This window comes from Notamacropus eugenii, chromosome 7, assembly GCF_028372415.1.
Source record: "Notamacropus eugenii isolate mMacEug1 chromosome 7, mMacEug1.pri_v2, whole genome shotgun sequence".
NCBI classification, from domain to species: Eukaryota; Metazoa; Chordata; class Mammalia; order Diprotodontia; family Macropodidae; genus Notamacropus; species Notamacropus eugenii.
Window position 1 is genome coordinate 128555830 of NC_092878.1, and position 117252 is coordinate 128673081.

General features: G+C 37.9%; 1 protein-coding gene, 1 long non-coding RNA gene and 1 pseudogene across 10 annotated transcripts; 1 reads left to right on the forward strand and 2 right to left on the reverse strand.

Annotated features, from left to right (window-relative positions):
* Positions 1 to 3029: 3029 nt before the first annotated feature.
* Positions 3030 to 5690, reverse strand: LOC140514111 (uncharacterized). Its single transcript, XR_011970439.1, has 2 exons — positions 5396 to 5690; positions 3030 to 3411 (listed from the first exon to the last, which is right to left on the reverse strand). It is a non-coding gene; the product is annotated as an uncharacterized lncRNA (long non-coding RNA).
* An 88-nt stretch (positions 5691 to 5778) lies between these two features.
* On the forward strand, positions 5779 to 86296 carry SLC9B1 (solute carrier family 9 member B1). Of its 9 annotated transcripts, XM_072624251.1 has the most exons (13): positions 5779 to 5956; positions 7040 to 7183; positions 15799 to 15847; positions 26519 to 26630; positions 37145 to 37315; positions 49143 to 49285; positions 52487 to 52614; positions 54127 to 54302; positions 62430 to 62536; positions 63461 to 63613; positions 79883 to 79991; positions 80588 to 80724; positions 85979 to 86296. In XM_072624251.1, exons 3-13 carry the CDS (start codon positions 15809 to 15811, stop codon positions 86162 to 86164), a joined length of 1461 nt encoding a protein of 486 aa, XP_072480352.1. In that variant the 5' UTR covers positions 5779 to 5956; positions 7040 to 7183; positions 15799 to 15808; the 3' UTR covers positions 86165 to 86296. The 9 variants fall into 9 exon arrangements, with proteins under 9 accessions (XP_072480352.1, XP_072480354.1, XP_072480359.1 ...); XM_072624253.1 differs by lacking the exon at positions 7040 to 7183 and having other exon boundaries at positions 5816 to 5956; XM_072624256.1 differs by lacking the exon at positions 7040 to 7183 and having other exon boundaries at positions 5819 to 5956; positions 49143 to 49255.
* On the reverse strand, positions 27883 to 28455 carry LOC140513927 (peptidyl-prolyl cis-trans isomerase A pseudogene; annotated as a pseudogene).
* Positions 86297 to 117252: the final 30956 nt, after the last annotated feature.

Below are 117252 nucleotides of genomic sequence, written 5' to 3' on the forward strand. Positions count from 1 at the left end.
AAAGTCAAGTGCAAGTTATGTCATCATTTCTCTGATGTCATGGTCTTCTTCAAAAACAAAGGACAAACACCTACAATATTTTTCTATAATGTAATGTGTACCTAATCTATTCCACTGACCTACCACCACTCTATTTCTTAGCCAGTACCAGATTATTTTTATAATTGCTGCTTTATAATAAAGTTTGAGTTCTGGTATGGATAGTCCACTTTCCTTCACATTTTTTTCATTGATTCCTGTGATGATTTTGTTCTTCCAGATCAATTTTTTTATAACTTTTTTTCTAGCTCTATAAAATTTTTTTGATAGCTTGATCAGCATGGCACTGAATAAATAGATTAATTTAGGTAGAACTGGTATTTTTATTGAATTGATTTGGCCTACCCATGAGCAATTGATATCTTTCCAGTTATTTAGATCTGACTTTATTTGTGTGAAAAGTGTTTTTTAATTGTGTTGTCTACAGTCTTATATATGGTGTATATTATCTACAGTAATTTTAAATGGAATTTAAATGGAATCTTACTGCTGGACTTCATTGGTAATGTATAGAAATACTCATGATTTATGTGGATTTATTTTGTATCCTGCAACTTTATTAAAGTTGTTAATTATTTCAAGTAGTTTTTTAGTTGATTCTTTAAGTATAACATATCATTTGCAAAGAGTGATAGTTTTGTTTCCTCATTGCCTATTCTGATTCTTTCAATTTATTTTTCTTCCCTTATTGCTAGAGCTAACATTTCAAGTACAATGTTGAATAACAGAATAGTAATGGGCATCCTTGCTTCACCCCTGAGTGTATTGGGAAGGCTTCTAGCTTATCTCCATTACATATAATGCTTGCTGATGGTATTACATAAATATTACTTATCATTTTAAGGTAAGCTCCATTTATTCTTATGCTCTCTAGTGTTTTTAATAGGAATGGGTATTGTATTTTGTCAAAAGCTTTTTTTTGTATCTATTGAGATAATCATATGATTTCTATTGGTTTTGTTATTTACATGGTCATTTATGCTGATAACTTTCCTAATATTGAACCAGCCCTGCATTCCTGGTATAAATCCCATCTGGTCATTTTTTAGTTGCATGACCAATTTGATGTAAGCAATTAGAGATATAAGTTTACCCTTAAGTACTGCTTTGGCTGCATCCCATTCATTCTAATTTTCTAATTGGGTGAGATTTTGTACTTCTTTTGCTGGGCTTATAATCTTCTTTCCAAGTCTTTCCTTCATTTTTCTTATTTCTTTTCCAGTTCTTTTCTCCATCTCTAAAATAATTTTTAACTTTTAAAGCTCTAGCTTCCTTTCTTCTAGGACTTCTAATTGAATTTATGTCCAAGCTGAGTTTTTCTTGGAGGCTTTGCTTTAGATACCTTAGAGTCATTCTCTTTTGTTTGTGTCATAGGAATCCTTGTTACCAAGATAGCTCCTTATAATAGGATTCTTTTGTTTGTTTGTTTGTTTGTTTGCTTTTTCTTTCACTCTTCTTAAATTTGGACTTTGTACTTATGAAAGGAATTTTTGGGTCTTAGTGTGGTACTAGTGTATATCCTCTTGGGTTCTGCTGCTGCTATCTTGGAGTATTGCTCTCAGAAGCCACTTAGGCTCAGAACCTGTAGGTCTGTAATGGTCTGATCCAGTTCTAACTCTGATTCTTGCTTTCCTTATCTGAGCTTTGCAAATTCTTGACTTGGGTTTGGGTCTGGGCAACACTGCTGTGGGCTTGCCAATGTCTGGAACTCTAGCAGACTACTGCTGGCTCCAGAAGCCATCAGCCAACAGGAAAGTTCTATAGGTTCAGAGCAACAGAACTTCAGTCTCTTTCCTGATCTGAGCTCTCTGCTTGAATAATTCCTCTGAAGGGCTTAGACTTGGGCTGGAAATCAGTTCTAAGACCCCTCTCTGCTCCAGGGGTAAGAGTTACATAGCTACTCCATACTTTTGTTCCTGCTCCTTATCTGGTAACTAGCCTCAGGCCTGCTGCAATTTCTTGCATAGGTGCCCTCCTGTTTGCCACCCAGCTCTAGGCCAGAGGGACAGAGTTGCCAGTTGGCACTTGTTCCTACTCCCTGCACTGCATCAAGCCCCTTTATACCAGATCTGGACCTCTCCTTAGCCTAGCACACATACTCAGTCCTCAGTTCAATCCTTGTGCTAGAAAGCTCTGTCTATCCTCCTGGCTAAACCCTGCTCCTGTGACATAAGGGAAATGATGACATGACTTGCAGTTGACTTTGATTTGAGTGAGGGAGGGCTGTGCAAGGTTACTAGCCTCACTTTCTCCTCCAGAGCCATCTGGTCCAGTGGCCCAGATATTCATCAGGAGACTGGAGATGGCCAAGGATGCATTGGAGACCCTGACCCTTTTAGGCTAAGGCCTTTTCAGGTTCTCGTTTTGAGTGAGGTTACCCCTATTCAGTGAATAGACTTCTTTAAGAAATGAGTCAAGGGATGGCACCTTAAATTAGGAAAAAAAAAAATCAAACTGGGAGGGGAAGCCCCTCAGGATTGCTGTTCCAAAGAGAAACAGTTACCATTGACATTCACTCTAAGCCTGGAGGGCCCAAGATGCAGCTATTAAATGGAACTTGGGCAGGGACCTATTGTGGTCCAATCCATGAGCTCCAGAGTGAACTGGATTTAAGGTTTTGTGAAAGAAAGACACAAAGAAAGAAACAAAGTGACTAAGACACTGTCGATAGAATGGAAATATACATATTGTTTGTGGTTAGAGTGTTGGATTTGGAATGAGGTAAGACTCCAATTAAATTTAAATTCTGCCTCAGATACTTACTAGCCACATGACTCTAGGGAAGTCACTTAACCTCTTTGCCTCAGTTTCCTCATCTGTTCAATGAGACAATTGGACTTAGTACCCTCTCAGCTGTGACTAAAGATGCAAGTATGTACAGTATTCTAATACCTCTAGTTCTCCACTCCTCTGCTGAGAGAGGAGAGATATGTCTTGTTATCCATTCTCTACAACTAAAATTATTATTATAATTAATCATAAAATCTTCATTTTAGTTAAACAGAGATTTTTATTAAGTCCTTTTTGTTATTATTGCAATTTGTCACCAGTCTTCAGAAAATGCCATCTTTCAGAAGAGGTGTCTTAGAAACACAGAGACATATAGTCATAGGATTTAGAGCTGGAGAGGCCTTTAGATGCTTTCTAATACAACCAGCTTATCTTCCATATGAAGAAACTGAAGCTCATAATGGTTAAGGGTGGAGATACCTTGATTTCAACTCTTACTTTAAGAGGCAAGTCTTTGGATTCAGCCTCTGGAAAGCACTCTTGATATGGAGTCAGATCTGGGTTCAAAAGTTGACTCTGTCATTTTATTACCTGTCCATCTTTAGACAAGTGAGTTAACCTCACAAGGCCTCAGTTGTTCATCTGCAAAATGAAGAGGGTAGAGTAGATGATCTCCAAATACCCTTTCATCTCAGTATTTAGGATCCCATCAATTTCAATTTAACTTAGTAGGCATTTATTAAGTGCCTATTGTTTCCAGAGCACTATATTGGGCACCAGGAGATATACAAAGATAAGGCATAGTCCTTGCCCTCTTGGAGTTGAGGGAAAATAAGGAAAAATAACACCTGTAAAAAGAATGATAAAGGAAAATACTGATGAGAGAAGTTAATAGAAGAAAACAGTTATGTCTGAGAAGGAAAATGTGATTTCTGACTCTAAGGAGCAGATTTCATGGCAGAGGCAAAAGTTGAGCCGAAGAAAGTGTAGGAATTCTAAGTTAGGCATGGGGAAAGAGGAAGGTCATTCCAGGAACATAATAGTTTGAACAAAGACACCAACCAAAGTACTAAAGAGTGGAATAGGTTGGAGGAGAGCCAGGTGAAATAAATCCGGAAAAGGATGGTGGTGCCATATTATAGAGAGCCTTAAGTGTCAAACTGAGGTCTTTGTTATTGATACTGAAGATGATAAGAAAGGTTAGGGTTTAGTGTTTTTTTGTTAATGGAAATGTAATGATGTAGAAAGATTCAATAAATTCCACTGACTCCCTGTTATCTCTAGAACCAAAGATAAAATCAGTGTTTTCTTTTTATATGCCTTCATAATCTGTCCCCTTCCTATATTTACAATCTTCTTTTACTTACACTATTCTCCCCACACCTACACTCACACACTATGTATTCTTCGATACAGTGACACGGCTACCACCACCTCTTACTTTACCTCACACAAGATGCTCCATCTCCTGACTCTTTGCATTTATACTGGCTGCCTCTCCATCCCCCCCTTCCCCCCAGGTCTGGAATTCTCTACTCCTTATCTCCATCCCTTGGCTTACCTGATTTACTTCAGGTCCCAGCTAAAATCTCCTTAAGAAGCTTTTCCTGATCTCTCTTAATGCTAGTGACTTCCCTCTGTTTGTTATCTCCAATTTGTCCTGTATTTATACTGCTTTTGCATGGTTGTTTGCATGTTGTCCCCATTAGACTATGGGCTAGTTGAGAGCAGGGGTTGTCTTTTGCTTTCCTTTGTATATCCAACTCTTAGTGTTTAATAAGTACTGGTTGACTTGACTTGAGTGTGAAGGCATGGCTCAGTGGGAACATAAAATATATGTGGTAAGACTTGGTTAGGTTATTGTAGCAAACCAGAAAATTAGTAATGAGGGACTACACTAGGGTGGTGTCAGTGGAGATTGAGAACAGAATAGAGTCAAATATTTCTCATGCAGAATCCCTGAGACCTGGAAATTGGTTGATGTTAACTTTGATTCTTCTCTGTTTTCCACATTCAACATTCCAAACATGGGTGCTTGGGTGAATAATGTTAATACAAGCAGGTGTGAAGGTTCCCCCTGAACTTATTTTCTTGAGTTGCTCTATTTTCCAGAGATAAAGTCCCTCTGAACTAACATAACAGTGATCTTTTGCAACTGAACTCTAGTAAACTCTGAGTACCCCTGAAGCTGAATCAGCTACAAGTCTGGTTCCAGCCAGCTTAAACCAGACTGATAAACCATTTGTGCAGCAGGGACTTTTTGGATAAGCAAGATCATACCACCCTTCATGGTCTAACAGGGTCACCATCCATGATAACAGTTCCCAGGAGGGGCCCCAGCCATGCTTCACTTTCCTCATGACTCATCTCTAAAGAATTTCCCCCCTTTCCACTTCTTCTCCTCCAGCAACTTCCCATTCTTGCTATAACATAAAAACCCAAGTCTGCCTATATTGTGATTTCCTTTGTACTTGGTATAAGAAGTTCCCACATACATGTGCCTTTCTCTTTTAATAAATCAAATTACTACTTCTGTCTGGTGGAGCTGTGATTTTTTGCTTAACAGAAGAATAAAGGACTTGGTGTAGTATAGTAGAAACACTAAACTTGGAATCAGACCACTTACCTGTCTTTGAGCCAGGGCTCTGATGATTATTAGCTGTGTGACTGCAAGCCCCCTCACATATCATTATCTCACAGGACTGCTCAGAAAAAAGTATTTTATAAGACTTCACAACCATAAAAAGAAATTATTTCACCTGGGACATGGGCTTACTGGTACAGGGGTGGGAGTGGGGTGCATTGTTGGCACAAAAGATTATTGGAGTAGGGAGAAATCTATGCAGAGGACAGTTCCAAGGGAGGGAAGGGTAAAAGCAGTGCCAATAATCCAGTCTCTTGAGAAAGTGAGCTAGAAAAGTGGTGCCATATATAAGAGGATTGTCCTAGCAATTGGATGGGGATGGGGGTGGGGTGGGGTGGGGTGGAGCTAAACAATGGAGCAGAATTGTTAGCTCAGGGGATCCACTAGGGAAACTAGCAGGCTTGCACAGTGTGGTAGAAGATCACAGAGTAATCTACTGGTCTTGTAGTGGTATGGGGACAACCAGAGGTGTTGATATTCTTCTGACAGTGGTCTCAAGGCCCTTTCGTAGTTGGAGCTCTATACATCTTTTACACTATTAATGTAAGTAATTAATAGGTCAGAAGAAGCAAGTTTTAAAATCAAGTTCAGTTTTGGATATGAAGAATTTAAGCTTTTAGATGGAAATATCCAGTACACAGTTGAAAATGTTAGAACAGGAGCTTGGGAGAAAGGTCATACAGATATAGAAATCATTTTAGTCAGCACAATTGCTTTTATTTTAAGACATTTATAGTACAGATATAGTTTAAAATGGTTAGGTCTTATTACTCTCTAAGATTTTGTGACACTGTGTTTTTAAAATAAATGAAAAAGAATTTATTAAGCACTTAACATGTGTCATATAAGATGCTGTCTTTGGAGATAAAAATATATAAAGCAAAAATCGTCCCTGACTTCAGAAAACATATTTTAATGAGGGAGACCAGACATGAAGTGGTAGTCAGTGAGTACACTTTGATGAAGAGGCTTAGGGGAGTAGATTGATATTCCGTTCCTAGGAGTAATGTCTGAGTTGATTTGATCATTGTTCAAGATTTCTGAATGAGAAAAGGAGAAATGGCCACCCAGGTTGGGGCCAAGGCAGTGTGTAGCTGGTTGGTGAGGCTACGGGGGAGAGGGTCAGAGTTGGGAGAGGAAGCTAACTCAGTGAGATGTGATTGTATTCAGCCATAAGAAAAAGAGATTTAGGTAAATGTGCCTCCAAAAATTGAGAATTTTTTGGTTTCCTAAGACATCGAAAGCCAAAGATTTTTTTGATCAGATCAGTTCACCATAGGAGAGAATATCATTATAAAATTATTCTGACTAGAATGACTCTTCGTTCAGATGGTGTGATTGTGATCAATTAACACCACTGGACAAATGAAGTAACTGTGGCCAATAGTGGTAGGTGTTGCTTATTTGTTTAGGGGAATGGGATGGGAAGAGAAACTTAAAGGTGCTTACCATTATTTTCAGGTGGTATTTATTCCATACATAAATGTTCATAATTAAGCATTCTATATTCTATGTTCTGTATTCCATAAATAAGATAATGTTTGTGAAAGCACTCTGAAAAGAGTATCCCACTCTATACATATGTTTGTCATTGCCATTACTATTACCATGGTGGTCTGAAAACAGGTCTGCTTTGTGTAAATCTTGAGAGAGGCTGGTAATCAGTCACTCAGTGCCATACAGAGAGAAGTCATGACATAAAAGGAGACCTTGAGACCTGTAATCATTTCAGGAAGTTTTCATAAAAGGATCCTCTGCCCTTCTCAAAAGGTATGTTATTCTTATGAAATGTCTAGAAGTAGTATGTGTTTTTCAGATTGAAAAAACTGGGGTTGATATAAAAAATAGGAAATGAAATTTTATAAAAGGAAAGACATTAAAGCTGATTATAATAATTTCTTACAGAATTTTAACCAATATTACTCAATTGCTGTCAGAAGACGAAATCTAAAAACAACCTTAGTCAGCAGATTGATGTCATGCAGAGAGATGACAGCCAGCAGTAGCACTGGTTTAGATTATAATAGCAACTCATTTATAAAATTTAACATAGGAAAACAAAATCTTCCAAAGAAGGATGGTGGAAAATTACAGATGGTACCACTTTTACCACAGTAAAATAATGAGATGCAATGAAGGGGACAAAAAGTTTGAAAGCTCAGCAAGATTTACAGCTAAGCAGAGTCATCCTGAGGGCATTAAAGGATAACACTGAAAAGAGGTCAGTAAGAGATGAAAGATGAAAAAGATCTGCAAAGATTTTTATAACAAACTCTTTTCACCATGGAGAACAGTAGAGCCACCACAGTTGGTCTTTAATATCACATTCTTGGATTATAGAGGAAGTATAAATAGTACTAAAAAAAACAGGAAAGGAAACTGGATGAAACCAAGTGCACACAATGAAGATCCATGCTGCAATCACTACAATTTGAAGGTTCTAAGTTGGATTATCAATATATCTTAAGAAGGGAAGCTATGAAAGTTGTGGAAAACATTTTGGATCTTATTACTACCAAGAAAAGTCAACTGAGAGATCACTAATAAATACCAACTCATCTATATAAACTTTTATTTTTCTATCTATATAAGTTTTTATGAGAATAAGCTACACATACATCAAGGGCATCATGTTGAGAGCATTAGTAGGGAACAGGTTCTTGTAAGCAATATTTCACACTGTATGTTATATCTTTAATCATTGCACACAAAAAAGGTAGAAAATATAGAATACGACTGTGCTGATTGCTGACTAAATAAAAGTATCTGATTTGATAAGAGATGTCGCCTTTAGTGGCTCTCCTGCAGTAAGATGACCCCCATGAACTATGTCAAAATCATATAAATTTCTCTGAAAGATGTCACAACAAAGATAGCCTTGTTAGGTGTTCCCCTCATTATTAATATTATGGAAATCATACAACAGGGTGATACATGCTTGCAACCACTGTTATAGAGGATATTTTAGCACAGCAGTCAGATTAAAAAGGAATTCCTTGAAGATGATGAAATCTCTGAGATGCTGCTATTTTGGGCATTGCACTGAATTCGAGAAGCACTGTCACTACAGAGCCACACAAATGGGATCCACAAATATTTTATGCCTCCTCAGCCCTTTGTGTGTCATGGACTCTTTTGGCAGTCTGGGAAAGCCTATGAATCCTTCTAAGAATAATGTTTTTAAATAATTGAAAGGAATACTAAATTTCAATTATGAGTCAGTGAAAATAAAGATGTAATTTTCCCATCCAAGTCAACAGATCCCCTAAAATCTATTCACAAAAGTCTTGGGGTCCAAAGACCCCCTGGTTAAGAACCCCTGTACTACAGAGTTTGATCCTAATATCCAGATAGGAAAAACCAAGTAGATAAAGAATACTTATGGTCAGGTGCTGAAATGAAGTTGGATAGACAATCTATAAGGCTTATCTACCCACATCTCATGGGTAGATAGTGCAAACAAACAAGACCCAGAATTGAACAGGAGAAAGAGAATGGCGTGGATTATTTTGGCGAAATTACCAAGTTTTATAATGACCCCCCAAGTTCCTCCCAAAAAATGCCTATCTATTTAATACTATCATTCTTACAATGTTGTTGTTTTACTGAGTCACAGAACATTAAAATTTCCAGAGAAATGAATTTGAGAATTGGTAGAACAGTAAAGGAAAAGCTCATGGTGGATGTAAGCAGATTGTAATAAGTGATAAGCTAGGAATTCTGAAGAAGTAAGGTAAAAGAAGTTATCAATGAAATGCGTGAGAGAAAGAAAAATGGGCTGGCTATGTGCTAAAATGGAGGCTAACAAATCACCCAACACATGCTCCAAGGATATCGTCACAGTGCTAGGGGATGACATAGGCCCATAGCACTTAGCAGACTACCTGTGGTCACTTTATGGATGTGGCCCAGGTACCATATAGGATAGGCAGGCAAGATTGTAGCCTGTAAATTTGGAAGGAATACCCAGATATGGGGTCAGAAATTCAATGAGTATTGAAGATTTGGGTAACCACGTTAATCAAAAGATATGCTGGTTAGGGATTGGGATCTTGTTCCAAAATAGATTTTAAAACTGTGGTTATTAGGTATCCTTTAATGGTATAACCTTTTAGGATAATTTCCAAAGATAGTAATCAATTGGCTTTTGCCAGTAGAATACCCCTCTTCATCAGGAAGAAAAATGAAGATATTATAAATATAGCTAATGTCCAATTGACTTTTAGTTTCATGAAAAGAATATCTTCTAAATGTATCATCTCTAACTAAAAAAAATGCTGCCTTTCAAATGTTGTGGATAGCATAGAAAGAATAGGAAAAAAGGACAAAAGTAAAGAAGGTAAAAGAACACTGAGGATAAAAATGAATGAACCATCATTATTTGAATTGAAAGAAAAAACCATTTATAACATTTCTGAACGGTAATTTTATTGAATAATTTTTTTTTGGCATATACTTATGTAGATATTTTTCCAACAAAGAGATCAGGGTAGTGGGAATGAATACTGGATTTTGAAGTCAGATGATCTGTTTGTTGTTAAGTCATTTCAGTTGTGTCCAACTCTTCATGAGTCCATTTGGGGTTTTCCTGGCAAAGACACTGGAGTGGTTTGCTGTCTCCTCATTAGACAGATGAAGAAACTGAGGCAAACAGGGTTAAGTGAGTTGCCCAGGGTCACAAAGCTAGTAAGTATCTGAGGTTGGATTTGAACTCAAGAAGAGAACTCTTTCTAATTCCAGGTCTAGTGCTCTATCCACTGTGCTACCTTGTTACCCAAGAGGACCTGGTAGTTTTGGGCAAATCAGTTCCCCTAGGCTTTGGTGTGCTTATCTATAAAGTGGGAGATAAATGACTTTCATGGTCCCTTCTAGTTCAAATCCTATGATTTCATTTTAAGGGGGGAACCTATATTTGCATCAGTAAGGGCCTGCCTTGGAGTCAGGAAGACGAGTTTAAGTCCTTCCTCTGCCACATACTAGCCATGTAACCCTCTCATTTAATCTTCATGTATAAGACTACTCCCTAAGATTACCAGATGCAGAGTGGCTGTCCTTCTGCATTAGGCAAGAGAGTGTCCTCACCAAGAGTGCTGTCCAACAATGAAACTGCAAGCCTGGACCAAGAATATAAAAATACTGTCATTATTTATGTCCCATCACTATAATTTATCTCAATCAGTCAACAGAATGTTTATGGAAATTTAAATGAAGAAGACGTTCTAGGGATGGAATGTGAGAGATTATCACAGGTAGAAACAATTCAGAAAACATTCTAGGATATCAGGAAATGGGGTGTTTGGTATAAAAATGCTTTCTAGAAAGACGGGCCCACTAGAGGATGAATAAGTCCAGTCTCCAGGAAGATTCTCCATGATGCAGCACTGACTCCTAGTTCCTTGAATGTTGTCGGGTTGGGTTTCTTTCCTTTTGGGGTAACATGGAAGAGGGGTGATGGAGGGATATGGTTTGTTTGAGAAAGGAGAAGATTTTCTTGGGCAGATTTTTAGGGGAATTTTGAGGAGAGTAATCTCCTGAACAACTGGAAAGAGAAATTAAGATCCTACTTGGAGGTGGATTCAAGTTGCACTGAGTACCCACTCTCTTCCGCAGTTCTTTTTTGCTCACCTTGAAGCCTGGATGGTTTCCTCAGCCTGCCCTGTCTTGAACAATGTTCAGTGTGCTGAGCAGTTATTCCAGGTAGAAAGACAAGTATTTTGTCTAAAGTTGTGTTGACCAGTTCAAACAAGCTATTCAAACAAGGCCTTGTGGATACAGAGAAGTACTGGTTCTCATGAATAGTGGAGAGGCTTCTCAGGAAGTTAAGCCCTCAAAGATAAAAGAAAACATATGTCTTTGCACAACTGAGATTGAAGGTGATTGTTCAGGGAATGCTTTACTTCCTTATGAAACCAGATAACCCATAAAACTGAGCAGCAGACAATTGGTGATGCTGGTGATTCCTCCCCCAGCCTCTTATCTTTACTTAAGTCAAGCAAATTCAGATAGAAAGAAGCGATGGCCTTCTCCACAACAATGGTCATTAAAGTAGAGGGCTGTGGAATGAGTCCAAGGGGTACATCTGTGGCTTGATTGCAGGAGTTATGGGACCAACAAATGCTTTTCTCTTTCCCCCCTCCCCACCACAACCAATTGTGGGACTGTTTCCACCACCCCTTCCCACCCCTGGCTTCCTATGTGATTGTCCTAAGTGTGTGCAATTCTAATCTAATCAAACCTAGGCACCTACAGGCCCTCATTCCCTGGCCCCTCCATTGGCCCCAATTCCCTTCACTGCTTCTTCAACCACCCCTTAGTAGTTGGAATCTCTGATCTGATATAAATGGAGAGTAACCTCTGTCCCCACTCCTTGACACTGCACATCAGACTAGGTCACTCAGCAAACTCCAATGGCACCCTAATGACTTTAGGATCAAATATCATTTCATCCTTATTGTTTTAATTTCTCTTTTTATAATATTTATACCTTTATGATCAAGTTTATGCAAGTTACATTTTTTATCATGTTATAACATACATAAGTACAGTGGTGCACATATGCAATTTATAAATAAGCAGATATACGCATAGAGAAGCTAGGTGGCACAGTGGGTATAAATAAACATACAGAGCAGCTAGGTTGCACTCCTGGGCCTGGAGTTAGGAAGACCTCAGTTTGAATCTAGTCTTGGACATTTACTAGCTGTGTGACCCTGGGCAAGTCGCTTAACCCTCTTGCCTCAATTTCCTCATCTGTAAAATATGCTGGAGAAGGGAATGTCAAGCCATTAGTATCTTTGCCAAGAAAACCCCAAATGGAGTTGCAAAGAGTCAGATATGACTGAAACAACTGAGCAACCAAAAAAAATGCCTATGTTGGGATGCATACTCAAGATAGTTTGACTGATGGTTGTGTGCTTAAAATAGGTTTAGGAACTCTGTTCTAGAGAAACATTTGCAGAACTTCCCAAAGCAAGGCCTTATATAGGCCTACATCATGCAGAAGCACTCACTTCTCACTTACTTGTGTGATTTAGTAGTATTTCCAGAGGATATTTCTTCCTGGCTCCCTACCTTATTTCATAGTCCTTGGTAGAACAGAGATTCTGAGCCATGATATTATCTGAGTCTATGGGTCACGAGAAAGAGCTGCAGAGTTGGCCTTGTCAGGTTGATCAACAGGGAGAAAGTCACTAAGGTCTAGAGTCCTAGTGCAGTTCTGAAGTGCCTTCTGTTGCTACTTTATCAATAAAGTATCTAGGGAAAAGCCAACTCTGAACTACAACATTAGGACCAGCTGTGGACCAGAACCAGGCAGGTAAATGAACAAGCTGAACATACATCAAGGGATCAGGAGAGCCTTAGAAGCCAGATGCCCGACAGAGAGTAAGGAATCTCCCACATGGCTGAGACCTGTCTGAGGTCAGACTCAGTCTTAAGTTCTTTATATCCTGCTAATGTCTGTTATACAAAGTCCTGGTATTCCCATTTCTTTCCTGGATTACTGATCCCTTCTGTCTATTTTGATCCTGGAATACTTGCAGATTGTCTGGTTCCTAAATTTCTGTCAATATCTGTGAGCTTCTGTTTCCTCATATATTAAGCGAGGGTGTTGGATTTAGAAGTCCCTTCCAGCTCTAAATCTATGATCTTATGAGTTTCTGCTTGCCTGACATGGAGATGCTGTGCTTACTTGTACCTAGGCAATTCACCAGGTTGGGAACCAAACTTAGGTTCTAGCTTTTCCTGACCTTGTAGCATGTGTACTCCTTACCTCAAAATGACTCCCTGTGACTGACACAGGCAGGGCTACATCTCCTCATACATGCAGCCTTCTATGACATATATACTCTAGCATGACAATGAGTAACAATTTTGATGCCACACCCAGTTCACCAAAATGAAACTCTTGTAAATGAGTCCTGCATGTAGACAGATGGATCTTAGTTCCTCCTACAAAATTCTTTCAACTACAGCTGATGCATTCAGTCAACTGTAATCTATTAGGTGAGATGCTATACAATAACTGAATTTTTGTTTTGTTGAAAAAGCTTCAAATTAAAATTCAACTAATGCTTATTAACTACCATGTACAAGGCATTGTACTGGAAGCTGGGGATACAACACAATAGAAAAACAAAATGAGGAATCCTGTCCCTTACATTGCGGTAGATGTGTTGTCCCTAGATTAGCATAACATAAGGTACAGAGTAACTTGGGGAAGGGTGGGAGGAAAAGAGCCCCAAATCCCAGAATATTTGCTGCTGGAGAGAAGTGATGAGAGCTGCACAAAAGAGGTTACCCCTAGGCCAAGCCTTGAAAAAAGATAAAGATTCTGAAAGATAAGAGTTGAGAAAGTTCATTCCGACTGTGGGACATGGTCTGCCAGAATACAAGGAGGCCCAAGGATGAAATGTTGAGTTGGAGACCAATGAATAAGTCCACTTTTCTGAAATGGAATGCATGAAGAGAAGTCAAATAAAATAAGCCTGGAAAGGTAGCCTGTAGTTAAACTGTAGAAGACCTCAAATGTCAGGTTAAGAAGTTTATATTGCGATGTTTAAAAAGTTCAAGAGATGTAGTTTCTGGGTATTTAATCATTTTATTAATAATGGTAGCATGTTATTAATAAAAGAAGTCAGTGGCACTCTCACATGCCAAAGACCCCTCATGGCAGTAGGTTCACAATTAATAAGCCATTAGAAAAGTGGTTGTTCCTGAAGGTGGCAATCAACTCTAACTGGTTAATAATTAATAAGAAAATGAATATTATAATGAGATGTGGGCTCATTCTGTGAGGGTCTTGGGGTAGGTATATGGTTTGGTCATCCTAGTCTTGGTCAAAGAGACTTAACAATATACATATCAAAGAAGAAATCCATTTCCTCCCCAGACCTATCTGGCCAAAGACAATAAATAGGAATTCTCCAGTTCTCTCAGCCTAGTTGGGTGAACTTTTTCAAAGATTTTCTACAATGGTTGATTTCAGGATAAGGAAATGGAAAATTCTTTAATCCTAATTCAATAACTGGTTATTAATATGAGAAAGATGATGATTTCTCTCAATATTTTTTAGAGGTAGTAGAAAAGTGGAAACCTTCCATCGAAGGTTTGTGAATGACCTCAGACTCATGAATTGGCAACATTATTTTGGTACTTATGCAAGGAAAGGTGGTTTGGAGAGGGAAGAAACTGGAGGTAATAAGACCAAACGATTCTACTGCAACAGTTTAAGCAAAAGATGATGAGTCCTGAACTAGGGTGGTGGCCATATGGTGGAAAGAAAGGGTCAGATTCAAGAGACATTGTGGAGGTAGAATCAACAGGACTTAGCAACCAGATATGGTGAAGGAACCACAGGGAAGGAAAAGTCAAGGAAAGATGAATCTCAAGGTTTCACCCTGGGTAACTTGGAGTAGACAATCAGAAAGTCTGGAGGAAGAGTAGGTTTGGGGTAGGATGGGAAAAGATAATGAATTCAGTTTTTGGGCGTATGTTGAATGACCAGTTTTTTTGGTTATGTTGAATTGGAGGAGTTACCATTAAGCTATGCAGGTAGAAGGTGTCTAGTAAGCAGATAGAAATGCAGAAATGGAATTCAGGTGAGAGATTCACTCAATCAACTTTTGTTAATATTCTAGTTGGAGGGAACTGATATGCAAATTCTGAGTACAAATTAAAGTACATTTTTTTTACTTTATTTTTCTTGTTTTACATGTGTTTTCTTTTGCAACATGATCAATATAGATGACTGATATCACATTGCTTACCTTCCCAAGGAATTGGGGAAGGGTAGGAGGGAGGGAGAGAATTTAGAACTCAAAATTTAAAAAACCAATGTCAAAAAAAGTTTTACATGTAATTGGGAAATATTTAATGAAAAACAAATATATTAGAAAAAAAGATTAGAGTTGAATATATAGACCCACATAGAGGTCTTATATATCCATATATCCATTGTATCTTAGAGAGAGAGTCTGAACAGAGCCTTGAGGGATACCTACTAAGTGTAGATAGAGACGAATGAAGAATTGACAAAAGAAATTAAATCAGACAGGTAAAAACAAATGAAAATTGTTTGCTCATTTTTGTAGTGTAAAGAGAGAAACCATAAGGACAGAAGTACTCAGGAGGTATCTTACATTCTCTCTAGTTGAACCTCATCATTCTCTAGATGAGGAAAGTGAGTCCAAGAAAGGGTAAATGACTTGTTTAAAATCGTAAAGGGAGAAAGTGGCAATCTCAGAATTTGATTCCCAAACCTAGCATTCTTCTAGTAATTGAAAAGAAGCCATCTGAGGACAAGGGAGTCCCGTCTGGCTTGATTGTTGAGTAGGTTCTATTTCCATTTTTTAAAAAAGCTTTCTTTTCCTTTTAAATCTTCTTAGCAAACACATCATGGAAACCAAAAATGAAGACTCCCATACACCTGCTCAGGTAAAGTTGATCATGTTTTACAAAACTATTTCAAACATGAGACAGAAGGTTTATTCATATTTTTCTAGAAAATCTCATATGAAGTCTAAACACTGATCAAATTTCTTAGTGGTTGGGTTGTCCAAGCATGAGAAATGCTATGGGGGAAATGAGCAGAGGTTGACTATGGATACACAGAAGTGCTTAAAGGGGGAGGGTAGAACAAAGTGATTACAGGATCAAAAAAGGTTTAGGGAAAAGCTAAAGAGGTGGCATTTGTGAGGGCTAGCCCCATTGGCTTAGAGATGAGTGAGTAATGTAGCGTAAGTGAAACTAGACTGAGAACCTCATTCCTTCTTGGCTATCTCTCTGATGATGACCCTCTCTAATCTTACCAAGACAATGTCATGTAGACTGTGTGTCCATGGATTGTATTCAAATGCTTTTGCCACTTTTGGGGGCCTTCTAGAGTTTCATCCACCACACAACCCAGGGCATGAGACCTCAGTGTCCCTCCAAATAATGTCTTTAGAATGTAAACTTTCCCAAGTAATATGTAAGTTCCTTCCGAATAGGTGTGGTTTCATTTTGGTCTCTGTATCCCCAGTACCTGGAACAGTGCCTGGCATAGTGGAGGTACTCAGTAAATATTTATTGAATTGGAGTGAAAGGACTTGAGTTCAAATTCCAGCTCTGCTGCCCTACTGTATGACCCTGTGTGGCTCTTTCCTCTTCTTTAAAATGAAGTGGCTGGAGTAGATAATCTCGAAGGTCCTTTTTTTAGTTCTTAATTATATAATGTTATAAGAATAACTAGCCATAGAAGGAAGTTCTAAAAGGGACATAGACCAACAGGGGATTTTGTTACTGATGTGTTAAATTAACTGTACATTTGCATACTGTTACAAAAGTTGTTGCATTGTGTTGTGTGTGGTTTGTCCTTTGTTCTTAAAGAGGACCATGACATCAGGAAGGTAATGCCATGACTTGCAAGTGAATTGGATTTAAGTAAGGGAGGGCTGTGCAAAGTCACCAGCCTCAGTTTCTTCTCCTGAATATAAAAGAAGTTCAGTTTTATATATAGCCTTTTTCTCTTCTTTGCATATTGAAATGTCTGTGTTTGTGGATTTTGATTTCCATAATTTAAAAGAAAATTAAAAATTTTAAAATTAGCATTTCCTGGAAGAGATATGAAAAGGCACTTTTTTTTTTTTTTGCAAAAGTGGGGACTCTAGATATGGGACACTGTGTATATACATAAATTGGCAGACTTTTTGGAAGCATTGGTCAGTTTTGCTGAACTGGGTTTTTCCTTCATTTTTATTCTTTGTTATGGCTCCCTAAAACTGGGACGGGGAATGGTACATTAGGGAACGTAAGTGAATGTAAAAACTGAAGATATTAATAAATTTTTTTCAAATATCACTAACTTGAGAGAAGGGTTTCCTTCCACATTAACTAGAAATCAGAAATGTAGAATATTTAAAATGGGGCAGCTAGGTAGCACAGTGGATAGCGTACCAGGCCTAGAGTCAGGAACATCTCAGTTCAAATCTAGCCTCAGATATTTACTAGCTATGTGTCCCTAAGTGACTTAATCCTTATTTGCCTCAGTTCCTTGGAACACATTGGAGAGGGCAATGACAAGCCATTCCGGCATCTTTGCCAAGCAAACCCCATGGACTATGATCATGGAATCACCAAGAGTGGGACATGACTGACGGATCAAACAACAACAATACTTTAAAAGTCATAAAGTTTTATTACTTAGCACTTGCTTCATCACTCTAAATAGTGCCTTTAGTATCTAAGTATATTTTAAATTCAGTTCCAGCTAGCAGGATTTAATAAATAAAGATAAATTAAAAGCATTTATTAGCATATCATTAAGTACACTGATTCAATTCAATTGATACAGGTGATGTGCTAATCAAATATATTGATAACATGGAGCTCAGAGTAGGATATAAAGGGATTTCAAAATTAAGAAATATAAAATCCTACACTTGGGTTAAAAAAAAATCTTTAAAAGCATAAGATTGGGTAAGTGTGTCCAGATATGTGTTTTTTGTATGAAAAAGACATGAAGGTGTTTGTGGACTGGTTGATTGTTTGTTGTTCTTTATTCTCAAAGAGGACCAAAACAACATCACTAGGCCAGTCAACATCAACCGTAGCTGATCATTTGCTGTACCACAGGTTGGGCACAAATAGTCCATGTGAATATTTGGGATGGTTACTCCAAATTTGCGCATCCTATGTTTCCTTTGTGCTGTCTCAATTCTGCTTTGCTCTTAGAGCACAGCATCCTTTCTGATGTGGGCATACCATGCTGAGAAGTTCTGTGCCAGTGTCTCCCATGTCATACAATCAATTCCAAAGTTCTTAAGAGAGAACTTGAGAGTGTCCTTGTATCACTTCTTCTGGCCACCATGTGAACTTGCCCTGTGTGAGTTCTCCATAAAATAATCTTTTTAGCAAGCCTACATTTTGCATTTGAACAATGTGGTCAGCCTGTGAGAGCTGTGCTGAAGCTCCCATGAAACAGAATTTGAATGCATGGCAGTTTAGTTTGAGTGAGGACCTCAGTGTCTGGTACCTTATCCTATCAGGTGATCTTCAGAATCTTTCTAAGACAGTTCAAATGGAAGCAATTCAGTTTCCTGGCATGGCACTGGTAGACTGTCCATGTTTCACAGGCATACAACAATGAGGTCAACACAATGGCTCTGTAGACCTTCAGTTTGGTAGTCACTCTAATACCTCTTCTCTCCCATGCTTTCCTTTGGAGTCTCCCAAATACTGATCTAGCTCCAGCAATGTGTGCATCAACTTCATTGTCAATGCATACATCCCTGGAAAGTACACTACCAAGGTAAGTGAACTTATCCACAGCATTCAAAACTTCTTAATTTGCTGTAACTGATGGTTCCACATATTGATGATGTTGTGGTGGCTGATGGATGTTGATGTTTTCTTGGTGTTAATTGTTAGGCCAAAATTAGGACAAGCAGCAGAGAACTGATCCATACTTTGTTGTATCTCAGCTTCAGAGGCTGCATTGAGTGCATAATCATCTGCAAGGAGAAAATCATGCACCAACACTCCCTCCACTTTGGTCTTGGCTTGTAACCTTTTCAAATTGAAGAACTTACCATCAGTACAGTAGTTGACCTTGATGCTGTGTTCATCCTCATTGAAAGCATTTGTCAACATGGCTGAAAACACCATGCTAAAAAACATGGGAGCAAGCACACAGCCCTGTTTCACTCCATTAGTGACTGGGAAGGCACGAGAGCTTTGTCCATTATCCAGAATCCAGGCAAACATGCCATCATGAAATTGACGAAAAATATTGATGAACTTCTCCAGGAAACCAAATTTTGACATAATTTTCCATAAGCCCTCATGACTAACAGTGTCAAAGGACTTGGTCAGATCCACCAACATTGTGTACAGACCTCTGTTCTGTTCCTGGCACTTCTCCTAGAGTTGTTGGGCAGCAAACACCATATCGACTGTTCCTCGGCCCTTTCTGAAGCCACACTGGCTCTCAGCTAGATGACCATCTTTCACTATTAAGCCTGGTAAGGAGGACTCTAGTGAGAATCTTGGCAGCAATGACTAAGAGAGAGACCCCCCATGATTGTCACAGGACAATCTATTCCTTTTACCTTTATAGGGATGGACAATGGAGGCATCCTTGAACTCTTGAGGGATAACCTCCTCTTGCCATACAACCTGGAAAATTTCAGTCAGCTTTTGTATGAGCAATGAATCTCAGCTGAAATAGAATCAGCACCAGGTGTTTTGCCACAGCAAAGGAACCTAAAGGCATTCAAAACCTTGTCTTCTGTTGGAACTTCAGGTAGGACAATGATCTCAGCATTGATTGATGATTAATGAATGTTGATAACACTATGGAAGTGTTCAGCCCATCTCTCTAGAATCATATCCTTATCCCTGATCAATGTGGCTCCATCAGCACTGAGTGGTTGAGATGCACTATAGGTCATTGGCCCATAAATAGCCTTAAGAGCATCATAAAAGGACTTTGGATTGTTACTATCAGCCTAACACTGAATTTCATCTGCCTTCTTGCTGAGCCAAGAATTCTGCATCTCTCTAAGCTTTGCTTGTACTTTACTTTTGATGGCATGAAATGCTGCCTTCTTAGAAGTGGATGAACTATCCTGCTGGAAAATCGTAGAGTTCTCATTTTTCATTTAGCAGCTTCTAAATTTCGCCATCATTTTCATCAAACCAGTCTTGGTGTTTGCAAGTTCTGACCCAGATGAGCAAATGCAGTGCTGTACACCAAATCTCTGAAAGTTGCCCACTCTTTTTCTGCTCCACTGTTGCCAACTGTGTGTTAGCTCAACTTTCCCTTCAAGTTATCAACAAACTGTTCATGCTCAAAGAAGAGCTAATTTGTTTACATTGATTCTTCCAGTAGTCATTTTGTCTTGGAGACATCACTTTTTTTGAATGTGAATATTTAGCTTGGAAAGGATAAGTCTATGATCAGTCCAGCACTCTGCACCACACATTGCCTTTGTCACTCTCACATCTTGTCTGTCTCTCCTCCTTATAATCATATAGTCTATTAGATGCCAATGTTTGTTATGAGGGTGCATCCATGCAGTTTTATTGCGTTTAGGTAAACAGAAAACAGTGTTAGTGATGAGAAGGTCATGCAGTGCACAAGTCTTCAGCAGTAAGTGACCATTGCTGTTGCTGTTTCCAACTCCATTCCTCCCTAGAACTCCCTGCCAAGTCTGGTAGTCTAAGCCTACCCTAGCATTAAAGTCACTGAGAATTATAAGCTTGTCCTCTTTTGGCACATTGATGATAAGGGTCTGTAGGTCTTCATAAAATTTTTCTTTGACCTCATAGGGTTTGTCATGGTGTGAACATAGGCACTGATGATGGTGGCATGGCATTTTCCTGCAAGTGGCAATTGCATTGTCATGATTCTGTCATTCACTCCTTCTGGCAGGCATACCATAGATTAGTTTTGATTGCAAAACCTACATCAGCTTCATGGTGCTCCTCTTCACTGCAGCCACTCCAGAAAAATGTGTATCCAGCTCCAACTTCAGTAAGCTGGCCTTCATTTACCCACCTTATTTCACTCAGGGCTGCTATTTGGATGTGATACCTGCTGAGTTCTCTTGCAATAAGGGTTATTTGTCAGGGTTCCAGGATTTGGGGTTGTCTCTAAGTGTGTGCACATTCCACATGCTAATGGTGAGTGGAATCATCTTTGCAGACTTTTTTTGCAGACCAGGGCTGGGTAAGTAGGCAATATTTAGAGCACCTTTTCTAGCCCCCTTCCTCACACCTGAGGTGAGCAGTGCAATCCTTAAAAGGCTGCTCAGACACCCAGGGGCTGTCGAATTCCACTGCTGCTTCCAGTGAGAAACGACCCTATGGCCTGGGCCTCTTGTGTGTAGTGTTGTGTCTACATCTCCCAGCGTATCTTCACCTGCTGCTTTGTCACTTGCCTGTTATCACAGGACTTTGAGATTGGTAAAACAGTCAAATGGTATGGGTGATATCCTTTGACTGGGGCATAAATTAGATTTGTTAGGCAATTTCACGAAGTTGTCAGCCTCACTCTCCTCCAGAGTCATCACAGTCTGGTGGCAGGACAGAATCAAGACAGCATGACGGCTCAGGATGCGGGGGATGACCTTGGTGTCTTTGATGTCTAACCAAGCTCTAAACGCTCCACAGCACCTGCTTCAACAGCCTTAATGGAAGCTGGAACAAATTGTTCTCATCTGCCCATTTCACCAGAGGAAGTTTACATATGCTTGGTGTAGACACACCCCAACTTATCAATGGGTTTGAGACCCCTTGGTTGTTCTCAACCTGGTTTAGCCCATCTGCCAAAAAAATTTACCATGCTGAGCTGTAGCTGAGCATGCTACAGCTTCTTGGAGCCACAGGTGAGAGTCGGGTGGAACAGGTGGATGCCAAAGGTGGAAAGGAGCCCTGAAAAGTGCTCAGCAGCCATCATACCAGAGGTACTAGTCTTCTCTGAACACACTCTGCACTCTATTTGTGGGCTACAATTTCAAAGACAGTGGAATATAACAGCCAAAAGAGATTTTGTAATATGATGCAAAATTGAAAACTTTATTGCCCAGAACATGAAAAGCGAACTCATGAGATTCTTCCCTGACCATACCATATCTAGAATTATAGTTTTGAATGCCAAATTGTATTATACACATTAATTAAGGATAACCAGGGTAGTGAGAGAGGTCTTGAAAGCATGACATTTCATAATTGGTTGAAAGAACTGGGGATGCTTAGCCTAGCCAGGGGTGGGGAACCTGCCACCTTGAGGCCACATGTGGCCCTCTAGTACCTCAAATGTGTAACTTTGAACCCAAACTTTACAGAACAAGTCCCCTAAATAAAAGGCCTAGGCTGTAGGAAATGAAGCTTGGATGTGAGAGTTCTCTTCAAATATTTTAAGATATTGTCATGAGGAAGAGGGATTTGATGTGATTTGCTTAATGGTCTGGCATAGAGCATACCACTAAACTGGTTTTCAATGAGGAACACTTGGGTTCTGACATATAATGACTATGTGACCCTCAGCGAGTTATTTTTCCCTCTCAGTATTCTAGGCAACTCTTAATATTATAAATTGCTGAGAGAGTGCTGACCTGAAAAAGAAATTTCTTTATGTAGGAGTTCTCTGTATCAGTAAAATCGCAGGTTCAGTTCCCATGTTTATCTCTATTTTTGTCTCTAGGGGGGTGCAGTAGTGGGGGGGGTTAACAATTTAGTAATTTTTCTCAATTAATTCCAAATTATTTTTCATAATGATTGGACCAGTTCAGATCTCCACCAACCAAGAATTAATTAGTGAGCCTGACTTCCCCACCACCCTTCCAATAATGATTTTTTCCATTGTTTTCCCTTATTTTCAATTTGGTGTGTGTGTGTGTGAGGTCAGCGTTTTAGTTACATTTCTCTTAATGTTTAATTTTTTTAAAATGTGGTCATTGATCATTTGCATTCTGCTGTTTGAAAGCTATTCATATTCTTTGATTTCATCGATTGAAGATAAGCTTAGTCATAAATTTGTGTCAATTTCCTGTAGCTTTTGTACATCAAACTTTTATTACATGTTTGATGTAAAGATTTCCTAATCCATAACTTTGTTTTAGTTATATTGCGTATGTCTTTGCAAAAACCATGATTTTATATTATTGAAATTGTCCAATTTATCTTTTATAATCTTTTATACATTTTCTAGCTATGAATTTTTGAGGGGGACTTTACATACCTGTTATAAAGATACACATGAAATCTAGATAAATGTACACTGAAATGTCATATAACTCATGTTTATATAATTCTGAGTCAAGGTGAACTGGAAACACTATTATAACTCCTCTGACTGCCACCTCATTCACTGTTTGTAACCATGCAAATGTATTAATATTATCATTGAAGATACCATAGGATATTAGTCTCTATTTGAGACCCATTTGGGAGGAAGACAGTTGGGATTAAGTAATTTATTCAGGGTCATTCAACTAGTAAGTGTTTGAGGCTGAATTTGAACTCAGGAGGTCCTCTTACCTCTAGGCCCAGTGTTTTATACACTGTACCACCTAACTGACCCTCATCCCCATTCTTGATGATAATAAGGGTTTTGATTTTTTAAAAATATCTGGTAATTGGGGGCGGAGCCAAGATGGCGGAGTAGAAAGACACACATACACATAGCTCCGAATCCACAACCCACAGAACGGCTAGAGGGGACCAACTCACGGTGAATTCTGCACCCAAAGGCCACGGAATATTGGAGCGAGGGAGATTTCTGTTCCGGAGAAACCTGCAAACCTCTCGCGGGGGGTCCTTCGTGCTGTGGACTGGGAGCTGAGTGCAGCCCTGCAGCGGCCGCGACACCGTGAGGAAAAGATCTGAGTGGGCTACGGGGACGGGATCTCCTGCGGCCATGCAGGTCCCTCCACCCACAGAGGGAACTGCAAACCTCTCGCAAAAGGTCCGTTGCACTGCAGACGCGGAGCCCAGCCCAGATCTGCGGCGGCCGCAGCTCCGAGAGGTACAGATCCGAGCAGGCTTTAGGAACGGGATCTCCAGCGGCCGCACAAGCCCCACCACCCACAGGTGACAGGGGTTGGTGAGAGAGTCTCTTTGGAGGGTCGAGAGGGGAGTGGGGTGCCCCCATGGCTCGGGCCCCCCCGGGAGATAGAAGCTGAGAGGCGGCTGCAGACAGGGGCTCCCCAAGCGGGCAGGAGCCTGGATCAATTGTGGAAGGTCTGTGCATAAACCCCCTGAGGGAACTGTGCCTGAGAGGCGGCCCTGCCCCCACCTGACCATCTGACCTTAATTCTCACACTGAATAGCAGCCCTGCCCCCGCCAAAAGCCCTAAGGCAGGAAGCAGCATTTGAATCTCAGTCCCCAAATGCTGGCTGGGAGGATCAGGAGGTGAGGTGGGTGTGAGGAGAATATTCAGAGGTCAAGCCACTGGCTGGGGAGAATGCCCAGAAAAGGGAAAAGAAATAAAACTATTGAAGGGTACTTTCTCGGAGAAAAGACACTTCCTCCCTTCCTTTCTGATGAGGAAGAACAATGCTTACCATCAGGCAAAGACACAGAAATCAAGGATTCTGTGCCCCAGCCCACCCAATGGGCTCAGGCCATGGAAGAGCTCAAAAAGAATTTTGAAAATCAAGTTAGAGAGGTGGAGGAAAAACTGGGAAGAGAAATGAGAGGGATGAAAGAGAAGCATGAAAAGCAGATCAGCTCCCTGCTAAAGGAGAACCAAAGAAATGTTGAAGAAATTAACACCTTGAAAACTAGCCTAACTCAATTGGCAAAAGAGGTTCAAAAAGCCAATGAGGAGAAGAATGCTTTCAAAAGCAGAATTAGCCAAATGGAAAAGGAGATTCAAAAGCTCACTGAAGAAAATAGATCTTTCAAAACTGGAATGGCACAGATGGACGCTAAGGACTTTATAAGAAAGACAGATATCACAGAACATAGTGAGAAGATTCGAAAAATGGAAGATAATGTGAAATATCTTATTGGAAAAACAACTGACCTGGAAAATAGAATCAGGAGAGACAATGTAAAAATTCTGGGACTACCTGAAAACCATGATCAAAAGAAGAGCCTAGACATCATCTTTCATGAAATTATCAAGGAAAACTGCCCGGAGATTCTAGAACCAGAGGGCAAAATAAATATTCAAGGAATCCGCAGAACACCGCATGAAAGAGATCCAAAAAGAGAAACTCCTAGGAACATTGTGGCCAAATTCCAGAATTCCCAGGTGAAAGAGAAAATATTGCAAGCAGCTAGAAAGAAACAATTCAAGTATTGTGGAAATACAATCAGGATAACACAAGATCTAGCACCCTCTACATTAAGGGATCGAAGGGAATGGAATAGGATATTCCAGAAGTCAAAGGAACTAGGACTAAAACCAAGAATCACCTACCAGCAAAACTGAGTATAATACTTCAGGAGAAAAAATGGTCTTTCAATGAAATAGAGGATTTTCAAATTTTCTTGATGAAAAGACCAGAGCTGGAAAGAAAATTTGACTTTCTAACACAAGAATGAAGAGAACCATGAAAAGGTGAACAGCAAAGAGAAGTCATAAGGGACTTACTAAAGTTGAACTGTTTACATTCCTACATGGAAAGACAATATTTGTAACTCTTGAAACATTTCAGTATCTGGGTACTGGGTGGGAGTACATACACACACATGCACACACGCACACATACATAGAGACAGAGTGCACAGAGTGAACTGAAGAGGATGGGATCATATCTTAAAAAAAAAATGAAATCAAGCAGTGAGAGAGAAATATTGGGAGGAGAAAGGGAGAAGTTGAATGGGGCAAATTATCTCTCATAAAAGAGGCAAGCAAAAGACTTATTAGTGGAGGGATAAAGAGGGGAGGTGAGAGAAAAACATGAGGTCTACTCTCATCACATTCCACGAAAGGAAAGAATAAAATGCACACTCATTTTGATAGGAAAACCTATCTCATAATACAGGAGAGTGGGGGACAGGGGCACAAGCAGGGTGGGGGGGAGGATGGAGGGGAGGGCATGGGGAGGAGAATGCAATCCGAGGTCGACACTCATGGGGAGGGAAAGGATCATAAGAGAATAGAAGTAATGGGGGACAGGATAGGATGGAGGGAAATATAGTTAGTCCTATACAACACAACTAGTATCGAAATCATTTGCAAAACTACACAGATTTGGCCTATATTGAATTGCTTGTCTTCCAAGGGGAAGGGGTGGAGAGGGAGGGAGCTAAAGAAGTTGGAACTCAAAGTGTTAGGATCAAATGTAATGTTCTTACCACTGGGAAATAAGAAATACAGGTTAAGGGGTTAAGAAAGCTATCTGGCCCTACAGGACAAAAGAGAAGACGGAGACAAGGGCAGGGAGGGAGGATAGAGGAGAGAGCAGATTGGTCACAGGGGCAACTAGAATGCTTGGGTTTGAGGGGGGGAGGGGATAAAAGGGGAGAAAATTTGTAACCCAAAATTTTGTGAAAATAAATGTTAAAAGTTAAATAAAAAAAAAACTACAAAAAAAAATCTGGTAATTTATATAGTTCATAAAATATTTATTAAAAGTATACTTCTGATAAGATTTCATTATTTGTTTTAGGGCTTTGAAGATGAAAAAGTTGAAGAAACCATTCCTTTGGAAGAATCAAAGAAAACTAGGAGATGTAAATGTTACCCACCCAGAGGGAAATTGAATGAATTCATAACATTTGGTATGTAAGATCAAGTTAGAAGGGAATAGGGAAATTCTAAGCAGAATACTCACAACTCAGTTTTGTGTGGTACTTTAAGAGTTACAAAGAATTTTGCTGACAACAGATTTTTATTATTGTCTTAGTCCTATAGGGTAGGAAATCAGAGCTTAAATAGCTTAGTTTAAAAAGTCGTCACAAAGACATTGCCTCATTCACTCATTATTATTCAGATCCTATGATATTACTGGTACTTGATGAAGGGATCGCTGGGTGTAAATGATCAAAACATTTTCCCCAACCATTTGAGATAGTAGTATTACTCTTTGGTCATTGGAAAGGATATTGAAAGAAACAAGTACTTCTCTCTTGTAGATCTGTATTTTAATCTTTGTTTTCATGTTGATTTTTTTCTTAAACTTAGAAATTATTTGGACTACAGAGCTGCTAAAGTCCCTTCAAACTCTAAAAGATTTGTAATTCTATGAAATATTTTCTTTTAAAATATACTTTTGACATCTACATTAAATTAAAAAAACACTAAAAGAGAAAGCATCTGCTTATATACACCAGGAATTGTATAAGAAACCATGAGTCTCTATTCCATACAACTTTTGAATAAGTATCTAATAATCCCATATATAACTTTTAGAATTGTCTTGCTTCTCTATTTCCTTCTGAACTCCCTAGTGCCATTGCTTTCTGTGCTATACTGTGCTGTGTTGTGCAGTGTGTATGTGTATGATTTCTATGGCCCTCTTTCTTTCTTTTTTTGGCATCACTACAGCTAATCTCCTGCTGTACCTAATTCAAAAACCAATAGAAAGGAGAAAAAAAACTTTTATAATAAAAAAATATAGTCAAGCAAGATGAATCTATATATAAATATATATAGTAGCCATGCCTCCAAATGGGTATGTTTTCTGTACTTTGAGTACAGAGCAACAGAGCCTCTCTGTTAATGAGTGATAGGCTTCCTCTAGAAACAAGGCTGATCCTCTCATTCTTACAGTTCTTAAGTCTTCAAAGCAAAGTGTTGTCCTTTAAAAAATTGTTCTCCCTGTGCAGTTTCAGTTCACACTTTGAATTCTATTTAATTCTTTGAAATCCCTTCTGCCATCATTTTTTTTTGGTAGTTTAATTTTTATTTCATAATCATAAACTTAACTCTGTTGTCTAGCCAGACTTGTGGAAGGAAAAAGGAAATGAAATCCAAAGAGAATTGTAGTGTGAGAGCACAAGGATTACAGATGGGGTCTGGAGGGTGCTCTCTTCAGCTACAGACGAATGGTTTGATGGTTAAGACAAAAAACAAAACAAAACAAAAACTTATGAGTTGTCCACAGTCAGTGATATTGATCGTCTTTCTGGTTCTTGCCATCCAGAGAACCAAAATGCTCAGATGTCACCCACACAATGTTCCACAATGTTCATGCCTTCTTTCACTTGACCAAAGAACACATGCTTGCCATCCAACCAATCAGTCTTAGCAGAACAGGTGAAAAACTGGGAGCCACTTGTGTTGGGTCCAGCATTGTCTATGGACAAGATGCCAGGACAAGATGCCAGGACAGTATGTTTTAGGATGAAGTTCTCATCAGCAAATTTCTCCCCATAGATGGACTTGCCACCAGCACCATTATAGAGTGTGAAGTCACCACTCTGGCACATGAATCCAAGAATGATTTGGTAGATGCAGGATCCCTTGTAACTAAATCCCTTCTCTCCAGTGCTCAGAGCATGGAAGTTTTCTGTCTTTGGAAACTTGCCTGCAAAGAGTTCAAAAGTATTCCTGCCCAGAGCTCATTATCTATGCAATGTGGAAGTACAGGTTGGGACTGGTCATGGCCACAGATACTTGGACTGGACGCAACAGCAGAGGAAGAGGTGTTGGGGACCTGTGTCCAGTGGATGGAACCAAGACAAGGACTCCTAGTGATGGTGTCTGCCCATCATTTCTTATAGCTCAGTAATAGCTCGTTTCATTCCCATATCAAAATTTGTTCAGCTATTTCTCAATTGAGTGTACCCCTAGATTCTTGTTCTGTTCCTTTTTCTTTTTCTTCTTTCCATTTTAATTCCCCTATTCAGGATGAGGACGTTTGTTTTGCTTATATAACCCTTGTCTTCAAGGGCTAATTGTATGGGACTCTCCTCATTGGTGCAGATTGAGTACTCAATGCCCTAAGCATGTGTGAGAGGCTGGAAGAACTGGTGAGAGCAAGAGAGAAGGGAGATCTTTGCTCTTCTGGCTTCCAGTTTTGAGAGTAAAGATATATGATGCAACTCTCCTCAGGTCTCTGTCTCAGGAAGAGACTGGGGAGAAGCCAACATGAGAGTAATGGGCATTCTCTGTCATTTCCCTATCCCCAGCTTGTGACACCAGAGACTTCAAGGAAATTTCCCTTTGGGTGACATCTGGAATTCTCTGTCTTGGTTGAGCTGTACCTTATTTCACCCCCAAACAGGAGACCTCTTTTACTCCATATTGTCTGGAATCTATTCTTCCCTGTATACTTTCTCTGATTTCTGTTTTTTAAAAAATCAACTTGGGCAAACAGGTTTATTTGCTGTGTGTATGCAGAGGAGAGTCAAATCTTGAATATAAAGTTTTGAGTTTTTCTTCCCTTTTAACAAATAATGATCAAAAGTTAAGCTTGAACCTAAAAATCACATCCTGTAGACTAATAATATTTAAGGGAGCAGATAGGTATAATTCTTGCCCCCTCTCTCTAAGGAGAGCAGAGTGGCCATCCTCTGGCCCCTGCCTCCCATTTCCCATCTGAGGAAATCAAAAGTTTTCCTAAGAGAAGGGTGGAAAGGAGAAGTTAGAAATGTCTATTCTTACCTCTCTGTGATCCACACACACAAAACACCTCTTGCTACATTTGCACTCTTACTTCCTAATATCATCCTCCCTCATACCACCCCCCATCTCCAACTGTTGCCTTGTTGGATTTGTATAGTTCAACAACCCAACTCATGTGTCAGTGTCTCAATTATATAAAACAATATGCCTATACTAGCTATGATTATATAAATGATTGCATACCAGCTTACCTCTGCTTACTCCTAAGACAACTCAGCATAGAATTTTATTAGAATTTATTAGAAATTTATTAGAATATCTCATTACTTCTACATTACTTCATTACTTCTACAATAGCTATCAGTCTATCCTCTTCTCTCACTTAGTTTACACACTGCCACCATCCAAGTTCAAAACCTAGAATCTCCTACCTAGACTACTGCAATAGCTTCCTAATTTATATCTCTACCTCTCTGAAATGTCCTTCAGAAAGATACTGAATTACTATTTCAATGACACAGCTCCGGTCAGTTCACTTCTAACCAAAATCTCCTCTATAATGATCTTTCTTCATTATCCAGAGTATGGTCCCTGAGCTGTCCTCCCTCTAAGTTCTTGTAGTCTTTGCTGGCTCTTATGGTCCTCCACTTGGTCCAGAGCACTATGACCTTCTAGCGAAACTTGAGCATCAGACTCAGAATACTGCAGGCTTCAGGGCCTGGTAGAGTGATCCTAGACAGAGCTCTGGAAGATTTTTCTTCTGTTATGCTGGTTCCCCTGAAGGGATTCCTTTCCCAATGCCTGCAAGTTTCTGACTTCTTTGCATGCAAGGCTGGGAGAAAGTCTTGTTTCTTTTTGGATTTCTTGAATGTGATTTGATCTGGTGCCTCTTTTAGATCTTTGCTGGAGTATTTGGGTGAGATCAAGGCTCTTCTGCAACCTTTTACATCACTTTCTTAACTGGAAGTCCTGCCTCTATGATTTTAAACGGACTCTTCCACATAAACCTGGAATATACTTCTACAGAGGTGTTACCTCCTATACAAAGTCTTTTGAGATACCACCAAATGTTAGTGCCATGTTAAGGGCAACTTGGTGGCACAGTGGATAGAATGCTGGGCCTGGAGTCAGGAAGGCTTCAGATTTCACACTGGGCAAGTCATTTATCGTTGTTTGGCTCAGTTTCTTCATCTGTAAAATGAGCTGGAGAAGGAAATGGCAAACCATTCCAACATCTTTGCCAAGAAAACCCCAAATTGAGTCAGGAAAACTTGAACACAACTAAAAATGTCTTAAGAATGACAGATATTAGTACCCTCTCTCTCTTAAAATACTCCAGTATTGGTTATCCCTTTATCCCTTGCCCCTAAGAGTGATGAGCTTGCACACACACTCTACCCCATTCTAAAGACTTTACCTCAAGAATCAATTCAAACAATCAATCAAGAAACACTTGAGAAGTGCCTACTATGTGCCAGACACTATGCTAAGCTCTGGGGATACAAAAAGACTCAAAGGACAACAGAAAAACAAACTATACTCATGATGAATAGGTAAGGCACCAGAATGAAGAGGAATCTGGGGAAGGCTTCCTCTAGAAGATGGGATTTTAGTTGAGATTTAATTCAAGGAAACCAAGGAGGTTCAATTTCTCTTTCTTCGGTTCATTGTCCTCAGATGGATTGATCTAGAAAAGTCTCCACAATAAAGTTGTCTCATAACTAAGAGGGTCAGAAATGTGACTGTCAGAACACCCAAATCCTACCCAAGCATTCCACATGTGATAGAGTTGTTGGATATGAAAAGTCCCATAGAGGATACTGAAGTCACTAAAAACTTGCAAGAGCCAATGAACAGATAAAGAATCTTAAGACCCTCAAATCAGGCATCAGTTTCTCTTTCCCAACCTCCACAAAAGGAATTGACCTAGGGTACTACCAGAGCAAGCCTCTATCATAACAATGAGTCCCTTTCTCAAAGCATACACCATCTCCCTGAGACTTATAGCATCACCTGATGGTTTAGAAAGTAACATACTTTGTGGTGTTTGCAGAAACTCACCCTTCTCATTAGACTCTCTAGGACTGGCCAGCACAACATAGAGCCTAGCAGCCCGCCAAAGGATTTTGGGTAGCCCATGACAAATGTAAGCATGTACTTTCCTGTTTGTCACATGACCCAAGGCAACCAACTACATTTACTCTGTCTCTAGTCTAACCTATTGTTGCCTGAACCCACTGCCAAGCTGTGCAGGTCTGCTCTAGGACTATCCTTCCCTTTCTTCAAAGAACAAGCCACATCAGGCAATCTCTCTCAAAATCTCTGTGCCCAGATCTTTGATCTCCAAAATTCTCAAATTTCGACTCATCTACAAGGCAGCTCTCAAAGCTGGTGCTCAAAAGGATATCTGCTTTTTCTTCTAAAAGGCAACATTGCCAGATTCTACTCCCTAAAGAATCCTGAATCATCTCACTTCTTTATAGAGGGATAGGGTTCAGGAATAGTATCTCTGAGTCCCACCCTCCAGGTCATATCTAAGTACATGTCTTCCACTGACACAAGCTACTCCAATGCTTTCTCTGAAGGTTAAGAGAAAGGGTGTAGAAATTTTCTCTCATGACCCTTTGCTGCACTTTAGAACAAGAAACAAGGCAAAACTCAGAGAATGAGCCCCTGAGAGTTGAGATCCTCCCCAGAATGAGTGGAGCTTGGTTTTATAGAGGACATGGTTGATGCTCAGTCAGCCAGTCGTTAGAAGTTCCCTATGTCTCATCAGTTGCCTCCAAAAGAATTCTTCAGTTTTTATCAGGAATTAACAATGGCCCACATCCTAGAATTTCACATCAAATGGTACTGGAACTTCCTAGTCTACCTTACCTTCCATTTCTCATCTCTCTGTAGAGTGGAAGTGCCAGTATCTTGAAAGTAGGAACTGTTTTGTTTTTAGGTTTGTATCACCAGCAACTAACATAGGACCTTGCATATAGAAGGCGCTCAGTTTTTGTTCAAGCAAATTGAATGTTTTCAATTTTTTTTGTATGCAGATTATGACTGATTTGTATAAAGCAAGTTAGGCTGTTGCATGATAAGGGGATTTTTAGCTAATGTTTTGAGATGGTCCGTAATTTTTTGTTACAGAAGAATCTGTTTTGAATTAGCCATAACATTCATCCAAAACTTGAGTATTTGAAAATTCTTAGCCTCCCTTGGAGAATCAAAATCTTATTATACTACTATAGGCTCAAAGAGATTAAAGAAAAAGGACTAATGTGCAAATATTTATAATATCTCTTTGCGTGGTAGCAAAAAACTGGAAACTGAGGGAATGCCCATAAGTTCGGTAATAGTGAACAAATTATGAGAATGATGAAAAGGAGGCTTTCAGAGAAACTTGAGAAGACTTGTAGGAATTGATGATGCAGAGTGAAGTTAAGAAGAACCAGAAAATTTCTTCGCATTATAAAGACAAACTCTGAAAGACTTCAGAAGTCTAATCAGTGCAGTTGGCAAACCACGATTCCAAAGGATCCATGGTGAAACATGCAATCCACCTCATAACAAAGAAGTGTTGGATTCAGGATATAGTTTGAGAGACCTATTTTTTAGACATGACCAAAGCAGAAATTCGTTTTGGTTTTACATAGTTGTTATAAGGGTTTTGCTTTTTTCCCCTTTTTTTGTAATGAGGGGAGTGACAAAATTTTTAATGAAAAAATTAAAACTTAAAAAAAAAGATAAAACAAGAGCAATTACTTTTGTAGAATTAACTTTAGGTGTCACTGATAAATAATCTGCATTTATCTCCTCTCCATGAGGTAGAAAGCAGAGCTATATACAGTTTAAACCAAATACTTCCTTTTCTCTTGTAACATCCCTTTTCTTACTGACTTCTTTCCTTCTACCTTCAGTTATACTTTTCTGATCTCTCTTGGGTACTATTTACGTTTCTTTTATACTTATGGAAATTTATCCAGTATAAATTGTTTCTCCATGAAGCCTTTACACACTGAATATACTGAAGTATAAACTTCAGTGGAATCCTTCTGTATCTATGATCGTAGATCAATGGTTCCCAATGTTTTTATTTTGTCCCAGAACCCCTTTTAACAAGAAAAAATGTGTTGTGAACATATTTGGTATATTTACTTAACATGTTGTTCCAATTTTGGATTTATTCTTTTGTGGTTGTTTATTTCAGTGATATCTGACTATTCATGACCCCATGTTGAGTTTTGGGGGGGGGGGTTTGCAAAGATACTGGAGTAATTTGCCATTGTCTTCTATAGCCATTTTGCACATGAGGAAACTGAGGCAAAAGAGTCAATTGACATATTGTCACCCAAATAATAATTATCTGAGGCCAGATTTAAACTCAGGAAGATGAGTTTTCCTGACTTCAAACCCTGTACTCTATCCACTGCATCACTTAGTTGCCCATAAATTTGTTCACTGAGTGCTTACAACAACTACAATGGTAACTATTGCCTTAAAAAGTGCCAAATTAAGTTTTACACCATGTAATTATAAAATATTTTATCTATAAATATGAAAATCCTAGGCATAATATAAAAATCGAATTATGAAATAATTAGGAATATGTATATGGAATGATACTTCATAAGAATCAAAATAAGTAATCCAGCAAGACCATATATTTTTTATGATTATTCAGAAGACTTCAAATTAAAGCTTTTTATTTTACAAATCTAATTGAAACACTTTAAATGAAATAAGTTACAGTTTTGAAGTTGTTTGACATAATATAGTAATCGTATGTAAACTAATTTTGATGTTGAACTCTTACCTAAACAGAAAAATACACAAATTTTGTTCTACATCGAGTTCATTCCTGGTTTTTTAACTTAAAATAGGAATAAAGTGAAAAAGTTACACACAAATATGTGGTAGAAAGTGGTAGAATTTTGCAAGCTTTCTTGCTGAGAAACGGATTTTTAAAAAATGTATAGCTTTTTAATTGAAGAAAATTAATAGCTAGTTACAGTATAAGAGATTTACTTTTCATCTGACTAGGGACTAGTACTATGTTAAATAATAAATAATAAGTACACTTAAGGTTCAATTTCCTATATAGTTTCATTTTTAAATAATGTTTATATACTAACATTAGTAAGGGAGAAACCTCTTCAGCCTTGTCTTTCTTCTCTTCTCACACGCTCACAAAAACTCTACAATCAAGCAATATTGCCAATCAATTCATTTGGAAATCCACCAGATTTCCAAATATATACATATAGATATGTGGAGAGAGAGAGAGAGAGAGAGAGGAGAGAGAGGAGAGAGAGAGGAGAGAGAGAGAGAGAGAGAGAGAGAGGAGAGAGAGAGAGGAGAGAGAGGAGAGAGAGAGAGAGAGAGAGAGAGAGAGAGAGAGAGAGAGAGAGAGAGAGAGAGAGAGAGAGAGAGAGAGAGAGAGAGAGGATAATATACAAAGAGAATATATACAGAGGATAAATTTGAAATGGAAAACAACCTTAATACCACAATGAGAGGCAATAGGAGGCTTATGTCTGCAGAAAGTTTGCATTAGTCCATGATGGTTTTGAGATGACATCTAACATACATACCACACTATCATGATTTTCAAACATCCCAAAATCTGCGCTGAAAGAATGCAAACCTCTCCTTGATCATATGTTTACCCAGCTGATGAGTTACAATTACAGGGTAACCAAGGGGAAGGAGAAAGCTACTCTGGTGCATTGTACTGTGCACAAATGAAGGTTTGTTCACTCATCTGTCCATCTGCTGGGAATCAGTTAGTGTTCCAATGTCAAACCTTTATTGTGGTTTAGAAGTAGTTTGATGACTGGTCAAAAAATGGCAAGAACACAGTGAATTTCGTTAGAAGCAGTCAGTCTGTTGTAATTACTGTACAAACACTAAAATCGTTGTGTGTACAACATCAGGAAAGTTTTGAATGGCCACAGAAACAAACCTAAAGTTCTTCAAATATGCACATGCTTGCTGTTACAATGGGAAAACATATTTGTCACATAATTAGGCAGTTATTTTCAGCTTTAGATACCATACCGGAATTTTTAATGTGAGCCCCTTGAACCACTGATGTAAACCCCCAAAGGGTTTGCAAACCATTTAAAAGGAACCACTGTCTTGGATTGATTTGACTCTAAGAGGTGCCAAACACAATAGTGACCTAGGGTTAGAAAAATTGTGAGGGACTTTAGGGAAGTGCGCCCCCATCAGCCATTGTAATGTTTTGAACCCAAAGTGGAAATGAACTCCTTAGTGAGACTCTCAGGATACTTCAAGCCTATTCTGAATTCTAATGTTATAATCTTAGTACAAAGTGAATAGTTGACAGAGGAAATGGCTCTGAATATGCCCAAGACACTTTTTAGCTTCTCCCCACCCTCATTTCAGTAATGATGGTTAAAGTATAAACACGGAGGAGAATTAGTGTGGTGAGGAACAAGAAGAGATGTCTGAGCACAGTAGGAATTCTCTAACAATAGTCCTCCAATTGCTACATTCTTCAAAAGAAAAAATACAATGAACAACATTATCACCAAAATTTATTTTAAAATACATTTTAAGAACATTCAATATCCAAATGTCTGTTATTTTAAATGCCAAAGGAAATCAGGTACTGGCTAAGAAATAGAGTGGTACACTCAGAGAGAGAAATATGGAAGTCACTCACATAATGTAGCAGATCATGTTTGTGTATGTGTATGTGTTTGTGTATCATGTTCTGATTTGTTATATGATTTCTTTCATTTATCTTAGTCTGACTACATAGCATGACTATAGTGAAAATATACTCAATAGGAAAGTATATGTAGAATCTATACAGAATTGTATGCGGTCATGGGGAGGGAGGGGGGTAGTGGGGGGTAGGTGGGGGGGGATAAAATCGCAATTGTATGGCAGTGATTGTTAAACATTAAAAAATAAAAATAAAAATAAATTTAAAAAAATTAAAAAAAATAAAGAAATAGAGTGGTAGATCAGTGGAATAGATTAGGTACTCAATACTACACAACAGTTAATGACCATAGTAATCTAGTGTTTGATAAACGCAATGATCCAAGCTTCTGTCACAAAAACTCTTTACTGGATAAAAATTGCTGGGAAAACTGGAAAGCAATTTGGCAGAAACTCACACCATATACCAAGATAAAATCAAAATGGGCACATGATTTAGACATAAAGGATGATTTGCTGTTGTACAGTCGTGTCTGACTCCTTGTGATCCCATTTGAGCTTTTCTTGGCAAAGATACTAGATTGGTCTGCCATTTTCTTCTCCAGCTAATTTAACAGATGAAGAACTAAGGCAAACAGGGTTGAGTGACTTGTTCAGGGTCACACATATATCAAATTGCTTTGCTTTCTCAAGGATGTGTGAGATGATGGGGGCGGGGGTGGAAGGAGAGAATTTCGAACTCCAGATTTTAGCAAATGGAAGTTAAAAATTATTTTTACATGTAATTGAAAAAAATAAATATTGAATCAAATGCCAAAGGAAGAACATCTTTGTTAAAGCACTGGACACAAGAATTATGCATCATGTGAAAGCATGTACTCACTCAAAAAGAAATAACTCCCTCCATAGAAGTAAAGTAGGGTCAATATGGGCTGTATAGCTGGAATACAGAATGAGACTTGTTCATAAATATGGATATTATAAGGATGATTGTCTGTATGAATTATATATCTCTAATACCTATTTTCCTGACTTATTTCAGTTGTCCTCTTGGCATTCCTTTGGATTGTAATCTGGTCCTATGTGGGCAAAGAAGTTTATCCTGGTGGAAGCCTATTTGGAATGTTAGTAATTTTCAATTTTGCCCTTTTGGGTGGTAGACTTATACAATTCATTAAGATCCCTTCAGTGCCTCCACTACCACCTCTTCTTGGTAAGCATAATATTACTCAGGTATTCTTTTTTTTAAAAACTTAAATATTGGAACTTAACATGAGAGGATTACAAATATGTAACAACAAATTTTTATTTCAAGAAAGCTTGTATGACAAATACTATTCAATGGTATATATTATACATAATGATATGTATAATACATATGTAATACATAATAAAATAAATACATATGTTATGTTGAGAGCTGTGTATCTTTGCTTCCTTGTAAGTTTTCTTTTAATTTCTGCTGTGCATTTTTTTCCTTTATTCTTTCCCCTCCTCCCCCAAGAAGGCTACAGTTAAGTGAGGATACATTTCTCTATAGTTATATACATACACATGTATATATACATATATCCTTTTATTTCACTGTGCATAAGTTTTGAACATTTGGTGTAGTTGTAGTGGTAAGTTAACACTGAAAAACCTTTCACTGCAGTGATAACTGTCTTACTTTCTTTGCATACCCATAGGCAATATGTATATATTTTTTCTTTAAAAAATTCAAAGTTTTGTTAAAAACTTATTATTTACCTTTAATACAACCAAATAAATTTGTTTAGTAATGAGAGAAAAGATTATTTCTCTCCTGTATTTAATAACTAATAATTGAATTAGGACCAAGGTTTTTTCCCCTTTTCTTACTTTATCATTCAGAAATCACCCCCTGTAGGTTACTCAGGCTCCCTTTTGAACTGTAGGGCTGATAGTGAGAGGGAGAACCCAGATCTGTTCAAAAGGTAAAGTTAAATGAGACAGATCTGGGAAAATGTGGATTATCCCTTTTGTCAGATAGGTGATATAAGTATAGATAATTCTCTTTGGCCAAAACTTAGTGATCAGACATATGCTCCTGACTCTCATTATAATATTCATTCATTCACTCATTGTTAACCAATCAGAGTTGATTTCCACCCTCAGGAATACCCATTCTTCCAAGGGCACATAAGTGATGAGTGAATTCTATGAGGGGTCTTTTGGTCTGAGAGACAACCAAATAACCATCCTTTTATTAATAATATGCTAGCATTATTAATGAGATGATTAATTATCCAGATACTCTGTCTCCTGAAGTTTTTATACGTCACAGTAACTATTTACACTTAAATTCGTTTCCACACATAAAGGATAATAATTTTGAGTCACTCTTCTTCAAATTCCCATCAGGACTCCTTGTTTTTATATTCATTTGACTGGGAAATCAATCAGCAAGCATTTTATTAACTGCCTGACTATGTAGCAGACACCATACTAAGTGCTAGGGAAATGAAAAATGGAATAGGCCCTGCCTTCAAGGAGCTTATGAATATACTACAGGAGGATTTGGCATGTATTAAATATGTACATATACATATATATACATATGGGTATTAGAAGGAATATTATAAGGATATATATATAAAAAATTCTCCCTTACCCATATATAGTCTTCCTCTGGTTCTTGTTTTGCTTTTTTTTTTTCACTTTGAATTGTTTCACAAACTGTCTTTCCAGATTTCTTTGTTTTCCTAATATTTGTTGATTTTGTGACATCATAGGATTCTCTTATATTCTTGTGCCACGATTTGATTCTTCTCCTAGTGTAGAATATTTAGATTGCTGTCAATTTTATACAATTATGAAAATTTTTGAACAGATTGGGTTTGATAACACTTTGCTAACAATTAAAATTATTGTGTTAAAGGCTATGATTTTTTCAATAGTTTTTGCTGTGCACAGCCAGACTGCACAAATTTAAAATTCCTACCAGTGTGGAATTCAGCTACTCTTACTTGGTTTTGCCAGTTTGATGAGATATAACTCAAAGTTGTTTTAATTTACATCTTTTTTTGAAAATTATTGAGGTTGGTTGGGTTTTGTTTCAAGTGATTTTTAATGATTTATGTTTTCATCTCTTGAAATTTGTCCATTCATATCCTCTGACCATTTATCTATTTTGCAGCGAGAGTTTACTATTGCAATTATCAAACCATTTTAAATGTATTTTAGATGTACGTGTAATTTTTAAAAAGGCAGGGCCCCATGTGTAATAGAGGGACCCTTGTGTATGACTCAAAGAGAATTAGACATCTTTTTGCATCTTCTCCTCTCACCTCCAAGGGAGACTTTCATTCCTGCCAAGAAAGTAGGAGGTTGGGGCCAGAGGTCAATCTGCTCTCCTCAGAGAGAAGGGATATTAGGCTAGAAGAATCTGCTCCTCTAAATATTATTTGTTTAAGGAATATGATTGGGTTCCATCTAACTCTTGATTCCTCTGTCATTATTGAAGGAAGGGAACCCCAAGCTCTACATACAAAACTTGACCTCTTCCCCACTTAACACCAATCCCATAACAAATACACATAGAGAAAAAATAGCAAGGAAATTCATTTATCCAACTCATAGCCAAATAGAAATCAGAACAGGCATACATAGGAGAATCTATTATATACCAGAAAATAACAGAGTAAAGGAATTCTCCCATTGGGAGTGAGATAACTTAGCTCAACCTAGAGACAGGATCCTGAATCTCACCCAAGAGGAAACTCCCCAAAGTCTTTACTGTAGCAAGCTGGGGGATAAAGATGTGATGGAGACTACCCACTCCTCTCATGTCTTTACAGACATGTAGCAACTTGAAGTGAGATTGGTTTCATCCATCTTCCCTCTCGGAACTGGAAAGCAGATACTCTTTAAAAAGCTTAAAGATGACTTGAGGTTTGAAGAGTCTCAAAGAGGACTTAAGAAGACTGGAGATCTCTTGTCAATGCCAGTTCCCCACTCGCACAGGACAGGGCATTCATTTCCATCAGTGAAGAAAGAGTCCCAAAACAATGGGCTTTTTTGACAGGATGTTCATGAAATTTTTATTTGTCATATTAATGATAAATATTTTTTCCAAATTTGATAACTTTATAATTATTTTAATCATAAATAATCTTATATTTGTGGAACTCATTTTTTATTTTAAGAACATCTATGTTGTTGCCTAAGAATTCCTTTTATCTCAATTCTTTTTTAAAATCACCTTTCCATAATTGAGATAAACACATTATTTAATTTTTATTCCACATTTTAAAAGTTTTTTTTTATTTTTAAGTCTGTCATTGAGTTGGAATATCCTCTAAGATACATGATGTAAAACGTTAGTCTAAATATATGCATCTTTTTCAAAGAATATTTGCAAATAACAATTTGTATGTCACTATATATATATCTTCTACTTATCCATTTTTCTGGAATATTCTATCTTGCTCTCATTTCTTATTTTTAATACAATAATATTGCCTTTCATTGTTGAAATAAGCTTTATGAAAAAGCAGAAAAGTCCTGGAAGATGACTATATTTTTTTATTCTTGTGATCAGAGCCCAGCATTTATCACAGTAGGTGGTTACTGCAATTCTTACGTATAGACAAATAGGGTAGCTAATCCAACTAGATATTTTCATGACAACTGTCTTCCAGCCTAATCAGAATACTCTGCCCTGTTGTATACCATTTTTTATCTGCAAGTGACAAAACTGAGTCCCTACAATAGTCAAATACCCACCAAGAATTAAGCAGTATCATGAAGTCAACGTACAAATTAACAAGTACAATGTCACGGAAATAAATGTACAAAGAGGCTGGTATCTTGAAGTGTGAAAAAAGATTGCTGGATACTATTAGTGGCAATACTTAATGTACAGTTTTGAAAGACAATATAGTTATTATAATCAATTATTCATAGAGAAGCAAGCATGTTGGATTGGAATGAGATCTAGTCTCAGAGTTAGGAAGTCCTGGGTTCAAATCTGTGCTGACAGCACTGACCTTTGGCAAGTCACACTTAACTACTCAGTGTCCCAGGCAACTCTCTGAAGACTGTAAGTTGCAATGCAAATATTGATATGTGTTGGTGGAGGGAGTTTCCTCATAGAGGAATGTGCCAATGAAATCACAGGAGTCTGATCCGAAAAAAGGAATTCTTCACATGTGTGAGACTTGAGTGACCTTTGACTTTGCCATATCCTAAGGAGAAGGAATGTTTCCAAAAGTATTATTGGGAAGACATATTTCCCTGTCCTTGTGAAACAGATTTCTTGCACTCATGTTCCTTTGCATTTCCCTAAAGTCATTTGGTAGAATGCCCTGACACTGGGCAGACCCATTACACGAGGCAAAGTCAGTGCAAATGCAAAGGGAAAACCACCCAGGAATATCAGCGTTGCAGCCTCTCAGCCACATTGCTTCTAGCAGGGAAGTCTCACAGCATACAGTCTTATCCTTTCTTTGCCCTACTTAGAAAAGAGGAAGAAAGGCAGTAGCCTTCCAAAAACATCAGGAGGGAAACTTTGCTTCTCTCTGCTTTTGTATGTCAAATCCTGGCATCTCCAATGTGTCTGAGATGGTAGGGAGCTTTTCAAGTCTGTCAGTGGCAGCTATTAATATTCCTTTCTCACAGGATAATGGGCCATCCTTTTGTATTCTGATAACAATAAGCTTAACTAGTTACCATATAAAATCTCCATTCCTAAAGACTTCGGAAAAGCAGATGTCAAAAAAGAAAATAAAAAGAAATAAGGCTGAGTGAAGATAGCCTCTGAAATATGATGTTCTAACTAAACATAAATCATAAATCATCCTAATGAAGAAGGAGAAGAAAACCTGTAGCCACACAGGAAGGACTTACAGAAGATGGTGTGAAGGGTACATAACCCAGGACAATTTTTTTTTTAAGTGGCACAGAATTGTCATAGTATCAGGCTAAAAGCCAGTATAATCTAAATCTTGTGGAAAATATAATTAGAACAATTTTTAAAAGGCACAATGATTTGATTCCAATTTTTGTCTTTGTCCTGAACCATAATGTTCAAACAACCATTAAAAAAAGGCACAATGATTTGATTCCAATTTTTTTTTGTATTTGTCCTGAACCATAATGTTCAAACTGGGGGCAGCTAGGTGGTGCAGTGGATAGAGCACCAGTGCAGGAGTCAGGAGAACCTGAGTTCAAATCTCACCTCAGATACTCACTAGCTGTGTGACCTTGGGCAAGTCACTTAACCCCAATTGCCTCATCCTGGGTTATCTCCAGTCATTCTGATGAATATCTGGTCATTGGCTCTGGAGGAGAAGTGAGGCTGGTGACCTACACAGCCCTCCCTCACTCAAAACAAAGTCAAGTGCAAGTCATGTCATCATTTCTCTGATGCATGGTCTTCAGCAACAAAGGAAGAACACACACATACACACGCAATATTCAAACTGGAATGGGTAAAGAAAATATTGTCTTAAAAAAAATCCATGAGAGATGAGAAGATAGTAGAAAGCACCAGCCAGATGCTTTTAATTAGTTCTAGGTTCAGGTATATGTAAGACTACATCCTTTGGCAATGAAAACTTAAAATATATAATCACAAAATCATGTTCAGGAAGTCATCATGGAGGATAATTGATAGGGAACAGGCTAGGAATCTAAAGACCAGAAGCAGACAAATGTCGTGATTTTCAAAAGGGGGGAGGGAATTATAGATTCCAGACACTTTAAATGAGTAAGCTTAACATGGATCCCTGAGGGGGAAAAATGTTTAGTGTGGATTATTTAACAAGTGGTTTGTGGGTACTTCAAAATAGAAAGTAGTAATTCTATAGAGACAATACAATTCCTGTCAAACTAACCTCATTTCCATTTTTAAGATAACAAGACTAGTAGATGAGAATGCCATAGACATACTGTATAAATTTCAGGACATATGACAAAAGTCCCTTATTATGGCTTTGTGGAGAAGATGAAGTCTGGGCTGGAGGCTAGTACAGTCAGGTGAACCCAGCTGGCTGATCAGCTCTATCCCCACAATGTTGATTAACGGATTCTTGTCAACTTGGAGGTAGGTCATTTATGGTGAGCCCCACCAGCTGTCTCCTTAGATCTGATATGCTCAACATTTTATCATTGATTTGGATAAAGGCATAACAGGTTTGTGATTTTTAGATAACCCAAAGCTGGGCATAATAATTAAATTATTGAATGACAGAAACTGCTTCAAAACCAGGTGAAATTTAAGAAAATTTAAGAAAAAAAATCAGCATTCAAGTACATGACTAAATTAGATCTGTATCAGCAGCAATTCATGTGAAAAAGACCTGGATATTTTAGTTGGCCGTGAAGTTCAAGATCAAATCTAAAAATAAATTGCTAAAATTTAAATTTCATGAAGAGATAAAGCTATCAGGTAATACTCTCACTGGTCAGACTACACCTAAGTTACTGTGCTCAGCTCTGCAAATTATCATTTTAAGAATAATGTCAGACAAGACTGTCTTTGTAAGGGAACCATACAAATTGGCTAGATTTTGAAAACTGTGTCCTATGTGTTAAAGTGAAGGACTTGGAGATATGTATCCGGTTGTTGAGAAGGTTTAGAAAGGACTTTTTAGCTTATATATATAAAGTGTGGTCCTATTTAAGAGAGAATAGACCTATTTTGTGTTGCTCCAGAGACAGAATTATGATGAATAGAGGGAGGTTACAAGAAGGCAAATTTCAATTCATTATAAGTACAAGCTTTTTTAGAGGCAGTAGAACCCACTATTCATGAAACAGGTTCCTTCTCATACAGTGGGTTTCCTTCCAATTGTTTGATCGTTTGTTAAGTGTCTGTTAAGTGTTAGATGCCTTTAGAGGTATTACAGAAGGAATTCCTTCTTCATATAAAAAGGCTGAACTCAATAACCTCTAAGCTCCCTCTGTTGTCTTAAAATTCTATTAAAATTACTTCTTTTCATAAAATTTTGCATATAGTTTTTGTTCATCTCAAGCAACATGAGATTTTAATGCCAAACTTTGCAGAAACAGATTGTAAAAGGTTGACTTTTACATGAATTAAAATTTTTGGATAATCCTGATATGTCAGCATATTTTGAAGATTTTTTCCTATTTCAGAAAAACTGTTAATGCTTTCTCCATATTTTTAAATTTAAAAAAACTCATTCAAGATATATAGACAAATTGAATCAATCAGTCTTGAATTCATTACAAAAAGGAAATTAATAAATGAACATTTAAAAATGCCTTCCCCCTGTTATTCCTCAGTGATTTTTACCAAGGGATAGAGATAGGAAATTGGCCCCCATGGTATCTTTGATATTGAAAACTGCCAAGTGAGGAAACTCCCTCTGCCAATAGTAGATCAGCACTTTCCCTGCAGCTTAGTCATCTAAAGCACTGAGGGTTTAAATGCCTCACCCACTGTCAAATAGCCAGTACGTATCAGAAGTAGAACTTGAACCCAAGTCTTCCTGGCTCTCTAACTATCATACCATTAATGCCTCTGATTTTTGCTAATGGTAATAAAATCACAGAATGTTAGAACTGAAGATTTAATCCCTGGTTGACAATAGATCATCTATCTTCAACTTCAAGACTTCCAGTGACAGCTCATTTTTCCCCATAAGGAGCTACCTTATTATCTCCAAATCCTCTCATTTCATTCTGATAATGCTTCTTGTTAGAAATGTATTTCCTTGCAAGCTCCCTGAGAGGAATTTTTTGGGGTTTTTTTGTATCCCCAGTCCTTAACATGGTTCCTGAAACATTATAAATACAAAATAATACTTGTCTACTGATTGATTGATCAATATGCACATCCACAACCATCTTTTGAGTGCAGAAGTGACTGATTGTAGCCAATAAGTTTAGCAAAGTGTTCATGACTATTTTGTGAATAATCTCAGAATCACAGTTGGAAGGAAACTTGAAAATTATCTACGAGACCAGCCCTTCGTTAAAAAAAAAATTCTTACATCAAGTTCAAAATATACCTTCCTGTCACTCCCATCTCTTGACTTAAATTCTGCCCTCTAAGGTCCAGCATATAAAGCCAATCTTTCTTCAATGTGACAAAACTGTCATTTGTTTTAGAAAGAGAATATTTGCATGGCATATATCATATTGCCTGTTTATTCAGTGGGTGGGAGAATGAAAACATGGGAATGCTTGTATGAACTAGAGCAGAATGAAATAAGCCAAACTAGAAGAATAATATTAAAAAATGACCACAATAAGATGAATGAAACTATAAATATAAATGCATCACTAAGTGGAATTTGGACTCTGAAAAAATTTTTTAACCAAATAATTACCCCAGAAAAAAAATAATAAACTATACCTCTGTCTTTTTGTCTACTAACTGCTTGGTTTAACTCATAGTCATTGATTTCCCTGAACTCAATTCTCTCTTTCAATGAACAATTTTGTTCAGTGAGCTTTTGAACCTTCTCCTCCATTTGGCTAATTCTGCTTTTTAAAGCCCCCTTCTCCTCATTGGCTTTTTGGACCTCTTTTTCCAGTTGAGTTAGCCTCTTTTTAAAGCTGTTATTTTCCTCAACATTTTTTTGGTTCTCCTTGGGTAAGCTGCTAACTTGTTTTTTAAGGTCTTCTATTGCCTGAGCCCAGTTTAAGTTCCCTTTGGAGGCAGAAGCCTTGACTCCCTCTGGCAGTATGCCTTGTTCTTCCTCATCAGAAAGGATGGGGGGAGACATCTGTTCCCCAAAAAAGTAACCTTCTATGGTCTTATTTTTTTTCCCTTTTTTGGGCATTTTCCCAGCCAGTTACTTGGCTTCTGAGTTTCCTCTCCACAACCACCTGGCCTCCAGTTCTGCCAAGCTAGCACTGGGGGCTGAGATTCAGATGAGCTGCTCCAAAGCCTCAGGGGTTTTAGGTGGGGGCAGGGCTGCTATTCAGTGTGAGATTAAGATCAGCTGCTCAGGTGTGGGCAGGGCCACCACACAGGGCTCAGTTCCCTCAGAGGATTTATGAGGAGACCTTCAACAATAGATGTGGGCTACTGCCTGCTTTGGGAGCCCTGTCCTGCTGCTGCCTCCACTGCTGCCACCCAAGGAGGCTGGAGTTATGGGGACACCCTGCTCCCTTCTTGGCCACCAAAAAGACCCTCTCATTGACCTTTGGCACCTGTGGGTTGAGGGATCTGCTCTGCCACTGGAGATTCTGTCCCTGAAGCCTGCCAGATCTGCTCCTTTCAGTGCCGTGTGACCAAGGTAGAGCTGGGCTCTGCTCCATGTCCAGTGCAACAGACCTTTCCTGTCAGTCTTTCAGGTCACTCTGGGCTAGAAATCTCCACTCCATTGTTGTGTGGCTTCTGCTGCTCTAGAATTTGTTGAGAGTTCTTCTTTACAGGTATTTTCTAGGCTGTGGGGTAAGAGCTCGCGTACGTGCATCTTTCTACTCCACCATCTTGGCTCTGTCCCCTGTCCTTTTGTCAAAGGAGAAAACTACTAGTACAAAAAATAACTGAACAAGTTACTCTGGGAAGAAAGGTGTTGTTACAATACTTAACTGTTTCTCTTGGGTATCAAGAAAGACTCAATACTGGGCTGGGATTGAGGGGAGAGAGAGAGGGATGATAATATTTCCAGAAATGACTACGATAGTAGAAAAAAACCAATAAAATGTTTTTAAAATGTAGAACCCAGAAGTAAATGTTACAGATGTGATCTAATCAAGTAAAGGCAATCAATTACTTTGATGATTTCATTAATGCATCCTAGGAGTAAATCAATAACCACATATTAACTTATAAACCAGGAAAGTTAGCCAACTGCATCTTTTTTACATCCTATATTGTGTCTAACCATGTCTTTCCCACTCTACACTTGTTTGGTTGGTTTTTGGAGCCATAGTTTAGATGATCCCAACTAAATCTCATCTTATTTGATTTGACCCAGCTTTCCTGCCTATCAAAATCTTTTAGGATCCCATTTTGTCATTGACAGTTTTAGCTATCCCTCCTAACTTTCCTTTCTCTCATTAAAGTCTGAAAAATATGCCTTCAAGTTATGGATAAAAATGTGAGATGGAACTAAGCCAAGTATATTTTTCCCTGGGAGCATGTCCTTTAAAGTTGACTTCCATCCATTAATCACTCTTCAGATATGGTCATTCAACCATTTCTGAATCTTCCTACTTATATCAGCATCCAAAAATTATATCATCTTTCAAATATTGTTCAAAACAATTGCCCAATATTCTTTTGCCAGATACCTTGCTAAAATGCAGGTATGTGATATCTATGTCATTTGAACTTGAGTTTGTATAATATAAAACACTCCTTTTTGTGTACACTGTTTGTAGAACTTTCTTTCATATCTCTGTCTATCTTTCTCCTATTAATGCTCCTTAGCTATCCTTGTTTTCTGTGTTCTTGCTTTAGTTCCTTTTTGTCTTGGTCTGTTTGCATCTTGATAGCTTTGATCTGTGATCCTGTTAATCTCCTTTGGTGGGGTTCCCACTTCTACCTGTGTCCCTAAGATGGCCGGTGCCTTCCTGTATTTAACTGTAAGCCACTTCCCTCTAGGCCTAGTCTCTACCTGTTTTGTCCTTTCTGGCTTTACAAAACACATCTTCATCCTTCTTGTCCTTATCTCTGCACTTTGCCTCTGGGCTCCATTTCTCTTCTGCCCCATCTGCCCAACTCAACTTCTTAGCCTTCTGACGATGCTGTTATTTGCCTTACACAAAACCATTTTTCTGTTCTGAGCAGAAGGAAATCTACAAACATGCACATCTGTGGAAAGTAAATCCCATTGCTGGGAAGAATTTGGGAATTTTCAAGGCCTGTCAAAGTTCTTTAGTTCAGACCACCTGAATACATCTCTTCATTTCCCATGCTCCACTCTTGAACCACTATGGCAACGGTCTGCCATCTATGTAATAAAATCATAGGAGCTAGCATTCATATGGTGTTTTCAGGAATTAGGAAGTGCTTCTCCTATTATTTTTATTCCCTTCCCTATAAATTAAGAATGGTCAAACTGCCCTTCAATAGGAACCAGAACTTACTAGTGATATGACTAAAAAAAATGGACGATCACCCTCCCCCTCCCCCAGGGTTATTATATTCCTAGGACAACCTTTTTCTCATTGCTGTCTGGAATGCCTTTGTATATCTCTGCATCTTAATATCACTGTAATCTCATTTTAGATGTTTAATCAGTATAATTTATGGCATTTTTTTCCTTCTTGCATCTGTTTCAAGGACTACGCATGAAGCTACAAAAGTCACATGAAATATTAGGCCAAACCCAACCAGAGAGCAACTGAATATCAACCGTTTCACTGACCCCCATCCCTGTTGTAGCACCTAGGAACCTCCGGAGGAGGGAGATCCTGAGTTCAAATATTATTTTTACTATCTGTGGGAGGACCCTGGACAAGTCACTCAACTTCTCATTACCTCCATTTCCTCATCTGCCTAAAGAGGGAGTCTGTCTCAGGGGCATCTGAGCTTCCTTCTAACTCTAAGTCTGCAATATTATCATCTTAAATGTGTGCCCACTGGCAGAATCTTTTCTCTGGTTCCTTACTGTATTTACCTCTTAGTCTTATACTGCTCTTTTTACCAAATAACTATCAAGGGGCTTACCCCTCTCATTCCTCCTAACCTCTCACTAATACTAGTAACAATAAAGCGTTTCGACTTTTTGGCTCAACCTGTAGTTTTATAAGGGTGGAAACTCCCTAATCTGATGCACATCAACAGTTCCTTTGCAACTTGGCATCTCCCTTTGTCACTGGTTAGCATATGTCAGAAACAAGTAAACTCTGGTCTTCCTGATTCCAAGGTGCGCCACTATTCCCTAGAATCTTGCTGCTTAGGATTAATGATAATCAATGTTCATGGTTTATAAAGAACTTCACATAAAAATCCTACTCATATGCAATGTGACTCTTTCTGAAATAATGATATATATTTTCTGTTTAGAGGGAAAATGATCCTTGTATTTTCTATTAGAAAAAAAATTCAAAAATCAAAACACTTCTTGTTTTCTCTTTGTTGTTCCCAGGGATGCTGCTTGCTGGTTTCGTCGTCAGAAATACTCCAATCATCCGTGATTATGCTCAGATTAGTCAAGTCTGGTCATCTTATTTGAGAAATACTGCCCTTACCATTATCTTGGTACGAGCTGGGCTTGGGCTTGATCCACAGGTAGATCATAACTTTTGAGAATTACAGAAAAGTGAAAGAGAGAGAATTTGTCTTATAGTTATTTAGAGTCTAGAATCAAAGTTAAGTTAAAGTCAAAGAATTTTGTAGAAAAACCATATCTCCTTAAAGTGGCAAAGGACATTTACAGGACTTTTAGAGGATGGTCTTCTAAATTCTGCTTGATCACTTTTTTGAAACACAAGTTGTATCCCTTTACCAAACAAGGGATGGGGAGCATTCCTCGGACAGTTGTCCTACAATCACCCACATGGGTTTTTAGTCGCCTGGTGACACTGTTAGCGGCTATTGCTGCAGGACTATCCCTAGATGTACATTTGCCCACCAAAACAGATATGCCTGGTACCCATGAAGATCTTACTCTTTCCCCATTTTCTTTCACTCCATCAGACATCCTGAGCTATCTCCAGTCATCCTGATGAATATCTGATCACTGGATCCAGATGGCTCAGGAGGAGAAAGTGAGGTTGGTGACCTGCACAGCCCTCCTTCACTCAAAACAAAGTCAAGTATAAGTCATGTCACTATTTCTCTGATGTCATGGTCCTCTTTGATAACGAAGAATGAATAAAACACAACCTGAACATAATCAGTTTTAGGGAACTCATTATTTCTTGAATCAGTCCATTCCATTTTTGAAGAGCTTTAATTAATGTATATGTATATATATAAACATAAAATATATATAAATTATATAAAGAGATAAGAGAAAGTTATATAGAGAAATATAGAGAAATTATATAGATAGATAAATATAGATATACAAATATATAGATATATTATATATCAATATAATATATATCAAATCAAATACATAAAATATATATTTAGTTATACATAGAGAGAGGAGAGAGAGAAAAGAAATATGAAGACAGAAGGAGAACTATATCTACAGAGACAGAGGAGAGAAAGATGTAGATATACACATAGATAGATAGAAAGATAGATAGATAGATAGATATGTATACATATATATGTATATATTGAGAAAGACAGAATCAGCTTTAATTTTTATAGAAAGAAAGCTATATGGCGAACCAGTATGGTACAGTGATCTAGCCTCTTTGTCCCCTCCTTTGACACATAATAGTTATGAGACCTGGGATAAATCACTTAACCTCTCAGTTCTTTACATTCTTCTCTAAGTCTCTAAAGTGCAGAGCAGGTGCTGACTATATTGATAGAAGGAGTTTCCTTATCTGACAGTGCCAATACTGATGAAACTGAAGATCCTGTCTCTATCTCTACCCCACCAGTCATTATATGGAGCCACAGTCTGCTGCCTTACTCTTTCCACCTGGAGGTCCTTATTTGATTTTAACAGCACAAAGAATAAATGTAATTCCTCTTCCATTTGATGATCCTACAAAGTGTGGAAGTCAATAATCCTGCTCCCCTCTTCCCTTTGCATCCATTCTTCTCTCCAAGTTAAACCAATTCTTATATGACCTGGTTTTGTGTTCCCTCACCATCCTAGACAGTCTCCTTTGGTTGGGTTGTTTCTTGTCAGTTTCTCTCCTCCAATGGGACCCTCTGCACTGATTGCAATACTTCAGACAGAACCTGAACAGGGAATATAGTGGAACTCTCACCTCCCTTACCTGTGCGTTGTGTATAATAACCATAATAATTTGAGGAGAAAGAAAGCCCTGATTATTAGGGAGATTGGAAGGTGAAACCTACTATTCTAGTACTACACTACTCTAGGTACTAATATGTACCAAGCAGGAAACAAAAAAATGTTTGAGCCATATCAAGTAATACATTCAGTGATGAGAGGCAGCTCCAGGTAGTGTATTTAAAGACAGCAAGGTTTCAGATCCTGCCTCTGATGTTGACTAGCTGTGTAACCCAGGGCAAGTCATTTAACTTCCCTGTAACTCAGTTTCCTCATCTGTAAAATAACAGACCTGGATTCTATGGCCTCTAAAGTTTCTCTTGGTTATCAGTCATGACAACATATGATCCTTCAAATTGTACCATTTTCTTAATGATCATTTTCTTCTGCCTTATAATGTCTTCTAGCTAAAATAATAAAGTTGGACCAACAGTAAATGTTTCACAAAGCGGTTTTTAAGTGGTAGCACTCTCTTTCCTAAGAGAGCTTGTCTGTCAAGCAGCCTGTAAACACTAAGTAGCACCTGCTACATGACAGATACTTTGCTAGGAACTGGGAAGATAAAAATGAAAAACAGTGAGCTGACATCTTTTCAGGGAAAACAAGGAGAACATGAAAAAACAGATACAAAATACAAGTCATTAGCCATTGAAGATTGGGGAATCAAGTCAAGGCTCCTCTAGAAGGCATCGTTTGAACTGTGCTTTAAAGGATTAAGTATCCAGACAGGTAATACAAGAGCCAAGCAACCACAGTCACTACAAACCAGAGGAAAGAGAATATCCAGAGGAAGGGGAGGGGAAGTAATCAGTCTTGTCAAATGATGCAGAAAGGTCCAGAAGGTGAACACTGAGAAAAGACCATTGGCTTTGGCAGAGAAAGATCATTGTGAACTTTGAAGAGAGCAGTTTCAGCTGAGTGTTGGGCTCATCAGATAAAAGATTTACAACTGGAAGGAAACTCAAAGGCCATCCAGTTCAGGCGTTTAATTTAATCTACGAGGAAATTGAGGCCCAAGTAAGCTAAGCGATTTGCACAAAGTCACATGAGTAGTAAGCATCAGAATGTAGATTTAAATTCAGATTCAAATGGGATTGAAAAATGAGAAAGTAAAAAGAGAAGCAAGGTAGGCAGATAGATTTTCCAAGGAATTTGACTGTGAAAAGGAAGGAAACATAGGAAGACAGTGTGAAGGGATGGCAGGGTTAGGAGAAGGTTTTTAAAGATGGGAGAGACCACGGTATGTGTTTAGGCAGCAAACTTAGGACAGTAGTCATGATTCCTCAACCACTTTTGCTTGTCTTGGGTAGTAAGAATAAAATAAATAATTCTTTAAATATAAAGCTATATATAGTCAAATCTTTGAGGGGAGTAAGCCAAAGGAGAATATATATATATATATATATATATATATATGATAGTCATAATATATTATAATAATATAATAGTTATAATTCCTCCCAACCCTCTATAAAAACCACTTTAAAAATCTTGAGATTGAAATTTTTTTCAATTTTTTGGTGTCACTTAATAATCATCTGTGTATGACTGTTTCTGTGTTTCAGGCACTGGAGAAATTAAAGGGAGTTTGTTTAAGACTATCCATTGGTCCATGTTGTATAGAGGCATGCTCAGCGGCTATTTTTTCTCACTTTATTATGAAGTTTCCATGGCTATGGGGATTTCTATTAGGGTAATTTGTTCTCATTTTTCTTGTGAAAATAAGCAAGGCCAGGCTCGTGGGTTAAAAAATGATGGATATATCTATTCAGTTTAATAATCATGCTATTTATAAATACATGTTTGAAAATGTATATGATATTTAGTATTGCCCTTCAACAGCTTTTGTCTTTTTACCATGGATGACTTTAGAAATTCAGTGTTTTAAGCACCTACTATAGTCAAGGCACTGTGCTTGGTTTTAGGGGCATACAAACCAAAACCAAATGAGCTGATGACTGGGCATAAAGCTAGGTTCATCACACAGGGTTTTTTTTAATACCTAGAATTCATAGCCTCTAATTCCTCTACACCCTAAGGGGCTAGTCAGGTGCCTAAATATTGAATGATTCATGTTCATCCTTCTCTCCCATCAACGCAAAATAAATTTTAGTGAGTCCATGGGTGGGGAACCTGCAGCCTCGAGGCCATGTTTGATCCTCTAGGTCCTTAAGTGCAGCCCATTGACTGAACCCAAACCCTGCAGTCTCGAGGTCACATGTGACCTCGAGACCGCAGGTTCCCCACCCCTAGGCTGAAGGATGAAGAGGCAGTGTACTGAATGAACTAGGAGTAATGAAAAATACCATACTATTTGACCAAAGGAATTCCATTTGTATTCAAACACTTCTCAATCACCTAAAAAATGTGTATTGTTTCTACTACTATTGATACACTTATGTGCCCAGAATGGCCTTGTCAGTGAAGTTCAAGGAATTTGTAATTTAACTACCAGAATAGCACATAGGAAACACAGGACTCAAGGAGAATCCTATTAAATCATGTAGTATAGCTATCACACTATAACATATAAGTATAATGACTGTATCGCTAAGTAGTTTAGGAAGGGATGAGATCATTGTGGTCTGGGCTAGTTCTGGAATGGAAGAAGTCAGACCCGAGCTGTGCCTTAAAAACATGAACATGAGTAGGATTTTAATAGGTGGAAGAGACGAATGAAGTAAACACAAAGCACTTTTAGGGGTATGGTTATATCTGTATTTAAGCAATTCCCCATTTACAACTGTTTGTCTTTCCAAAAGTTCATTTGTAATTCATTGGAGTACATTTTCTCTTAGAAATAATATTAGATACAAAGTTATGATTTCCTTCCGGCCCTAGCTAAGCCATAATGTAGCTGTCAGAAATTTGGATTAAATGTCATTATATGCCTAGATATTCCATGTACAATGTGCAAATATCTTTTAAAATATGGTTCCTTGTCATGTTCTTATATTTGCTTTTGTCACTTTTAAAAAAATGATTAACTACCAAGCAATCCCTGGACCATTCATCAAATATGGCATATCATATATAATGACTGAAGGGTAAATTGCATCCATCCACCTCAAAACTGTATGTAATTATGGTTTGTCAGAGTTTTCTTTGTGCATCAATTTCATGCCTACCATCACTCAGGTAGTTAGTGTCAGTGTTCTGTCTTATTTAAGCTTTTAAAAACTTTTTAAAGCTTTTCTTTTTTAAGCTTTGTCCTAGGTGCGGTTTCTCCTGCTGTTGTCGTCCCGGCTATGCTGATGCTGCAAGAGCAAGGATATGGCGTCAAAAAAGGGATCCCCACTTTGTTGATCGCTGCCAGCAGCTTTGACGATATTCTGGCTATCACTGGCTTCAATTCATTCTTAAGCATAACATTCACTGCAGGTAAACTAAGCAATTCACAGCTTTGAGCCTCAGTTTTCTGTTATTTTGCCTAATGGAATGCCTGACTTTGCTTCTTAATGGGCTCATTAAAATGTAGAGCTTAAAAAGACTTTCGTTCTTTTCACTTTTTCACAGGCAGAAAGAATTGTTAGTGCATTGAGAAACCACTAGTAGATCCAGTGACTTTTATTAGAATTACCAGGGGGTTAAATTAATGATGACATATATTAGTGCAGGTCTAGGACTTCATTGGTAGAAGCAACTCCCATTGAGAAAAATTCCCCAACCAATGCACATCTGCAACTGTTCTGTATCCTATAGTCTTTGTGTTTGCATAGGGCAGGGATGAGGAACCTGTAGCCACATGTGACCCTCTAGGTCCTCAAGTGCTGAATCGAAGGCCACATGTGGCCTTGAAGCCACAGGTTCCCTACCCTTGGCCTAAGGCACCAAGTGGAAAAGAGCCTTACCTAGAGTCCTAGCCAATATAGGTCAGAAGCACCTGAAAAAGCTGGTTCTTTAGCCACTTAACCAAGATGCCTGTCCCTATGTAAATGTCAGCTGTCATCATCATCATCTTCATCTTCATCATCATCATCATCACTAAGCAATGAGTATAGCTAAATTGAGCTAAATTCATGCTGAACACATGACACGTTCTAGAATAAATGGGGTTTGTTTGCTTGTCAAGTTGCTGGATGATTCTCTGCTTCTTAGCTTGCCAGGTGTCTGTCACATCTCGGCTAGAGTCTTACCCACTGCAAAAAGTCTTCTCTAATCCTCCTTCATCTTAGTGCTTTCCACCACTTTTTCCTGGCTATATCTTGTTTGTACATAGATATCTGTATGTTGTTTCCCCATTAGACAATGAGTTTCTGGAGAATAGGGACTGACTTTTGTCTTTCTTTGTACCCATAGTACTTAGCACAGAAATTAATAGAACATGAAACATGTAACAACATTGTATACAATGGACCAGATATACTAATGTCATGAAAGGCAGCTAGGTAGCAGCTAGGTAGAGAACTTGCCCTGGAGTCAGGAAGACTTGAGTTTAAGTGTGACCTCAGATGGTACCTGTGGACCCTGGGCAAATCATTCCTCTGTTTGCCTCAGTTTCTTCAACTATAAAATAGACATAATAACACCTACTATTATTAGAATCGTGTGACAATATTTGTGAAGCCTTAGCACATTTATAAGTCACATGTAGAAACCTAATTCGTATACACATAGCATTGGCATATATAGCAAAGAAATTTGATGTATACAAAATATTTAGGTGATATGCAACACATCCAGGGTATACATGAATCACTGTGATGCATGAATTCCAACAGTGGGCATTGTCTATGTGTGTAGCTGCTTCACATATTATACCTTAAGCACCTAAAGTCATCTTGACACTTCTTTGTTGATATGTTGTCAATTTTGTTGCATTTTTGAGCTTTTGGATGATCTAGATACTAGAGATAGCTTCTATTCCTTTAGGGACTGCTACTGGTAGCATGTTAGGTCAAAAGACCCTCTGTATCAGAAGACCCTCTCAAACTGGAATAGATTAGGCTGACTTTCCTGACTCTCTGACAAGTCCCACTACAATCTCTTCCTTATCTAAATTTTCTCCTTCTTATCAACTACTGAGTGGGCACTTCTTAGAGCCCACATGGCTTGAGTAGTCCAATGAACTCTTTAACGGGCAAGAAATGGTTGTGAAGTATTAACAATCTTTGTGAAATACCAAATGTTGTTTGAGGCTGTGTTTTAGACTGCTAGATATCTCAGTCTTTCAACTACTTGGTAGGGGATGGGTTTCCATCAGATCCCTATCTTGTGTATTTCCTAGACACTGTGACTTCTTAGCAGGTACCTATTCCTTCATTGAAATCATTGGCAGAAAACTTGTGAAATGTGACATCACTTGTTCCTATTTGAGCTCTTCTGAACTGAGGACAAAGATATACTATATCAACCAGGCTTTCAGCCAGAAGTTATTATGGCTATGAGTCACCATATCTACTATCTCTTCTGAGACTGAAGGACAAATCAATAGGTAAACGTGACTCCTACTCAAACATAAGCAGATACAATATAAAACCTGTGGCATGATGCATGCACCAGGAAAGCCATATGTAGGTTGCATTGAAACTTCTCCTCATGGTTCTGTGTCCCAAATGTGTTTGGTAATTTGCCATTAAACGGCTCTCTCAAGCTACAGGTCTCCCTGAGGATGTTAATATGGAGCTTCTGCTGAAGTCAGAACCCTCTTGCTGTCAGGATTCTACTATGCTCTAAATGTATCCTGGTGCAAAATAAGCAAAAATAAAAACAAGCCATATACAAATATTTCTCACTTTGCAACCACAGAATTTTTTTTTTGGTTTCTCATTGGATACATTCACAAGACAAGACAAAACTGTCTGTCACCATTAAGTTCTTATATTTTTCCTTTCAGAGATAAGATGAGATTCATAAGCTCCAAAGTCTTGAAGGTGTTCCTAGTCCACAAGCAAACCATCTTGAGCCCCTAGAATGTTTTGTACCAGCCTTGAGATTTTCTATATTAAAAAAATAATTACACTTTATTTTAGCATTCACTTTAAAAAATTTTGAATTCCAAATTCTCTCCTTCCCTTCAACCCCCACCCCACCCCCACCTATTGAGAAGGCAAACACTATTATTTCAATTACACGTATGAGGTCATGCAGAATATATTAGCCATGTTGGCAAAAAAAAGGTGAAAAAAGGATGTTTCAATCTTCATTCCAAGTTCATCAGTTCTCTCTCCAGTTGTGGACAGTATTTTTCATTGTGAGTCCGTTGAGATTGTCTTGGATCCTTGTATCTATTAGAGTCAACTTTAAGATTCTCTTGAATCAAGTACCAATATTATTATATAGTACTGTTAAGAGAATAAAATGAAATGCACCAGCTACTTCCTTATACATCTCATCAGATCATTTTCGTCCCTTACAGCACTCTGAACTTAGGTCATTGTCTCAAGAGAAGGGAATGAAATCTGAGTCACTTCATTCTTGCCATATGTCATTTCTTTTAAAATAAACACATTATATTGATGGTTTTCATGCTCTCCTTCCTAGTACACACAACTGTTTCGTCCACATTTGAAGCAAAATACAGCTCTGCTTTTCCAGCTAGGCTCCCTTGAGGAAGTCATTCTTTTTTTTTAATTTAAAACAAAAAGTTTATTTTTAAAAAGATGTCTGATTTGAAGGGAAGACAACATCAATTTTTTTTATAGGACTATGGTTTATCTCTACTAAAAGACAGTGATTCTCCTCCATGTAACACCTATGCAAAAACAAAATGTCATTAAAATCATCCTTGGTTTTGCAATGATAAAAAGGAAAACATTACACTTACACAACCAAACAAGACATGCAAGGATTTTTGTGGGGTCTTGTTTCTTGTTTGCTGTTTAGCAATGAGAGCAAAATAACTTACTGGAATATAAAGAACAATTTGAGTGAGCATGCTAGTAATAGAGGAAAGAGATGTAGAATCAGTTTCCTTTTATCCCCTTCCCATCTCCACTAGATGTTGGTGAAATTAATACCATCAGCCACCTACTTGGTTTTTTAAGTGTCATGCCTATGCCCAATCATCAGGTTTTTTTATATATAATAAAGAGTTGGGGGAAAGGAATGGAAGAAGAGAGAAAATTTATATCCATTAGAGAGGATATAAAGAAACAAATAGTTTTCTCATTGCGAATATATTGGTTTTTCTTGGGGGCATGATTCAGGAATAAAGTTGTAGGCTCTGTTTTTAGTTAATGCTTTGTGTTAGCTGCTGGGACTCATCAATTATATCTTCATCCTCCATTTCCCCTTTGTTTAGGGATGTCCATTTAATTGATTGGTTGCCCATCAATATGTAATCTGATCTGCCTCAATGACAAACCCTGTCTTTACAATAGTTTTATTAAATGGCATGTGCCTCTTAATCTTAAATCTCCTTCCTCCTTCAAATTAACGTGATCTCTGTTTTCAGTCTTGATTTCTTACTTAAGTTTCTTGTCAGCCATGGGATCTTCAGTTCCATCTTCTCCTCTCAGGAGAGGTTTAAAGCCAACTTCTCATCCTCAGAAGGAGGTCTGTTAATTATTTTACAAACATCCTCCTAGACCTAGTCTTATCAAGGATTCTGATGTACTACAGCATTAACCAAGTTGCTGCATACAACATTTCTTGTCATCTTTAATCATTTTAGATGATGCCTGGCATTTATCCAAACCCCCCCCCCCCTACACACACACACACATACATACCACAAAAAAGTCTTTTCAATATCTTTATCAAAGTATTCCAAAGATACTCCCCAAAATAATAGTCCTTGATAGGATCCAATCCCACTAATGCGTATTACTTTTTAAAAGAATTGCATAGCCATGATGCTATTTTTATTTCAACCTCAATCAAAAATTCAACAGTGATCAACAATTAAAAATCCTGTCATTGCATTTAAGTACATGCACAAAAAACTGTCATGTTGAACATCACAGGATTAAAGCTGAAGTGAGGCAAAAATTGGACTCTTCAAGACTCCATACTGTCAATTACACCCTAGAAAAGATTGAGAAAAAGTAAAATCAGAAAAATCTTCAGTGGGTCCTGCAGTGCCGAAGGACATAATAACCTCAGTCTGAACAAATAATTAAATAATCTCACAAAAAATAAGTTAAATAGATCCTAAATGAGGGCCAAGAGATGTAACAGGTTTTTTCTTTTTTTAATGGGGTTTATGGCAATCTCGCCTTCCCTATTACTCTCTTAGAACTTTGCACAAGACTCAGATTCAAGATACTATCCTTGATTAAGCCCCTATCCCACAGTTAACTCCCTCCTTTTAGATCTTCATGCAGATTTCATACGGCAGTAAAAGCAAAAGAAAAATTTATTCAAAATAGCAAACATTATGATATCAAGGAGAAACCCCATCAGCAAGAATTCATGTTATACAAGGTCCCCTAAGCAAACTGATTTGTCTCTTTCCCATCACCCTGAGATGGAAAATCTAGCCTGGTCTTGGCCCCTGGCTCCGCCTTGGTCTTTTGGTCAATCTAGGGCAACAGGAAATGTTGGGATAACATTTTGCCCATGATCACAGGAAACTGTCACATGTCCTTAGGATCTGAAAGCTATTGCTGCATGACACAGATATGTTGTTCTTCTGTGGGAATGAAGGTATGCCAAGGTGTGGAAGAGCATTGAGTCTATAAGACAGATATCTGAAGGAATGATTGGAAGTCCTAGTCCTTCATCAGTATAACTATATCAATATCTATATTTTCACTTCAGAAAGAGGGGAGGAGGATCCTCTAAGTAGATTAAACTCTCAGTACATATGGAATGTGTTATTTTTGTTTTCTTTGGTCTTTCTTCCCCTGTGCCACTACCCTTCACTATCCACTCCCTCCTCTATTTCCTCTGTCCACTTTGCAGTTTGAGGGGGTTTAGGTATAGCTAAGATTTTGGTCATGGTGTAGGGTAAAGGAAGGGGAGGGGAGGGGAGGTTGGGCTGTCTTTGGGTCAGGCTACCCCTTTTCCTGTTACATAGCACCTGACTGGGGTAGACTGTCTTGGGGATTTATGGCACACAGCTTTTATCATAATAACTAGAATTTGGATATGAAGTGCTGTAAAATTTGCAAATTTCGTACATGATCTCATTTGATTCTCAGCATAGCCCTGCGATTCAGATGCTACAGATGTGGCATCTAAGACATTCCTCTCATTCACAGAGGGGAAGTCAGGTATCCCTGTGGATACACAGAGCAGAATCCCATGTCCTTTTCCACCATGGGGTTTCAAATTCTGAGGCTTGCCTCACCCCCATATGAATTTGACCGGGATATCGGAGCTTTGGTGCTGTTTGTGACATATGTGCAGAATGATAGTTACAGATGTATACATGTAGTATACAACACAGTGCGTAGAGTGCCATGCCTGGAATCAGGAAGACTCATCTTTCTGAGTTCAAATCTGGCCTTGGATACTTACTATGTGATCCTAGGCAAGTCACTTAATCCTCTCTGCAGCAGTTTCCTCATCCGTAAAACGAACTGGAGAAGGAAATGGCAAAACACTGCAATATCTTTGCCAAGAAAACCCCAAATGGGGTCACAAAGAGTCAGAAATGACTGCAATGACTGAGAAGCAATAACAAAAATATGTAATTACTCAGTAGACCAAGTGGTGTGATATACTCAATACAGCATGTCCTAAAATTCCTGCACTTTTAAGCTTTAAAAAACTTCATAACTCTTATACAAAAGCAACATTTGAAAAGTAAATTATTTTAAATTCAACATAACTATCATCTTGTGCTATATTTCAGTCAGTTTTCAAACTTTGTAAAAATTTTCATCAGTTGTTGCTCAGTAACTTTGCAATGTTAGCCATTTTGATGTATACTTGACAGATTTGACATGATCCCACAAGAAAAAGTCTAATGGATATAGATTAGGTGATGATGTGGTCAATTAAGAGCACTTCCTCTACCATTTTACTGGTCTGAGAAAGTGTCATCCAAGAACTGTCCAATAGGTAATACATAATTATAGTGTGCATCACCTTGTTAAAACTGAAATTCAACATTTGTTACTCAAAGTTCATAAAACCAAGCAATTGTAAATTTTCAAAGGATTTTAAAAATATCTGTAGCATTCATACTTCTGAAGCTATTAAAACTTAAAACTGCATTATGACTTTTGGGGCATGGTATATTCGAGGTTGGTTTTCATGTATTTGTTTTAGGATATATCTATTCTGCTCTGTTAGTAATGTTGGTTTTGTTCATTTTTTCTGTACGGGGGAACAGTGATAGAGTAATTTCTGTATTTTATTATATATTTCTGTATTTTATTATATAGGGACAGAAATTACTTTAAAATGATCTGAGATAATATGACAAAAAAAAGAAAATGATAGATGTTGGAAGGGATGTGGGAAAACTGGGACACTAATGCATTTTTGGTGGAATTGCAAACTGATCCAATCATTCTGGAGAACAATTTGGAATAATGTCCAAAGGGCTATGAAACTGCATATCCTTTGATCCAGAACTTCATTTACTTATTTTTTTCTTTTACTCATTAAAGGGGCCATTCCCTGATTACTTCTTAAAGGGCCTATTCATTGAATGGGTGTTACCTTACTTTAAGTGAGTACCTGAATAGGCCAAGGCCTCCCATTGCATCCTGGGCCTTCTCTAGTCATGTTGATGAATATCTGGTCACTGGATTCAAATGGCTCAGGAGGGGAAAGTGAGGCTGGTGACCCTCCCTCACTCAAAACAAAGTCAAGTGCAAGTCATATCATCATTTCTCTGATGTCATGGTCTTCTTTGAAAACAAACGACAAACACAGACAGACTAGGTCTGTATACCAAAGAGATTTTAAAACAAAAAGGGATAAGAACCTATTTGTATAAAAATATTCATGGTGATTAAAAATTGTAAATCTAGGGAATGCCCATCAACTGGGGAATGACTGAATAAACTCTGGTATATGATCATGATGGAATATTATTGTGCTATGAGAAATGACAAGCAAGACGATTTCAGAAAAAACCTGGAAAGACTTACATGAACTGATGCAAAGTGAAATTTGCAAAATCTGGAAAACATTGTACCCAGTAACAACAATATTGTATGATAATCAACTGTGAACATCTTAACTAATCTCTATAATACAATGATCCAAGACAATCCCAAAGGACTAGCAGTGTCCCGAGAAAGAACTGATGTTGTCTGACTGAATATAACTCAAGCATATCATTTCTTTCTGTCCTTCTTTTTCTTTCTTTCTTTTTCTTTTCTTTCTTTCTTCCTTCCTTCCTTTCTTTCCTTCTTTCCTTTCAATTTTTTTTGTTGCCTCTTCTTACACAAAATGACTAATATGGAAATGTTGTACATGATTATACATATATAAACTATATCAGACTGCTTACTCTCTCAGGGAGGAAGGGATAGAATTTCTAACTCAAAACTTAAAAAAAAAAAGAATGGTAAATTGTTTTTGCATATAATTGCATATAATATAAATAAAATGCTATTGAAAATAAAATAAAATGGTCTCCTTATAATGTGCTATTTGTTGCAGCTCCTGTATATAAGAATATCTTCAGAGGTGTTTATGAAGCAGTAATTGGTGTGACAGGAGGAATTCTTATGGGATACTTTATTCGCTACTTTCCAAGTAATGATCAGGTAAATAGGAAATAAATCTATTTGATGAAAAGTGGTGTTTAAGCATTGAATAAGAATAGCTATAATTTGGGAAGACATAAGATATTGCATATTCCATTTATTTTTGTGAAAACTGTTCTTTAAGGTAGTTTCAGATTCCTATTGCTTGATAACAGAGTCCTTAGCACCGATTTTAATTGAAGTTTCTGCCTTCTTACTTTGTGAATAAGAAACAAAAGAATGTTCTACTTAGCTCAGATGGACAAAGTTCTTCTTTTCTATTACTGCTTTTTGGCTTTTAAAAGTCATGAAACTGGATATGGCAACCACTAATTCTTTCCTCTCTAGGTCCTTCCCCTGCAAACCTTCCTAGAGAGACACAATATTTATTTGGTAATGTCCTCATTTCTTCCTCCTCTTTCTTCCTTCTATGTTGACCACAATGGACTTAAATACCCCTGATGCTTGTGTAGACAGACCTTTCCCTGGTTTGACCTAGCCAGCTCCTCTTAATTCCCCAATAATTGTTGAAGAGTTGACTAGAGTTTACAGAGGGGTCTCTTTTACCAATACAGAAAAGATATATCCTTAAATATGACTTAAGTTGACTTATTTAATCTAATTTACTTGCAAGTCAATTATTCAGAGGCTGCTGTTTGGAATAGAAAGTCTTGTTTCTTCTCTTTCACTAAAAACTTCCTGGTTACCAGTACCAACGTGGATATTTAGTACCAAAGTGGATATTAAAAATATGTTAATTTTGCTACTAAGTGGCAGCTCTGGCTTAAAGATTATTATAAGAAAGGAGATAGAATGTTCAGATATTCTTAACATGGTTACTGGAAATAGGGAGGTCATGAATAGTAAAACTTCATAGATAATGCAAAACTTTTCTTAAATGTTTAATGTAAATTAATCTTTAAATATCTTTGTCTCTAACCCTAGACTACACTTGCCTGGAAGAGAGCATTCCTCCTTCTGGGTTCATCTATTACGGCTGTCATAGGCAGCAGTCGTCTTGGTTTACATGGATCTGGAGGACTGGGCGCAATAGTGTTGACTTTTGTTTCATCTTTGGGATGGAAAGATGAAAAAAAGGTGAACTTTTTCCCAGAATACTTAACATAACAACTGCATGCTTTTTATTTATATAGTGAATGGTTGGGCAGTTCTTAATTTTAAAATGGATTATGTTCCTAATGTTTGTTAATTATTCAGTTGTTTGGCATTCAAGACACAGTTTCCAATAGAAATAATTTTATAAATGGGATATTGGGGTCCCCAGTTAACTCATAAATGGCAATTTAACTTACAGTATCACTGCAGCACGGTAATTTACAATAGTATTGTTTTCTGCTAGTTGAAGCATATTTTAAATTTAGCAATCAGTAAAGAAAAATCATTAAAATACACAAAAATAAAAAATGAGAGAAGAGAGCATAGACAACTCCATTATCTGAGGCTTGTTTTTTATGCAAAATAGCTTTTAAAAGATAATTAAAATTTCCGGTTCCCTTCCTTGTTCCTTTTGAAATCTATCTTCCATGTCTGTTTTCAGATTTCATTATTATTATCATTATGTATGCTATGTTCTATTGATGCTTTATTTAAAAAGACTCTATGTCACTTTACATACATCATCCCAAACTTCTTTGCATTCATCTTATAACCCAAAATTAAGCACTGTGTTCAACTGGGGGCCACAGCTGTGGCACAATTTTGACACATATGTCACAATTTGTTTGGCCATTCCTCATTGTTGAACCCGTGCATTGTTTTCAGCTATTATTGTTTTTGCCATTTTTGCTGTCCTAAATAATGTTATAATAAATATTTTCTCACAAATAAGTCTACTTTGTTGTTTTGCCTTTCAATAATGTCTGTACAGTGCAATCCTAGTAGGAGAATTGCTAGATCAAAGATAATCATGTCTATAAGCATGACCATTCTAACCATTACAATATTGTAATAAACATCTTCTCACAAATAAGTCTTTTCTTTTCTTTCATTAACGTCTATACAGTATAATCCTAGTAGGGGAATTGCTAGATCAAATATGATCATGTGATTAACATGGCTGTACTATTACAATGTTCCTTTCCAAAAAGACTCCTTTCATTCATAGCATCCCCGCCATGTGTAATATTCCCTGTTTTCCACAGTCTAACCAACATCGATCTTTGTCATTTTTATCTACTTTTGCCAGTTTAAGGAATGTGAGCTTTTATCACACAATTGTTTTAACATATTTTTTCTGATTATTAGAGAATTTGAACAGAGAATTTGTTAGTTACTTGTTTGTGTTTCTATTGAGAACATATTTTTTGACTTCTCATCCATTTTCTGTTGTGCAATAACTTTAATTTGTATATAATCTAGTCCAACAGTGACAATCTTATAATTCTGTAAAATAGAAAATAATTTTCCAGCTTTTCTTCTATTTTTCACTTTGAGTAAAATGAAAGAAATAGAAAGCATCTATAAATGAAAATAGGCTTTTTACAGACTCATTATTTATCCTCTTATTTGTTTATACTTTGATACTAACTATGGAGGTATTGTTATTTTTCTGATTCAAAGGACAGTAGTCACAGCAGGAGCAAGCCAAGTGTATGTTCCTTATTATGAAAATAAAGATTTCTCTTCGAAATGATGGCCCTGTTATGTTCTAATGGTCTCACAGTGTACTAACAGGAAGTAGAGAAATGTCTAATTTGTTCCCTGTGAGGTAAATAGGTTTTGGTAAGGGGACCCTGGAAAATGAATCACTATTTGTAGCACTGTTGCTATTTTTTAAAATGCTTTCTGTGGGTACAGAGTGAGAAAGGTCCTTGACAGAGGGCTCCCACTGCGGTTATGGCTCTCTAATTCTCCTCCATCACAGCTGCCAGTGATAATCTCCAGGTCTCTTTCAACCCTGAGTAATGGTTTAGCTCCAAAGTATCCACAGCCTTCTCTCATACAGCACTGGAGAATGACAAGGATAAGGCTTGCTGTCTACTATCTATTCTCTGCATCCTGAGACACTTTTTAATTCCCTACATAATTTTATTTTATCATCTTCAGAACCAGTTCTCTTATATCAGTCATTATTACCCTCTGCTTCTCTGCTATGTTTGATAGATGACGAAAACTTAAAAGCCTCTCCTCTTTTGGGTGAAACACCCTTCTCTCTGGCCACTTTTTGCTGTTTTCCAAAGTTGATCCCCTCCCTCTTGGGACAACCCATTCTATTGGAACTACCTACCATCTCATTGGTAGGAAGTCTTTCTTACCTCGAGTTTCAATTTCTTTCTTTCTTCTATCCTCTGAGGCCCCAGTGGTGAGTTCTAATCCCTCCTCCAAGCCAAAGCCCTTCAAATACTTGAGTATAGTTACACCTCTCTTAACTTTCACTTCTTTAGGTTAAATTTACCTAATTCATTCAGTTTTTTGTTATGCATCATAAATTTGAGAACTTTCATCAACCTGGTTGCCTTCTTTTGGACATTCTCCAGCTATTGAGGTAATAATAGCAGCCAAAGCTATGAAATGGAATGTTGTACTGGATGCTAATTGGTCCCAGGGTACCAAGAAGAGGTATCTCCCAGAGTATTTAGGGAGATGGTCAAAGGTACTACATGATATCTTTGGACAGAAAAGGACTGCAAAGCTGATAAGAAAATGGTCTAAAATGGAAGTTGACATCATCACAGAACAGTACAAAACCTGTGCTTGACATGTTAGAGGAAAAGTGCTCCTACCTCCCATTGCATTTTTGGAGAGTGTACGTATTAGCAAGCATTCTTCTCCTTCAAAGGAAATAACCAAAATCAAATCCTCTTGGCACAATGGCTCCACCTACACGCACACCAGCAGCTGGAAAGCATGAAGAATGTTGTGGGAGGACATCTGACCAGAACAGAGACATCAACAGGCAATGAGTCAAGGATATTTTGACTTTGCCAGGACTCTAGAAGTCTAAAACTACACTTTACTATACTAAACTATACTCAGTTTTGCTGGGTAGGTGGTTCTTGGTTTAAATCCTAGCTCCTTTGACCTCTAGAATATCATATTCCAAGCCCTCCAATCCTTTAATATAGAAGCTGCTAAATCTTGTGTTATCCTGATTGTGTTTCCACAATACTTGAATTGTTTCTTTCTGGTTGCTTCTAATATTTTCTCCTTGACCTGGGAACTTTAGAATTTGGCTACAATATTACTAGGAGTTTTCCTTTTGGGATCTAAGGAGGTGATTAGTGGATTCTTTCCATTTCTATTTTAACCTTTGATTCTAGAATATCAGGGCAGTTTTCCTTGATAATTTCTTGAAAGATGATGTCTATGCTCTTTTTTTTTATCATGGTTTTCAGGTAGACCAAATAATTTTTAAATTACCTCTCCTGGACCTATTTTTCAGGTCAATTGTTTTTCCAATGAGATATTTCACATTGTCTTCTATTTTTGCTTTTATAATTTATTTATTTCTCATAAAGTCATTATTTTCCATTTGCTCCATTCTAATTTTGAAGCAATTATTTTCTTTGGTGAATTTATGGACCTCCTATTCCATTTGGCCAGTTCTACTTTTTAAGGCATTCCTCTCCTCATTGACTTTTTGGACCTCCTTTGCCATTTGGGTTAGTCTATTTTCAAGTGTGTTATTTCCTTTAGCATTTTGGGGGTCTCTTTAAGCAAGTTGCTGACTTGTTTTTCATGCTTTTATTGCATCACTTTCATTCCTCTTCCCAATTTTTGTTCTACTTCTCTTACTTGATTTTCAAAATCCTTTTTGAGCTCTTCCATGGCCTGACACCATTTCATATTTTTCTTGGAGGCTTTGGATGTAGGAGCCTTGACCTTGCTGTCGTCTTCCAGTTGTATGCTTTGATCTTCCTCCAGTTATATGCTTTGCTATCTTCCTTGTTATAAGAATATACCTTTTCACCAAGAAGGTAACCTTCTATAGTGGGCAGCTAGGTGGTGCAGTAGATAAGAGTACCAGTGCAGGAGTCAGGAGGACCTGATTTCAAATCTCACCTCAGACACTTGACCCTCACTAGCTGTGTGACCTTGGGCAAGTCACTTAACCCCAATTGCCTCATCCTGGGTCATCTCCAGTCATCCTGATGAATATCTGGTCACTGAATTCATATGGCTCTGGAGGAGAAGTGAGACTGGTGACCTGCACAGCCCTCCCTCACTCAAAACAAAGTCAAGTGCAAGTCATGTCATCATCTCTCTGATGGCATGGTCTTCTTTGGCAACATAGGACAAACACACAACCTTCTATAGTCTTATTTTTTCTCCTTTTTCAATCTTAAACCAATTAGTTATTCCATGTTTGGTTCTAATAGTTGCTTTTTGATCCACATACAGGTTCCTCAGGAGATAAGAAAGGTGATCTGGTATTCCCATCTCCTTAAGAATTTGCTATATTTCGTTGTGATCCTCACAGTCAAAGGCTTCACTGTAGTCAATGAAGCAGAAGCGGATGTTTTTCTTGAACTCCCTTGCTTTTACCATAATCCAGCAAATGTTGGCAATTTGGTCTCTAGTTCCTCTGTCTCTTCAAAAGCCAGCCTGTTCTTCTGATAATTCTTAGTTCATATATTGCTGAAGCCTAGCTTGCAGAATCTTAAATATAACCTTGCTGGCATGTGAAATGAGTACAATTATTTGGTAATTTGAATGTTCTTTGGCATTGCCCTTCTTTAGGATTGGGGCATAAACTGATCTTTTCCACTAACCTTATTGTTACCAATGTTTCTTTCCCATTCTATGGTTTTCTTCTTTTTCTTTTCAGTGCTCATTTAAGCAAACCTTCTTATCCCTCCTTGCTATTCGCCAAAATTCTGCATTCAACCACATATACCTTTCTCTTTCTCCTTTAATTTTCACCGTATTTCTTTGCTCAGTGATTTACAAAGTCTCATACAATAGCCATGTTGAATCCTTGCTCTTCTTTTTCTTTGAAATTTTTTTTTGCTGCTGGCTGTTCATCATGGCCAGAAAAAAAATGTCAAAGGATGTCAAGAGAATCTTCACTGGGGCAGAGACTTGGCTCTGAGGCTTTCTACACAATAGCCAATTCTCAAATCTGACTCTAACTCTTAGGTAAGGCCAGGAGTCTTTCCTTGTTGTTCTAGTGGACATCCGGATACCATCTTGTATATTTCCTCCATGCTTGTCTAGAATCATAAGTACTGACAGCTGGAAAGGACCTTAGAGATCATTTACCTTCCTCACATGCATTATTCTTATTGCCCATTCATAGAAAGGCAAAAAGAATCTCCCTCCAGTTTCAAATTTTATATTCCTCAACCCTACTGTATCCTTTTTCCTGGGGAACACATCTGTCTCTGACCTTGCAGCTATAGAGAAATAAAGAGAGCACTAAAGAATTCCATCATCTAGCACAATGTTACAGATAGCGAGAAGACATGGCAGTTGGCCTAGCATGGACAAAGGACAAGAAGTCAGGAGCTGCTCCCAAGAAACTTGATCAGGGTCTCAAGCTCTTTCCCACGCTACATCTGCTTACAGTTAGAACATAAAAGGTAAATAAACCCAGGCTGATGTTTTTAGGATGTCTCATTACATCACTGTTGCAGAGTTAGCTGTTCTTGAAGAAGGAAGAGAGTGAAATGGGACTCCTTTTTAGTCTTAATTTTTATTTTTTCCATTAACAAGAATTTATATCTCTCCTTCCCATGCATTCCCCTCAAATAGGGAAAGAAGAGAAAACAGAAACAGAAGTTGTATAACAAATAAGCATAATCAAACAAAATAAGTTCTCATACCAATACTGGCTATGTTAAAAAAAAAGTCTCATTCTATGTCTTGAGCCCATCAACTCTCTCAGGTGTAACATCTTCCCAGCAGAGCATCATAGCTGTTCTTTTATATTATGTATGCCCCCAAGGATGTCTTATATGTCAGGTAATGCTGCTGGGCTACCTGAACTATTTCACAAGAAGAAAGAACTTGGTCAGTCTTAAAATTCTATGGAAATGTTAGATGTTAATTAAAAGTCTAGGGTACAAAGGATACTGAAGGGTTTATAGGTAGTATATCTAGACTCTAAGGTCAGTCAGCAACTGCCCTGTCTCTGATGATTCCACATGTCAGTCTCTCTTCTCTTTTATATGTTCACCCTGATAATAGCATCATGGACCAATCACATCCTCCTGTAAATCTAAATGGTCTCATGGGGTTGCCCAAGACCTTGGTAAACTATAAGAGCTTCTAGCTCCTGCTGTTATCTCCCTACTGATGTTACAGGGACAGCAGAAGCAGATGCTGGATTTCCCTTCTATATCCCCACATGGCCACCACTCTCCTTTAGGCACTCACCACCTTTAGACAGAATGTTTACTGTTGGACATTTTTTTGGTCTCAATTCTTACCTAGCCCTTAGTCATTGAATGGGTGTTGCCTCAGACAAACTGAGGCCTGGGAAAGACCTTACTTTAGAAAGACCACTTTACCCAGGGCATTGCCACTCATCTTGACTTTTCCTTGCCACTGGAATTCTATGACTCTGGAGGAAAATGTGAGACTGACAATTTTGTGTAGCTCGGCCTCACTTAATTCCAATTCACAAGCAAGTCAAGACATCACTCTCCTGATGTCATTGGTCTTCTTTGGGAATGAGGGACCAACAGCGACAACAAGCTTCCTAATTGGATTCCTTGCTTCAAATCTCAGTCTCTCTTCCAGTCCATTCTACCACATCTACCAAAGTGATTTTCCTGAGGTACGGATTTCTGACCATCTCAGTCCCTTACTCAAAAAATTCCAGTGGCTCCCTATTGTTGTGTTCATCCTTTGTTTTCAAAGAAGACCATGACATCAGAAAAACGACGACATGACTTGTCCTTGACTTTGTTTTGTGTGGGGGAGGGCTGTGCAGGTCACCAGCTTCGCTTCTCCTCCAGAGCCATCTGAATCCAGTGACCAGATATTCATGGAGATGACTGGAGATGGCCCAGGATGCAATGGGAGACCTTGGCCCCTTTAGGCTAAGGTCTGTTCAGGTACTCGTTAGGGTGAGGTAACACCCATTTAGTGAATATGCCTGTTTAAGAAGTAGTCAGGGGATGGCCCCTTTAATAAGCCAAAGAAAAAATAATTAAATTAAGCTGGGAAGGAAGCAACAGTTACTATTGATAATCAACCTTAAGCCTCCCTATTACCCTCTAAAATGAAATATAAGCTACTTTGTTTGGCTTTTAAAACGTTTTACTACCTGACTTCAACCTATCTTTACAACCTTGTTGTGCATTGTTTTCCCTTCTGTATTCTCTGTATTCTTGCTTTATCTTACACATAGCATTCTGTCTCCTATCTATATGACTTTGACTTAGGTTCTTCAAACATAGGACTTTACCTGTCTCTCAGTCTTCACAGTGGTTGTCCTTCATGTTTAGAATATACTCTATCCTCACATTTGCCTCCTAGAATCCCTTGTTTGCTTCTGCTCAGTGCCCCCTTCTGCATGTAACTTTTCCTTATACCCTTCCCCATGCTAATTCCCTCTGCTCCTTCCCCAAAATTTAACATATAATTTACATATATGTATGTATAATCATCTCCTCAAATGGGACGTAAGCTTCCTGAGTGCAGGGACTGTTTCACTTTCGTGTTTGCTTGTCTAGCAAAAGGCACATAGTGGATGTTAATAAATGCTAATTGCATGGTTGACTGATTCTCAGAGCAACGAGTTAGTATTCAAGACCCAGGCAGAAAGTTTTTATCCAACCTAGTTTGACTTTATTATTTGCAGATTGAGAACAGGGCTATCCCTGGGTAGTGTGCTATTCTGATAACCGAAGGTAGCCTACCAATGGAAGATGACTGGCGATTTTCTGAATAGGTTTTCTCAACAGTATTTGGGTTCCACCACTGGAACTAAGTCTCAGTGTTAGAAATATTCTATAAATACTGTTTACTAATCATGTACATTTACGATCATTTACATGGATGAATTTTGCCAGCTAAGAGCTATTTTTAATTGACTTAGAGGAAAAAGTGATATTGACAGAGGAATTAAAAGAGTTAAGCAAGTACTCAAAGAAGATTAGTTGGTGAGGTACCCCTTATCTGATAACCTGATAAATCTAAGGGAGATCCAACTGAAAGATTACCTGGAATACAGGAAGAGGGAAGTAAATAAGGAGCTGAGAAGGGTTTATTGTTATAGTTTCTTCCTTTGAGAAGGAAGTCATTGAGCAGGTGAAAGAGCCAAATGCTTTATATGGGTCATGTTTGATTTCTCCTAAGGGCTCTTAATAATAGAATCACTATAGCCTATCCTTCAAAGGTAGTGTTCTTATTATTCTGGAACAAAAGTTGGAATAGTAGAGGAGAATCCATAAGAAAGTTATCCTCACTAGACATATTTATTCATCCCTAGTCTTGCTCTTAAATTCCTATTCTCTATATAACTGACCAGTTATCTCTCCTTGGTCATTGGTGTTCCATCAAAAAACTTAGCATGTTCAAAATAGAATGCATCACCCTTTATGAAAAACTCCTCCTCTTCCAGACTGCCCTATTTCTGTTGAGTATAGTACCAGCTTTGTTGTCTCCCAGGTTCCCAAACTTTGAATCATTCTGAACTCATCACACTTTTGAGAACCAGTATCCTTGTCAATCACTTACCTTTCATAGACAATCAGCTGTCAGGTTTTCTTCAGCCATCACCATCACCCTTAGCCTCCTAATTGATCTCCCTGTCTCCACTAATCTGTCATTCACACAGATGCCAAATCAATATTTCTAAAGCTTAGGTCTGACCATTCCCTTCTCTTACTCAAGAGGTTCCAGTGGGTTCTTTATTGCCTCTTGGATAAAATACAAGCTCCTGTTGACATTTAAAGCCCTCCATGATCTGACTCTTACTCAAGAGGTTCCAATGGGTTCTTTATTGCCTCTCAGATAAAATACAAGCTCCTGTTGACACTTAAAGCCCTCCGTGATCTGACTTCCTAGGATGTACTGCACATTATTCTCCTTTGTGAACTTTGTGAACAAAATTGTTCTCTTGCTGTTAGCTCCCCATATGCAATGTATTATTCCCCACAATAGGCTGCTCCCTATGCTTGGAACATACTCTACTCCCTCTTCACCTCCACCTCAGACAATCCATACCTCCATCCAAAGCACAGCTCAAGTGTCATTCTCTACAGGATCTGCTCCTGAACCCCACCTTCGCTAGTGCCCTCTCCTCTCAAAGTATATTGTATTTATTTTGCATTTACATTTACCTCCAATAGCACATAAGCTCCTTAAAGTCTATTTGTTTTTGTCTCCCCAGGGCCTAGCATGGTGTCTGGCAGATAGTAGGTGTTCAATGAATGCTTGTTGAATGAGTGTGGAGACCCTCAAACCTGAGCATTCTAGAGATCTAGGTCCTAAGTGAGTGGTCGTACCATAATCATCCTGGATTTCTCACTATTTCTCATTTCCCATATCCACGTTGTTTCCAAGGCTTGTTGATTTCACCTCTGTACCCTCTTCTAAATATGCCCCTTCTCCCCTCTGACACAGCCACCACTCTTACGCAGACCCTCATCACCTTCACACCTTGATTGCTGCAATAGCCTGCCTTATGGCTCTGCCTTCCTCAAGTCTCTCCCCTCTCCAGTTCATTGTCCATTCAGTCACGAAAGACATTTTCCTAAAACAAGAGTCTGATCGTGTCATTTCACCCCCACTTAATAAACTCCAGTAGTTTCCTACTACCTTCCTACTTGTACTCTTCCATCCAAGGACACTGGCTTCCTGGCTGTTTTCATAAACAAGACACTCAATCTCTTGGCTGCAGGCATTCTCTCTGACTGTCAGGCATACCTGGAATGCTCTCCCTCCTCTGCTCTGGCTTCCTTTAAATCCCAGCTAAAATCCCCACCTGCTATGAAAGCCTTCCCTAACCGCCTCTTAATTCCAGTCCCTTCCTTCTGTTTATTATTTCCTATTTTCCCCTCATATAACCTGCTTTGTGCATATTTGTTTCTTTGCTACTTCCACCATTAGATTATAAAAGTTTCTTGAGGACAGGAACTATCTTTTGCCTCTTTTAGTATCCCCAATATTTAGCATAGTGCCTGGCGTATATAATAGGCAATTAATAAATGCTTATTGAATTGAATTGAACCATAGGCTTAATGGGGCTTATTTTCAGAGTAGTATCCCAGCATTGCCCAGGCAGTATATGAAGTGTATGACGAGAGAGAGAGAGAGAGAGAGAGAGAGAGAGAGAGAGAGAGAGAGAGAGAGACTTATTATTAGGGTAAGAACTCAGATCAATGCACTTTTCTTGAATGAGGTTATGGAGAGAAAAGCATATAATCCAAAATCTTTCAGTGAAAGAGTCTAAAAGGTGCCAAAATGCAAATAAAGCAATGCTATTGAACATATGTCTCTCCGAGATAGAGATGAAGTATATGTGTGCCCCTGTAGACGTTAATTAATGTCCCTTTTCTCCCCAGGCTACTCTGAGAGGTCAGGTTATAGACACCCTAGGAAGGGAAAAGAAGTACATATTTTACACAACACTTGCTATGGCAGCCCCTTCTGTAGCAAAATATTCTTGGTTTTACCCCTTATTTTCTACTAGATGCCAAGAACAGATGGAAATGGGCCTAGGTGTGAGGAAAGTATTTGGTTAATGGAAAGTGACAGGTCAGAGGGTCAAGTGAGGTCATAAACTCTGGTGGGAATTTTAAAAGAGAAAAGCAGTCCTTTGGCTGCCCCCTCTTTGGCTATAGGAACTATCTTCCTCTTGAGAGAAGGAACTCTGTCTTTCACTTTTCCAGTTCAAGCTTGCCATATGCATTTAGAAAGTGATTCTTCTTTTGGCTTAAGTAGTGATTTCTCCCCCTTTCCCACCAACCCCCGACTACAGCATAATAGCAGAAGGTCCAGAATTCACTCCAATGATGTATTTCACAACAGCTTCATCTTTCTGAAAGGTAGGACAATGAAAGCTCTTGAATGCAACAAGTCATTTTACAGGCCCAGCCAGATGACAGAATCTAGCCCCACACCCTTGACTTGTCAGATCAAAATTCTGGGGGAGTCTCATCCCCTACCAGCACAGTCTTTGAGAACACTAGTTTTGATTAGAGGTGGGAGAAGTTAGGGAAGTGAGGTTTCACTCACTTCTCTAATAATGGATTTTCTGCTATTCAAGAGCATCAAAAGGGACCATTAATTTTGGCTTTCCCTTGAGTAAAGAAGTCAGTGTTGTAAGGGGCTTCTCCAGTCCTCCTGATGAATATCGGGGTCACTGGATCCAGGTGGCTCAGGAGGAGAGAGTGAGGCTGGTGACCTTGCACAGCCCTCCCTCACTCAAAACAAAGTCAAATGCAAGTCATGTCATCATTTCTCTGATGTCATAGTCTTCTTTGAAAACGAAGAATGAACACAAGTATTGTAAATAGCTCTTTTATATATAAATGACTAATCCTTTCAGTTCTCTCAAAGTTGAGGAAAAAATTATTAGAATGTCAATGGAAAGAGGACAGACAGGTTGCAAATGAATGATGAATTACTAGGGGAAGCTTTGTATCCCAGAAAGAAACCTATCTAGGTCAAGGCAATAAAAAGAAAGATTGGGAGATACAATCATCAAACTAATCCCATTTACACTTGTGTAGAGGAACTGAGAAGAAGTTCAGAAGTGAGAGCAGCTCAGTCTCCTGCACACCTGGGCAGTAAGATGTGCCCTTGAACAGCTCAAGCATACTTCTCCAGCCTGTGACTTTCTCAGGCTTTGCATGTTGAGTAACCACCTGGAGTACCTCCTGCATGAAAATAGTCAATGAAAGACTGTATTATCTGTGTCAGAGCAAGTCATGGTGTTGGACTTCAGGTACAATCAGGAAGAAAGAGCATTTGATCTGTGAGAGATAGAAAGGCAAGAAGCAATTGTGGCTATTAAGGTCTGTTGTTGCTAGTGAGTTTTACTGATGGAAATTGTGGATGTGATTACTGCACTAGTTACCAACAGTGATGTTCCCTAAGGAGTCAGAGGTACAACAGAGACACTGGAGGAGTAGAGGAGGGGCGAACAATTCCCATTAAAACACTAGAATGGACCAATGAAGTGATGATTTTTATTTTGGAAGAAAATAAATAATGACAACAAAGCAGTAGGCATTCAATTAAAAACAAGTCTGCAGTTGCAGAGATACATAAGGTAAAGAGAAAACACTTAATAGATTTGTTCACAAGGATGAAATGAACCTAAAAATGATTACTTTTAAAATTCTTATTTTTGTTTCATTTTTGAAATTTTTCCTCATCTTTTTTGTTTTCTAACGTAGGGAGGACAGGGATTGGACTTGTAATTTTGTTGATGTGGGGAGGTCCCAGTGAGGAACTTCCTCTAGTCAAACAGGTCAATTCTTTCTGTGTATCTTTATCTGACAGAGCTACCTTCCCAACAGTGAGGGTAAGGGGCATGGCTAGGATCACCCAGCCAATATGTGTCAAGAGGCAGGATTTGAACCCAAGTCTTCTTGGCTCCAAGGCCAGTTCTCATTCTATACTTATTTGGTTTTTTTTATAATCACTAAACTGATCAATCAGGGAAGTTTCACTCGTGACATGAGGCATTTGACTGAATCTTTCATGTGCTTCTTGTGACCTGGATGATAACACATTTAGCTGGATTCTGAACTGGTTGAATGACAGGATGTATTGATAATGCATTTTTTGTTTTACTATAATCAAATGCCTCTGGTTGAATAATGTGATTAAAGAAGATCTTCCCCACCATTTCTTTTCAGATCTCTTTCAGGAGATGATCGGCGGATTCTTTCAATGTTTATTTTACCCTTTGGTTCTAGATTATCAGGGCAGTTCTCCATCATAATTTCATGAAACAACCTGGAAGGATAGGTCAGTTACCCCAGTAAGATGAAATGTCAAGTTAAGTCAACAAACATTTATCAAGCAATTACTGTGTGATAAGCACTATGCCAATCACTGGAAATTAGAAAGACATTTCTAATGTCTCTCTCAAAGAGCTCATACTCTAATGGGGGAAACGACATGCATGCAACTATATACATACACAATATACTCAGAATAAATCGAAGATGGTGTCAGAGGAAAAGCAATAGTATTGAGAGGAGCCAGGAAAGAATGCTTGTAGAAGATGGGATTTCAGCTAAGACGTGTAGGAAGCTAGCAAAGCCAGGAGCTGAGGATAAAGAGGAAAAGAATTTCAGGCATGCAGGACAGCCAGCGAACAGGCACTGAACTGGAAGATGGAGTGTCACGTTAAAGGAAGAATAAGGAGGCCCAGTGTCCCTGGAACTCAGACTATGCGGCAAGGAGTAAGGTGTAAGAAGACTGAAAAAGTAGGAAGGGGCCAGGTTAATGAAGGAGTTTAAGAGCCAAAAAGAGGCTTTTTCTATTTCATCCTGGAAGTGATAGAAAGCCACTAGAATTTATTAAATAAAGGGTTGACATTATTAGACTTAGGTTCCAAGAAGGTAACTTTCACATTTTGGGTTACAAAAATGGACAAATATAGGAAGATACCTTTATTTACAGCATTTTACATGAAAGATTAGGGGCTTCATTGAATTGCAACCTAATTATGAGTCAACAACATGATGTGGCAGCCCAAAATTTATTGTGGTAGTAGTTTGCTGTTTTCTTCTCCAGCTCATTTTACAGATGAGGAAACTGAGGCAAACAGGGTTAAATGATTTGCCCAGGGGTCACACAGCTAGTAAGTATATGAGGATGGATTTGAATTTAAGAAGAAGAGTCTTCTTAACTCCAGGCCTGGCACTCTATGCACTGTGAATTATAATTAGAGTATCTACAACAAGGTAAGGGATGGTCTACCCTGGTCAGATCATACCTGAAATACTATGTTCCTGTCTAGGTGTCACATTTTAGGTAGAGAAACCTAAGAAGACATAGCACTGGCAGCTAGGGGGACCAGAAAAGACCATCTATTGGTGCTTGATATGAGTCTTAAAGAAAACAGAGACTCTATGGTGTGTCATTTTCAAGGAATAACTAATTAGACCAATTTAGCTGGATTATAGTGTGTAGAGGGCAATAGAACTGAAATAGAAAGGGAAGAAGGATTTTGCATTTGGTCTTAGGACAGGGTTTCTTAACCCAGAGTCTATGTACTTATTTTTAAATAGACAGATGGATGAACAGGTGGATGGATAGATGATAGATTTCAATATAACTGCTTTCTTTTGCAATTTATATATTTAAAAATATTATTCTGAGGAATCTATAGGCTTTGCCAGACTGCCAAAGGGATCCTTGATACAAGAAAGGTTAAGAACTCCAAAGAGATTCATTGTTCTATTTTGGACATGTTGAATTTGAATTACAGGACATCCAGTTCAAAATGTCCAATAGGCAATTGTTGATGTGTGACTGGTACTTAGGAAAGGAACTAGGGTTGGATAGATAGATCTGGGAACCATCTCCATAGAGATCCATGGGAGTTGATGAGCTCACCAAATGAGAGATTATGGAGAGAAAAGAGACTTTAACCCAGGACAGAGCCTTAGGGGACACGTATTATTAGTGGATGTGATGTGGATACAGATCCAGCAAAATAAAATGGCAAAGAATGGTTAGACAAGCATAGATCAGTAGGAGAATCCAAGAGGAGAAAGGAGTCAGCAATATAAAGGATACAAAGTAATCAAGAAGAGAACAGAGAAGAAGTCATTAGATTTAGTGACTAAAAAGTCATAGGTTAACTATGGAAATTTAAATTTCAGTTGAAAACCAAATTGCAGTGTTTAAAAGAGTGTGAGAGGTAAAAAAAAAAAAAAAGTGTTGGCTTTTTCAAGAGTTTAGCTGGGACTTGATGGCCTCAAAGATTCCTCTCAGCTTTAAATCTAGTGGAGGCAATCTGCTGTAGTAGATAGAATGGGATCAAAGGTATGTGAAGAGGGATTTGCCTTGGAAAGCAGAAAGGCAACCTCATCATCGGATTGGAGTGGAGAAGGACATAGCGGGAAATAATGACAGATAAATGTGAGATGATGAGACAAAAAGAGGAGGGGTTTCTCAAGTTTTTTTTTTAAATAAAGTATGAGTTAGGAGGTGGTGTGGGAGACTTAATAAAAGGTTTGGAACAAGTACTGTGTGAATGGGATTTGTGATCAATTGAGGAGAGGAGGAGGATTGCCTTGCTGAAGGAAGTGCCCAGTTGAGATTAACCAGCATGTATTTGTAGTGCATCCAGTCAGTATGGTTTCATGCTCCAGCTGAACAGCTCACAAGTAGACCTGAAAGAGGTAGATAATGGGAATGATCCAGGGTTGGAGTTGGGCAAGGTGTCGGCAGCAAGAGGACGAGAGAACTAAAGATTCAAGAATGGCATATAGTGTAGAGTTGAACTGGTTCACCAAAGGATCTAGACTGTGGAAAGAGATGAGAGTATAACCACAGTAGAGATTATGGCCTGGGAAAGAATTGAGTGAAAAAGGAATTGGAGGTCATAGTGAGGAAGAGGATTAAGTTTAAGGGGAGGGAAGTATACAGAGAGATGGAAAGATAAGCAACTTGGATCAGAGAGAGCAAATTCAGAGCTCTTGGACATGTAAATGCAACTCTTGCGGATGATGGCAAAATCAAGAGCATAGTCATCCCTATGCATAACTGAGGTAGGGTAGAAGAAGAAGCCATGGGAAGTGATGAGCAATTAGAAAATTTGAGGGTATCTGAGAAAATTCCCTAGACTGAGAGATTTCAGCAGTCAGTCAAGCCCCCCTCATTTTGCAGATGTGGTGGCAGAAACACGACAATTGGAGAGAAAACAGTACTAATACATGTTTCACAAGATGAAATGTACCTAAGAGAAAGAACACTTTGTAAAATTCTTGTTTTTATCTTATTTTTTGCTTTTTTCTCATCTTTTTTGGTTTCTAAATGTAGAGGGAGAGGGGTCAGTATAAAGACTGAACCTGTAATTGTGTTGTTGTAGGGAAGTCCCAGTGAGGAACTTTTTCCAAGGAAACAGGTCAGCCTCCTTCTGTGTTTCTTCATCTGAGAGAGCTATCCTGTCAACTGTGGGGATAAGGGACATGGCTAGGAACACTCAGCTAGTATGCGTCCGAGGTAGGACTTGAACTCTAGTCTTCTTGGCTCCAAGATCAGCTCTCACTCTAGTACTACACTTGCCTCTCTTCTAAATCTAGAGCAGTACAAAAACAAATCTACTAAATGATCAGTCTGATGCAAATGGGTTAGAAAAGGTTTGCTCTCCCAAAACTGAACTATTTCAAGATTGAAATGTCAAATATTTATAATGAAATAAAATTATGTTTAATGTGGCTCAGTCCTCTAATAACTTGACCATTTATTTTCCTTTTCTCACAGGAAAGAGTACAACAGATAGTTGCAAACTTGTGGATAATTTTTCAACCACTTCTTTTTGGCCTGGTTGGAGCAGAGGTATCTGTTGCGAATCTTGAATCAAATACTATTGGTAAGACATTAGAGGAGAAGAAGTTTTTAGAAATATTGAATAATATAATACTTTGGAGTTTCTTTTACTTATTCAGCAAGACAAGCTATATTCAGCACATTCATTTCTTTTTACATGTTATAAACAAATACTGCCTAAAACAGCCAATCTGAATGATCCAGGAACATAAAATTAGATCAGATTTCTATTGACAGATCATTTAAAAGGCTGACAGGGTAAATCTCTTTCTTTACATGAAAGCTTAGGTGCTTGATGACATAAAATGACAGAAACGTTGCCTCTCCCGGCAATTGTGTTACCCCCATAACTCAATACTACTTTGTACTCCATCAATAGAATCATTTTTTATCAAAGGCAGCAAGAATAAGTTTTGTTTTATATCCAATCATATTGGCATTTCTTTATTTTTTAAATGAGAAAAAAATAAAGGACAAAATGATAATACATGTAAAATGCTTTGAAATATAAAAAAATAGAACACAAAACTAAGATGTTATTGTTCTTCAAGGCAATTAATTAATTAACTCAAGAAGTTCTTCATGGCTAATATGTTGTCAATCTGAATTATTAACTCAGGCTTTTCGAATTTGTTCTAGGCATCTGTGTTGCCACACTGGGCTTGTCATTGTTGGTTCGAATTATTGTCACATTCTTATTGGTGTCTTTCACTGGTTTTTCCTTTAAGGAAAAAGTTTTTGTTGCCTTGTCATGGATCCCCAAAGCCACTGTTCAGGTAAGGATGGGAAAGAGCAATTAATGATATCAATTGCTTGTGTACGACTCTTGAAATTACTAAATTAGAGTGGTCATTTTGAGTTCTCTACTAGAAGCCTGATAGACAGCTGTTCTAATCACAAAAAGAAAGGGAACCAGCACAGTCAATGGATTCAAAACAGTTGGATGGCCAAAGCATATTCCGTACAGATTCGGTATCAACTTGGAAGGAGGGCTCTGGTGGATTTGCCCCAGAAGTTAGTGTTTAGCATTTTTATCATGATTCAGATATAATCCGAGTGTAAACTTATCGTACCCCCAAATGACATTGAGATGGGATGGGTCCCTGGATTTAACACACTTGTTAGGTATGTTGTAGGGTTTGGTGGGAGGGAGTGTTAACCTTCACATAACCCTTGGATCTCTGTGATCCAGTGAATATTCTTTAAACTTTGAAAATAATTTGAAAAAGCCAAGCTACCTAATAATGTTGACATATTCCTTTAAAAATTTCACGTTCAAGAGGAAAACTCCTGATTTTTGTGAGAGATATTTTACAAAATACTGTAAAGTAACACTTGGCTATTTAAAGTGTAAATTAGGCTTTGAAAAGAGAGACACTTTTTCTAACGTTAGTGTGATTGATTGAATCTGCCCCAGAGTCTATGTCTTCTAGAATTATTGCCTTTTATTGACATTCCCATACCAGTCTTCTGACTGCATAAATTATACCCATGAGCACTTATTACAATGAATCGAATGGAGTCTTGCCACTATTTCCATCCTTCAAAACCTTTCATAAACCTTGTAAATATTACAAAATTTCTTGAAATTTAACTAACTTGAAATTGCTACTTACATCTTAGTTTTCTGCTTTTAATCAGTGCCACAGAAAGTTATAGAGTAGAGGGGAGATGGCCTACCCTTCACTCACAATATGCTGTTATTGGCCTCAACAGATAGGTTTTGGTGTAGTGGGAAAAGCATGGGCTCTGGAACCAGAAGGTTTGGGTTTAAATCCTGCCTCTGACATTGATTTCCTCTATGATCTTGGGAAAGTCACCGAACCTTTCAAGATCTCGGTTTCATCTGTGACATGAAAAGATTGGAATAGATGTCCTTTGAGGTCACTTAAAACTTCTCTGATCATCAGCCTCAAGCTTGTTGTTTTATCAGTTAGTCATGTCCAACTCTTTGTGACCCCATTTACAGCTTTCTTGGCAAAGATACTGGAGTGGTTTGCCATTTCCTTCTACCTCATTTTACATATGAGGAAACTGAGGCAAGCAGGATTAAGTGCAAACTTGCCCAGGATCATACAGTTAGTAATTGTCTGAGGTTGGATTCTGCCCTAGCTTCAAGCCCAAAAAGGAAGGAAAGGGTAGCTGGAGGCTCATGATGATTCTCACCTCCTAAGTCCTGCCTGGCATAAACTAAGTCCAGGAACAAAAAGCTTAATATAGAATGACTTCATTGTGCAGGTAGATGTGATCCAATTATTAGCAAAGTCTAGCCAACTCTTTATCCCCAGTGTGGATGAAATGGATAGAGTGGACAAGTAGAACCTTCAGCTACATCCAAGATTAGAACTTTCCCCTTCCACTCCAACTCCTATCAAAAAGTAGGCAAGTAGATGCTTCTAGCTTAACGGTGTGGTAGAGATGCTAATGAAAACTGCAGTGAGGGAGGTGACATGAGAAGAAGAAAATGTACAGATAGCCACAGCTGGAAAATCAGGACCGGAATAATAGTTTATTCTCTATCTAAAGAAAAACTGTTCAAATTTAACTACTGGAAGGAGGCAATAGTCATCAGGTATTTGGGTCCAATAAACAGAAAGTTGTCAAAACTGCTCAACTACAACTCTGGATTACTGTGACCATGCTTTGGGGGGTGGTCATTCCTAAATTAGCTGAGGTACAGGATGGCTATTGTGGTCATTTTGCAAGTATATACAGAAAGTATATCCTTGATCAATCCCTTAAAATAAAAAAACTTAAGGTAATTTTACAGGTGAATTGGAAAATACAAATACATAGGATTATGGAAAAAATATTTTTAAATTATTTTAATGAATAATGTTGAAAGACATTGACCTTGAAAATGGAAATATTGAGTACCTTGGATATAATTAACACTTCTGCTTTTCCTCACCCCAAAATCGGTCTAAACAAGCAGGTGTTTGTTATAAAAATGCCATTCCTCAAAATCTTCCTTGATAATCTGACAATTGTAGTTCATCCAGGGAAAGCTCAAGCCATTCCAGGTATTTGAAAGCCCTGTGGTATAATATTTCTTGAGCTCAGAAAAACAAATTTAGTCACTGTGGGAACTCAGGCAAGTTACACTTTTGAGCCTCATTTTTCTTTTCTGTAAAATGGAATAATAATACTTACACTGTTCATAATATACTTCATATGGTTCTTAGGGGAAAGCATTTTGCATAACTTAAAGGACTCTTTAAGTATGAGTTGTTTTTAAGGGAAAAAGAAGAATAGAGGAAATCTGAAAAAAAATTTTAAAAGCTCCTTGAGATGTGGTTTTCCGTCTTTGTATCCCCAGTGCCTAGCATAGTAGACACTTAATAAATGTTTGTTGATTGACTGATTAACAGCCTTGAATCTTCCTGGTTACAGCATAGGTATATGTGTGTACAGGTATATGTACAAGTACACAGTACAGGTGTGTGTGTGTGTGTGTGTGTGTGTGTGTGTGTATGTCTGTGTATTGAGGCAACTTGGTGTAGGGGACGTAGAACCATCCTTGGAACCAGAAAAGACTTGGATCCAACTGGAATTTCCAATACATGATGGTCATATGACATGGGGCAAGTCACTTAAGTTATCCATGCTCTAAACAGCTAAGTCAAAGAGAATTTGGCAGCCTATATTGGTTAGAGAGAGTTCCCTATTCCTTTGAAGTTACAGGTCCAACCCCTTTTTTGTGTGTCTGTGTGTGTTACTTAAATTACTTAGATAACTTAGCTGAATGGGTATTTAGTGGTTAGTTTCACTTATTAGATTTTGTTGTTCCACATTTCCCACAGTTCTCTGTTTCAATTTGAATGTGAAATGCATTTTACAGAATCATAAACACATGTACATTTTCCTTTCAAGCTAGTCATTTGCCAAAGTAATAGAAAAAAAAACTCTCAAATAAGAAATTGATTCTTCAGACTAACATTACTAGGAATTTAGACACAGGACTGAAAAAATTGTCTCAATTGGACAAAATTCCTAGAGCCTCATAATCCACAAAAATCTAACCAGATTGTAAATGCCAATATTGTTGAATACAAAGGAATTTAATTCTTTCCAGAATCTTTGATGTTTTATTTTAGTTTTCTGTCTGTAGAGGTTGAGACTTTTGCATTTACATGCTGATTTCTTTTGGTTTTTCACTTCATTGGTGTTGTGAAGGTTAAAATTAAAGTTTTAAACTATTTTAAAAACTAATTTCAGAAATTTCAAGGTTCATTTATTCATCAAGCACATATTCAGGGACTGCCATGTACCAGGCAATGTTGATAGGCACTGAAGATACAAGGAAAAAAATAAAATAAAATAGCTCTTGCCCTCAGGGAACTTACATTTTGTTAATATTAGGGAGAGGAGGACATATACAATTAAATACAAAATACAAGGTAGATACAAAGAATTCAAATTTGAAGCACCAGTGACTGGGGGCATCAGGCTGTAAGAACTGGTGCTTGAACTGAGTAAAGGATTGTAAGAAGTGAGGGTCAGGAGGGAGTGCCTTCTAGATATGGGGTACTGTCCATGCAAAGACATGGAGACAGGAGATGGAATATTGTATACAGGAAACAGAAAGCAAGTTTCAGATGCTTCAGTTCAAGTATTTATTGAATGTTTGTGCCTATAAGTGTGCAGAAGGACATATACAAAGATAAAATTTTACCTTTAAAAGGTTAGTCTTTAGGGCACTCCAGGCAGCACATGAAGAATGGAGAATTAGATGGATAGAAAATAATATCTAATGAATATACTAAATGGAATATAATCAAATATCGAAATTTGGATGTACTATGAGTGGAGGGGAAGAGGAAAGGCCAGTATTAACTAAAATTATAAGTGAAGGCTTCATAGAGGATCTAGAACCTCTGATGGGAATTGAAGGATAGTTAAAACCTAGCTAGGTAAAGAAGGATGAAGAAGGAGAATAGCCAAAACAAAATTAGAGAGGTAGAAATGATTATAGCATATATTAAGTACTTCCGATGTGCCCTCCTGGTAGGGGATACAAGTACAAAAATGAATTGGTCTCTGCCTTTCAGGAAGTGACATTCTATGAAAGTGCCACAGGAGCTAGAAAAATGTTCTCCCTACCTGTCACTTGAAATTTTATTCAGCTGGGCTCTGTCACTTTAGCAATTCCCTCTTTGGAAGCTACAACCCATTACTTTGCTTAGAGCCCTCACATAACTCAGACTCTAGTACAGATCAGGTGCTAATCACCAATAAAATTACAGATCTGGTCAAAAAAGAAAAGGCCACATCTCCTGGCAGGTCAATGACTCCGAGAGTGACTCATTTTTAAGTGTTCAGAACCATATATCTATTGTTATATTAGAGATATGATGTTATACCATTATCTTGCCCTCTCCCCCCCTTTTTCCCTCTAAAATTAACCTCAAAAACTCTATATATGTTGTTCCTTCATTCCTTCATCAAATGCCCTAAAGAAAAATGCTGAAGATTCCTAGATTTCTTTTTCTCTGATAGGCTTCTACTGTGTTACCTAATTCTCACTTAGTGTGATATCAAAGGTAATTCATTAGGTCATAGATTTTGAGTTGTAGAGGACCATGGAGGTAATTTAATTCAATCCAGTAAGGAAATCGAGGCAGCATACCCAGGGAAGCAACTCACTCACTCATCAACCCATTCACACAAGTAGCAAGAAATAAAGTCAAGGTTAGAATCCAGATGGCTGAACTCAAAGTCCAAGGTTCTTTCCTCTACATCATGTTTCCTGTTCTTTATGAGAGAGGCCCTAGAAGGGAATGCTTATTTCTTAAGTGTTTTCCCTAGTTTTTGTTTATTTTTTCCCATTTGAATAATGAGCCAGTATGTTATGAACTGGTATGTTTTCACTCCAAAAACATACATTCACACGATAAACTTACTATGTCCCAATCATGCTAAATGCTGGTTATTTTAATAATTGCAGAAGGTTTTGTGCTTTTTCTTAAATATAAATGATTTATTTAACTTTTTTTCTTACTACTTCAAACTTTTCTCCCCTAAATATAGGCTGTATTAGGACCTCTTGCTTTAGAAGAATCAAGAAGTAAAAACTTACCTCAATTCGAAGCCTATGCAAAGAATGTGATGACCATGGCGTTTCTGGCAATTTTGATCACAGCTCCCAATGGGGCACTACTCATTGGTTTAGTGGGGCCTAAAGCGCTTTCATTAGATAGCCCTGAAGAAGCATGACACATTATTTTACAATAGATGGGAAGAACAGATGCTTTTTTCAAAAAGTGAGAAACACTTTTACCACCTGCCTCTGTTAATAAAATTCTGAAATTAGAAGGAAACTGAAAATTAAATGGTATCCGAACCCAAGACTGGTACAAACCCATAGTTTAATTACATAGCTTTTTATACTGTTTTCCTCTTCAATTTTCTACCATCTTCCTTCTCACAAATTAGTATGGCTTAACTACAACTTAGTGAAAGACATAATTGTTATTCAGAAATTCCCAGAAGGTGTAGCTAGAAATAATACAGATGGAAAATTATAAAGTGATCAAGCAGACCTAAGAGAAACACCAAGAAACCCAAAACAAAACAAATATTTCTCTGCTGAATATTAGGGAGGTTAGAGGTTGAAGGTAAAAAACAACACTACATGGCTATTCATAAGTAAATCTCTTAAGAGAAGTGAAAACCTCTTTCCTAATAATCAGTGGGTCGCAAGAGGTTATCAGCAAAACACTGTAAGGGAGAAAACAGTTCATCTTTGAACAGATTAACTTATTGGTAGGAATTTTTCTTTCATTAGAAAGATGGTCTTAGTGGCCCCCTTAACAGAATCTGTTTCAAGACTAGCTATAGTTTAGCCACTTCTACCTTACCGTTAACAAATGAAACACCATTCAAATAATGATTTTTAAAATGTTATTTGTAGCTATATTAAAGTGGAAATAAACAGAAATTTCATGTTTTCACTTGCTACAGGAAAAAAACATTCTGGCATTGAAAGCAAGTTGTTTTTAAGATTCTTCAGAACTAAAAGTATCACATTGTGGTGTTTACAATATTTTCATTTTCCTTTCAGGTAACAGGCTTTTTATTTTATATACTTATAGAGTGAACTGATTACATCTTGGGCTGTGCTCAAAGTAGAGACCATCCTAAGAAGTCACAATCCATTTGTCCTTAAAACTTTTCACTTAGACATTTCAAGGACAATGCAAAAGCTCTTTAAGGATCATCGCAGAGACTCTCTACATCTATATATGTCTCTAAGTCCTAGAGTTCTTTCATTTCTCTCCAAATCTGCACAAGGGAGGAAGATATTGATCCCAGTAGCACAGGGTAGGACATTTACACACTCTTTTGTGACAAGAGAACTAAAATGATGGATCTACTCCTCTTTTGGAGAATTCCTTTTATGAGGGGTTCACAAAAGGTAGCAAAAAGCAAGACATTAAACTGTGTAAGCACTAGATTTTTTTTCTGTAGACAAGTTAGTGTAGATATAAATAAAACAGCACATAACTGAGAGTTTGTATTTTTCCTTCCCTCTATCTCAGACATCAACATTTTTTTAAAATGCTCATTTTTTTGGCTTGATATTTTAAAAACTAATTTTAAAAATCAGATCTCAAGTACAATAGTTTTGATAATACATAAGATAAACCATTTTGGCCACACACTATCCCTTCCTTCCAGGTAGGAAGTAGAAGATGACCTGTGCTTTAAGCAACAATGCGCCTCTTCGTGCTGATGTAAGATAGAAAACAAGTCATTTTTAAAAGGAAATCGTGACTAATTGCACCCTGAACCTTTATTGATTCTTCCTCTCTGCATTACAGAGCTCTCTATGAATATTAGATTTGATTTCTTACATGTTCATTGTTTCTGACAAATTTTTTTTCCTAAATCTTTTCATAATTTTAGACACGTAAAATTTTTAGATGTACTTTTTCATGTCTGTATGTCTACCTTACATGTGTGTGTGTGTGTATATACATATATATGCTATTTATTTCCATTTAAAATAAATAACTTAGTTTTTTACCATGTGGATTTATGGAGTTTCTTTTTTTACCCACTATATTTTAGTTTTGAGAGGTATACACTGCCATTTATAATTTTATGACTAAACAGAATGCATTTGATTCTTTACCTTGTTTCTTATAATATATTTGCATTTACTACTTGAAAATAACAAAAAAAAAAAAAGGAAAGGTATTCAAGTCAATGAATATGCACAGGGGGATGAGATAAGCTATGTACTTGTACCATTGGCTTCCTGTCTGAGGACCTGGTCTGTTCCATTCTTTCACCCCTAGGGTTCGCTAGTACCCTTTGAGGATCGAGGGAGTGTCTTCTGCAATTGGCTTGACTCTTTTCTCGTAATTTTCTTGTTTCACTCATTTCTCTTCCCAATTTTTCCTCTTCGTCTATTACTTGATTTTCAAAATCCTTTTTGAGCTCTTCCATGGCCTGAGACCATATTTTTCTTGGAGGCTTTGGATGTAGGAGCTTTGACTTTACCATCTTCTTCTGAATGTGTATTTTGATCTCCCTTATCACCATTATAACTTTCTCTAGTCAGAATTCTTTTTCTGTTTGTTCATTTTCCCAGCTTATTACTTAACTTTTAATTGTTTGTTAAAGTAGGTTTCTGCTTCCAGGACGGAAGGTGCAACTGTCCCAAGCTTCAGTGGTTTGGTGGAACTATTTTCAGAGATACTTCTAGGGATGGTCTGTGAGCTGAGAGCTCCACTGTCCCTGCCCATACCACTGCCACTGCTGATTCAATTGCTTCCGAGACCTTCTCCTGGTTTACTGGGGCCAGGGCTATGCTGACGGTGCCTGTGCTGGATTGCCTTCCACTCCCACCCTGGCATGACAGACCCTTCCAGCTGACCTAAGTTGTCCCTGGTGTCTGTGGGCCAAGAGGTCCAGAAACTGCCACTGCTGCAAGTGATTCAGTCACCCCAAGGTCTGCTCTGGCTTGGCAGGTGCTATGCTGGGCTACACTCCTCTCTCAGTTTGGTGCAATAGACCTTTCCTGCTAACATTCCAAGTTGTCTTGGGCTGGAAATTTGTTTCATTGGATCTTTTTATGGATTCTGCTGCTCTAGAATTTGTTTAGAGTCATTTTTTTTAAAGGTATTTGGAGGGTTTTAGAGGAGAGCTCAGGTGAGTCCCTGCCTTTCCTCTGTCATTTTGGCTGTCTGCCATTGTCTTGAAATCCCACCAGGTTCTCTCCTTCTTTTAGGGGCCAGTGCCTTAGTACCCCAGTTCCCTTTGACTGCTTGATATCAGATTAATTTTTACAAAGGAAAATTTACTTGAAAAGCATGGTGAAAACAAATATACAAACATCTCCTCCCAGCACTCAGTAATTTTCCTTCCCTAAGCCAATGTCTGGGGAAGGGAGGGAGATTTAGTCTCAAAGTTTAATTCAATTCTTATATAACATTAGTCCCACCAAGTTCAAATTTCTCAGGTCTTCCCTGATGGGCAGAAGGTAATATCTACCCTGGAATAATAACCTTCCCACTCCAGTTCCTTCTCCATTCTGCTAGAATGACATGCAAATTCTCAAAGCATGATGCCACCCCTTGTAGGTAATCTCAAAGGGAAGGCACTAGCATTGGGAGAGACCAGAAAAAGGCTTCTTGTGCAAAATGGGATTTGTTGTTGCTCAGTCCTTTTAGTCATGGTCGCCTCTTCATGACCTCATTTGGGGGCTGTCTTGGAAAAGATACTGGATTGGTTTGCCATTTCCTTCTCCAGCTCATTTTATAGATGAGGAAACCGAGGAAAACAGCTACATAACTTGTCCAGAGTCACACAGCTAGTAAATGTCTGAAGTCAGATTTGAACTAATGAAGATGAGTCTTCCTGACTCCAGACCTGGCATTCTGAGGAAGTGGGTGCTATTATTATCCTTATTTTATAGGAATATAGGAAACTGAGAGAACAGAAGTGATTCATTCAAGATTATGCAACCAGAATGTATCTGAGATTAGGCCTCAGCCCAGCACTCTATCCTTTGTACCAACTAGCTGTCACCATTTTTGCTTTTCTTTGTACTGTGTGCTTAGCATACAGTAGGAGCTTAAAAATACTCGTTAACTGGACTTGATAAACTAAAGACCCTAATGTCAGGAGGCAGACTTGATTTCACGGGTATTGCTGAGACTTGGTGGGATGAGACCCATGACTAGAAATACTAGAAAAGTATTTTGGGAGGACAATGGGGGTAGAGGTTGGGAGTTCTAGACTTGCAATATTATTGTTCGCTTTTGTTTTTGAAGAGGGTCAATGACATCACAGGGTGTTGTCTTTACTGGATGTCATGGGTGTAAGAAACTCCTTAAACCAATATAAACTGACAATTATTCTGTATCCTTACAGTCTTAAAGAGTTTCCCAGGGTCACATAACCAGCGTGTCAGAGGCCAGACTGAACATGTCTTCATAATGTCTGGACCTGTGGTCTAGCCACTATTCCACACTGCCTTTCAAGTTTTAATTTCTCACCCTCCTTCCCCACCAACCCCATCCCCAAAGTAACAGGAAGTGATCTTGTCTTCAGAGGATGCTGCATACATCAATTTAACAGAAAGAGGAAGGAGGTGAAGTCAGAAAACAAATTACAAACCTATTGCAGAGTTACAGATTACAAGTCTGGCCTAGCTATAGTAGGGATTGCAAAATATCAGTTAAAAATAGAGGAACTCATCGTTTTTTACTTACCTTAATACTAATTATCTCATTCTGCAAAAGGTGGGGAAATCAATGTGGGGACGGAAGGGGAGAGAGGGAACCCTGTTCTCAATAAGATTCTCATAAAAAATGAGGAATTGGTTGCTAGGATGAAAATGATATGAACCTTCTGGGGAAGGAACTATGACTTCTTAGAAACTGTGGAGGAGAAGAAAGCTGTGAAGACTCTCACATGTGCCTGACGTTTGGGGAGGGCAAATATCAAAGGGTTCATTTGAAAGTAGGGGGGATCCCAAGGCCTCAAAGTTTACCAAGTGACTTAAATCCAGGAAGGATGAGAAGTTCCTGGGAATAAAATTCTGAAAAGACAGGGAGAAGCCACCCTAATGAGGAGGAAAAAGGGAATGTTGTTTAAAGAGATAAGACAGTTATACAGGGGATTCACCAACCAACAAATCCACAAGCATTTATTGAATTTTAACACAACTCTACAGAAGATATTCAAGGGGGGAGGTACTAGAGGATGAGTTTTTTTGTGTTTTTTTAATGGCCCAATTCTGTAAGAATGCTGTCAGTAAGGCTAAAACCAAAGATAACAAAAGATTGTTTAAGAATTTTTGGTTTATTGTCATTCGTGGTGTCTGATCCTTCATGACCCCATTTGGGGTTTTCTTGGCAAAGGTATTGGAGTAGTTTGCCATTTCCTTCTCCGGTGGATCTATTTTGTCAGGCAATCTGAGGTTAAGTGACTTGCCCAGGGTCACACAGCTAGGAAATGTCTGAGGTTGGATTTAAATTCAAGTCATCTTGACTCCAGCCCTATCCACTGAGTCACCAGCTGCCTCTGTGGTTTTTTGTTTGTTTTAGTTTTAGTTATACTGGAGGAAAGAAAAAAAAATCAAAGAATACATTCACTGTTTGGAGTGGATTAGATAATGCTGACACATGTTGTAGAGAGGATTGAACTGTTCAATCCTTATTTTGCTCCTCTTTTTCCTGCTGAAAAGAATGATCTTTGCACAGAAAAGGACAGAACAAAAATAGCTAGTAAGGAATTGATACTGAGATAAGGAAGTTTCCTTTCAAGTCACTAGGACCAGATGAACCTACAGAACTAAAAGAATTTGGCAAATGTGATTGCTGAATTATAATCAATAATATCTGGAAAATCATGGAAAATGGGAAGAGTAGAATAGGATTGAGAAGGTGAAATGTCCTGATCTTTAACAAAAGGAACAGAGTAGAGTCTGCAAACTGTAGGACGTTGAACAAAAAAATTTGATACCTGACAAAATTCAAGGACCTATCTTCAAACAGATGGCTGATGAACATCCTACTGGTTCTGAATCTATCTGATTGGATTATATAATCTTGCACCTCTCCAAGCTTTCCACAAGAGACTTTGTGAAATACTTTACTAAAATTTAATGAAAGTACATCTACAGCATCTCCCTGAACTATGTATCCCTATGAAAACAAAAAGGAATTAGGTTAGCAAGACATGACCTGTTCTTTGATCACTGTTTCCCTTTCTGGATATTTATACCCACATAAAAATTGAACCCTCCTTTGTAACAGAGAAAAACAAGCAAAAACAATATTCTGCTCTCACATGCTTCATTTATCTGTTCTCAAAGTTCAGAATTGGTTTTCAATTATTCAGAATTTGGCTCCCATCCAGTGCAATAATCTACAATCTATAATGTTGTAGTGCAGCCATTCTCAAAGTATGGTTCATGGATGCTTTGGGGTCTCTGAGATAATTTCAGAGGGTCAAAACTATTTTCACAATAATATTAAAATATCTTCATTTCAAATATGATAACTATTAATACATATAATCCATATAAACAACAGCTCCTCTAATGAGGACATGGTCCTCAATAATTATAAAGAGTGAGACCTGAAACAATAATTTTAGCAAAGTAACAGGATATAAATCCATATAAATCATTGGCATTTCTACATACTACCAATGAAACTCTGCAAAAAGAGATAGCCCATTTAAAATAACTGCAGACAATATAAACTATCAGGTAGTATACTTGTCAAAACAAACTCAGGAACTACGTGAACATAATAACGAAACACTTTTATACTAATAAAATCAGTTTTAAATAATTGGAGAAATATTAATTTTGCATGGGTAGGGAGAGTCAATATAATAAAAATGATAATTCTGCCTAATCTATTTATTCAATGCCATTCCAATTAAATTACCAAAAGTTAATTTTACTGAATTAGAAAAAAATGGCAAAATTCATTTGGGAGAAACAAGGTCAAGGATATCAAAGGAACTAATAAAAAAAAGTATAAAGGAAGGTTTAAGAGCACCAAATCTTTAACTATATTGTAAGATAATAATTATCAAAATTACCTAGTACTGGTTAAGAAAGAAGTAGATCAATGGAACCAATTAGATATACAGTACACAGTGGCAAGTGAATTTAGTAATTTTGTGTTGGATAAATGTAAAGATTTAAGTTTTGGGGATAAGCTTTCATCATTTAGTAAAAATTATTGGGAGCCTGTCCCCACCAAGGCAGGGCTGAGCAGGAAGCCCCTGGATCTCAGAGGCAGTGGCCACACTGTGGAATTCAGGCATATCAGTCCAAAATGAGAGTTCAGTGGAACCAAGCCAGTGAGCGCCCAGAGCCCCAGGTGTGTGCAGCAGCTGCTCCTTAGACTAACAGCCCTCAGATTAAATGTCTGTAAGTCGCATACTTGAACTTCCAGGAGCCAAAATGGTGGAGTGATCAGTAAATGATCTCCCCCCTCCCCTTGTTGACCTTGAAAGACCCATAAAATATTTCCCCAGGAAAAATCCTGGAACACTGGGATCAACTGAAGGGGTAAACAGTCTCTTAACATGTGAGGCTAGGAAAATCATTAAGGAGGGTCCCTCTTGCTGTGGCTGAAGGGGACCAGGACAGGACGCAAGCTGTCCCAGATAGCCCCACCTCAGCAAACCAAGAGAAAATCCTGAGTCCCAGAAGGGTAGAACCACAATCTTCAACACCAGGACCCCAGACATGCCTCAGCACCCCAGAATTGGGAAGACACTAGTGCAGATGGGATCACCAACTGCTGAGTTTGCCTATGCTCTAACCCAGCAGAGGAGACCTGCTGTAGCCAGACCACCCCTCCCCAACAATTAACACAGTTAGCTCCAGAGCAACTCCAGGGAAACCCAGAAAGACTTCACCTTATCTCTGTTTTCTCCCACCAGTCAGCTCAGCACCAGGTAAGCTGCAGCATTTTAGCTTCTAGCTGAAAGAACCAGAGGTCACAACACACAAAGCCTCAAGTTCAAGGCACAGAGCCCCTTGTGCCCCAGAAGCAGAATTCTACATTAAAAGTCAGAAAAAGGGTGATCATCATGAATAAGAAGAAAAGCAGAAAAGAAAAGACCATAGAATCTTTCTATGGGGACAAAGATCAAAACACAAAAGGGATCAGTGTTGAGACTGTACTCTCATCTGAAACATGAGAAGGAAATATGAACTGTCACAAGCCCAAAGAGCATTCCTGAAAGAGCTGAAGAAAGATTTTAAAAACCAAATTAGAGAAATAGAAGAAAAACTGGCCAATAATTTTAAAAATATGAAAAAAGAAATCACAGAAGAATTTAAAAGGAAAATTGGAGAAATGGAAAAGGAAGTACAAAAACTAACTGGAGAAAATAACTCCTTAAAAGGAACAAGTGGACAGATGGAAAAGAAGATGCAAAAGTTAACTGAAGAAAACAATTTGATAAAAATTAGAATTGGGCAAGTAGAAGCTAATGACTCTATGAGACATCAAAACAAACAAAACCGGAAGATGACAAATGTTGGAGAAGATGTGAAAGAGTTGGAACACTAAGTCGTTGTTGGTGGAACTGTGAACTGATCCAACCATTCTGGAGAGCAATTTGGAACTATGCCCAAAGGGCTACAAAAATGCGCATACCCTTTGACCCAGGAATATCACTTCTAGGCCTGTATCCTTAAGAGATCGTAAAAATGGGAAAGGGTCCCACATGTACAAAAATATTTATAGCAACTTTCTTTGTGGTGGCCAAAATCTGGAAATCAAGAGGATGCCCATCAATTGGGGAATGGCTGGACAAGTTGTGGTATATGAATGTAATGGAATACTATTGTGCTATGAGAAATGATGAACAGGAAGACTTCAGAGAAACCTAGAAAGACTTACATGAGCTGATGCCGAGTGAAAGGAGTGGAACCAGGAGAACTTTGTGCACAGCAACAACCACAGTGTGTGAGGAATTTTTCTGATAGACTTAGTACTTCACTGAAACATATGGATTCAAAAAATTTTCAATGGAATGGAGGCAAAATGCCATTCACAACCAGAGGAAGAACTATGGAATTGGATCGCATATAGAAATAGACCATTTTCTTTTGTATTATGTTTTGTTTTGCTTTATGGTTTCTTCCATTCATTTTCATTCTTCAATACAACATGCATTTAATAGGAATGTACATGTAGAACCTGTATAAAATTGTACACCATCTTAAGGAGGGAATGGGGAAGGAGGGGGGAATGACAGAGAGGGAGTGGAAAAAAATCTAAGATATATGGAAGTTATTGTCGAACACTGGAAACAAATAAAATAATTCAATTTAAAAAAGAATCAGTCAAACAGAATCTAAAGAATGAAAAGATAGAAGAAAATGTAAAATATTTAATTGGAAAAGCAACTGACCTGGAAAATAGATCCAGGAGAGAAAAATCTAAGAATTATTGGTCTACCAGAAAGCCGTGATGAAAAAAAAAGAGCCTGCACAATATCTTCCAAGAAGACATCAAGGAAAACTGCCCACAAGTCCTAGATCCAGAGGGAAAATAGTCACTGAAAGAATCCACTGCTCACATCCCGAAAGGGATCACAAATTAAAAACACCAAGGAATATCATTGCTAAATTCCAGAACCATCAGGTGAAGGAGAAAATATTGCAGACAGCCAGAAAGAAACTACTGACATATCGAGGAGCTACAGTAAGGATCACACAGAACCTTGAAGCTTCTATATTAAAAGATCGAAGGAACTGGAATGTGATATTCCATAAGGGCAAGGTGCTGGGACTACAACCAAAAATCAATTACTCAGCAAAGTTGAGCATAATATTTCAGGCAAGGAGATGGACATTGAATAAAATAAGGGATTTCCAACCCTTCCTGATGAAAAGGCCAGAGCTCAATAGAAAATCTGATCTTCAAAAACAAGTGTTAAAAGAGGCATAAAAAGGTAAACAGAGAGAATAAAATTTATTATTCAATATGGGCAAACTGTTTACATCTCTATAAGGGAAGATGATACATGTTAATCTTGAGAATTGCATATTTACCATGATACATAAAAAGGATATACATAGATAGAGAGAGCAGGTATAAAGTAAATGATGTGATAATAAAAATGTGATTTAAGGGTGCAAAGGGATTGTAACAGGAGACGTGAAAAGGAAGAGGCAGAAAATGGTAAATTATATCACAGGAAGAGGCAGAAAAATATATTACAATAGAGGGAAAGAGGAGAAGGAGACGAGCATTGTTTGAGATTGACTCTCATTTGGTTTGGTTCAAGGAGGGAACAACAAACTCAGTTAAGTATAGAAATACAACCAGCTCTATAGGCAGTAGGAGGGAAAGGGGGAAAGAAAAGGGAGGGGAGGCTAAAAGGGAGGAAAGAAGTAGTAAGGGTAAAGGGGAGTAAAAGGGAGGAGGGTTGAAAGAAGGAAGGAAAGACTGAGGAAGGTGGTGGTCAAAAATTAAAACTCTATTATGGAGAGGGAGGGAGAAGGGAGAACTAAAAGGACAAAGGTGAGGAAAGAGGATGGAGAGAAAGACACACAGTAATCATAACTGTAAATGTGAATGGGATGATCTCTCCCATAAAACAGAAGCAGATAGTAGAATGAATTAAAAACTATAATCCAACAATATGTTGTTTACATGAAACACACTTGAAACAGGGTAAAGGTGAAAAGTTGGAGCAGAATATATTGTGCTTCATCAAATGTAAAAAAACAGGAGTAGCAATCCTAATCTCAAACAAAGCAAAAGCAGAAATAAATCTAATCAAAGGAGATAAGGAAGGAAACTATCCATATCCTGCTAAAAAGGCACCATAGACAACAAAGCAATATCATTACTGAACATATATGCTTCAGTGGTATAGCATCCAAATTCTTAGGGGAGAAATTAAGGAATTGCAGGAAGAAATAGACAGCAAAACTATACTAGTGGGGGACCTCAACCTCCCCCTCTCTGAACTTGATAAATCTAACCTCAAAATAAACAAGAAAGAAGTTAAAGAAGTGAATAAAACTCTCTGGATAAGGTAGATATGATAGATCTCTGGGGAACACTGAATGGGGATAGAAAGGAATATATCTTTTTTCTCAGCTGTACATGGCACATATACAAAAATTGATCATGTATTAGGCCATAAAAACCTAACATTTCAGTGCAGAAAGGCAGAGATAGTCAATGAATCATTCTCAGATCATAATATAATAAAAATTATACGTAATAAAAGGCCATGGAAAGATAGACCAAAAATCCATTTGAAACTTAATAATCTAATCCTAAAGAATGAGTGGGTTAAACAACAAATCATAGAAACCATCAACAACTTCATTCAGGAGAATGACAATAATGAGACAACCAAATTTTATGGGATACTACAAAAGCAGTTCTTAAGGGAAGATTTATATCTTTGAATGCCTACATGGATAAAATAGAGAAAGAGGAGATCAATAAATTGGGCATGCAGCTGAAAAATCTAGAAAAAGAATAAATTGAAAATCCTCAAGTAAATACCAAATTACAAATACTGAAAACCAAAGGAGAGATTAATAAAATTGAAATTAAGAAAACTATTGAACTAATAAATACACCTAAGAGTTGGTTTTAGGAAAAAAACAATAAAATTGACAGACTTCTGGTCAATCTGATTTAAAAAAAAGAAAGAAACCAAATTATCAATATCAAAAATGAAAAGGGTGAACTAACCTCCAATAAGGAGGAAATGAAAACAATAATTAGAAATTACTTTGTCCAATTGTATGCCCATAAATTTGACAATCTAAATGAGATGAATGATTATTTAAAAAAATATAAATTGCCTAGATTAACATAAGAGGAAGTTGAACACTTAAATAACCCCATCTCAGAAAAAGAAATTGAACAAGCCATCAATGAACTCCCTAGGAAAAAATCTCCAGGGCTGGATGGATTTACAAATGAATTCTATCAAACGTTTAAAGAAGAGTTAATTCCAGTACTATATAGACTCTTTGGGAAAACTGGGGAAGGAGTCCTACTAAATTCTTTTTATGATACAAATATGGATCTGATACTGAAACCAGGAGCAGCCAAAACAGAGAAAGAAAATTATAGACCAATTTCTCTAATGAATATAGTTGCAAAAATTTTAAATAAGATATTGGCAAAAAAGAATACAGCAACTTACCACAAGAATAATACATTATGATCAGGTAGGATTTATACCAGGAGTGCAGGGCTGGTTCAATATTAGCAAAACTATTAGCATTATTGATCATATCAACAACAAAACTAACAGAAACCACATGATTATCTCAATAGATGTAGAAAAAGCTTTTGACAAAATACAACACCCATTCCTGTTGAAAACACTGGAGAACATAGCAATAAATGGTACTTTCCATAAAATAATAAGCATTGTCTATCTAAAACCTTCAGCAAGCATTATATACAATGGTGATAAGCTAGATGCATTTCCAGTAATACCAAGGGTGAAACAAGGATGTCCATTATCACCACTATTATTCAATATGGTACTAGAAATGTTAGCTGTAGCAATAAGAGACGAAAAAGAAATTGAAGGAATTGGAACTGGCAAAGAAGAAACTAAGTTACCACTCTTTGTAGATGATATGCTGATATACTTAGAGAATCCCAGGAAATCAAGTAAAAAACTACTTGAAATAATAAACCACTTTGGCAAAGTTGCAGGTTACAAAATTAACCCACACAAATCTTCTGCATTTCTATATATTACTAACAAAGTCTAAAAGCAAGAGATAGAAAGAGAAATCCCATTTAAAGCTAGGGTAGACACTGTAAAATATTTGGGCGTCTACCTGCCAAAACAAAGTGGGCATGTATCAATTGGGGAATGACTAAATAAAATGTGGTAGACGAATGTATGGAAGCAGACAAAACCTCCTCTAGTTACTTTTAGAAATATTAAGAAAGTATTTTGAAATTATCCTACTAGGAGGCCTTTGGATTAATCTGAAGGAAATACTCTTATCAGACTTCAAATTATTAGCTTGAAAAATATATGGGATTCTCCACTCTTCAAATCAACTAAAGGAAGGACTCTTTTATTGAAGTGATTAGAATAATTACCAGACTAGAATAAGAGCCTGGGGTCCTTGATTGACCTATCTGAAGAGATTTGATAATACAATATTAAACTGACCTATCTAAGAGTTTCTCTCATTCTATAAAGGTCAATATTTGTTATTAGGTTGGGGGTTTTTTTGGTCATTTCCAACTCTCTGTAACCCCATTCAGGATTTTCTTGTCAGAGATACTGGCATGGATTGCCATTTCCTTCTCTAGTTCATTTGACAGATGAAGAAACTGGGGCAAATAGGGTTAAGTAACTTGTCCAGGATCACACAGCTAATTAGTGTCTAAGGTCATATTTGAACTCTTTCCAAGGTCCAGTTTACTTTGCCCAATTATTGGAGAACTCACCACTTTCATTGTTCCACTTACTACCACTATTTTCATAAGTCTCAAGTTTGTTTCTGTCTCTTTTAGGTTATGTCTCAAGTGTATAAAATATGGGGCAAGTGAATGTCAAAAGAAGTAAGAGTTTAATTTATTGAAAGGTTCAATCTACCACGTGAAATAGATAAAAGACAAGGTAGGTACAAGTCCAAGAGAATCAAAGACATCCAGAAGACGTCAGAGAAATCACCAGGGGTGAGAAAGAAGCAGGAGCAGGGATACAGGATGGAGAAAAGCCAGGGTTCAAGAGCCTGAGAAGTTGGAGCTGACAGCCAGAACTACTCAGCTCTGACTCATCAATTATGGTCTCTTGCTCTGGAAGCTGAGTATTAGTCACACCCATCCCTGCCCAATTCCTGGAAGCTATTAACTACTGAAGTTTATACCTCACTCCTCCTAAAACATCTATCTATGGCCCAAGTACAAGGCCAAGTAGAGTATTATTGTTCAAAATCTTTCATGAGTTTGGGGGCATGCAGACTTCATATAGCTGCCCATGTTCCTGTTTTTGGATCTGAAGCCCACTCTAAGATATAGGAGATGATCCTAGTAATGTCCAAAATTTGAGATTAATACATAAATACTCACCTCTGTACCAGGTACTGTGCTACATACTTCAAAACAGAGTTCTGTGGATCATAAGGATAGGGAGTTTTCAATAGGTGCAAATCCAAATTGAGGTATGCTCACTGCAGCCTGGATAGGTTGAATACAGAATGGTTGTGGAACAAGACAACCAGTTTTATTTCATAAGAGCCTCTGAAATTACCACCTGTGTGGTGAAATTGAGATTGCTTCAATTGCATAATATACCAGATTCCTGAAAAGAAACTAGATCTCAGCTCTAACCTGGAAATGGTTCCTAGGGGTTTTTATTGGATATCCTCCCTGTAAGTGACTTTAGCCTTCTACAGGATTACTATAGATTGACCTAAATAGTTTCTGATTAAGTAATTATAAACAACTAGGATTGTGGTATAAAGAAAATCCGGTAAAAGCCATGGTTCACTTGGAAGAAGAAGCTTTGGGTAAATAAGTGAACTGAGCCATTTTACTAGAATTTTGCCATGGGAGGTAATACAATCCAGTTATTCTGATACTAAGAAGTACAACTTAAGGTATTTTTTGAGGACATGGTGGTACATTTTGTTTATCTGTGAAATTAGCATTAGTATGGAGAAAAGAGCTAAAGGTTTTTCTGAAGGGTGACAAAAACAAATGAGAGAAACTGAGTGTCCGAGTAGGACCTAAGTTTGAGAGAATACCATGAAATCAGAAAAACCTTCCAAAGATTCCAAAGAAGAAGACTGCCTCAGTGGTCGGTTCAAGCCCTCTTGGCTAGTATGTCAAAATCCACCAATGAGGATGATATTGTGCTATTTACATGAAGCCCCAGAGCACAGTAAACCTCTTGGATGACCACTGAAAAGAATCTAACCTGACCACACAGGAAAAACAATATAGATGAAGACTATCTATTATCCACATCATGATAGGTAGTTAGAGGAAAGACCTATAGCACGTCTCCATCAGTATAACAGACAATCATTTAGTCTCAGATTTAAACAGAAAGAGGAGAGCAGAATGGCTTGCCTTCAGAAAATCACAAAACTTCTTAAATTACCCTAAACTTATTTCTGATTCAACTTTTTCAAGTTCCAGTGAATATCTGGGCCATGTTAGACCAGTCAACTGCCTTGTTAGCATGACTGAGAACAAAGGATATCAGATAATGTACCTAAGACTAAGTATGTTTCATGTGTCATTACCAGAGGATGTATCACTGATAGACTCCTCCACTACTGGTGAGGGTCGAAAGGAGACTCTTTCTTTCTCTGGGTCAGGATTATTATGTATATGACATTTTCAAAAGCTATAATGCATAGTCTTAGACCCTACACTCAGTAATCTGAGAGTTCAGAATTGATAGGGTTCTAGGGTTTAAAAAGGAAGACTTCTATCAAATCTCCCCCTCCCTGACAATAGAAAATATTTCCAGCCTTTTGTGGGGAACCATACCTTCTGGGAGGGCAAAAATAAGCTAAAGATGAACTGTCTGACTACCGAATAGACAGTTTCTCCTCCCTGTGGACCTGTTTGTCAGTAACTGATCAAAGTTGGGTCCCCTTTTGCAGCAGGTACTCTTCTTGATCAAGTGGGGAGGGTTGATAGGTGGGGTAATCCAAGGGGACTATCAGCTTGGATGTAAAGGAGGCAAGTTTCAACATGAATATACAATGTCAGATGAATGATGAGAGGGTATCAGCCAGCTATAGATTGACTAATCTCTCCTGAATGGGACATGGGAGGTTTTCCAAGTCAGCTAGTTAACTGTGACTAGTCTTGTTCCAAGACAAATTTTGGCTCAGGGCCCCAGAATGAGCTGTGATGTTGAACAACCAAACTTGCTGAAGTCCTTGGATATGGCAATTGACTCATTCCTGGGGTTATTGTTCAAAACCTTCCTGCCATTGGAGGAACTCCCTCCTAAAGTCTCTCATAGTTTCCTCTCTTCTCCTATAAGCTGAGAACCTTGCCTCATATTTTACTGAAAAAATTGAGGCCATTCTCTAAGAACTTCCTCCTCTTCTCCACTTCTGCTTCCTCCCCTCCCCCTCACCCAGATGCCTTCCACTATTTCCTTCCTCAGCCCATCCTCATATGATGAAATAGCCCTACTCCTTGATAGGGCACTCATCTAAGTACATAAGTGGTCCTATTCCATCATGCTTTCCCCACCAAAGTGCCCTCTGAATGGCAGCTTGGTGGTGCAGTGGATAGAGTGCTAGGCCTGGAGTCAGGAAGACTTGAGTTCCAATTTGACACTTACTAGCTACGTGACCTTGGGCAAGCCATTTAACCTCTATTTGCCTCAGTTTCCTCAATTGTAAGATTGTGATAATAATAGCACCTACCTCACAGGATTGTTGTAAAGACCAAATAAGATAATATTTGTAAATTGCTTAACACAGTGCCAGGTACATTGTGGGTGTTCGTCCTTCCTTGCCAAAGAAGACCATACCATCAGAGAAATGATGACATGACCTGCCCTTGATTTTGTTTTGAGAGAGGGAGGGCTGTGCAGGTCACCAGCCTCACATCTCCTCCAGAGCCATCTGAATCCAGTGACCAGATATTCATCAGGATGACTGGAGATGACCCAGGATGAGGCAATTGGGGTTAAATGACTTGCCCAAGGTCACACAGCTAGTGAGTATCAAGTGTCTGAGGTGAGATTTGAACTCAGGTCTTCCTGACTCCTGCATTGGTGCTCTATCCACTGCACCACCTAGCTGTCATTGTAGGTACCATATAAATGCTAGCTAATATAATATCAGCTCTCTCTCTGTCTCTCTGTCTCTGTCTGTCTCTCTTTTTCTCTCCTCCCCTTCTCTGTCTAAAGAAGCTTTGGAACTATGCATGTCTCTCTGAAGAATCTTTAGAATCTATTCCCTAACTCCCTTGGATATGTACATAGCATGACCTTGCACTCAGCATTCTCTCTGTTGATCTGGACTTACATTTTCCTCCACATCCAGAAGTGTAGAAAAAACTCCAGGCTTGTTGGAAGTCCAGTTGCATTAGTAAAACACTTTTCAAACCTTAAATGAATGTCAGGTAGGAAGGCAGGTCCAGTTATCACGAAAATGACCAAAGGGAAAACAGAGCACTGTTGCAGAAGGTATGCCAGGTTGTGAATTGTTTAGAGATGACAACTTGAACTATTTGATGGCAAGTCAACACTATAGCTTATAACTCTGGAGACAGAGCTGCATGTTGACAATCTCGTGCTACACATGATTTGGGCTCATTAGATCTCCAGTTCTAACTTGTCCAGTGGGTTGTGACAGGCATGCTCCTTCAGGCATGGCTATGGATTGGATTAGATTGCTGCATCTTCTCTCCTTTGTCTTCTCATAGAGATCCAGATGTCCAGTCTCCTACAAAACTGACTTTAATACAATACAATTTTAGATGACTATTCCTGAGCTTTATACACTTATCACTCTTACAAAATTAAAATTGGAACTTTGGCCAATTGTCATGTTTAAGAAATACACATTAACTAATTGAGATAAAATAATAAATATGTATGCTAACCTCACAAGCCCTTGACTCAATTGTTTCCTTACCATTACTAAGAATTAAAGGACTATAACATTGTTTTTTATCTAAAATCCTAAGCCTAATAGCTTAATTTTTGGACTTAACCTCAGATGTTCCCCTACCAACAATCTACTATTTAACAGATCTGGTATTATGCTTACAAAACTTCTGATCATAGGAAATTGCCATTAAAAGTAGGGACATTTCAGGGGAACATTTCCCTAACGTCATGTCAATCCACAGGTAGGAGTAGACTGTCACCTGACATCCAGCCAGGCTTAAAGTCTGCCAGGTGTCAGTGGGGAAATTGAGTCAGGAGAATCCTATCTCAGCCCAGTCTGAACAGTCGTTTCCCCTACCTTCCCATGAGATCATCTTTGCAGTTCACACCAGCATCTCACAGGCTCACTGGCATCATGGATCAGTGGCTCAGACGGTCTTTCTTGCTATCCACACCTGGAGTTAGACTCAGAAGAATTGTCATTTAGTAGTCCCATAAAATATTAACATAGCAAGCTCCAATAATCAGTTTCAGATATGACAAATTTCACATTGGCTAATGAGCATCTTTTGAAGCAAGTCTTAAGTAGCTTGCATGCCTTTCTATACATGTCCTAATTCCTGATTAAATACCAATCAATATCAAATTTACCATTAAAACCATGCTATTGCTCTAAATTTAATTATTTCCCAAAATTCTCTATACCTTTATAACCCTGATCAGTCTAAAAGAATGAGCTACACATGACAAGTTCAAACACTAACTTCAACTTATGTTCTTGAAACGAATTCAAGTCAAAACAGAAACATTTAATTTTCTATTAATGCCAAATATTACCAGAGGTTATCTGCCTCTAAGAAACTAGACAAACTCTTTCCCCCTAATTAAAGATGTCTCTGATTTAGTCTAAGGAATTTGATTTGGTCAATTGTTTTAATATAAATTGCTTCCCAAGTTGAGACCTTTGTCCTTTACTCCAAAGGAGTTTTAGTCCCATTTGTCTAAAAGGGCCCTGGAAAAATCTCACATTGAAAGCTCCTTAGATTTCTCTACTTGATCAGGCTTTCTAGGGGCTCATAAACTTTTACCCATCTACCCAATCAATTGAAAACAGCAAGATTCCACTACTTGCCTTGTGCTTACATCTTAAACTATCTTCTTTGGTTATAGAAACATGCCATGAAGATAAAAAGCAAGAACTCAAATCAGCTACCAACTCCACTTTATAATCAGACTCACAAATCGTCAATCACTAGAGATCATTGCTTTACATATTCAAATTCTCACCAAAGGAAGCTCTTTATACAATCTCCTCAGCTACTGGGGCTGTACTTTTTGACTAGCCTGTGGACTGCTCCTTTACACACACACACACACACACACACACACACACACACACACATCACACAGTATACCAGCTTTAGGTTTTAGCGTTAGAACTATAAACAGCAAACTTAACCATTTTCATAAGTGGTAACTAAATTGTTTTAGCTGTGAATACGAACAATAAACATTGGATTACATCAATTGCATTTTCATATCAGGATGGGCTGTCTTACCAACTGCAGACAGCAAATGGCTGGCTTCTCCATCCTGACCCATCCCCCTTCACCCTTAGATATTTCCAGTTGTAATTTTTCCCCTAGAAGCAGGCACTTCCCTCAGGGGGGAAAAAAGCCTTGAGGGCCCTACAGAGATAAGAAATTCCACTCTTGTGAGGGAGGGGCTAGAGAATGCTGGGTGGACCTGATTAGGCTACAAGGTCAAGGGATTGGGGTGACAGGGGCAAAGATCTGCTGAGGAAGAGTAGGGTCAAAGGAGAGATTTCCCCAGAGAGTTGGAACAGGGACTGAGGCCTAAGTGGGTGTCGTCTCAAGAGGAGGAGCTACAGAGAGTCACACCTCAGCAAGACCCCTGGCTGGGCCAGGGGTGGGGGAGAGAGGCAAAGCCCATTGACCCCCATTGCTCTTTGTGGGGGACTTTCTAATTACAATCCTCTCACAATCTCTCCTGAGAACAGGGTTCTGAGGGCTCGACAAGGTCCATTATGTAGGAAACTTCTACCCATTTTTCTTCTAGGCTCACAGTACAATTCTAACTGTAAGAGTATTTATTTTTAAAGTCCCAAAAATGGGCCATGCTTCATGGATCTGTAGGCAATACTGAGGTCAAACGGTGTTACAAGAGAACGTGAACTTTTTCTTTTTAAGTTCTTTAGAAAAACTCACTTTTTCCCAATTTTGTAAAAAATGAACTTTTAGGAACTGAACAAATTAACTCACAAATATAAATTGGGTAGGCCTTCCAAAAATCACACAAAAGATTTTACAAAGCATTTCTTTATACAAAAAATATCTTCCTCTTTTAAGAACAATTTACAGTTTATCACTAGACTCTCATGAACCTAATTGGCAAAAATTACAAAAGATCTAAAAACCAAGGCCTTTTCACATTTGCCCACAAGCTTCTTTTTACAAACATACTTTTGTCAATGCATGATTCATAGTAAAAACAATTTTAGTTAAAACTTCCTTCTTAATAGCAGATATAAACTTTTTAACATACTTAATATATCCTTAAATGGAACAGGCTTGAAAATCACACCCATATATAAATATATGTATATATATTTTTAAGGATCCTCATTTTCTCAATAGGAATTCTACAACATAAAAACTCTTACACAGAATTCATAACAGCTTTTTTTTAACCAATTCATCATTAATTTAACAATGCCATTCCTAATATAACAATTAGATTTACTTAAAAATTTAAAACGATTTAAGTTTACTTAAAACTTAAAAAAAAAACCATTAACCCATTCAGGTGAATGCATTTCCACACCATCTTGCACAGTAATTCATCTCTTTATCATCATGTGGGCACACTCTATGGCCTAATCAGATAAAGTCATCTCCAATTTGATTGAGCTATTAATTATCAAATCAAGTTACATGATTTTTCTATCTCCTTAAAATACTTCCTCATACCCTCAACACTTACTGATACTATCTGAAACTGACACAAAGATCCAGAACACTATCCAGGGATAAGAGGGGTTTGAATAACTCCCATTTATTTCCAAACCTTATCTGCCTTCCATATTATCAATCAAACTTTATTCCTCTTTCCATATCTCTCAATCTCATTACTCAGATTATCCAGCTTTCCTTTACATTTTAATCATGAGATAAGATAGCTCATAAATTACTTTTTATTTAAATTCAATCTAAATAACCTTTCTCCTTTTCTGAAAAAGTTTAAAATTATGTTAGTTTAAAATGTGCTTAAGTTAACTGTCTTTAGCCTTGGTAAAAGAGATCTTATTAATTCTGAACCAATGTTAGCCAGATAGTTTTGACTTACCCTCCAAGCAGGGAACTTGGAAACTTAATAATTCATTGAATTGTAACAATTATCAATCAAAATAATTGTCTGTCAGTTTTCCAATCAAGTTACAAATTTTCATTTCCTCAACACATCCAAATCATCTGAACTGATATGGGGAAGGAGTGACTGAAAATATATGAGGTCTTTGTACCCCCATCTCCCGTTTTTCTTTACACCATTTTTTTCTTTTCTGCCTTTACTCAGATTACCTTTATTCTCCTTTATATTCCAAATAAAAATAAAATGCCTAACAATTTTATGCTAGCCCAAATCTTAAAAATTAGAGGGAGTTAAATGTCTAACAATTTACATACCAGGAAAGCCACATTTCTTCCCCTTCTCCTCTGAAAAATAAAATAAAACCCTTTTTCCTTATCCTAAAGTGATCACTTTAAAAAAACCAGAAAAACCTCTTCTTATTATTTATTTGTGCCACTTTAAACCCATTGCCTGGTATCAGATATATTGACTTAATTTGAACATAAAGTGCCAACTTTATCTTCAAGACCTAATGAAATCTAAATTCAAAACTCTCAGCCTTTTTTCTAAATTTCCTGTTTGAGATTTTTTGCTAATCTTCCACTTACTTCTACCAACCTTTAATGAATTCTAACCTATCTTAAACATTAAATTAAGAGTGACACATTTCACCTATTCACAATTCCAAATATGGCCAGAATGAATTCAATTACCTTTCTGTTGTGTCCCATTACACAAAAATTTCTTGTTTGGGTGAGGCAGGAAATGGTTAAATGCTGTTTGGCCTGCCTTCCTTTGCTCTAAGAGAAAAAGGTAAATTCCCTGCCTCCTGATCTCAGGTGAAGCCCATTTAGGAAAGCTTGATTAGGGGAGGCTTATTTTGTAGGAAGGCCCACACCTTTTGTTAACAAATGAGGCATGGGGTCATGATGCCCTCGGGCTCTGAAAAGTGATAAAGGAGTAAGATTAGAATATAGGGAAGATCTCTCCATTCTACCTCCCCTCCCTGAAAAAGGAAAAATAAAACCTTTAAACAAATAAATATTGTCAAGGAAAATAAATTCCTGAATTGGCCACATCCAAAAAAAAAATATCTTTTGCTACCACATCCTCAATCCATCCCCTCTTCATCAGGAGGTCGGCAACATGTTTCATCATTAGTCCTTTGGAATCATGATTAGTCATTGCTTATCTGAGCTCTTGAGTCTTTCATATTTCTTACAGTATTGTTGTTATGTAAATATATAAATGGCTCTCCTGGTTCTACTCACTTCACTGTATATTGTTGACCTGAAAACTTGGTTAAAGAAAAGGCAACAGGCTAAATGCATACATTTTATGATGTAATTAATTAATTGATCAATTCCCTATTAAAGAAAATGGTAACATAATGCATTATGCCGATACAAAGAATTGGGCAGCCTTAAATATGTTTTTAGGACAAAGAAGTGTTCTGTGTCCTTCAGATTTATGATCTCCATAATTGACTAACTAGACCATTAGTAAAGGAATTTCTTAATTGCATAGGCTGTAAATACAATAAGATAACAGAGTTTGACAAAGTTTCACGTAGAAAGTACGACCCAAGATGTCTGTGTTTTCTTTACCATTAACATGCCATAACATAGTATATGTCTACAAATATTAAGATATGGAAAATGTCCCATTATTCAAGACAGTGTCTTAGGTTAAAGATCTCTTAAGTAATGTTAAGTCAGCCCTGGCAGGCTTTTGTTGACATAGGAAGAGGCATTCTCTGAGTTTGCTTCAGAGAGAACAAAGAGATTATTCCAAAATTTTATATTAAACATTATCAATATCAATTCATACAAATCTTTCTAGATTTCTCTGAACCATCCCTGTAATCATTTTGTAAATTTTTTTTCATTTTGAACATAATTTCCATGTACACAGTATAACATAAAAAGAGGTTTCAATATAAAACCATAAATCTCCATTTCATGCTGTTCACTTTTTTTTTTTATAAAGTAGGTCATAAATACTGCACATCATTTTCAAAGCTACTCTGCTTTTCTGGGGTTCCTTTTAAGTCTTCTGTTTTCTGCTATGCACTTTTTTTTTCCTCCCTCCCACCTCAATCCACCCTACAGAAAGCTACCAGTAGACATAAATTTTGTGTGCGTGTACATGTCCATCCATGCTACACATGCTTCTGTTCATTAGTTTTCTCTTCTGTTCCTTTGTTCCTGCTTATTTTACTCTTCCTTTATTTCATGCAAATTTTTCCATGTCTTTCTAAAATTAAACAACTCATCATTTCTTATAACACAGTAGGTATTTCATCACAGTCATAAACAACAACTTGTTTAGCCATTCCCTGATTGAAGGGCTTCCTCTCGATTTCCAGTTCTTTGCCTCCACAAAAGACCTGCTATAAAATTTAGAACATATAACTTCTTTTCCTTTTTCCCTAGTCATCTTTGGAAATAGATCTAGTAGTGGTGTTGCTGGGTCAAAAAGTGAAAGCAGTTTAATAGCTTTTTGGACATAATTCCAGATTGCCCTCCAAAATGTCTGAATCAGTTCACAGTTCCATTAACAATGAATGAATGTCAAAATTTTTCCACATCCCCTTTAGCATTTGTTGCTTTCCCCTTCTATCTTTTTAGTCAATCTAATGGGTGTAAGATGATACTTCAAAGTTGTTTTAATTTCCAATTCTCTAATCATGGGGCAATGTCTTCTTGATTTGTTTGTGAATTTAAGTGAGGCAAAGCTGTACAAAATCATAAGCCTCACTCTCTCTCCCAGAGTCATCCAAGTTCGATGACAAATGTCAAGACTACTGGTGATTGTTAGAGAGGTGGAGATGAAGTTAGATTTCGTTTTGCCTCTGGTGTCTTAATAAGTCCCCAAGGACCTAACTATCTATTTTGTATATTACTTTAACATATTTTCCTAACTCATTCTGAACTATATCTAAATGTATACATATGTATACAAATATACATGCAGAGAAAGAAGACATGAATTACAATGGATATAAACTTTAAAATAAGAGTGCCTACCTTTAACCTTGCATTCTATTAAAGGAGACATGTTTTCACACACACACACACACACACACGCATTCATCCAAATACATAAAGGATAAGCTCTACTGGTGGGGGTGTGAGTATGAGCCCTTTAGTTCTCTAACGAATAATCACCAAATACTATAAAGCCCCTCCTAAACCACACACAGCAACATGAAAGTGTATTCTATTGCCTAACGCTTACCTTTTCAATAGCTATTTGAAGCATCTTTTTTTTAAGACAAGAGGCATAGCAACATATAAACCTAAGATTGAATCCAATATTTAGAGTCCAGGAATAAGAAATTAGTGATGTTTTTCCTTGGCTTTCTTTTTCTCTCGTATTCACTCCCACTTTTACTTTTCTTGATCATTCAGAAACAATCCCAGTGACTGCTGCTCTCTTTGACTGAGAGTTTACTCCTTTTGCTGCTTTTTCTTTAAACCCATGAGTTCTGTAATTGCCTTAATTTTGAGAACATTTTCTTTGAGAAAATAAAAGCAAAATAAGAATCTTAATGAACACATTTCTATTTTAAGATCCAAGAACTTCAAGAAAAGGAGGAGCAAATGTTGAATGTCAGAAAAGAAGTCATTGAGGCTCAGGAGAAGGTGAATGAGATGGAACAATTAAGGGACCAATTAAAATTCAAAAATTCCTCTCTGGAGAGGGTAGAAATGGAGAACCTGGAGCTGGCTCAAAAACTCCAAGTGAGTCTGGAAGAAACAGCATCAGTGACCAAGGAAATAAATGAACTGAAGAAGACACAGGTGGCTGTCCAATTAGAGAAAGACCAACTTGAAGAAAATATCAGAGAAGCTATAACTAAGGTAAGTATCACATTTTTCTCCACTTGGTAAATTTGTTTTGTTTTTAACGTATTTTGACTTTATAGCACTTAAAACAGCGCCTCCCAGTGCTTAGCAGAAGAGCTTGTACAGGGTAGGCATTTAATAATTTTTTGATTGATTATCTCACATCACTGTGATTTCTAGGAAAGAAAAGAAAGCCTTTTCCCAAATCCTCTTCCAGAATGAAACTTTCTTTATAAGAAGCAGTAACACACACACAAAATCTGTATTATATATTATGTATCTATTCTATTGATAGTGTATAAATATGTATAATTACATATGTAAATATATAATAAATATATATAATATACAGATTGTGTATTTGTTTGTGTGTGTGTATCTGTGTGCGTGTAAGTGTGTAAGCATTCTTTTATTATTTCCATGCCCTGAGCAGGAAGGTGAGTTGTGTTTAATTGTGTATTCTCTGGGACTTTCCAAGATTTTCCATTTTCTAAGAGCTCAAATTCCTTTTAGCAATCTTTTCATTTTCATTGTTGTGGTCATTCCAGATATTCGACTTGAAAGAATATATGTTTATTTCATTCTGTTTTTTTTACTTTTCAACAGTTCACAAAAATCTTTGCCTTATTTCTCTGAACTCATCATATTCATTTCTTAAAGCACAATAATATCGTAAATTATTGTCTCAGGTTAATTTTTTAAAGTCATTCCCCAACTAATGGCTGTTGCCCCGTTACTTCCAGTTCTCTGCTCCTAATGTTGTGACATATTTTGGAACTTTTTTTTCTGTCTTTGACTGCCTTGGGGTATAAGGCCACTAGAGGGATCACTAGGTCAGAAGGTATTCAGAGTTTAGTGATTCCTTATGTCGTTCAAAGTCAATATTCAGAATGGTTGGAACAATTCACAGTTCCACCAAAATATGTTTGTATGCCCCTCTTCTTACAACTCTTCCAACATTCCCACTTAAATCATTAATTTTTGATGAAATTTTTTATTGATGCTATTGTTAAGACGTTTCTGTCAATTCCTAAAGTATGCCAATGAAACTATCCTTCCAAATAAATCAATAGAGCCATCAATATAAATCAAAATATTGGTCATGTCTATCAACATATATCTCATTTTGCATTTATGGTCCACAGCCTCTCTACCTATAAGAGGAAACTATACCAACCATCCAACAATCCACCAAAGTAATGATTAGTTATAGCACTGATCAGAGTTCTGATCTTTCATTGTTTTTCTTTTGCATTAATGTTGTCACTATGTAATCTGTAGTCCTGGTTCTGCTCCTTTAGCTCCACATCATTTCCTACTACACCTGCTAAATTTTCCTGAATTCTTCATTATCTTCACTTCTCATAGCACAAAAATATAATATTACTCTCCTATACCACAGTTTGTACAGTCATTACCCATTCAATGAGTACCCACTTTGTTTCTAGGTCATCACTAGAAAAAAAAATAGCATACGTAGCTTTCTACGTGTGGGTCTTTTCCATTCAGAGTATATACCAATGAGCATTATCACTGGATCAAAGAGTGTATAATTCACTAACATTTCTAATATCATGCTAAGTTGTTTTCCAGAATGAAAAACTAGCCTTTCAGAAAAGAGACAGTAGTGTTCATATAGCGTTACTGTAAACATTTTCTTGGTATTTCTTTGAATAATAAAGGGTCTGGAATCACAAGAAGAACTAAAAATTGCTCAGATGCATCTCAAGGAACACCAAGAGACAACTGATAAATTGAAAGAATGCATTTCAGAGCAAGCAGCTCAAGGATTAAATAATCAAGAAGATTTAGAGAAAATCAATGCTGAACTGCTGGAAAAGGTGGGTTTGGTTTGGGGGAGCTAGTAACTGACTAACTGGATTTGGAGTACCCTGCATTTACCTTGTTGGAAAACATCACAAGCTTTTCCCTGAATAACTCTGTAAACCAAATTACCATTTTTTCATTTTTCACAAAATACAAGAACTTCAGGCAAAACAAGAGCAAATTTTAAATGTCAGAGAGGAGGTAAGTGAAGGTCAAGAAAAAATGAAGGAAATGGAACAACTAAGAGCAATTACTATCCAAAGATTCTACTTTGGAGAAGATAAATTTGGAAAACCAGGAGCTGGCTCAGAAACTCCAAGCCAGTCTTGAAGAAACAACATCTGTAACTGAAGAGAGAGATAAGCTGACAAAGACACGGCTGCCACCTGGGTCCATGCTGGGGGTGGGGATCCTGTTCCCCTCTCGCCCAGCTTGGAAAGCCCTCTCACTGACCTTTGAAGCTTTCTTTGGCACTTGTGGGCTGAGGAATCCCTACTGGGGATTCTGCCATGGAGGCCTGTTCTGGTCCTGTTCCTCCCAGTGCTGCACTGCCAGCGCTGGGCTCCACTCCACTAAGTGTCCTGTGGGACAGACCTTTTCTGTAGACCTTCCATGTTACCTTTGGCTGGAAATCTTTCACTCTGTCGTTCTGTGGCTTCTGCTCTAGAATCTGTTGTCATTTTTTACAAGTATTTTATGGGCTGTGGGGGAAGAGCTATAGTATGTGCGTCTTTCTACTCCACTATCGTGGCTCCACCCCCCACTCCCACCCCCCCCCCCCCGCCAGGGTCTTTTTGTCAACCCAGTGCATATCAGGCCACTGGATCCAGGTCACTCAGGAGGAGAAAGTGAGGCTCATGACCTTGCACAACCCTCCCTCACTCAAAACAGTCAAGTGCAAGTCATGTCATCATTTCTCTGATGTCATGATCTTCTTCAAAAATGAAGGACAATCACAACCTGTGAGTAGACCAAGCTGCCTGAACTCAACTCATCCTCTCCCTTCTGTCTCCCCTTCCTCATTTCGAAAGGAAGGTAAATTTGGATGGCCAGAGGATGCCCAGTTAACTTGCGGTTCACTGGCTAGATTTCTTCTTTTCTGTGTGTGTGTATGTGTGTGTCTCTCTCTCTCTCTTTCTCTGTGTGCCTCTCTCTCTCTGCCTCTCTCTCTCTCTGTGTCTCTGTGTGTGTGTGTGTGTGTCTCTCTCTCTGTGTCTCTGCGTCTGTGTGTCTGTGTGTGTGTGTCTCTGTGTGAGTGTGTGTGTCTCTATGTGTGTGTGTCTCTGTGTGCATGTGTGTGTCTCTGTGTGTGCATGTGTATGTCTCTCTGTGTGTGCATGTGTGTGTCTCTGTGTGCGTGTGTGTCTCTGTGTGTGCGTGTGTGTGTCTCTGTGTGAGTGTGTGTGTGTCTCTGTGTGTGTCTGTCTGTCTCTCTCTCTGTCTGTCTCTTTCTCTCTGTGTCTGTGTGTGTGTGTCTCTGTCTCCCTTCATTCCTATCTTTCCCCAAACCTTACACCCAGAGCGCTTTGAAGCCCACAGATTGGACAACAACAGGTCCCTGCCCAAATGCCACTTAATGGCTATTTTCTGAACTTTCCATGCTTAAGAGTGATTATCAATAGTAACTTCTGCTCTTTCCCTCCCAGCTTTATTTAGTTATATTTTTTTCTTTTGCTCATTAAAGGGGTCATTCCCTGACTACTTAAAGAAGACTATTCACTGAATGGGCATTACCTCACTCTAAGTGAGTAACTGAATAGGCCTTAGCCAAAAAAAGACCAAGGTCTCCCATTTCATCCTAGACCTTCTCCAGTCCTCCTGATGAATATCTGGTCACTGAATCCAGGTGTCTCAGGAGGAGAAAGTGAGGTTGGTGACCTTACACAGCCCTCTCTCATTCAAAACAAAGTCAAGTGCAAGTCATGTCATCATTTCTCTGGTGTCATGGTCTTCTTCTTCAAAAAAAAAGGATAAACACAGCAACCTCAGCAGTGACATCCCCATATTGTCCTTGAGGTGAAAAGTTCCTGAGATCCTGAAGCCCACCAGCTGCTCCCAGGGCTTGTTGTTTATAGATTCAGTGGAGTCGGAAGACTTTTGCACTTCAATCCTGCCAAATCTGAGCACCTGGTCTCTCCTAAATTCCTCTCTAAGTTTTCTTAGGACAGGGGTGGGGAACCTGTGACCCCAAGGCAGCAGTTTCCCCACCCCTATTTAGGAGGATAATTGCTTTACTCTAACTTTTAATTATTTCTATTACTGTATGTTCACTGTGAGACAATGTTTTGTCATGTTTGTGAGGGGGCATTTGGAGAACCCAATATTTTTTGCCCTACTCTGCCATCTGCCTTGAATCATATCCAGAACATGAGTTCTAACACAGCATAGAACTCCACTGGTATTCAAGCATAAAAGCAAAAGAAAAGCTGGCAGAAGAGAAACAAAAGGAAACTTTAAGCACAATGGGTGAAAAAATATGCTGTGTAAATATAAAGAAACTACTTGAAACTTCTGAAGACATACAACAAAATAGGTATAGATTAAATCCACAAGTCACTGATGGGCACGAGGTAGAAAATTTATGCTTTTAACTTCAAGGTATGTTGTCATTAAACTTCAAAATTTTAATACCAAACCAATTTTCAAGTAGTCAGATTGAACTTACAAGTGTGAGCAAGTATTGATATAAATAAGCCTAGGAAATATCAGAGTATATTCCAAAAATCATAAGAGAAATCTAATATACAGCTGAAATAATGTAGCCTGAATAGCTAAGTTATTTATTATAAGTAAGCTACTTATCAATGAAATAAAATGAACAAAAGAGTCATTTGAGGGGTTCCTAGAGCAGAAAATAATTTAGAAACAGGAAAACCACTTTCAACTTTAATACTCCAAATGTTGAGGTTTGGGGTGCTCAAGACCCTAAAACACCAACATGGTGGATCCTGCTCAAATGAATTCCACACAAGCCTTCTTAAAGCAAAAGAAAAACAAAGTTTATCAAAGGCTCACCACACTGGGTTGACTCTTAAGGAGCCTAAGCATTTTGTAATGCCTATATACAAGCTGGCCAGATAGAATCTCAGCTAGACAGAGTCTGAGCTGGATTGAATCTGAGCATCTTCAGGGAGGCTTAAGATGGAACTTAAATACAGAAGAGACTGCAGGAGGGATCTGTTGGTGATCTGGTAGTCTAGGGTGATGGGAGGAGGGGTTTAGGGAGGGTCTTTAGAGGAACTCCAAGAAGGACCTTAATGAGACTGGGGTGACTGATCAAGGGTGTGAAACAGCTGGAGGCAATCAGGGGATACCCGACAATGCAGGGCTTGGTTGGGAAGCAGGTGGGGCAATCCAGAGGTAACAGACAATGGAGGGCCAGGCTAGATTAAGGGCAACAAATCTGAGTATGAAAGGCCAGACCAAGTGGGAAGGTTCAAGAAGATTCCCAGAGACTGAACCCCATCACAAACATTTCTTAAGTATACCTGAATGGACGGGTAGCCTCCCAGTAAGGTTACAGGACAACTACAACATGTGCAGAAAGATGGAGTTTCTTATACTGTTTTCCTAACTTTGGATCTCTCATGATGCTGTCCCCCGGCCATGTGACTCCATGTTCTCCTCTCTGATAGGCCCCTCCTCACACAGCTACTTGGGCCCATGCATTAGTTTCTGACCTCTAACCTCTCCATGCCAGGTCACAACCCTCTTCACCCAGTAATGTGGACAACAGAACTTTCTTACTTCCCACAAAATCCCCCCTGTTTTTCTTTATTAAAATTTCTGTTTCCACACTTAAATCCAATAAATACGTCCCATATTCCTTCTCCTATGAATTCTTCCCTTCTTCTATCTCCACTTTCTCCACTTTATATGAATATGGGAAGGGAGTAAAGTTGACCAACCCACTGACAAATTACAAGGGGGCAGTCCCCTTGTTATAAGTATAGATACAGAGATTAAAAGGAAAAGGCAGATCAATGAATTGTCCATTCAGAGGTTCCATCTCATATAGTATTCTGGGGAGGAACAACATCTGATGCAATTTTCAGGTCTGGAAGCTCCTTCAAGCCATCTTCAGCATAGCATCTCTGCATCTTCTTCCCTTTATCTTCTTGTAGAAATCCACATGTTCACTCTCCTACAAAACTGACTTTGATATAATTTTAGATTTCATTCCTAAGCTTTATACTCTTATCACTCTTAGAAAATTAAAATTGCAAATTTGACCAATTGTCATGTTTAAGAAATTCACATTAGAACCAAGTTTTTACATTGTATATCAATTCACTATCCATTTCCTTCAGGAGGATGAGATTTCACTAAGAAGTCAATACCAGGCTCCAGTACTTACATGAATACAATAAATAATCTTTTTTCATACAGTACATATCACATCATAAAACAATTCCAGCTTCTGGTCATGTGATATTTCTTTTAAAGCATTTACAATATAGATCACAAACCATTTTTCATTTAACATTAACCAAGACAAAATAATAACTGTGCATGCTAGTCTCACAAGCCCTTGACCTGATTGTCTCCATACTATTACTAAGATTTAAAGGACCCTAACTTACTGCTGTTAAGTCTGAAGTCCTAAACCTAATAGCTTAATTTTAGACTTAACCTCAGATGTTCCCCTACCAACAATCTATT

Bases quoted from the DNA above. Each gene is read 5' to 3' on its own strand.
- SLC9B1 (XM_072624251.1), top strand. From the start codon at position 15,809: ATGGAAACCAAAAATGAAGACTCCCATACACCTGCTCAG. The intron at 26,631-37,144 runs GTATGTAAGATC...GACTTATTTCAG, and splicing joins GAATGAATTCATAACATTTG to TTGTCCTCTTGGCATTCCTT. The intron at 52,615-54,126 runs GTAATTTGTTCT...TTCTTTTTTAAG, and splicing joins CTATGGGGATTTCTATTAGG to CTTTGTCCTAGGTGCGGTTT.